Source organism: Camelus ferus, chromosome 18 (assembly GCF_009834535.1).
Source record: "Camelus ferus isolate YT-003-E chromosome 18, BCGSAC_Cfer_1.0, whole genome shotgun sequence".
Classification (NCBI taxonomy): Eukaryota; Metazoa; Chordata; class Mammalia; order Artiodactyla; family Camelidae; genus Camelus; species Camelus ferus.
In genome coordinates, this window is record NC_045713.1 from 35997215 (window position 1) to 36121151 (window position 123937).

General features: G+C 43.6%; 1 protein-coding gene across 1 annotated transcript; it reads right to left on the reverse strand.

Moving 5' to 3' along the window:
* Nucleotides 1–3875: 3875 nt before the first annotated feature.
* On the reverse strand, nt 3876–111619 carry BMERB1 (bMERB domain containing 1). The gene is made up of 6 exons (XM_006179073.3): nt 111345–111619; nt 49016–49139; nt 14820–14893; nt 8975–9089; nt 7603–7685; nt 3876–5107 (listed from the first exon to the last, which is right to left on the reverse strand). Exons 1-6 carry the CDS (start codon nt 111448–111450, stop codon nt 4995–4997), a joined length of 615 nt encoding a protein of 204 aa, XP_006179135.1. The 5' UTR covers nt 111451–111619; the 3' UTR covers nt 3876–4994.
* Nucleotides 111620–123937: the final 12318 nt, after the last annotated feature.

Below are 123937 nucleotides of genomic sequence, written 5' to 3' on the forward strand. Positions count from 1 at the left end.
AGCTACTGCAGTTGACCAAGCAAAAGACAGTGGGGCAACACTGGGGGACAGATGGGGGTCACCGCAGTGTGGACAGATTCTAGAGAAACTTAGGAGGTGGAAGCTAATGACTTGGCAAACGCATGGACTTGAGGGGGAACAGAGGAGTCAAGGACAAGCTCTAGGATAATCTTGGCAATTGGGTGGTGCCCTTGGGAGAGATGGAGAAACAGGGGAAGCTGAGGAAGTTTAGGATGGGGGTTGGTTGACTTTTTCTTAAAGGGCCAGAGAGCAAATATTTTAGGATTTGCAGGTCTCTGTCACAACCACTCAACTCCGCTGTTGTAGCACAAAAGCAACCAAAGGTGATACATACACACACATGACCTTGGTTATATTACAAAAAACTCAAATCTACAAAAACAAGTGATGCGCGGGTTTGCCACACCTGGCTTAGGGATCACCATGTTCAATGTGCTTACCCTGGATCCAAATGGAGATCCTCAGGAAAGAGTTGGAGAAATGGGTCTGAGCGTAGGAGAAAGGTCAAGGTGCAAGAGAGAATTCAGGCAAAGTCGGAGTGCAGATGGCCATCTAAGACCCAGAGAGGGAGAAGAGCAGAATGCTGAGGGCCAGGCCCTGAGGACAAGGTAGGGATAAAGGAGACTGGAGAAAGGTCCTTCTGAGTGCTGGGAGGCACACCTAGACAGTGGGCATGTAGGCAATCAAGTCAAGTAGACAGGCAGCCTGCAGGCTGGCATGCGTCAGTTGGATGTAAATGAGGGGTACCAGAATATGCCACCCCAAAACATGCCCCTTTGGCCTATGGATTATTTTGATTAAAAGGCCCCTGACAATCAGCAGATGCAGGAAAAACTCTGAAAACTAGTCATAAGTTTTCTTAGGAAAATCTCCATTTATAGAGGAATTTCCCATCTGTAAAAGGTGTCTCCCTCTTCCATACCTGGAAAAGGAGGACTCTTATCAATGGAGAAGGCAGGACTTCAATCTGCATAACAAACTTTACAAAACAGCCCTCCCCTAACTTGCTTCCCCCACCCAGAAGCCCCAAAGTCCTTTTCTTCCATCTTTGCCTAAGATGGTTACGTATCTAAGCTGGGATGCTCCCACATGTCATGTGCGATGTGCGTGTTAATAAACTCCTTTTTGGTTTTTTCTCTTGTTAACCTGTCTTTGGTCAGTTTCATTTACAAAGTCCCTGCTGGAGAACCTAAAATGGTTAAAGGAAGAGATTATTTTTCCCTCCTGTAGATAACTAAGGAGTCAGTGACAAGAAAACGGGTTTGAGGAGGGATCTGGAGACAGGAATGTGGAGTCAGCAAGACGATGGACAATTCTCAAGAAGTACTGAGGCGGGAAGCCCCATAAAAAGACCGGCAGGACCCCCAGACAGGGCCACTACTCTCCTGCCAGCACCATCTGCTTCCCTGGCCCAGAGGTTCTATCTCATTTTTCGCCTCTGAAACTGCTTACTTACCCCCTAAAATTCTATTGGTTCCCTGAGCTCAGTCCTGATTGGTTATTTCTCTCCCTCCTGATTGGTCTATTTCTACAAAGCTTGTTCCTAATTAGTCAAGTTTTGTTATACCTTATTTGCATATGATGTTGCAGAGTGTAAACTGGCAGCCTATAAAAGCCTGTGTAAACCTACAGGCGGGGTCCAGAGCTTGGAGTGTTAACTCCTCTGGGCCTGCTGGCTTAATAAACCTGAGTTCTCCAACTCTCCGAGTGCTGCTTGGTCTCTCGCCCGGATCCAGGTTGCTGTCAGAGCTGAGCTGTAACACCGAGCTGTAACACATTTTTCCGCAACAGTATGGGCAGTGAAGGTGTAGCGGAAGGTGGCAGCTGCAAGGGAAGATGGAATACAGGGTCGTCCGTTGATGGGAGACATTTGCTGAAACGCTGAAGGGGTGAGACAGCACTACTGAGGCTGCAGGAGGGGGCAGAGGGATGTATGGCCATCCCGCCACTAACTACCTGTGGCAACTCGGACTGCTTCCTCATCTGCAGAGCAGAAATAATAGGGTCTGCCTCATGCAGTGGGTGCAAGGTACATCCATGGCTCAGCGCACAGCAATAGGATTTCAGTAAATATTTCTCCTCTTATCATCCTCCCCAACCCCCAGCACCCAAAAAGAATGAGTCTCGGGGTGGGGGACCACCGGAGCCTGCAAGGTTTCCCAGATTTGCAGGAAGCCCTGGTGATCTGGGAGTATCTTGAATAATCACTGTTTTCCACTTTTCTGTGAAAACCTCAATAAATGGTGGGGTTTTGTTTAAAAAAAAAATCAATAGGAATAGCAGGAACATAAGCTAGATGCACCCCAGGGCTCAGCAAGTGTACTAGAGGCAGGATTTTTATGAGGGTTTCGACCGGTTTTGGCTTGTTGGAGCAGTGAGCGACTGCTAACTGGTCCGAGGCCAGGCCTTCCAGAGTCACGTTTTCGACCAGGAAGGGAGAGTGATGGGCCCTTTGCAGCCTGAGTTTTTATTGCAAGGGTGGGAAGGATTTGTGTAACAGGTTAAATAGTGTCCCCTCTCCCCCCACCCCCATTCGTGTCTACCTGCCATCTCAGAATGGGACCTTATTTGGAAATAGGGTCTTTGCAGAAGGCATTAAGGTAAGGATCAAGCTGAGATCAGCCCAGATGTAGAGAGGGCCCTGAAAGACTAGGGTCCTTATGAGAAGAGAGGACCAAGGTGGGAGGATATAGCTCAAGTGGTAGAACGTATGCTTAGCATGCAGGAGGTCCTGGGTTCAATCCCCAGTACCTCCTCTAAGAATAAGTAAATAAACCTAATTTCCTCCACCTACCCCAAAATAAATAAATAAATAAATAAAAATAAGTTAAAGAAAAAAAAGAAAGAAGAGAGGACCAGACATGCAGACAGAGGAGACCATGTGAAGCCGGAGGTAGAGATTGGAGCAACGAAGCCAAGGGTTGCTGGGGGCCGCCAGGAGCTGGAAGAGGAAAGGGAGCATTCTTCCCTAGGGCCTTCAGAAGGAGCCTGGCCTGCTGACACTGGCCTCTGGCCTCCAGAATTGTGAGAAGATCAATTTCTGCTGTTTGAACTGCCCGGGTTAAGGGCATATGTTATGGCAGCCCTAGGAAGCTCATATGGCAACCTGGCTTCATGCTTGGTCTTGGGCACCTGAGGCCAGGTGGTGGCACTGCCAATAGCTTGAGGGAGACTCTTCAGCTTCAAAAGGTCAGAAAGTGGTATGTGGGCCTCAGCTCGGACTGAAACAGCAGCACATCAGGAACATCATGGGAGGGCCCATCAAACTCAGAGGTATTTTATGTCAACTCCCACGCTGTGACAAGAGACACCTTCAGATTAACTTTTCATTGACAAATATTTTGAAAAAATATGAGCCACTGATGGCCCAAGAACTTTACTTCTATGCGTTGTCATCAGGAAAAATCTGAAGAAGCTTTCTCCCCCAACAATGTATATCCTGACCTTATTTCTAATACTGAAGAACTAGAAGCAGCCTGAATGTCCAATATTGAGGGAATGGTCAGATAAATTATGGTATATCCACCAGCTGGATTACTAAGCAGCCATTGTAAATATTTATGAAGAGTGTTTGATATTTACACAGAGCTTTTAATGATGTGGCAGAAAGGGAGTGACATTCTGCTAAGCAGAAAAAGAGAACTGTTACAAAATGATACAATAGGACGCTAGTCATGAAAAAAATGCATAAAAAAAGACAGAGAGGAAATATGCCAACGTGTCAGAGTGGTCCCAAGTTGGAGGAATTATGGGAGTTTATTAAAAAAAATTCTTTATACGTTCTATATTTTTGAAATGGTTAACTATGTACATGGGTTACCTCTACAGTCAAGAAAAAAGTAAAAACCGTAAAATGCTGCGTACGTGGTTTCCATTTTTATTTTCTCCGATGGGTGATTGCACATCAGCGAATCTTGAGCGATGCTAACTACTGAGGCCGGTCACGACACACACACGGACAGAGAGGTCGCACGGGCTGTGCCGGGCTGGCTGTAGCAAAGGTACGTCAAGTTACACAGGTGGATTGGTAGGCTGGTTAAAACACACCACCGAATGATGGGACACTGTCGGGTCAGGCCGCCTCTCCTGCCTGCCACTGTTGTTTGCGGAGGTCTGTGTGTTAGGCTGGTGAGTGGTGTCCCGCTGGCACTCCGCCCGGTGGCCCCCGGTGTGTGGAGAGTGCCTGGGTCAGCATCTTCTCTGGCTCCCCTTCTCATATGCCCTTGCCTTGGTGTTGGAGCCTCCAGCTCTCTGCTACCTCTTCCAAGCCCTGGATGTGGTCCAGCCAGGGCCCCATCCCCACTGTGCTCCACACACCTGGGACAGATGTTGCAAGGGGAGGAAGAGCCAGGAGCGAAGGGACACACTCCTGATGTGAGCCGTGCCCAGACACGGGAGGGGAGGATGCGGGAGACAGGACCACGACACCACACACAAGCTCAGTCTTTACAGATGGCCCTCTGTGTCTCCAAAGACACGTGGGCTGTGTGGAGCCCTCCGGGCACAGCCCCTGGGAGAGGACAGATGGGGGTAGGGGATGGAGCCGTTTGGGGCAGGCCTGACAGCAGAGTTAGAGGGATGGGTGGGGAATGTGTCCAACATGGTGCTAGACTGTTGACGAGTTACGACTATTCACACCTGGGGATCATGCCCCTCTCCCAGTTCATTAGCACGGTGGGCTAGATACCGCTAGATAGAAGTGGAGATAGACTTTTTCGAGGGAGGACCTTTCCTGGCGGTTGGATAAACAGTGAGACAGACTCCTGGGTTCGGCATGCTCTGGGAAGGGCCATGCGACGGTGAGGGACTCCCTGTTGCTACACTCTGTACAGGGCGGCCCCTGGTGGCAGTCACGGGCTTGCCTTCAATCCCTTCCGATGCGGAGAGCTCTTGGGCCCCGGTGAAATGGGGGCTATGAAGACAAGAGGATGGGGGGGGGGTCCCCGTGGCCCCGGGGGCACCCCACACGGGGGCTACATGATATTGCACTGGGCGGCCCCGCAGCAATCCTTGATGAGTGCCAGCCCCGTCTTGGCCACCGTGGGCTTGCTAGGCGGGGGCTCTGCTTTCTTCTCTGCCCGGGAGCCTGCAGCAAGGGAGGGGAGCAGAAGCAGAGAGGGGAAGCAGGAGAGAGGGAGAGGTGAGGTAAGGACAGCCCTGACCACCTGCAGCCCCTGTCCCACCCCAACCCTGGCCAGGCTTTGCTCCGACACCACAGATCACGTGGTGGGGGGAAGTGGCATGATTTTTATATGGTCCTGGTGACTGTTTCCACCTCCCTGGCGGCCACTGGCTTTCAGTCCTTGACTTTAGCCTGTCTCATATTCTGTTCTCCTCACCATTGCATCTGCCAAGCCGAGCACAGGGTCTGGCATTCAAGAAGTATTTGGCAAATGATTAAATGAGAAATTTTATGTAAGCCGCTTTGCTCTAAGGGCTCCTGTCTTTCAATTCTGGAAAATGCTCACACATTACCTCTTCAGACACCCTCGCCTGTCATTCCCTGCTCTCTCTCCTCCTGGAGTGCCTATTAGATGTCAGCTGGGCTTTCTTATTCTAACCTCCATGTTTCATAACTTCTCTTTCATATTTCCTATCTCTTTGTCCCCTGTTGCTGCATTCTGGGTAATTTCCTCAGCTCCGTCTTCCAATTATATGAATCCTCCCTTCAGCTGTGTCTCTGTGTTTAATCCATTGAGTTTTTATTTCAGTGACAATAATTTTTTTAGAAGGCTAGCTGTTTGCTAATCTACCTATTCTTGTTTCGTGGCATCTTGCTATTTCACTTTGGGTATTATTCCTTCTCTTATCTCTTTAATCATTTTAAATATAGTTCTTGTCCCTTTTAGATAGCCTGTTATTTCTGGTTGATGGGAGGACATTCTCTTTGTTGCATCTGCTGATTCCTATCATGGTGGTTCAATTCTTCATGGGTTTTAAGTTTTTATTGAAAGATTGTCTTCATAGGGATTTTTATCTGTGGGCTGTGTATTATGGGAGTCGAAAGGTCTCTGCCTAGTAATTTTTTGAACATTTTTTTATTGAGTTATAGTCATTTTACAATGTTGTGTCAACTTCTGGTGTAGAGCACAATTTTTCAGTTACATGTGTCTGCCTAGCAATTTTATATTTGCTTTGCTGGGATCCCAAAGATTTCGCTGGTTTTAGGTTCATTTTAATTTTTCCACTTGGGATCCCAGCACCCAAGATGGGTGGCGTAAATTTGGACCCCACAATGGGCCCCTTGCACGTGGTGCAAGCTTGGCGTTTTGATTTCTTGCCAGAATTCTTTTTTCTATCTATAAACCTACATAAAAGGCAAGTTTCCTTGCTCCTTCTCTGCAGTACTCAGTGGAGTTTTTCTAGTTTGCCTTTTGTGGAAGAGACAGTCCATTGAGAAAGCTGGGTTTAGGCAGAGATTATGTGCCTTGTGATTTTGGAGGTGTGCAGAAGGGACCAGGGCCCTTCTCTTTCTTTACTTCTACATGCTGTACAGCTGTGTTTTCATGGGATATTAAGTGATGATCAGTGAAAACTGGGTTGGTGGCTGCATTTGATAGTGGAAACTTTGGGGTTTCATCTTTCTAGCAAGATTTCCTGTCCCTTTTCCTCTAATAACAGCTCATGTCCCTGTGGCTACAGGAATGGGCAAGTAACACAGATCTAGCCAATCACAGGTTCCCAGCCTTTTAGTGACAGTGATGGCCTAGGAGGTGGGAACCTGATCCAAGAAAGGCCAATCAGAATCTTATACATTCAGATACCAGGAGAGGGCATCTCTGGTGTTGCCTTGCTGCTGCTAAGCTATGGCTCTGGAGTTCTGGCCCGAGGGGAGAAGGCCTGTGTAGTAGGAGAAAATGAAGCCAACACGCCAAGAGGGGCCAAGATGAGAGGTGGAAGGAAAGCCAGGGTTCTAACAGTGTCCAGTCCCTGAAGCCCTGGTTCCGATTGCTCTTTTTTCCCAGCAGATTCCCTTTTCGCTCGGGCTGGTTTGGATCAGGCATCCATGTCTTATAACTGAGTGGCCTCACTGGGCCAACGAAGAGCCGGCAGTTCCTCGACGGGAGCACCTGTTACCGCTTTCACATGCTAGCGGATGCTGGGGCCCTACAGACGGAGGGCCAAATGTGCAGCTTTTCCCCAACTTATTTCACACAGAATCCTTTTTGCTCTGAGTGTTTTGTGAAGCTAATATTCTGAGACGCAAACTCCTGGCTCCACTTTTCCAAAGGTTCCAACTCCAGCCAAGGCCAGAGCTCCCTGAGCCTCAGTCCCTGCTTCCTGCCTCTGTGGCCACCCAGGTCTTTCTATGAAATGCACCAAACCATATGATGAGAGGGTGATGGCTGCTGCCAGGACTGGCTACAGAGTTTGCAGAACCCAGTGCAGTGTCCTTCTAGGCGTGGGGCCCTGGGCGGCTGCACGGGCTGCTTGCCCATGAAGCTGGCCCTGCCTGCTGCCATCCGGTGCTCAAGTTTGATCTCTAGAAAGCATTTTGGTGTGCCCCCTCCACCCCTGACCTCTTTTAAATTTCCTTTTCTCTTGGATAAGGGGAGGTGAATGAATAATGTATGCACTCACTGGCTGGAGATTTGGTTACTTTGTCTAGAGGTTTTAACTTGATTCTCAGGAAATCGGCCATTTCTTTGTCTTCTTCTTGCTCCCTGTGTAGACAGATGTGTAAAGACAAGAGGAAAATACAGTAAGCTGGGAGAGTATCAAGGAACTGATGAAATGAGGCGAGAGGGAGGGACCATGTGTCAGACTTTGTGGACGGTGCATGCATGCTGTTCTGTGTTGCGTGTGGATGGTGTGCATGTGCTGGTGCGTGTTATGCGTGGGTAGTGTGTGTATTTTGGTGTGTGTTATATGTGGGTGGTACATGCATGTTGGTGTGGGTTATGTGAGTGTTATGTGTTACGTATGGGTGGTGTGCATATGTTATGTGTTATGCGTGTATAGTGTGTGCATGTTGTAACTGGTGAGTCTACTATGATGCAGAAACATATCAGTGATAGAGTAAATGCCTACCCAGGCTAGTATGGGACCCCGGGGCAGAGGCATGGATGTTACAGGACCCAGCCTCCCTCCTAGAGGGGAGCTGGGATGGCCCTCTCCTGGCCATGTACCTTTAAGTTGCCCAGGACAAGGTACATGGCAGATCTCAGAGGGCACATCACCTCCACTCTTCCAAGGGTCACCAGGAGCAAAATCGACGGGCCACGCCTGGTTGAGCTGGGCAAGGTGTGTCCTAGGGGCCTCGGAGAACTCAGGAAGACACAGAGAACTAAACGGAAGCTGCCCTCTGGTTTGGAAGAGGCCCTCTCAGCCTCTTCCAAAGGCTTTGCTCCAGGACAAAAATAATCAAGAAGAAACATTCATATCTTTCCTGTGCCCCCGCCTCCTTGGGAGCCTTCAGCTGCACAGGGCCCACTGTTGTCCAGACCAAGGTGGCCGGTGCATCTGCAAACAGGAGATCCTGAAGGCCAGGAAGGGATATCAGAGCCACCGAGGAGAGGGGAAGGAGAGAACAAAGCTGGGAAATGAGGAAGACGGGCGAGGAAGCAAGTCAGTACAGGGTGTAGAGTTTCTGTAGAAACCAACAGAAATTTCTGGAAGTTGCCTTGAAACTTGGGAGAAATCACCGTGAAAAGAACGTACAGGAAGCTCTGCCATGTGTTATGTGACGTAGTTCCTCCCTGGTTACATCCTCGAATGACATTCACTTAAGACCCACAGGCCTTTGCAAAACTCTCTGGAGCTGCATTTGAATTTCTCTTGCGTGTGAAGTGAGTCCTCAGGCCAGAAGGCCGGGATGCATTTGCATCCAGCATTTGGGGAGTGTTTGCCCATGTCTGCTGCAAGGCTGTGAGTCCCAGGAGCAGATGTGAGGTTTTGGCAGGAAGCTGGGTTGTGTTCCAACAGCCCTGTGCTCGGGGGACACATTTTTTACCTTAACCGTTCGACCTCTGCGTCGTCCACCAGGAAGTCTCTCTTCTGCACCAGTTTGTGGATTTTCTGGATTAGCTCATCCTCTCTCTGCTTCTGCAGCTTGGTTTTTTCTTTTTCTGGGAAGAAGAAAACATCAGGAAAGAAAGACAGTCTGAGTGCAGCTGGTGAAAGCACTTGAGTCAGAGGGGCCAGGGTCAGAATCCTGGCCTTGCCGTCTAATTTGCTGGGTGAACTTGGAGAAGCACCTTGAGCGCTTCAAGCTTCTGTTTCCTCCTCTGTAAAATACACACAGTGAGGCTTAAGTGCTCTGATGTTAGTAAAGGACTTTGCCTCGAGCGGGCCTGCGGGCAGCCCTCAGTAAGCCGTAAGGATGCAGCAGTGGGAGCGGGAGGAAGGCGGGGGGAAGAGGGGATTACCCTAGAGTGGGGCTCAGCCCATCTGTCAGAAGAAAAGCGTCCATGCTTTTCCATCCTGTCACAAAGACTAAAGGCTAAAAAGCCAAATCGTAATAAAAGAATGAGGGTTGGACATGAGGACTGAGGAAACCAGGAGGGCGGAAACTGAAACCTGCATTGGGCTCCCTCTGCTCAGACCTCTTCAGAAGATAAAAAAGAAAAAGGAAAAGTGGGGCAGCTTGTCCGTCTGCCTGCTTCTGCTGGCAGTGACAATTTCCTCCAGATCTGGAGGCAGAACCAGAGACCAGGAGAATATAACATTTAGATTAGAGAGAAAAATCCATGTCTCCTGTTAATCAGAAGGAGGAGCGAGGAAGGTGGGGTGGAGTTGCTAGCAGCCTCCGGATTCCTGGTTACAGCCGCGTTGGTCACGGTGGTTATCATTCCCCCTTTGGACTCTGTCCTCTCCAAGTCACCAGCAACAGTCCTCCGATATCCCTGTGTCCCCTGCCGCGCCCCGGATGTATGCCAGATCTATCACGTAACAACTGGCAGGGCCCGTAGGAACTCAGAAGCCTCCCTCCCCAAGTTATTCATTCCTATTTTCTGTCTCTTGCCAGTTGAGGCATCCCCCAGGCTTCCCAGATACTCAGCTGCAGCCCTCCACTCATGCAGCCCCTCCCAGCAACTCACAGGAGAAGCCACCTACTCAAAGTGGTCTGTGCCAGCTCACGAACCAGTTACTCACCCAAGTCTCCACCCCACCGGCCAAGGCTCTTCACCTGCTTGTGTGTGTGACCTACCTTTCCTGCCAGCATCTCCCATCTGCTTCTGAGCACCACCCACCTGCCTCCAGGTACTACCTACCTGCCTGTAAGCCCCACCCACCCACTGCAGGCCCCACCCACCTAGCTGTAGGCATCACCCATTTATTTGAAGGTGTCACTCACCTGCCTACAGGCACCACCCAACTACCTACAGGTACCCTTTTGCTTGCCAAAATCATCTACCTATTTGCTACCTTTATCCCCTGCTTGCTGGCATCACACACCTGATTCCTAACAACTCCATATACTTGCTGATGTGACCTTGCTCCCCATCTCCCCCAGGGCACCCACTTCTTTAGCCCAGGCCACCATCACCTCTCCCTGAACCATGTCTCAGTCTCCTAACTGGTCCCCCTGGCCTGCAGGCCCCATCACAACCGTGAGCCCTCGCTGCAGAGTCAGGCAGTCCTGGCTTGACACCCCAAGCTCCTCTCCTTCCTAGCTGTGTGACTCCGGGCACACTCCTCAACCTCTCTGAGCATCCACTCTCTCCATACAGATAATCATGAAGTTGTTGCAAGTTTTAAGAGAGATAAACCAAGTGAAATATTAGGCTCACTGCCCGCTGAATAGTCAGGGCTCATGAACAGGCAGCTGCTATTATTATAAGCTATTATTTAGCATCCTCACTGTTGTTTTAATGATTAAATGCCCTCTAGATGAAATATTTACTGAAGCAGGTACAAAAGAAAGCACTTATTTAACGAAGGAAAAGCAAGCCTCACCGCATCAGTGTGCAAATGCTGAGTGCTTCACACATCGCAGCAATTATCATTCTATTTGTATGACTGTGAGCTTTACATTTTCATTTAATCTGGGTTTCTCAACCTTGGCACTACTGATTCTCGGGACTGCATCATTCTTCGTCATGGGGCCTGTCCTGAGCACTGCAGGATGTTCAGCTGCATCCCTGGCCTCCACCCACTAGATGCGAGAGGCACTTCCCTCTCCCGGTTGTGCCAACCAAACGTGTCTCCAGACATGGCCAGTGTTCCCTGGGGGCGGGACAAAGTCATCCCTGGTTGAGAACCACTAGTTTAATTCTTTCCAATAACGCTATGAGGGAGAAACTATTTTTATGTCCAAGGGGAGGACACCACGCGAGGGCAGGATACCAAGGCTTCTACAGCCAGATCCAAGTGTCCCCAGCCCTGAGGGGGCGGTGGTGGCAGTGGAGGTGGGGTGAGACGTCTTGGCCTGTTCTCGAGAAGCCCCGAAGGTGGGAAGGGCCCCAGGTGTCCTCTCTAATCAGTCTGGTGAATTATTTTCTGACCTTGGCTGGAGAAACATGATTTTCTTGGCCATGCTTAATATTTTTATTGATGTATTGCTGGGAGCACCGGGGTTTTTCCCCCCTAAGCTCAGCTAAAGCCATCGAGAAAGCTGGCCCTGGTCCAAGGAATACATAGAAAAGCTCTTAACAAGGAGTCAGAGGAGAAGGTGGAGAGAGGTGAGCGGGAAGGCAGGAGAGGAAAGGAAAACTGAGCATCTGAACTTCTGCACAAAACTGATGGGGAAGGTGGGGCTTCCTGGAAGAATCCGCGGGGCTGGCATTGAGGACCTGGGCTCTGTTGCCAAGGGGCCCTATGACCTTGTGTGAACCATGCTTCTCAGTGGGACAGTCGATGGCATTTCGAGTAGAACACGTCCTTCGGGGGGACTGTCCCCTTGATGCAGGTTTAGCGTTCTTGGCTTCTGCCTGCTGGGTGTCAGCACTGATCTCAACTTACTTTAAACTTTTGGGGAGTTTTTTGGCATGAATTTTGGTACTTTAAATGTTACATTAAAATATAATCATGGAGTCTTTTGTGTGCCAGCTGAGTACCTTGTTCTCTTCACCCTGGTCCCCGTCCTGGTCAGTCGTGCACCCCAGTCATCATGTCAGCCAATGACCCCCTCTCCCACCCGTTTCCACCCATACTCCAGAGGCCGCCACGGCACCCATTGGAGCCCCTCTGGCCTCGTGGCCACACAGTCAGGTCTCCTTTGCCTCAGCAGCACCCACATGTCCTGCTGAACCAACAGGGGGCTCTGGAAATCCTTCTCCCAAGATGGTGATGTCAATAGAGGTTGGGCCTATCACAGTTTCTGGGGAAGTTGAAAACTGGGACACAGAGGCCCTGAGAGCTGGACTCTGGGGTGGGAAGATCACGGAAGAGAGATGGAGTGGCCTTGCTTGGCTTGTGTGCCAGAGGGAGAAAATGGGACATGGTCCAAAAATGAAGAGAGAGAGAGAGAGAAAGGGAGAAAGAGAGAGAGAGTCCAAGTGCCAAAGAACATTCCACCAGTGCTCCGGTTTCTGGTTCTGGACTCTTGTGGGGTTGGGCTGGGCATCACGCCTGTGTTAGGATACTCAGTACTCCCTCGCCACCCCATTTCATTTGGAAACACCCTATTTGAAAATAGGATCTTGGCGGAGGTTAACAAGTTGAGGTCATAGCCGTTAGGGTGAAACCTTCCTCCAATGACTGGCGTCCTCCTAAGAAGAGGAGAGGACACACAGAGACACACAGTGAGAGGAGGGCCCCACGACGACAGGGGCAGAGACTGGGAACGCAATCCAGGGAACAAGGGGTGACGGGACCCCCAGAAACTGGAAGAGGCAACGGGGGATTCTCCTCCAGAGCCTTTCGGAGGGAGCATGGTCCTGCTGCTACTTTGATTTCAGACTTGTGGTTTCTAGAAGGAAGTTCCCGGACTTCTGGTTTCTCTCAAAGAATCAAAGTTCTGTTGTTTTAAGCCACCAAGTTCGTGGGGCTTTGTTACGGCCAATTAGCAAGCGGATGCAACTCCCACAAGCTCCGGGAGCTTCCGGTGTCCCTCAGTAGTTGCCTGTTCTGTGTTTACAGAAGCCTGGAGGGGTTTTAATACCTTTCAACCGGATAATGCCTCGGAGGACGATAAAATGAGAGTTGAGCTGGCCTGGTGCCTCTCAGCCCTGGCTGCCCATGGCAATCATATAAGAAGCTTGTAAAAAGGACCGATGCCAGCTCCCCACGCTAACCGAAGTTTCTAGTGGGTAGTATCTGTACTCAGCTCTTTCTCCCCTCCCCATTCATTTGTTGTTTTATAGTTAACATCTCACTCTCTGTGGCAAGAGTTTTATGAAGATATCATCCACATAGCATACAGCTCACCCATTCCAGAGTTAGGCAACCACCACCACAATCAAGTTTAGAATATTTTATTTGTTTGTTTTGGGGAGGAGGTAATTAGGTTTATTCACTTGTTTATTTATTTTTAATGGAGGTACTGGGGATTGAACCCAGGACCTCATGCATGCTAGACATGCACTCTGCCACTGAGCTACACCCTCCCTCCAATCATAGAACATTTTAATCACCTCAAAAAGAAACCCTGTATCCACAGCTGCCACTCCCTTTCAATTAGGACTGTCTACTGACCTGCACACTCCCAGAGCCTGCACGAGGCCCGGCACCGAGCAGATGCTCATTAAAGCAATGGTGTCGCCTGATACTATGGTCATCCACACACTCCCATTAGAACTAGAGTGTGTTGACGCCTGCACTTTGCATTTGCTGTCTCGCATCATCCTACAGCATAGCCACAACCATGTGAGCGCCCACTGTGGGCTTCCTTTTGCAAACAAGGAAATTAAGGCTCAGGAAATCAAGGTTCTCAACGAAGTTCATTTAGCTGGTAAGCCTGGATTCAAACCCATATCCCTGGATTTGAAAGTAATGGTTCTTAGACGGGGGGCAATTTGCCCACCTCCACCTCCGCTGCCAGGGGATATTTGGCAATACCTGGAGACATTTTTGGAGACTTTATACCATTGTTAAGTCGTAACATCGTTAAGTCAAACCATAAGTCTGGGGCTGTCTGTACTTTTGACAAATGTCAGCGACCCCAGAGGGCACCTTACCCAGCCTGGATGCGCAGGGAAATCTTTCTTGAGAAAAAGGACCAGACAAGCTATAAGCTGAAGGGTGAGCGGTGATCTGTTTGGGGAGTGATGACAATAGCAGCACGGATTTATGAAGCACTTACTATAGGATGGGACGTGTGCTAAGCACCTGCAGGCTTTTTCCCTCGGTCAGTCTCACCACAGTCCTTAGAGGTAGACAGCATGGCTGTCCTCGTTTACAGATGAAGAAATCGAGTTTGAGTGAAGTAACTTGCCCAAGATCATGTCATTAATGAGTGACAGATCTGGGTTTGACTCCAAAGCCAGAGCCTGTAGCCACTATACCCACCTGTTTCCAAGCAGGATAATAAGAGTCATCATCGCTAATATTTACTGGATTCTTACTTTGGACCAGATACTAAACCAGGCACATGGCTTATACTGTTTCATTTAGCACAGAGAGGTTTCTATCTAGTGAATTAAGTGCTGTTACTATTACTACCCCTTTTTCAGAGGAGGAGAAATTGAGTCTCGGAGAGATAAAGTGACTTGCCCAAGGTCAAGGAGGTGGCCAGAATTAGGACTCGAACCTCCGGGCCTGCCTGACTTGGATTTGTGTTTGGACCAAGCGATCAGGGACCCCTGAGTCACGAGAATGAGGCTGCACTAGGAGTGGAGATGAACTCTGGCTTCCAGAAGGGGCAGGCTGGGGGCTCTGGGCAGATGCTTCACCGAGGTGGGGTCCCGCATGGCTACCTGGGACGGCGACCAGGTTCTGCAGCTCCTGCTTCAAGTCCATGATGGCGTTACAGAGCTGGATGTCATCCATCCTGGGGAAAGAGAACACCACAGCACAGCAGGTTACATTGACAGGACACCCTGCACCCTGAGCACCACCCCAGCTTCAACAAAGAGGGTTTCGGGCAGAGGTTTGTCCTCTGTAAAAACCACACATGCTCCTTGGAGAAGTTTTCCTGCAAAAGAAACAAAAACAAAAACAAAAACAAAAACAAAAACTGCCAACTATCCCACAACTTAGATGTGATCAATTACAGTTAATAACACCTTGACAGACTTCCCTCCAGTCTTCACGCGCCTGGCTTTTGTTTGCTTACATGAGTGAGCTCATGTTGTAGGTTCAGTGTCCTCTTATTTCAGCTACATTAAAAGCTTTTAAACATTACAGATATTCACAGCACAGACAGAAAATCTCCCCTTATCCTTTAGAGAAAACCGCTCTCAAGTTTGGCTTGTATTCCTCCAGATTAAAAAAAAAAAGTTTATGCTCATGCTACCAAATGTGACATCATCGTTAATGTACAAAAAACATTTTGCAATTTGCTTTTTTTAACTTAATGATATATCTTGGCCATCTTTCCATGTCAGGACATGCACATCTCATTTTTAATAGCTGTGTAGTATTCCATTATTTTGATATACAGTGATTTATTTAGCTATTTCCCTTTTCATAGACATTGGAGTTGTTTCCTAATACATCTCTGGGATAAATTCCTAAAATAAAGAAATCTCTAGCAAAATTAATTCCTAGAAATGTAATCGGAGGGTGAAGTGATGTGAACCCTTGCATTTTAACAGGAATTTCCAAATTGCCCTCCAGAAGGACTACATGAAATTCACAACAACAGCGTGAAAGGAAAGCTCACCTTTATAATCTCAGCAATCGGGTTACACGTACAGTTTTTAAAATTATTTACTTATTTGTGTATTATTGTATTATTTTATTATTACTTTGGCAGGGGGAGGTAATTAGGTTTTATTATTTATTTTTAGAGGGGGACTGGAGATTGAATCCATGACCTCGTGCATGCTAAGCACTTGAGCTACACCCTCCCCCCATCGCAGTTCAACTTCACGTTATGTATTATAGTTTCGTGTGTATGCGCTGCAATATTAACTCATCTTCCTGTGACAAACGTTTGTAATGGCTGCTTGGAGTTTCACCAAGTGGATTTATCTGGGCACTTTTAATTATGCCCTTACTTTGGTTACTTAGGTGGGTTTTGGGAGGCTGTTTGTTTGCTATTTTAGCCTCCGTAGAATCAACATGGATTCATATAAAGCTTTTTCATCATGTTGGGTTATTTGGGGTCGGGGCTACAGAGTCTCAGAAAGGAACCACTGAGTACTGAGGATATGATGTGTCTATGGACATTGAGACGTAGTTTCAAATAGCTTCCTCATAGGGTGTGTGTGTGCCTTCATTCTGCAGGTATTTATTGAGCATTTACTATGTCTACCACCATTGTAGCCTCCTGGGATGAACCAGCCCCCTCTCCCTTCATGAGCTGAAACTGAACTGGGGGAGACAGAGGGTGAACACAAATATGATGGAACGTCAGATGCTCTGAAGGAGGGTGGAGCAGGTGAGGGGGTGGCATAGGCCAGTTTGGACACATCAACCTTCCGTCCCAGGAAGAGACGGAGGGAAGCATGAATATTCTCAGAGGGTTCAACTGAGTCCACACAGCAAGCAGGGGCAGGACCAGGACTAGAAATCCACTTGGCTGGGTCCACTGATCTTCCTGCCTCCTTGGCGTCTTCATCAAGAACCTGGTCCACCGCCTCCATTCAGAAGTGCCATCCACAGACCAGCATAGGCCACCCCTGCCTTTGCTCCCCAAGAAAGGCACATATGACCCATTCCAACCCCAGCATCCCAGCTCTCAAGCGGCAGGAATGTCTCACTTCAGCCTGTGTCTCCTGCTCCTGTCGCCAGAGGCACTCCAAGCGCTTGTGAAACCCTGCCCTGGAATGTCCTAGCAGGTGGCAGCTGCCTTGAATGAGCTTGGGGACTTTGCCAGAAGGGGACAAACTGTTCCCCTGGGTTCCCATCCACAGTCGTGCAACTGGAGGTACTCCATCCAGAATTCTTCTCCACATCTAGCGCGGAGATCAGGCTACATCAGTGGTTCTCAGTGAGGACAATTTTGGTCCCGGGGGGCATTTGGCAATGTCTGGAGATGTGTTTGCTGTTACAGCTGGGTGTGCGTGGGGATTGCTAGCAGCATCTAGTGGGTAGGGTCAGGGATGCTGCGACACATCCTGCAGTACACAGGACAGCCCCCCACCCCCCAAAAGAGAAACATCTGCTCCAAAATGCCGATCAGGATGAAGCTGAGAAATCTTAGGTTACAACCACAGAATTGACACAGGTACCCGAGGGATAATTTCTGAAAGATGAGAGAAGGAAAGATGGTGAAAGGAACAAGAAGTAGTGTCAGAAGCAAGAGTGTTGGCACCAGACAGCTCTAGTTCAGAGGGGCCATGTGCCAGAGACCGAACTTCTCTGTCTCACTTTCCTCCTCTTTGAAATAGGAATTATAATAGTACAGCTTCCTAGGATTTCTATGCATGTCAAACACTGAGCGCGTGCCTGGGACATCCATACTAAAATGCTCAGTACGTGGTATTCGTTATCGTTAATACCTGTTAGAAAGAGGCAGGGAGAAGACGGAAGATGAATATGATGCTGGACAAGCAGTTTATTTGACAAATGGAGCCACCATGGGCAACCTTAAAAAAAAACAAAAACAGAACGCCAAACCCTTTTTTGTTTATATTCCTCTCTGTAAAAAATTTTAAAATAAAATTCTTATCTGATTGTAGAACAGATTCCTGATCACTGTAGAAATTTTGGAAAATGCAAACAAGTAAGAAGAAGGAAGCTAAGATGACACCTAATCTTGACCCATGTGCCCGCAGTGGCCACTGTTCCCCTCCGAGTGTTTGGGTGAATTTCATCCCAGTGTTTTGCCTACCCGTAACCCAGGTGTGGTAGGCTGGCCCTTGGAGGCCTTAGCCTTCACCCTTTGTCCATCTCAAAGCTGCACTCAGCATGGTTTTGAGTCCTCCCAAGCACGTCTGAATCCACCAGGCATTAGGAAGTAAGGTGAAGTTCGTGTGAAGCCCTCACAGGAAGCCATGTACAGATCTCCATTAAGATCCGTGTTACACAGCACTGTTGTTTTTCCCAGCTTTCTCTCTTGCCACCAGCTTCCCATCTCTTCTGTTTCTCTCTCTTTCTCTCCCTCAGGCCTTGTGGCCAAAGGAGGGCCCTCAGATCCCAAACAATTCACCTCTGGTTTTCAACTCACAAACCCCAGCTGGCAAAACCAAAGCCTGGGGGTTCCCTGAACATCCTCGGGAAAGGAGTTTGCTCCTCTACCACCCCGACCCAAGCTGTTGCTCAGGGTATTTACCTAAACAAAAAGCAGGTCTTTTTCTGGAAGATGGAGGCAAGAGTTCCACCATTAAGAGGAACAAAAAGTCAATGCTTATTGAGAATTTGCTTTCCATCCATAAACTCATCTAAATCCTCACAGCAGTCCTGTGAGAGAGGCATTGTTTTTATCTCCACTTTACAGACAAGGAAGTAGAAGTTAAATGATGCACCCGAAGTCCCACGCTGGTCAGTGGTCACTGGGATTCAGCCCAAGCTTGTCTTCTTGACCACTTCACCCTGGTGTCTCCTCTCCATGTATCTGCATGAGCGGTGGCCGACATGGTTGGTTGCCCACTGAACTGATTTTCCCTCTCCCCCTTCCTCCCAGACCCCTGATTTATTCAGGAGGCAATGTTTCCAGCCTGATGGAGAGATAGGCTGGGATCTGGGACCCTCACTGCAGTGCTGGCTCATGGACAAATGTCTCCTGGAGCAACAGAATATGAAGAAACTATAAGGGGCCAAAAATAACTGCATATATGCACAGTCTGGGCAATTATGAACAATAAGATACAAAAAGGCCACAAACAAATTGCCATTTCTAAGCAAAAGCAGGGTACTGTGCATGACCACTGCACACAGCAGTACCAAGGGGGTGGGCAGACCACACAAGCCACCCCTCCAGCCCGACACTCCAATCTGCCCCTACTCTCACCCCATTTAAGGAACAAGCACAGCCTCCTCAGAGACCGAGCAGAGGCACCCGTTTCTTATTTTCGCTGCCTGGTGCTGCAGCCTTGCCTAGATTTCTCGTCTGTCCTCTTACCAATTTCTATTGATTAAAGAGCCCAAGGACCCATGTTACTAACAAGAAAAGCCAGTTATCTTAGTCAGTTCAGGCTGCTACAACAAAAATACCGTAGACTGGGGGGCTTACACAACCAACACTGATTTCTCACAATTCTGAAAGACTGGGAAGTCCAAGGTCAAGGTGCCGGCCGATTCCATACCTGGTGAGAACTCTTCCTGATCTGCCGAACGGCTTTCTTGTTGGAGAAAGGGATCTTCTCTCTGGGGTCTCTTTTATAAGGGCACTAATCCCATTCATGAAGGCTCTGCCCTCATGACCTTAATCACCTCCAAAACGCTTCACCTCCAAATACCATCACCTTGGAGATTAGGGCTTTGACATACGAATTCTGGGGAGACACATTTAGTCCATAACACCAGTCACAGTAATCCCGTTTGCCATTGCCAGACAAACGCTTTTCCAGGCTCCCTTGCAGCTAGAGGTAGACTTGGGACCCACTTTGGGCCATGATGGGCCAAGATGGAAGAGGAAGTCTGCTTAGGGGAGCTTCTGAGAAAAATGTGTTGAGTCTTGGGTGCTACCCACTCCAGGTCCTGAAGCTGCTACGGCCACTGTGGTGAGGATGGCAAAGGGGAAGTGAGGAAAGAGCCAGACCCTTGATGACAACCTTGAATACCCCACCCCCAACACTTAATGAATTGAAGACACTATTAATCAGATGTTCCGTTACTTGCAGGGTAAGACACCTTCACTGATACATGTATGTGACTCTGCACATTTTGAATAAAAGTAGGATCAAACTAAAGATATATATGCCCTACTCATTACATCATGATGATTGTCCAATGCCATGAAATAAAATTATTCAATAAACATTGAAATAGTTCATGTAAAGCACTTTTGAAGCTTGGCTGGAACTTCAAATAAGCCCCATTTGTTCAGTTCTCTGCACGAACAGTGCTGAACCCCGGAAATCAAACTCGGCTGCTGCCAGCTTGCTCTAGAGACAGAAGTGTCATCTCGAGAACTTGATTGAAGCAGGAAGGAAAAGAAAGTCAGCCCGTGTCATTATGTATCTCAATCTTTCATGCTGGGACGATGGAGAAAAGTGGTCATTTTACCAGCTTTGGGCAGGGAGAGGTGAATAGGCTCTGTTGGAATAATAGTGCTGCTGCTTTACAAAATTTCTCTGAAAACGACATAGTCTGGGGCCTAATGGAAACCCAGCAGAGACCATGATGTGAAGTCAGAAGCAGAATGACAGAGGAAAGGGTTGACTTTAAAAAAATTGGGGGGGGGGTGATAATTAGGTTTATTTATTTATTTTAATGGCAGTACTGGGGATTGAACCCAGGACCTCATACATGCTAGGCATGCGCCCTACCACTGAGCTATGCCCTCCCCCTAAATTTTTTTTTAATAGAGGCACTGGGGATTGAAACCAGAACCTCGTGCACTCTAAGCATGTGCTCTCCTACTGAGCTATCCCCCCACCCCAAGGATTGACTTTTTAAAACATTTATTTGGCTCCTTCTTTTGTACGTTGTGAACGCTCTTGACTCCTCGGGATGGGTGAGAAGAAGTAACATCTGGTCTTAGAAACGCTGGTCTGTGATGCGGAGCCTGGGTCTGAATCCAAGTCCCACTGTAAACTTCCTCTATGACTAAAAGGAAAACTCTGTTTTTCTATACGCACTACTCTTCTGACACCAAATATGTGGGGTTTTCCACAAGCAATTCTCCAGTTCTTGGTGGACACCAGCTGGGTGTCCTACAACTTAACTCAGTTCTGACCCTCACTGCCTGGAGTTAGAACAGACCCCACAGGTGAAGGGCTCAGTCCCATAAGACTGCCCCAGCTTCAGATGCCAACTGCAAGTCTGGACCATTTATACTTCTGACAAACTGACTATGAATTGGAGATTCTCATGACCGCCTCTCTGGGTTCAATAACTTGCTAGTAGTACTCACAAAACTCAGGGACACATTTACTCACATTAACTTCTTTACTATAAAGGACAATGCAAAAGATACAGATGAACAGCCAGGTGAAGAGATACACAGGCCAAGGGACAGGGAGGGGTGTGGAGTTTCCAAGTCCCCTCCAGGCGTGCCACCCTCCCAGCACCTCATGCGTCCACCAACCTGGAAGCTCTCGTAACATACTTGAAAGAATTTTATGAGACTTCATTACGTAGGTATATCAATTATTAACTCAGTCTCCAGCCCCTCTCCCCTCTTCAGAGAATGGGGGCATGGAGTGGAAAGTTCCAAGCTTCTAATCATGCTTTGTTCTTTCTGGGGACCAGCTCCCTGACTAAAGCCACCAGCCCCCATGTATGTTATTAGCATACAGAAAGACACTCATCACTCTGGAAATTCTCAGGGTTTTAGAAGCTCTTGTGTCAGGAACTGGGGTCAAAAAACAAATTACAAGAGTTTCAGGAGCTTTGTGCCAGGAACTGGGGGCAAAGACCATATATATTTCTAATTAAGTCGGAATGACTCTGGGAAAATCATTCCTCTCCCTGCACCTCTGTTCCCCCACATATAGACTGAAGGCTTTCGAGGATCCCCGGAGCCCTGTTCTGCCAGCACTCTGAGGTGATAACAAGCGTTAGACCCAGCAGGACGCGAGGGCCTGCATCAGCTCCACCACTGACTGGCTGTACCGACTTGAGCAAGTCCCTTCACCGCTCTGGGTCTCGGTGCTCTCACTGCTCAAAAGAAATTATACCTTTGTCTTGGGGTTGTATGAGACTGAAAAAAGCTTATGGGTGCAGAGCGGGCGGCCCCATAGGTGCACAGGAAAGGCTACTTCCATCCAGCCCTCCGCCCTGGGTAGGCTGCCAGCTGGCAGACACTCCCAAAAACTCCCAGCCAACATTCCTGCATCAAAGAATGAGTCTCACTCTCTGTGCCATTTCAATTTCCTCCGACCTAACGGCACTGGGATGATGAATGTGTGCATGTCTCTAGCGTTCTTGGATTAATGAGCTTAAACGCTGTCCCTGGGGAGAGTAAGTGTTAAAACATCTCCAGGGACCCCCCGGGCTCAGACATCTCTCAGCATCACACTGGGGACCAAGAGACCAGAGAAGTGCCTGCCATGGGCTCAGGTGACACACCCAGGAAAGAGATGCCTTTGTGACACATCACCGAAGGCCCATTTTCTCCCCATGGCATGTTTATGGTCTGCATGTTAATTGGCTTCTCCCTTGGTTGTAATCAGATCCTCATTCCAGGATGTGACACTGTCTCTAAAAGAATGTCACCTCTCTCAAGCACAGATTCCTCTTCTCTCCTCAGGGGGTTTCTAGATAGTCTCTGTTTTGATTCAGAAAAATTACTAACAGGGAAGAACTCATCAAGCTGAATTGGGGTTTATGTCCTTTTCTGTGTGTGTGATTCATGCCAGTTAAGACTTTCCTCTCCCCAAATACAGACAATTTTATTTAATTTTGTTTTGGACCTAAAAGGATGCTTTTTGGCCTTTTAAAAATTGTATATATATTACATAAATACAGCCTCCCCGTAACAACATCAAACAATGCAGAAAGACAATCGTAGCTGGCGTGTATTAATGTTTTCATATGATCGACGCCAGTTCTGTGCTAAGCATTTTACACAAATCATCTCAATTAACCTTCACAGCAACCCTTTAAGGTGAGTAGTATTACTATCATCCTTTGGACGGCGTTAGGAACTTGCTCAAGGTTATAGAGTAAATAATAGGAACTTGAACTCAGAAATCTGACCTCTCAGGTGGGCATATAAAAGTCCCATCCCATATGGTGGTTGGTGTTCAGGGAAGACAGAGACCAGAGTAGCTTGGGGGAAGGCTTCTCAGTGTAGGCTGCCACTTAAGGGAGGGGCACAGCCTGGATGGTCACAGAGAAGGGTACCAGGCACTCAGGCAGAAGGGCAGCTCAGACACTGACTGTAGAAAGGAGTGTGGTGTCTGTGTTATATGACAGTGAAGAGTCTACCCAAATAGGACATGTTGGTGCCATACGAGTCTGGGTTATGAAGTACTTGACATGGGAGCCATCTTCGGTTCTAGGGTGAGAGCATGGCCTGGCTGCATGTCTATAAAAGCCAGTTTGGCAGACACAGTGATCAGTATGTACCCACCCAGGATAAAGAGCATCCTCACTCTAAACTTTCTGTTTAAGGCACTCAAGGGACTTCCTGGAAGATATATTTGCTCATGAATCTTCAGCAGGGTTGACAAACTATGGCCCATGGGCCAAAACTGACTCCCTGACTGCTTTGTTGGAATCCACGAGGTAAGAATGACTTTCACATTTTTAAACGGTTGGAAAAAATCGAAAGTAGAAGTACATTTCTGGACACATGAAAATTACATGAAATTCAAAGTTCAGTGTCTATAAATTATATTTTATTGGAACACAGCCATGCTCATTCATTTACCTACTGTCTGTGGCTGCTTTCCCCCTACAATGGCCGAGTTGAGTAATTGTAGCAGAGACCGGACGGCCCAAAGTCGAAAATTCTTACTAGCCAGATCGTTATAGAAACATTTTCTCCTGATTCTGATTTTCAGTAAAAAACTTGGAAAGTAATCAGAGACTAACTGAGTTCTTGGAGCTAGAAGATCTCTCACCTTATACGGATAAAGAAATATATCAATGATCATTGATTCATCGCTGATTTGCTAACTGGTCCAATAAATCAATAATCATCGGTGATTACTGAGAGCCTACTGTGTGCAGGCCTCCTAATTTAACTTTCACCTCCAAGAGACACCAGGAATCAAGCCAGCTAAGATTCCTGGCCACGTGGTAAGACCACAGGGCTCTCACCCACCTGCGGCTTTGACTGGGGACCCAGCTTGCTTCCACCTCTAGGCTCCAGGGGGGAATTGGGCTGCGCCCAGGGCATACGAGGTTGGTGGACAGATTTCCTGCAGCACCTGCTAATGTGATCTGGCCGTTTCTGTGACGGCATTTGTCCTTCCCACCCTTCCTTCCCTGAAGGGGATATCACATTTTGTGATTTCATGTATTGTCTATTTTTGTTCCCCCAATCTCTTGCCCAGAGAGTGCCTAGACTGAGGCACTAAGTCATCCCATTGGGCTCAGCCAGCTGTGAAGGGGTCTGGTCCCAGCTTTCCCTAATCCTAGCCCTGATGCCCTGGGATGAGTGGTCCACGAACTATTAAAGATGGAGAGAAAGATTAAACTCCAAACAAGTAAGAGAGAGAGACAGAGGGAGAAGGAAGAAGGAGGAGGAAGAGGAAGAAGAGGAAAGGAAGGGGAGAAGGAGGAAGAAAGAGAAAAGAGAGGGAAAGAGAAGAGAAAAGGAATCACCATGAATGTCCAACAACAGGGCACTGTTTACATATAAACTTTCTGACTAGACAAAGAAGAACTTGGCAACCATTTAAAAAGTTATTGCCGGCCAGCTTGCAGAAGCTTCTCAAGAGGACCTCTGGAGAAAATACAACCAACACAGAACGGATGAGGTGAGACACAAAGGGGATAGGGTTGCCAGATTCAGCAAACGAAGACACAGACCAGTTATATGTGAATTTCAGATAAATATGGAAGCATTTTTAGTCTAGGATGCTCCATGCAAACTTTGAAACATACCTACACTAAAAAATGATCAGTCCTTGATCTGAAATTCAGATCTAACTGGGCGCCCTGCGTTGGCTCTGGCAATCCTATAAGAAGAGGGAGGTCAGACTTCGGATATCAGTCTCATCTTCTAAGCAGTGGTCAGCCCAGGGGCCTGTTCTGTGCAGGGGGGAGGCAAGCCTTCTGCAGCCGCAATAGTTAGAATAATAGCCACATCTCCCAGCCTGATCCCTCCCCATTCCCCCTGGATTAGTTCCTAGAGATTTGGGAGTTGCGGAAGGCAGCGATGAAAAGCCTCAAGGAGAAATAACAAATACGGTCAATGGACTGATGGGAGTAGAAAACAGGGGACAATGTGGAAATATACGTCAAGGGTCTTAAAAATATTTAAGCTCTTTAGTGATTCCATTTCTAGGATTTCATCCTAGGGAAATAATTAAGGGTGCCATAAAGATTTAGCTATGATTATGCGCAATACAGCCTTGTTTGCAATAGCAAAACACTGGCAGGAACCAAATTGTTCACTTTAATAGAGGGCCGTTGAATAAATTATGGGATGTGTGCATAACGGGAATCTACTTGGGCATTAGAAATGATGCTCAGAAGAGACGCTATCAACATGAGTATAAACCAGATAAAAAATGGTTAAGAAATGTTGGGCTCCAATGTTGCAAATACATATGCTTAGAAAGAAGACAGGAAGACTCCATTCAAAATGTTACAATGATGATTTGGAAGGAATTTTCCTTTCCTTCATCTGCTTCTCTGTATTTAAATTTTTTGTTTGTTTTTCACAATACACATGTATTATCTGGATGATTTTTAAAGAGTTTTTTGTTTTGTTTTGTTTTGTTTTAAATGACCATGGGCCACACCTTTCCTCGGAGGCGAACACGGTCAGTCTTGGGTCACTGCAGCCATAGCAGAAGCCCCTCCGTGCCCTTGTCTCTTGAGCCTCATCTCTAGCCAGGGAGCCTGCATTCTGGGGGCTTGCTGTGCGATCGCGACGTGCATCCTGCAAGCCTTTGCTCCCTTCAATCCAGCATCTCCTTTTTTTTTTAAAATGGAGGTGCTTGAACCTAGACCTCGTGCATGCTAAGCATGCGCTCTACCACTGGGCTACTTCCCTTCCCCTTAAAATGAGTTTCATCCCCCACCCCCCGCCTTAACAGAGGCACTGGGGATTGAACCCAGGACCTCATGATGCCAACCATGCACTCTACCACTGAGCTATGACCCCCACCCCCAGCATCTCCTTCTAGAGCCTTCCTGGTGCTCCCAGGCTGTGTCACGTCCTCTTCATGCTGCACAGCCCCCTTGTCATAGCACAGCTCACCCACACCCCATAATCATTGTGGCCCTTGTGTTTCTCCCTAAATAGACTGTGCACCCCTTAAGGGACTTTGCCCCTTCCCTCTGTGGTTCTAGTATGTCACACGTGCCGGACACAGCGCGTTACATACGTGACGAGGAGAGGAAGGCGAGCTGAAGGGCAGGCACAGAGGAATACACACAGTCCCGGACGTTTACTGAAACAAGCCCTCAAGACTGCAAGTGCAGATGGAAAATTCTCAAATCCCATGATAGAGAGCCCACGAGGGCAACAGCATCTATCAAAGGCGGTGAGTCACTCCCAGAGAAATCCAATTAAACGTCCGTATTTCAAGTGATCCTGCTTTGCATTCTGCTATCAATACAGTTTCTATTCTGAGCTCTCTCAGCATTTGGGCCTCCTATGCCTGCCATTGTCTGATCCGTGATGAGTTCCTGCCAGTACGTCCATCCGTGTTTTCTCCCGCAAACCTTCCCTCCCACTCCCAAGTCCATCTCTCTCTCCTGCTGACACTAACAAAAGCTAACATGCCTCTGAGCACTTGGCAAGGGTCAGGAATGGGGTCCAACATTCTCTTTAAATCCTCGCAATCTATCAGGCAAGTATTATCCTTCTCAACTTTATAGGAGGCTCAGAGAGGTTAAGTGAACCGTCCAAGATCACATAGCTGGCAAGGGATGAAGTCAAGATTTGAAGGAGTTTGACTCTAGAGCCTTGACAATTGCTGCTGCAACGAACTGGCTAGAAATGCCACCCAGAGATACCAGGGTGTCCCCTTCTGCCTCAGGACCGCTATCCTTTGTCCCATCTTTGCTGTCAGGAGTCTTTTAAAACGCTTTCAGCCAGTGGCCATTCCAAGATGTGGGCTTTCTTGCTGGATGGCTTTAGCCCCATCCCATAATTTCTATTATCCCTCAAAACCACCTCAATATTTTAAAATGTTTTTGAAACAAACAAACAAAAATAAATAAGCATACAAATGCTTTGAGATAGGCAATAGACATTTCCCCCAGTTTTGTGTATAGTACAAGTAAGAAAAAAAACTTGGTAGAAAATCATGCGATTTTTATTGATCTCTACCACCCAATCAATAAAAAACCACGGCCTGCTGATACAAATGCAGCCTTCGGATAAATCCCGATTCCTTCTTGTGGCCCTAAGATTGCTGGCCCTAAGCCCCTCCTAAGCAGGAATTCTAAAGCTGTCATTCCTTTCTACTGAGCATCTAAAGACTGAAGGAAAAAAACCTTAGAAACACAATCTGTAAGCCTCAAGCCCCAGGAAAGGCTCCCTGCCTAAAAGGTAACCTATGGATTGGACCACACTGTCCCACTCTAAGCTTAGCCCTGTCCCGCCTATGGAAACACGGAGCAGCCCTCTCAGAGCCCTGGGTTATCTATAGTCACCACCCACAATTTCCCCTGGACTCACTGCACCATCAGAAGCAGCTCCACTTTTGGTGATAAGCACATTAGCATTTAAATCACCCTCATGTTTATTCAGCACCAGTGATTAGTGGCCTCCTTTGTTTGGAAGCAGGATCCTAGGGCTCGGTGAACCACAAAGAAACCGCAAGTGTCCTCTGCTGGTTCCTCCAAAGACCTGGACAGGGTAGAGTTATAATTAGAGGTGTTGCTGGCAAGTATTTAACAGCTGGCTGGGAGTCGGGAGGGAGGGAGGCAGAAGCCTTGGTTTGTATCATTTGCCCATATCCACGGTGTAAATACTCCCACCACGGCAGGTTTCGCGCAACCAACGGTTTCCAACAACAGGCTGGTGAGATTCTTGAAAATTTGACATCACTGGGTAGAAGCAACAGGTGAGCAAATTTGGGGGTGCCTCTTTAACATTCTTTAAATATCAATTCAACATTTATTTAGAAGAGAAGCAGAGAACTGCGTGGGGTAAAGATGATCGGTGGTGATGATGGTGATGATGAGGAGGAGAATGAGGAAGAGTATGAAGAGGATGAGGATGATTTTAGCTACCGTTTATTCAGAGTTTTCATGTGCGAGGCATTAAGCGCTTCATACTGATTACCTCAATTAATTCTTTCAAGGTTTCTAACAACCCTTTACGGTGGACGCTATGTGATCATCTCTTTTTTAATAGATGAAGATCCTGCAGCTTGGAGGGTTTACGTGGCTCAACCAGAATCACACAGCCAGTTCAGTGGGAGCCAGGATGCTAATCTAAGTAGTGTGATTCGGGCAACCAATTTAGGGTAGTGATCAGCCTCTTCTTTGTTGTTCCAAAAAATTCGGCTCTGACACCAATTCAACATGACCCTCTTCAAAAATACAGAAATCCAGTAGATAGCACGATTCGCCCTACTTAGAAGTCTGTTCATCATCTAGTTTGACTCACTCGCAGATGACCCTTTGGGGGAGTCTCACTCTTCTAATGGACAAAAGTTGGAATTTTTGGTTGCTCACTGTCCAAACCCTTGTTCTGGGGGGGACCCTTCATTGTGTCCATCCTCACGAGAGGAGCTTAAAAAATGGAGCACCCCTTCTTCCCTGGGCTCAGCCAACCAGAAGATCTTGCCCAAGACCCCTGAGCAAATGACACAGAAATGAAAGGATGGTGAGGTTGGATCTGTGTCCGGAAACAATGGTGGTGACATCCTGGCCAGACTGATCCTCTGGTCAGCCTCTGGAACCCTCTGGAACTCTCTGGATTCTAACCCATTTTTCAAGCCTGGCACTTCAGACTCCCTTTGGTTCTATGAGCCCATCCCACACTAATTCCAGCCCTAGCCTTCCAGTAAATCCTTTTCTTTGCCTGAGTCAAGCAAAGTGATTTCTGTTGCTTGCAGCCAAGAACCTTAGGCAAAACAAGCCTCCCTCCCAAGGGGCACCTGCCTCTAAGGGAAGTGCTGACGGGAATGATTCTCTCCATCTTATGTCACTTTTGTAGCACCTGCTGTGGTTTGATACCTGGCTAGCTTGCCCCTTAATTCAGTTCTGGACAGAGTATCAGTAAGAGGGTAGGAGAAAAGACTTATTATAAGATTTGGGCTTGTGTTAGGTGCTTTGGGGGACGGTTTAAAGGAAGTGGGCATTCCCTCTGGATTGGAGGTCATCAGGAAGTGGAGGAAATCTCTGACACGGCATCTTAATAATTCTTACCCGTAAGGTGAGAAGAACAGACAGAGGCTAAAGCTACAATTGGTAAAGAAGCAGCTGCAGTCACTCAGATGAGCCAGAATTTTACTGAAATGGAGGTCCAACTGCTCACTGCTAGAAAGTCAATACAAAGAGAGGCACATGCTGGTAGAAAGGAAAGTTTACTTTATTCCAGAGGCTGGTAGCGGGGGGAGGGGGAGGGACTCCTGTCCAAAGGCCACCTCCCCCTCTATCCCCTCCCCTGACCTGACTTTTCTTTTTTTAGAGTTGTTTTTTTTTTAATTCTGGATTTTAAAAATTATTATTATTAATTTATTTTTTTTAGTGGAAGTACTGGGGATTGAACCCAGGACCCCGTGCATGCTAAGCACGTGCTCTACCACTGAGCTATACCCCACCCATCCCTGACTTTTCTTTCTACCAATATATGCCTCTCTTTGTATTGTCTTTCAAGCAGCGAGCAGCCGGACCTGCATTTCGGTAACACGGGTACAGAGATGTTTGGTTATTTTGTGGTTTGGACGATGTTCACATCTTATTTTCAGACACACTTGTGGAGGTGTCTTCTTTTGGTCTTGATCTGTCTCAAACTTAGAATGGCCTTGTCTGATGTCAGTGATCTGCAAAACTGTGCTCAGCAGAACACTCTGGCCTAGGGAAGAGCTAATTTACATACTGATTATGAAGTGATGAAATCCCTGACCCTAAGGAACCAGTCCCGCACACTTCGGTCTTCCCTGTGGTGCCCAGCAGGGTGTTCTCCGTGATGCCCATGGGGGTGCCTCGCACATAGAATGCTCTCTGTGAATGCCGGCTGAATCATGGGTACAGAAAACCCTCTGGGACCTGGCTCTCTGAGGACCATGATGAAGCATCGTTTCGAAATTTAAACATGTGACTCATACACATAGAGAATGAACACTTGTCAAAAATATACTTAACCCATGAATGAGGGATGGCAAAGCTCATTCCTAGAGCGTTTAAGGAACTGTGATTTCCTAGTGTCAGTGGTCTAATCAAATAGGAAATAACCCAGTCAAATACGTGTACACCCTCCCAGATAATTAGATAATACGTGGGCAGGTCTTTAAACAAGGCCCCAGTATGACACAGAAAAGACATGCTTGCCCCACCCCCACCCCTTATTTCCAACCTTTACTTAATTTTTATTTAAAAAGCATAATAAACGACTCTAGTGGCCCCTTAGGAACACATTCAGCTGACACTTTTTAGGACTTCGTATCAGGCTAGTTCTCACGCAGCAGTGGCATCAGGGCTAATGTTCACTGAGCAGTTATCTTCTGTGAGGTACTGTGGTGACTTTTTAATCTGGCTTATCTCAGCCACTTTTCACCCAAAAATCCCTAGGAGGTCATTCATTCTAAGGAAAACAAGTGTAGTCTAATACACACACACACACACACACACACACACACACACACACACACACATTTGGTCTTTGTCCCTGGTTCCTGGCACAGAGTTCCTAAAACCCTTGGAATTTCCTGAATGTTATGTGTGTCTTTTGTTATTCATTACAATTTCCTCTGGCACAAACATCTGAGTTTATGCCCCTGTGAGTCAGGTGGGGGCTGATCACCATGTAAGCAGATAGAGTAGGGGCTCCCCAGAGAAAGAGAACTGGGCATGGTTTGCTTGACATGAGAGAAGCCATTTTTGGCCTCAGCCATTTTGTGATCTAAGCCTGGTCACAACACTTGCCTTGTCTTAAGGGAACAAAACAATGAGGAAGCAAATGACTGTTATCAGGCAAGAGAGGTAACCATAGCAAAGATAACAGATCAGATGTAAAGACCCCTGGTTGGTTTCAATGGTAAAGATTAGCCTGAACTGCTCAACCACCAGATCAATTGGAACCTAAAGGATGATGATATTGAACTTTTCTGACTTCAATCAGCTAAAGCTTAGACTCTGACAAGCCCCTTCATGAATAGGCATGTACCCTCAGCTTAAAACCTCCCCAGTTTTGCTGCTTGGGGAGACGCTGCTTTGGGAAAGATCCCTGGTGCGCTCCTCACTTGCTGCAAATAATCCTTCCTTCTCCTGCTGTTTGGCTTGGTTGCATCTTTTGGCTTGACACCCACCAAGAGGTGAACCCAATTTTTTGGTTGACGAGAAAGACCAAACGCATGATTGGAAAGTGGGGACGTCCAGCCCCATCCCCATCTCTGGAGAGAAGAGGTAGGATGGAGACTGAATTAAACTCTTAAACAGTGAGATCTGGGCATTTCTGGATTGGGGGGACACAGTGATGTGCTGGGAAGGTGATACCTGGAGAGGGCTTGGAAGCTCTGCACAGACACACCCTCCCCCCAGCCTTGCTCTAGGTATCTCCTCCATCTGGCTGTTCAGAACTGTATCCTTTATAATAAACCTCTCAACGTAAGTAAAATGCTTTCCTGAGTTCTATAAGTCATTCTAGCAAATCATTGAACCTTGTATGGGGTTGGGAGGGGTCATGGGAACACCCCCCAAATTTATAGTTGGCTGGGCAGAAGCATGGGTGGCCTGGGACTTGAGACTGGCATCTGCAGTGGGGGCAGTCTTGTGGGATGGAGCCCTTTAACTTGTGGGGTCAGACCTTAACCCCAAGTAGATAGTGTCAGAATTGAATTAAATTATTTGAATAGCCAGTATTGGAGAATCAGAGAATTGGTGTGCAAAACTAACACATATTTAGTGTCAGAAATGGTGATAAAGTTAATCTCTAGATGAGGACCCACAAAATGGAGGGGGGCCCAGTGGCGTGGCATACGTCACACACCTACACCTGAGTCAGCCTGCCTTTATGGGAATCCATTGCCAAGGAAACCTAACGCACACCAATCACAATCCTCCAACTCAGCTTGAGCAAGCTCATCTTACCCTAGAAACAGGACCTACTGGCCTTATAAGGAAATCCTGACCTCCTGGCCAATCACCTCTTCTAACGCTCTATAACGTTCTTGCCCCAAATCCAACAGAAATAGGGCTTCTCTGCTTGTGAGGTACTGTACTCCTCCGATCCATGGATTGTTTTCCCTTGAATAAAGGACATCAAACTCATTATTAATTGTTTCAGTTTTGTCATTTGATGGTGGTGTCAGAAAACACCTTACAAAAGAGTTACAGAGAAGTGAAGTGATCTGCCCAAGATCACACAGCTGGTAAGCAGGCCCTTGACCTTAATCACCACCTGTGCTGCCTCCAGCTGTGCCGACTGCCTCCCACCACCCTCCAGAGGTGACATTCATTTGTCCTGTTGAGAAAGAAGTCTCAGCCCAGCTAAGTCATTGTTTCCTAAACATCAGTTATTTGCGTATCGCCATGGCGATGTCCCCCTGGTCCTCTCCACGATTACTTATTCAAATATTTTCCTGATTCACTTACACAGATTTTAATTTTAAAAATTAAAAAAAAAAACTTAATATAACACTTTTTATAGAACCGTAAATGGAAAACCAATATTTTTTCCTTGAAAGACACGAAAATAAATGCTTAATTAGTGCTTTCCCAAATACTACCGAAAATCATCCCAGTGTGTACCCTACTTCAGGAAAAACTGAACCAAATACATCTCATAAAGTCATGCAGCCAAGATCTCAACTCAGGTCCCATCTCCAAATCTAGTGCTCTGTCAGCCACATGCCCATCTTTTGCCCACGTCCGTTTAACTATGTCAGGGGAGCAAGCAGAGAGCACATTTCTCAAGATAATAGAGCGATGGCAGACAACAGATGGCCAGAGGGCTGACTCCTCCAGGCACTTAATGATGCCCTGGGCAAGGCTCCCTGGATTTAATCACCAGAGAGCATCGCAGACCTCCTCTAAATCATTCTAGGAGCAGATGGAGTTGTCCTCCAGAACAGCTTGAGGCCAGTTACGTTCGGTCATTCGGCCTAAGAGGCAGTGTGAGCACATGGAGACATGGAGCAGCAGTGGATAATCACCATCTTCAGTGGGGAAGCGCCGAGCAAGTTCCCTTTCCAGGATCAGGTACAGCTCATGTTGAGCCAAAGTGTCAGTTTATTCAAGCGTTTTCTAAAGTGTTGCTTTCAAAGTGAAATATGGATCTCATTTTACACAAAGGTAATTTTTATCTTGGGTCAAACTCTAGCTCCTTTCATAGTGAGACAGGAGGGAAGGGGGCAGAGCAAAACCATTAAGGGAAGGACACAGCAATTAACAACCAAGATGGCGGGAGATCCAACTCCCAGTAGACCTTGGGGCCCGAGATGGGGGGAGATTTGACTTCCAGTGGACCTTGAGCTTCATTATATGCTCACTGTAATATACCAACATGGTACTCCCACAGGCACCATTGTGAAGGAAAAGCCAGGCTGGGCCTAACTCGTAAATCTAAGTTAATAAATGTCGGTTTGCTGATTCCCTGCTCGTGTTTTTTTTGCTAGCCAGCTAGATTTTCAGAAAGACATATCTGGCCTTGGAATGTCAGTTTGCTGCCTCCCTGCCTCTGCTTTTGTGATAATGATGCTGCTAAAGCTGTTCCATGCCTATTGGCCAGATACCCCAAGCTTGTAATTAACCCTATAAAACCTCATGCACACGTCTTGGAGGTGCTCAGAGCTTCGGAGCAGAAGCCCCTCTGAGCCCGCCGGCGTGATAAATCTGAGTACTCCAACCCTCCGAGTGGTGCTTGTTTCCTGGCTGGCCTGTCGTTTCCGTAACACCATGACAGTTCCAGGGCTGACCATAAAAGGTCAAAAAGTGGGTGGCGGCCCAATTCCTGGGAATCCCAGCTCCTTCCCCAAAGTAATTGGAATAAACCTCCCACTTGTTAGCATATGAAATTACTGAGCCCATAAAAACTAACAACCCCCACACCTCATGACCACTCTCTTTTGAGTGAGATGGACTGCACTCTGTCTATGGAGTGTGTACCTACTTTTAGTTTAAACTAAGCGCCCTACCCCCACACCTCGTGGCCTTTCTCTTGCCTTCTGAAACAGCCTGAGCTCTGTCTATGGAGTATGTATCTCTGAATAAATCTACTTTTACTCAGCTGTGGCTCACTCTTGACTTCTTCCTTGTACAAAGCCAAGGACCCACACTTGTCAGGGTGCGTCCTAGCAACTCAACCAAGACCTGGGACATGGCCAACCTCTCACCCCACATTTCCCTGTATCAATAGTTTGCAGAATCTATAAGCACCATAGAAAGTACTTACAGGGGGCTGGGCTCTATACTAAGTTCTGTTCATGTATTATTTCATTTACTCCTCAGTCCAACTCTGTGAAGTGTGAGCTGTCACTGCACCAGGTTTACAGATGACGGACCTGAGGCTTACAGTACTTAGGTGGTGGTAGAGCTGAATTTCTGTACCACCGCCTGCCTCTAGGGTCCACTTAAACTGAGACAGGAGGAAAGGGGGCAGGGTATAACCATTGAAGGAATGACACAGCAATTGAGGACAGGACAAACTGGTTAGAACAAAAATAATAGAAGATTCAACTTTCAGTAGACCTTGAGTCTCATGGCACTCCCACAGGCGCCATGACAGTTCCCAGGCTGACCATAAATGGTCAAAAGTGGGCGGGCCCAATTTCTGGAAATCCCCGCCCTTTACTCCAAATAGTTGGAATAATCCTCCTAAGCTTTAGCATACGAAATTATCAAGCCCATAAAAACTAACAACCCCACTGCTGGTGGTGGTCCCTATTTCTCTCGCCTTCTGAGACAGCTCACACTCTGTGGAGTGTGTATCTACTCTTACTTTTCACTAAACACTCCCACACCTCTCAGCCTCTCTCCCTGTCAACTTTTGAGATGGCCCACATTCTGCCTATGGAGTGTGTATCTCCTAAGCCACTCTCCCTTCTGAGTGAGACAGACCGCACTCTGTCCATGGAGTGTGTATCTCCCTGAATAAACTTACTGTTACTTTACTATTCCTCACCCTTGAATTCTTTCCTGCATGAGACAAGAAATCTATTCTCTGGCAGCAAAACCATTACTACACTCTAATTCTAAAATCCCTCTGCGGTTCAGTGAAGAAATCCAGAAATCTCACATCTTCCAACTCTTGGCTTGCTCACTTGATTTCTTAAAAAAATAAAAAATAAAAAAAGAGACCCTGTGTTGGTTTTTAGGGGTCAAAAAGGGATCGGCAATGGAACAAATTGAAAGCCATCATTGCTGAATGATTATATAGATTCTGCTCCTGGTTATGAGCTTTTAGAAAGCTTATGATTGTCAATTTCTTGATAAATACAGCACTGGTTTTGATTAAAAGCATAATCAATGAATTTCAATGACAGTGGGATGGTGAGGACAACAGATGGCCCTGGGATAACCAGACACCATGGGAGACCACAAACTTACATTTCATTCTGATTCTGATCACGATCTAAGCTCCTGGAGAGAGAGGTACCTATTGCCCTGCCAAAGAGTCAGGCTAACGTAGGGCAGATTTTATACCTTCTGTCTGAGGCCAATTTTCATCAAGAAAAAAACTGTAGAAATAAAGTCAGATGAATCATCAGTAAGCAGCTGACGGACACCAGGAAGGAGGTGAGGGGACATCTGCAGTGGGAGGTCAGGGGAGAGTCACCCAAACTGCACTTAAAACTCCCAATGGCCAGGCCACATCCTGGACCAATTCAGTCAGATTCTGAGAGTAAGACCCATCAGCATTCTCGCTAAAGCTCTCCAGGCAATTCCAGTGTGATTCCCTGACTCCAGTTGAGTCAAGGCTGAACCAGCGATCTTGGGGGAATTGCCAGCCTAGGGCAAGATGGATGCATTTCACTGCCTCCAGCCTCTGGCTGCTTCTGGAAAGGCTCTTTGTATGTATCTTGGTGTGAATTTTAAGGGCTAAGTTGGGGAAGCAGAACCACCATGACTTATGGGGCAAGGGCTGCATTACAGGAATTAAACTTTCCACAATTGCGGGAGGACATGGGGAGGTGGAGGTCAAGAGAAGGGGAGGTGAGGACAGGGGAGACGCCAGCCAGCCCATCTGGGAAGTCAGGCACATGCAGCAGGCAAGGTGCGGCTGCAGAAGGGGCAGGTGGGTAAGTCTATGGGAGGCTGTTGTCTTGTTTGCGCAGCATCTAGAAGATGTGGGACCACTGTTGGTCGACAGGGCAGGCCGTCAGGAAGACAAGCTGGATGGGAAGCAGCAGAGAATGAGGACAAGCTGTAACTTCTGTGGCCCTCCGTGTCTGGTTACCTCCATGGTCTAACCATGGCGGCCCGCAAAGAGTCAACATTGCTGTTTCCTTTCTGCGTCCCAGCATCTCTCGCCTTTCACTTGGAACCATACAGGGAAAGAGATTCGGGGAAGTAGAGTTCTCAATTAGCTAAGTTTTCAATAGTAGCTAAGTTTCAAGATAGTTTAGTAAAGGTATAAGAAATTGGGGAACTGTTATTACCGTAATAGCTGGTACCCAAATTTATCTTGGGGAGGAAATGGTTTTTGCTGGGAATCGTACCTTGACAAACACCTGTGGGTGGAAGTGTTCCCAAGAGCCCAAGCATCGTTGGTGCCATGGCTTCTCGGAAAAGGGTGAAACTGCTCTGCACAGGACAGGGAGAGGAACTTGTCTTACTTGGAGTGGATAGAACTGAGATAAAGGAGAAGAGCAAGGAAGGTGGTGAGACTGGGTCCAGGAAAAAGAACTGCCCTCTGCAGAGTGATGAAAAGGACCTCGTTAGCCAGGAATGTCAAATACGGATTTTTAAACTGTTTGCTGTAAAGAACTCGGTGGTCCTTAGTTCTACAACTCCTCCAGTGACCTGTGGGAGTAGCACAGGGCTTTGTTTAGCTTTGTTGTTATGGAAACTGATGAAGTATCTGAGCTTCATATCCACATGGATGGGGGTCCAGGACCCAGGAAACCAAGCCTAGGCCCCAGAGAGAACCTGGGGATGGAACCCCCTGGATATTCACAGACACCATCACAATGAGTGTTGGCTTTTCCCAGGCTGTGGCAAAATGGAAGGGAGGTATTTCTGCAAGGACTGGAGAGCAGACACCCAGGGGATAAGGAGATGTGGCATCTTATGACAGGCCCAGTTCAGCCAGGCTGCTTGAGGACCACAATGGGAATGTCATGGTCAGGTTCACTCTCTGCTTTCGGGAGCTATAGTCTCCCTTGTTTGCTACTCTCAAGGCAGCTATGCTGTCTTTCCCGCCAAAGGAAGGCTTTCTCTGCTTACCCACAGTTTTTTGGTTTGCAAATCTCCCATCACTTAACTGGCGCAGTCTCTCTGTATCCCAGGAGAGGGATTCTGATTGGCCCAAACTGGACCAATTAGCTCAGGCCTGGAGGAGGGGAGTAGGGAGAGGATGGAAACCCCCACACCTGGGGCTGGTTCTCTAAGGAGGAGCGCTGGGCTGGGAGGCCACAGTTAGAACTGGGTGAACACACCAGAGTTGGGCTCTGGGGTCAGGCTGCTGGAGCCAGAATCCTACCCTACTAAATCTTAGCTGGATGATCTTGGCAAGTCTCTTAACTTCTGCAAACTCAATTTCCTCATTTGTAACATGTGGCTTATAATAATACCGGCCACATCAGGTTGCTATGAAGATGAAAGCAGGTGATTCCTATAAAAAGTTAAGCATTGTGCCTGGCACAGGTATGTACTTCAGAGCTGTCAGATAAATTAATAATATTGATACTATTAAGAATTGACCGTAGCATCTCAGCACCAGCTATCCCATCCCACTGCCCAGCTGAAGCTTCCGTCTATCACACTGGAGACATCCAGATTTCATCTCCTCCCCCAGGTTCCATTAGGCAAGTCTTTGTCTGTACTGATTCACTACACATGCTTGTTGAATGAATGAATGAAGGAATAAATAAATGCTTGGATATCCCCAGGTGCAGAAACTCATTACCTCCCAAGCTTCCAACTTTCATCGCTCCAAGTATTGGGAAAGGCCTCTCTTGTTCAGGGATGGTAATTGGAATCACTGTGGCATTTGTACATTGGTTCTAGTTCTACAAAGAAATCAGCACCCTCTTCCACATGACAGTCCTTCAGATGTTTCAAGACAGAGCTCAGGTGCCCCAGAGCCATCTCCTCTCCAGTCTGTATGTATGTCCACGCCAAGGAAGAAACATTCACTCAATCTCCTCCCTTCTCCTGTGCCCCTCTTCAAAATAAATAACCTGCTACTAAAAACCAAGAGCAGGGTCCAATGTCTGCTCTTACTAACCATCTGTTAATTTCCAAACTCAATTTCTTCCTGAAGGAAAGGAAAGGAACACTTAACGAGCACTTATACTGTGGCAGGCACTGGGCTGGGCACTTAACACACATGATTGCTTTTACTCCTCATTACCACCCTGGGAGATATTGGCTGCATCTCCATTTGACATCTGAGGCCGCTGAGGCTCAGAGAGGTTAAGGTATCTATCTGAGATCACGCAGCCTACGTGGCTGAGCTCGAATTCAAACACAGATGTAATATAATCTGGAGAAAGTATAGGCTTCTCTTTTTATCAGAAAGCAACTCTGTCAAAGACCAGGTCATTTAGTAATGAAAAAACAGGCTGCTCTTCCTTTGGCAGAACCCAACCAGGAGTGTCTTGGATTGACCTAATCTCATTTGAAACTCCTGAGGCATTTAGGGGACTGAGGACAGTAGGACCAAGAGTGGGTCTGAAATCCTAGAGGAAAGATCTATGTAATTGATCACTCAGTGACTTGCAGCCAATTAAATCAAGCAAAAGGTAGAAATCAGGACACTGTCTTAAGGAGTGGCTATGCCGTGTAGACCCAAAACACGAAGCCATATCTGCTAAGTTGTTTGCTTTCCCCCCTCCCATTTCTCTTTGAGCATCCTGTCCTGGAAATATCAAGAGAGGGTTGGTTCTTGAAGAGGAATGTGGAAATGAGGCACCAGCCATGTGGTATCTGATTTGGGACTAAACCCAGAGCAAAGAGCTGGGTCTTCCATTGAGATCATCAAGTGATACAGGCAAGCACTTCTCAACCCCTCCTGCCACTCAAATCGGCATCATTCCAGGGACAACAAAGAGGGGGGGAACCCTTAATTGTCAGCCCACCATGCATGCATTACAGAGCATGCGCTCTCTCTGTCTCTCTGTCTCATAAGATGCTTTTTCTTTGAGAGATTTCAAAGAAGGATGAAAACTCAGCATAAGAAGAAGCGATGTGGGTTCTCTATGTGAGGTATGTTGCCTACCTCTCCGCTCGGCCTTGCCACGGCCATCCCCATCACTGTCGCTGCTAGGGAGTCCAGGTCTGCACTTAGCCCTTAAATGAACTGCCATAGTCACTTATTATGGCTGAATAATGTCTCTCCATGATATTCCTGTCCTAATCCCTGGAATCTGTGAATATGTCACCTTACATGGCAAATGTGACTTTGCAGGTGTGATTAAATTAAGGACCTTTGGATGGGAAGATTATCCTGGATTATACAGGTGGGCCCTAAAGGTGATCACAACTGTCTTTGTAAGAGGGAGGTAGAGGGAGATTTGACCCAGAAGAGAGAAGGGGATATGATGACGTCAGCAGAGATTGGATGATTCCAGTCTGCTGTCTTTGAAGATGGAGGAGGGGACGACCAGCAGCGAACACAAGAAAAGCGGTTCTAGAAGCGGGAAAGGGCTTGGAAAAGGATTCTCCTCTGTAGCCTCCAGGAGGAGCCTGGCCCTGTTGACACTTTGTTCTCAGCCCATTGAAACCCACCTCAGACTTCTGGCCTCCAGAAAGACAGAAGAATAAGTGTGTATTGTTTGAAGTCACCAACTTTGTGTCATTTGTTACAGCAGCCGCAGGAAACTCATACGCTGAGTGAAGTGTCTACACTGCAAGCTGCTGCGTCACGCTGCCACTCTGGAGGAATGCTACCGACTGAGCCACCTGAAATAGGGTCAGGGTCTGGAAAAAGTAGGGAAGCCGAGCCCTTGCTCATTTGTTAGATAAATATTCACCGAGCACCTACGCTGAGATTGGCCACGTGTGGGTGCTGCTGACACTGTCGGGAGTGAAAATGGCTCAGCCTGTGTCCTCAGCAAGGCCAGCGTCGCGCAGAAGAGAGATGTGAACATGAACCTATACTGATGAACACGGATTTATACATGGAGGAAAGGATCTTGGTTGCAGTGTTAGGATGGGACACAGACTGGGAAGTGCTGGGAAGGCTTCCCCTTGGAAATGATCCTGGATCTGAGGCCTGGAGGGAGGGGGGAGATAACCAGGTAAAGAGGTGGGTGGGAGGAGGGTGTCCAAGCAGAGGGAACAGCACGGACAAAAAGGCCCCCATGGTTAGTGGGTGGGGGACTGAAAGGAGGCCCATGGAGAGCCGGGCTGGGAGCTGTGGCGGGAGAATGGATGAAGATGGAAAGAGGGGAGACAGGGAGGGAACAGACCTAGCAGGTACCTCACTGGGTTCATCATACTAACAAACTCTGGAGAGTGTTTAAAGCTGGGAGCTAGGGCCTGATTTGTGTTTTGAGAAGCTCCCTCTGGCTGCCTGGAGGGCAGCAGGGTAGAGGGCTGGGGTGCTTTTAAGATCCAAGACAGAGACAGGAATGCGGACTTGGTGGTGGCCATGGAGGTGGAGAAAAGTGGACAGTTGAAAACTATTTTAGGAGGTAAAACCGACACAATTTGGGGGTGGACTGGGAGGACTGTGTCCTTGATGAGGACACCAATTGAGGGGGATACAAGGTGGCAAATTGGGAGGGGTTAAGTTTCAGAACCTGGGGTTTCCATAGATTGATGATGATGCCAGGCTATTTGCAGAGCTAGGTTTGCTGGGGATGGGGTCAGGGAGCAGGGAGATCATGAGTTTGGACTTGGACATACTGAATCTGATGTATCTTTGAGATGTTCAAGTGAGGATGTCATATCCTATGCTTCCTCTGCTTTCCCAGCATTTTCCCGTTTAAAATGTGTGTGTGTCCGAAAAGACAAACACTGTGTGATCCCACTTATACGAGGTACCACCTACTCGATTAGCCAAAGTCATAGAGATGGAAAGTAGAACAGTGATGGCCAAGGGCTGGGGGAGGGAATAGGGAGTTACTGTTTAATGGGTACATGGTTTCAGTTTTGTAAGAGTTGAAGAGTTCTGGAGATGCATGGTGGTGATGGGTGCTCAACAAGAAGAACGTTCTCAATACCACTGAAATGTACACTTAAAAACAGTTAAGAAGGTAAGTTTTCTGTTGTGTATATTTCACCACAATAAAAAAAATGGGTGAAAAAGTGCATGTGTGTGGGTGAACCATACGTAAAATGCACACAAAATACACATATACAAATAAAGTTTATGGAATCACAAAGTAAACAGTTATGTTAAGTAATAACCTGTATGTGACCCTCAGAAGCTCAGGTTGTATTCTGTTCCCTCAGAGGTAAGCACTATGCTAAATTTGTGCTAATAATGCTTTTTATTTGTGTAGTTTACCATCCCTATATGGATGCCTGCACAATTATATTTGTTGATTTTACATATTTTGAACTTTGCATAAATCTTTTGCTCAACACCTTGTTTTTGAGATGCATCTGTGTTCATGCCTGTAGCACATTCATTTTTCACTGTTGTATAATATTCTGCAGTATGAATAGACCTCAACTGATTTGTCTTTTTCTGCCGCTGATAAACATTTGAGTTTCCGGTTATAAACAAGGCTGATACGAACATTCTAGAATATGCCTCCCGACACTCATGTGCGAGAGTTTCTTTAGGACAGTGCTGCCCGATAGAATTTTCTGTGATGATGGAAATGTTCTACAAAAATGTGTGCTTTCCAACTGGATAGCCATTAGCTACAACTGATTAATGAGCACTTGAAATGCAGCTAGGACTACTGAAGGACTGCATTTTACATTTTATTTAATTTTAATTAACTTAAATTGAAATAGCCACATGGAACTAGTGCATATCCAATTAGACAGAGCAGCTCTAGGGCACACCAAGGAGAGAAACTGTTGGATAGAGATTCACAGATTTGTAAAGATATAGATAGATAGATAGATAGATAGATAGACAGACAGACAGATAGGTAAAAGAGACTTATTACAGGGAATTGGCTCATAGGATTATGGACGCTGAGAAGACCTACAATCTACAGTTAGCAATCTGGAGACCCAGGAGAACCAATGGTATAAATTCTGGTCTAAAAGCTGGTAAACTCGAAACCCAAGAAGAGTTGATTTTTCAGTTCAAGTTCAAAGGCAAGAAGAGATCAACGTCCAGCTCACGGAGTCAGGCAGAAAAAAGTCCCCTCTTACTCAGCCTTTTCTATTCAGGTCCTCAGTAGATAGGGTGAGGTCTACCCACATTGGGGAGGGCAATCTTCTTTACTTGGTCTACTGATTTAAATGCTAATCTCATCCAGAAACACCCACACGGACATACCCAAATAACATTATCTGGGCACCCTGTGGCCCATCAAGTTGACACATAAAATTAACCATCATAAGAGCCCAGTATGGTAATCCCCTTCCCATCACAGAGCCCAGGAGGTTCAGAGGAGATCCTTAGGGCCAAGAGCATAAAATCGTTTATGGTAAGACAGTCAGAGCTCCCAGAGGGAAGATTTTCCTTTCCTGAAATTTGTTCTGCTTGTGAGGGAACTTGGAGCAGCAGAAGCCTGTCCAGTGGAGGGGGTGGCTTTTCCTCTCCATTTGATCATCCCAGATGCCCACCCTCATTCCTACCTCCCCACAAACTTAGAGACTCAGGAGGGTCCTTCCATTCAGAGGTCTCACCTGGACCACTCTGCATCCTCCCTGGTCTCTCCATCCCTTTCCTCTTCCCTTGAGCCTCCTTCCTCCCTTCCTTCCCCAACTCCTCAAATTCTTGTATATTTTGTCCAAGATAAATTTTTCTTTTTAGATCTTTCGCAATTAAAGGCATCTCTTCCCACCTGATATGTACAGTGGCTCTGGCGACGGTGACCTGTTCTAAGGAGATGCTATTTAAAACCCAGAGAACAACCAGAGTGACGCAGAACTGCCAAACGTGGCTGAGAAGTGTCAAGTTACATAAACGCACATGCCTCATTTTGCCCTTGGCTTGAAGCTTTTCCTAACAGGCTTCAGAATTATCAGCTCATTAAAGGGAAAAGGAATTGCAGGAGTATAAAATTCTTAAAAAATAACAACTATCATAAAATCAAGGCCCTGGTGTAGAGTTGGACTTGACGGTTGAGAGCCACTCCCTAGCTTCTCAGAGAGGAGTGTTTTCTGGGTCTTCTCTGGAGATAACTAAGCAACCCTGATCCTCCATTCTCCCCCAAACACAGTGTTACAGTTAAAGGAAGGAACATTTTGATGCACTTATTACCTGGGAGTAATACCCACTTTTATGTGTCCTCTCTTTCCATCTCTTGCTACAACGCTGCCAGAGACATCAATATCCCGTTGTACAGAGGAGGAAACTGAGGCTGGAACAGGGTAAAAGAGTTGGCCCAGAGCTGGTAAGAAGTGGAACTGGGATTCAAAACCAGTTGGGAGACCCATGGCACAATGATTGAGATCATGGACTCTAGACACAGAATGCCAAGGTTATGTCATTGCCTGTTATTTAATAGACTCTGTGCAACCATGGGCAAGTTACTTGACTTCTCTGTGCATTAGTTTCCTCATCTATAAAATGGGGAGGGAGGGTGTTATCTGTCTGTAGAGTTGTAGGGAGAATGAAATGAATCAATGCATGTAAAACACTTAGAACACTGCTCGGCATAGCAAGTATTCAAAAACCTGCTGTTTACAACTCAGGTACTGTTCACCACACACCCTGAAGCTCTGCCAGGTTCTAGGGCCTGACCTCTTCGCCATATTTGGTCCTTCCTAATAAAAGGAAGTTACTGAAAATATTGGAACTCAAGGGCTGTGCTCATGAAATCTGTCCTTCACACGCCGATCTCCCCTGCCTGCTGTGGGTTTGATTCTCGCTGATTAAAAGCCACCGCTGCCAAGAGCAAGCCAAGAGAAAGCGCCCACTCCCCCTCCTATGATAACTCAGCAAACAGGTGTAAAATGAAGATAACCACCCCCCTGCCCCGGTTCAGAGGCCAAAGATACTTAATTATCTGAAACTCAGATAAACAGCAGGACCAGGCTTGGGAGAAGATGCAGAAGAGCTGGTGCGGGCCAGCAGAGGCTGCAGGACGAGTGATGAAAAGCTAATGGTGTGAGTCAGTGCCGGCATTAAGGGTGAGAAAATGAGCCGAGGTTGTTGACAGCCTCCGTAGGACAGGATGGCGAGAGGCATGGGGATGGGTCCGCGAGGGAGGGATTAGGAGGTGGGAGGCACAGAGGGTCAAGGACGGAATAAAGGAGGCTTCGAGCTTCACCTCCTGGACGTCTGCTGCCTACTGCACAGGCATTTTTGTGATACTGAGGGCTTTATTGACTCGTTCAAATGAAGCTCATAAAATTGCCAGACTTCAGGAGGGAGATCTCTAAATGCCATTTAGTGACTTGGAAACCAGGGGACAAACTAAGGGAGGATATTGATTGCAGATGCACTGGGTGTGTGGTGGAAACACGTGCCTGCTGGGGTCACTCGTAGCCTTTCTCTGAACTTGACCTGGTGGGCCTCGTGCAGGGCGAGCAGCTATGCTGGGGGCGCTCCTGGCTCGTCCTCCCATTAGTAGGCACTTCCTGCAGGTGATGTGATCACGTGAGCACAGGGCTCAGCCCTGTGGACCCACAGTAAGGGTTCTGCTAACATTGACCCTTCTGGTCCCTGAGAACCTTTACAGGAACAGGGCACTACTGCAAATTCCCAGCAGTTTGACTTGAAAACCTTGACTAAATTGGAGCTCATCATTCTAGGCTCCAAATAAACCACTTCTCTTCAGAGAAAGGGCATGAAAAAGTCCACACCTGACTCAGTATAATCATGTCTTGTTTCCACCCAACTCAATTCAAGATGGTAGAGCAAGACAAAACCCCATGTGGGATTGTGGGATTGTGGATATCGACCCTGGGGTTGTCTTTGCAAAGAGCAAGGCAAAAAGAAAAGAGGTCCTTCAGTTGGGAATAAAAATAATAGACTAACTTGGGGTTCAGGGCTCTGCCTCTGGGACAGACACCTTGGGCTCAAATCCCAGTTCCAACCATACTAGCTGGTGACCTTGAACAAGTTATCTCACCTAACTTTAGTTTCTTCATCAAATAGAAGGAATAGAGTCCACCCCTTCAGGGTTCTTACAAGGCGTCAACAAGCTAAAACAAGCGAGCAAATGCATGCAGCACGCTTGTGTAGCTCGGGTGCGGTATGTCAGTGCCCTTGGTAAGCAGCAGTTCTTCTGAATTCTGTCACGGGCCCAAGGTCACAGATGGAGGATGCGGGAGAGCCAGGATGACCCCTGAGCCCACTTCTCATGAGTTCACGCCAGTTTCCTGGGAGGGGAGGGAGGAGGGCGAGAACCAGCAGAAGCTGTGAGTCCCGGGGAAAAGGGCAAGACAGAGGAGACAGAAGAGGGAAACCCAGGCAAAAATAACGCTGAATGTTGGGGTGTTGGGACGGCAGCCATCAGACCAATTCTCAAAAGAGTCAACACGGCAGGAGACGTGGAAGTGAGAAGACACCCTCAGCCATGAAATACGGTCCGACTGGCACCGTCCCCACGGGAGCTGACAGGTATTAACTCGACTATGTCTCAGCAGGTGTGACAAAACCAATCTCCTCCTGGTTATTACAGCTACAGTCACTGGGGCGGTTTCAGTCAAGGGCTATCACATTCCCATCACTCCGAGCTTTCCCAACTGAGCCTGTAAATTTTGAGTACGGGCTGAAGTTCTGTTTCCCTCTTGTTCTATGCCAAGGAGTCTCCGGGGTGGGTGTGTGTGTGTGTGAAGAGAAGTTGTTGGGGTAAAGATGGAGCAGGAAAGAATACTTTTTTTGCACATCCAACAAACACTCATTGGCTTAATAAGCACCATGCATTGTTCAAGATGCTGGGGAGAATCCAACAGTAAGGATCAGGAGCTCAGGAGCTTACACTCTTTAACGCTACATTCTTGGCAGATATATTCAGAGCTCCCCTCCTTCCTTCATTCCCTTCCTCCTTTACTCATCACACAATAAATCCTCTGAAGTCAGACTCCATCCTAGCTTGGCTTCTTATTAGTTAATGCAACCTTGGGTAAATTTCTTACCCTCCAATTCCCTCTTCTCTAAAATGGAGACAAGAATAGGACCCACCTGCACCATAAGCCCTACAGCTATGTGAGGGCTTAGCTCTGAGAAAGAGCCAGGAAACTGAATTCAAGAATGGTTCACAGACAGCCTATTAGCCTGAGAGGCTGTAGATGATGGATGAAGTGTCTGTCCAGGTCTAAGTGGGCCGTGACCTCTACCCTGGCCAGCCTGAAGCCTACCTTGCGTCTCTGAGATTCACAAGGTGAGTGTACCTCCAGGCAAGGCTGCAAATTCTAAAGGCTGGGCCTGGGGGACCCCTTCATTATCATCCACTGCTGTCTTGTAGGCTGTTAGCAAGACTTCCGGGGGCCAGCAAGCCAGCCCTTCCTCTGGAGAATGTCACTGAGCCCCCAAAATACGTCCTGACTACACTGACATCCTTCTATCTCCTTTAGATAATTTTATTTATTCATGTGTCTACTGTTGACATTTGCCTCTAAGCGGTCAGACTCCTGGGCACGATGGGGAAATTTAGTGAGGTCGCAAGTCAAGAGCTGACTGCAGTGCCTGGCCCAGGGCTACAGCTTACATGTCACCTATTCTTGTCACTGAGCACTTGCTGTGTGTGTGCCCTATGTGGAGATAATGTATGTGCGCGCACACACACACGCACACGATGCAAAGGCCAGCAAGTGTGCAGTGACAGCCCCTCTTGCAAAAGCAACCTTGACCCTACTGAGCACCTATGGACTGAAAGGCACTCCTCAGTGCTTTCAAGCAGAACCCACATTCTTTGTTTCCCTTCCTTCAGTAACAAGGGAGGGTGTTGCAAATGCTAGTGATATGCTTTTCATGTTAGAAACAATCTACAGATAAGAACAGAAGCTTAATTAAAGTTTTAGAACCAAATACAAGTATGATACTCTTTGAGAACGTAAAAAAATAAAAAATTGGAAGTATAAAAATAGAAAAAAAGACACCAAAGCAAGACCCAGGCACTAATTTAATCATCCTTTATATGGTTATGTACTAAGAAATAGAGGAGTAGAGCTGACACCACCCACCAATACCACCAACACAGGTCACTTCTATGAACTGGGATTAAAGATGGGGTGGAGGAAGAAAGACTTCCAATTTTCATGGTTATGGTATTTCTTATTTACAAAAGGTGATAATCCCCTCAAAGCCTCTTGTTGCCACTGAACTCTTAGTTATTCCATATTCTTTCACCATAAGTTTGAGAGCTGAATTTCCCCTGCACCTCGACTCCACCCATAAGGAGGAGCAGCGTGGAGACCGCAGCATCCCCCAGATCCTATACCTGGACTGTCATTGTTTTTGCCCACTCATTTGTGTGGGTGTCCCCATGGCCTGATGTGAGGGTGAGGCCAGGACCCACGTCTGGTTCAATGGTTTCCCTTCCACCTCAGACTCAGATACAGAGCCTCCCTCCCAAAGTGCATCCCTACCTGGGGGACCCACAGGTATCTCAAAAGCATCACGTCCAATCCTGGTGTCTCAGTTGTTGGAATCACCAGCAACCTGACAGAACGCATAATCTTAGCTGATAATTCTCCCACACCACCAATCCTTTGTCAAGTGCTTTCAAAAATAAAAGAAAAGAGAAAACTAACACCGGGAGGGAGGGAGGGCAGGATTGTTTTTGAACCCTTGTGTATTGGTTTAGCTTATTCCCAGATGAAAGGGAGGATGTCTCTTGTTCAAAAAGTGGGGATGTTCTAGAACCTTCCTTACCGGCTCCTGGGAGAAGGGATCCTTTAGCACATAGAGCATTTAGCACGGGGTCTGGCACATGCAGAGAGCAGAATAAATGGCAGCTGTTAATATCAAGGTCTGTCTCGTGGGGTGAGAGGGAAGGTCATATACTAAGCAATGAGACTACTATGGGTTTGGAAGGCAGGAAGAGCTGGATCTGAACCCTAACCTGCCTATTTACTCCCTGCTGGGAGGCCCTAAACAGGTTCTTATCTTCTCCAAGCCTCAGTCTCCTCATCTGCAAAATAGGATAATCCCATAACCGGCCCCATAGGGTTGTGAGAAATCAGATTAAAAAGTGGGTGAGAGGCGCTCTGCTCATGCCTGGAAGGTGTGATGTCACGGTTTCTTCCAGTGGAGTTTTCGGGTCGGGAGCTGACCGGCAGTGTAGGGAATTTTCCAGGCAGTGTAGGGTTGCCTCTTAACCCTCTATTTTTGTTTTGTTTTGCTTTCAAACTCTCACTGTTTATCTGCCAGAGCCCAACTTTCAAAATGATGGTTTCTCCAGAAGGACCATCTGTAACTCCTCCGGAATGCTGTGCTCTGTAAGCAGTGGATTTTCAAGTCATGTGACTCCGGGGTTGCTAATCACCCTGAGAGAGAGGTATTATTATTTTCCCTCATTTTACAAATGAGGGAACTGAAGCTCAGAGAGGCTAAGTTACCTGCCTCAGTTTGCCCAGCTTTAAAAAAAACCTCAGGTTTATCTGAACCCAGAGTGTGTGCCCTTATTTGACGCCAGCACAGGGTACCGCCTCTGGGTCCCCATCTCCCTCTCTTATCCCTTTTCTCTTCTCCAGCAGCTTGGGCTTTGGAGTCAAACTGGCCTGAAGTCAATCTCAACTGTATAAAATGAGAGATTACGATATCCACTCCTCTAGGCAGTAGTGAGGACGTATGTACTGCCTTTATCTCAGTGCCCAGCGCAGAGGAATAAACAGTAAATGTCAGTTTCTCCGGGGGCCTCCCCCTCCACACCCTGTCCTTTTCTGGCCATTTCCCCCAAGCACTCACATAAACCTGAGCTCAGACTCCCGTCGGACCAAGACTTCCCGGAGACGCTGAATTTTCGCCATCTCCAGCTCGATCTCCTCCGGCATCATGGTTGTCTCTGCCATGGAGATGATGTCCAGCTGATCTGTGCAGGAGACAGGAAACGCAGGTGTCAAGACCTCGAGGCTGCATCGGTTTTCAAAAATTCCCTCAGGGCAGCCCCCGTCCTTGCTCCAGCGACCATCACGCCCTCAAGGGCACGCAGATCTCCGCCGGGGCTGCAAGTGTGTATTTGTGAGCGGGCCTTTCGGAAACTGGAAAGCACATTTCCATAGGAACCCTGTTACAAGGCAAGAGGAGGCTCAGGTGGAGTCACCAAAACCTGTTCAAGGTTATACACATGGCCTTGGCAGTCCCTGCCTGGCCCCAGCTTCTGAGCCTCTGATCCTTTTGACCGTGGCCATTTCACCCTGTCCCAAACCAACACCAACTTTAAGGCAGAAGAAAGTTTGTAATAATTATTTTATAGCAATACCATTAATAATTATCTTATAAGAATACTATGGGATGTAAGGAATAGTCATATGAAATAATACAAGTTTATTGTAGGAAATTCAAATAATACAGATAGGCGAAAAAAGCACACAGTAAAAAGTCATCCATAACCCCACTGGACAGAGACAACCACTAGCCACATTTTGAAGGACATTCTCCCAATCTTATATTTAGAGTTTTATATATATATATATATACACACACATATATATATACACACACACACACACATTCACATGCAGTCACATAAAAAACATACATGTAACCATATATATACCACATATATATAGAATATACAAAGACACTACATATATATGCATATGTGTAAGTACATCTGCTTGTATGTATGCAGATATGCATGTACGTTAGTTCATACCCACCATAACAAAACAACAGAAGCTGAGTAGCTTGACCCAGAGACATTTATTTTCTCACAGTTCTGGAGGCTGGAAGTCCCAGATCAAGGGCTGGCAGGATCAGCTTCTGGTGAGAACTCTTTCTGGCTTGTAGATGGCCACCTTCCGGCTGTGTGCTCACACGGCTTCTTTGTGTGCAAGCAGAGAGAGAGAGAGAGGGCTCTCCAGTGTCTCTTCTCACAAGGATACTAATCTCATGGGATCAGGGCCCCCCCCTTATGGCCTCATTTAATCTCAGTTACTTCCCTATCTCCAAATCAGCCACACTGGGGGTGAGGTCTCCAACAGATGAATTCAGGGAGAACATCATTCACTCCATAACCGTATGTATGTATATATATGTGTGTGTATATATACTTCCACATGTATTGCCATTAATATTTTAGTGCACATTCTCCCAATGCATGTATATGGTACTTTATGTGATTATATATTGTATATGTAGAGTGCATATATATGTTAATATACGTGGTTTTATATATGTGTTTTATATGTATAATGTTCTATATAAATACATACACGGTTTTTTAAAGAATGGTAAAAAATGCACCAAGATGTTAGTAGTTGAAGATGTTATATATGCGTATATCTGTATACACACACACACATATACACCATTATGTAGGTCTGGTTTTTGTAATATAAAGTTAAAGTCTCACCATTTTATCACCTGCTCTTTTCACTTAACATTTCATGAGCTTTTCCGCACGTCCTTGGATGCTTTTTCCCAGCAGCAGTGTGAAAGGCTGTGTAGTTTTCTATTTGTGGCTGTGTCATGAATCACTTCATCAACCCCCAGACGCCTAGGTTGTTTGCCATTTCCCCTACCAGAAGCAGCCCTGTGATGAGCATTCTCAGAGATAAATCTCGGCGTGCATCTAAGAGGTGCCTTCGGGCCACATTTCTAGAGTGAATGGCTGGGTTTTAACGGATGCAATGTTCCAAGGCCCTTCATGGGTAGAGGAGGAGGTGGAGGGGACGGAACGTTCTTGCTTTACTCTGAGGCCAGCATCACATCCCCTACATCTGCTGACTCCTTCCACCCTGGCCAGCTGTGAGGACTGAATCAACCGAGGCACACCACACTCAATGCATGGTTACGGTTACCTTGTTATTATCCTGCTCTGCCATGCCCTCTCTTTTAATCCTCACCACAAGCCAGAAGGATTGGGTTGTTCTTTTTTTTTTTTTTTTTTTTTTTTTTTTTTAACAAATAAGGATGAATGGCTCAAAGCTGGCAAGGGAAGGGGCTGATCCCAGGTCAGCCTCTAAAACACATGCTCTTTGCCCCATCATTACTGCCCCTTGCTCGCATAGGCATTCTAAGTCCCACTCCCCCTATCCATTCACAGCTTCGAGTCAAAGGTGGTGTCTTACTTTCTTGTGGCTCCTGTAATAGATCACCATGAACTGAGCGGCTTAAGACAACACGAATTTATTCTTTCATAGTTCTAGAGGCCAGAAGCAGATCTGTGTTCTCCCCAAAGGTTCTTGGGGAGGATTCCCTCCTTGCCTCTTCCAGATCCTGGTGGCTCCTGGCAATCCTTGGCTTCTGGCTGCATCCTTCCAACCTCTGCCTCTGCTTTCACGTAGCCTTCTTCCGTGTTGCCCTGTGCATCCTTCTCTGTCCTTTTTCGTATCACTGGATTTAGCAACCCCCTCCCCGCCTAATTCAGTATGACATCATTTCACTCTCCATCTTACCTGCCACGGCAAAGACCCTGTTTCCAAATAAGGTCACATTCTGAGGTTCTGAGTGAGTATGGTTTTGAGGATGACACTATTTAATCCACAACAGTGATGAATGGCCACCAGCTTGCAGGCTCCCTGACAGCGATGTCACTCTCTCCGTGAGCTTTCATTCCTGTACATGGAGCACAGCCCTGGCTAGAGGCAGCAAGAGTCCCAGGAAGCAGCCAGGGGTGGTGGGCATGAGAGGGATGAGGTGGGCAGGGGCATGGTGAAAGCCAGCTGGGGACCAGAGTTAGAGACGCTTGATCTGAGGCCCGTCACCAGCTGTCTGACCTCAAATGAGCCCCTTTACCTTGTAGCGTCACTTCCTTCCTTTGCAAAATGAGGTTCAATAGCTGTCATGGGCTATGCTGTGCTGGAGGCTTTGAATGTATGATCTCATTTAATCCCCTATTTTATAGAAGATGTATCTGAGGCTTAGAGAAGGAAAGTGACTCGGCCAACATCACACAACCAGAATGTTGCAGAGACAGAATTCACATCGAGTCTCTGTCTCTCTCTCTCCCTTAACCACATGCCTTAACCACATTATACAGCCTCTGGGTGAAGGTTAAGTGCATTTATGGATGCGAAAGCACTCAATTACACACCGCAGATGTTAAGTATCCTCATTTTTCACACATCGTGGTTCAGATGGGCAACCTGATTTCAACAGGACACATGCTGAAAATGGCAACATACCCTGGGGCGAAGCGTGGGACAGAGAGAATTAATCATACCCCATGGATTGGCATTTTACCTCCATCCTTGGGGGAGGACGGAGGCGGTGGCACTGCCAGGCTCCAGGTGCTGAGATGAACATTTAGCTTTGACTAGGGGCAGAGAGTGGAGCTGATACCTCTGCCAAAAGTCTTGCTTATGGATGCGCCCCTTACCCTGGAGAAAGGGGTGAAGCCTAGATGGCAAATCAGATAAGAAATAGAATCCTTTCTTGTAGCGGCTGCTCTGTGCCAGGCACTGTGTTAGGCTCCTTGGAAGACTTATCTCATTTAATCTTCACAACACCCTGGGTGAGGGGTTAGCTGGCTACAGCCATGGGCTGAATCCAGCCCCCTCCCTGATATTGTAAATAAAGTTTTATTGGAACACTGGCCGCACTCATTCATTTATGTATTATTTATGACTGCTTTTGCATTACAAGCAAAATTGAGAAGCTGCAACAGAGACTCTATGGCCCACAAAACCTCAAATATTTACTGCCTGGCCTTACCTAGTTGATAAATGCTATCATTTCCCCAGTTTAAAGGTTAAAAAAAAAAGTTTAGCCAATAACAATAATAGCTAACATTTATTAAGCATTTATCATATGCCAGGATCAAATCACCTTAATGTAATTCTCAAAATAGCCCTGGGTGGTAAATACTGTTAGCATCCCCATTTCACAGATGAGCAAGTTGAGACTCAGGAAAAGGAGTAAGTGGTGGGGGTGAGATTTAAAACCAGATCTGTCCTACTCCAAAGCCCTTGCTGCCATCAGTTCTATTCTCTTAGGAACTGCTCGTTCACTCAAGAGGTACCACCATCATCTTAGCAGCAGAGAAAATGAGTCTATTGTGTTGCATTAGGTACATGGAGAGTAGCTGTTCTCAGGAGTTAGCAGGCACGGTGATTACCTGGGGAGCTCCACCCCCAGGGATTAGGATAAACCTGGGTTGAGGGGTGGGGGTCATGTCCAAGGACCTTCATGCAGAAGGTCTTCAGATCTGACTCTGGGAAACGCTGGTACAGGATGCGAATAAATGACTAGCATGCATGGTCAGTCTCTTTTCAGTCTGAACTCGCGTGATCAAACCAGCATGATGGAAACCTTGACAGCATTCTCCAGCTAGAAGGCAGGCACCCAACAGCTGCCAAAGAAATGTGTCCATGAGGAGGACAAATCCTGGAAGGAGAGAGACAACATTTCAGGGTGTCTAAAAAAGGCAGTAGCTACAAAGCTCTAAGAGCGAGCAAAGCACTGCTGTGTAGAGAGAGCGCGGCACCAAGGTACCGAAGTCCTCAGGGCTCCAACTGCCATTGCTGTCACTGAGCTTCCAGGAGCTGAGTCACTTCTGGGGGATGAGGCAGCTAAATCCATCTTTTTATCCCCAAATGCCAGACCAGGGAGATTCATGCCTCATGAGCACAACAGCACTGGCAAGCAAGAGCTGAGCAGACCCTGCTGGGATGTGCCAGCAGGTCAAATCATTTATCTTGAAAATTTAAAGCTACCTGGGACAGGGGCAGCGGCAGTGGAGATGGTGAATGAGGGCTGGCGGTTAGTCTCCTGGAAATTCGTCATTTAAATACAGGCGAGGAAGAATACTGCTGGGGACTAACGGGACGTCTTCCCTGGCCTGTCTATTTCAACCATGGGTCACAGGAGGAATTTAAGCCCAGGGTCCTCTGGACAATGCCCACTTTTGTTTCTGCTTCCTAATTTCATGCACCTGGTATACACCCCAGAGCTCTCTCATATTAAGCATTACGAGGAGTCCAGCACTAACTCATCATGTTCCTAAACACCTTGGCAGGTAGGTACAACCATTATCACCCTCTCTTTATAGTTCAGTAAGATAAGGCTCAGGGAGAACATAAGTGATCGGCCAAAATCACTCAACCAATGAGTGGCACAGACCCAGGTCTGTCTGATTCCAAAGCCGAGGCTGTAGGTCAATACAGAATAGTATTTCAAAACCTCAATCACTGCACAGAATTCAGCACCATCATGTACTGTTATGGACTGTTATGGACTGAATGCTTGTGTGCTGTCCGCCCCCCTCTGCCCCCTGCACCAATTCATATGTTGAAATCCTAACTCTTAAGGAGATGGTATTCGGAGGTGGAGCATTTGGGAGGTAATAGGGTTAGGTGAGGTTATGAGGGTGGGGCCCCCATAATGGGATTAGTGCCCTTTTAAGAAGAGACACCAGAGCTGGCTTCCTCTCTCTGGTCCCCACCACATGAGGACACAAGGAGGCAGCCATCTACAAACCAGGAAGAGGGTCCTCACCATCAGTGGATCTGCCAGTGCTTTGAACTTGGACTTATCCAGCATTTAGAACTGTGAGAAATAACTGTTGTTTGAACCACCCAGTCTAAGGTATTTTGTTACAGCAGCTACAGTAGCCTGAACAGACTGAGACACCATCTACACCGTCATGTACTCAATATTTCTTTACATTGGCTTTTTGGACTCAAGCTCCTGAAAGGAAATTTCACATCACATCCATAAATAACAAGTCACTGTCACTTAGCATAATTAGAAAATAGTCGTAACAATCAATCCAATGGAAACAAAGTGAAGTTATCAAATTCTGGCTAAATACCGTCGCCTGCTCAAGGCTCAGATTGGAGCCTAATTTTTCTTTCTTAACCAGGTGGATTAGCGAGTACTAGAAAGTTAGCAAGTACTAAAGAGGTGGTAAAGATAAACCACCAAAATGAGGCTTTCCTCTTGGGAATCACAGGCGTCAATAATTGAAAAAAAGAGAGTGCACTCGGAGATACTGTGGGTTCTGTTTCAGATCATTGCAATAAACTGAGTCACATGAACTTTTTTGGTTTCCCAGTGCATCGAAAAGCTATGTTCACACTATACTGTAGTCTATTAAGTGCTCAATAGCATTATGTCTATAAAAACAATGTACATGCCTTAATTTTAAAATACTTGATTGCTACAAATTGCTAACCACCACCTGAGCCTTCAGAAAGTTGTCATCTTTTTGCTGGTGGAGGGTTTGAAGTGTTGTGAGAATTACCAAAATGTGACACAGAGACACAAAGTGAGCAAATGCTGTTGGAGAAATGGTGCTGATAGAGTTGCTCAACGCAGGGTTGCCACAAACCTTCAATTTGTAAAAACCACCACCACCACCAACAACAACAACAACAAAACTCAGTATCTGTGAAGCACAGTAAGACGAGATGTGCCTGTAATTTTCCTGCAACCTAATTCAATGTGGTATGATGCTAAGAGCATCCGTGTACCAGTAGAGGCAACCCTCCCACCCCTGAGAAAGCTGGCGTCGAATCGAATTCCAGCCCCTCAGGCTGGAAAGATCTTAGAAGTCCTTAGGTCAGTTTCATCTCCGTGTCAGACAGGATGTGGAATGACACAACAGGACTCGGTTCTGAGGGTCCCTTGACAAGCAACAGTGGGCCCAGACTCTTGAGTTCTCACTGGAAATTAAATCAGAAGTCACCTGAAGGAAAATTCTCAACCATGTGTCAAGCTTTTCACCCAAAGATAAATCAGTCACATTTCCACTCAATTCTTATCACAGAGGTGGACCTACTCATTTCAGTCCCACCAATATTTATCCAGCATCCAGCATCCTTAGAACATCTTTAGAAGGACACATGAGAGAAGGACCACAGCAGTTGCCTCTGGAGGACATGGGAGACTGGGGGTCTGTGTTGGAGGACAGTCACCTTCCACCTAATATGTCCTTTTATATTGTGTGAATTTAATAAGCTTTTTATTTGGGAATAATTTTCAATTTATAGAAAAGTGGCAAAGATACTACAGAGAGTTCCTGTCTATCCTGCGAGTGCCTGCCAACTGGAAATTGGCACTTGCCATCTGCTTCTACAAGGACTGGAGCATGTTGGCACTTTCCATCTACCTCTGCTTGGATTAAATCACGAGCTACTGCAGCCGCTGACCTCCAACACTCCCTGAAAGGCGTTCAGGGTGGAGGTCAGGAATGAGGGGTGCTCTGCGAAAACTGGCAGAACAGGCCTTCAGACTGTTAGATATTTTCAGGAGAAGATTTTAGGAGCCCCAATTCTTGTGTCTCCTCGTATCTAGAAAAGCACTAAAATCATTAATGGTGACTAGCAGCAAGACTCCGCCTAAATGTGTGCTTGACTGCACATACCCCCCTTCACTAAAATCATATGTAATACTGAGTTCCCCCTGCCTCTTCAGAGCAGTTCCTCGGAGCCATCTGAGATGCTGTATCCCGGGCTACAGTCCTCATTTTGCCCCAAATCAAACTTAACCTACAATTCTCACGTTGTGCGATTTTATTTCAATGGACATGACCATTGTTAACATCACCACGATGTGGATGTTGGTGATTTACCGTTACTAGATTGTTTGAAATCTTACCATGGAAGGTATTCCTTGTTCAAAAGAGATTTAAAATAAAGAAAAAGAAAAGAGAAAAAGTTGGTGGGTGTCAGTGCTGTGGGAGCCAAGTGAGCTCTCGAAGGGCTATTATGGGCATGAGTGTTCAAGTGTCAGGGTCTCATGTCATGCTGACCATGGCCCCATCAGGTGATGACTCTGGGGCTCAGTGTCTTCATCTGCAATGCAGGGACAATCATACACATCTCTTAGCTAATTTGTGTATGTGCTGAGCATATAGAAAGTTCTCTGTAATATCTGCTCTTATTATTCATTTTAAAAATATATGCACTGAAAACCTGCCTCATGCCAGATCCTGCTCTAAGCAATGCGGATGGAACAAAACAGGCAAAACCCTTGCCCTTGACAAGCTGGCCAAGGGGCTTCCATATTGGGGAGAAAGGTCGTGAGCTCACTAACAGCTCACCCCTGATGGTAGGTTTGGACAGATTCCAGTTCAGGTCCTGGCTCTCCCAGTATTTGTGTGATCTGGACACATTACTTATTCTTCCCAAGTCTCAGTTTCCTCTTCTGTAAAATGGCACAGTAACTCCTGCCTCATGGAGTTGCTGCTAAGGAGACAAAGATACCATGTTGAGTGCTTGGTGTAGTGCCTGGACATGACGAAGGGTGGTCAGCACCATTCTTACTTCTTTCCCTGGAAGAGCCAGACTAATGCAGGGGAGGAAACAAAATCGGGATCATCAGATCTGGACAAGGATGGCCTTCTGGTTACTGAGCTGTTCCTTTATCCCTCCAGGCAAGACTGCAGTCCTCCAACTCCGATCAATCCCTGCCTGCCCTGAAAGGAGGGTCCGGAGCAGCCCCACCAGCCCTCGGCCAAGGGGCCAGTCCCTTAGCTCACCACCCTAGGTATGCCCAAGTGCATCTTCCTGGTATCAACCCAACAGCGAGTCTCAATACCGGAGAAATATATCTTAGCCCCACGAGTTGGGAACGGATATCCTGATGCATTTCAAAGGCTCCTGGTGATACCCCAGCCTTTTATTGTCATCAATCATTCATGGAGGAAAGAAGCTCATTTCAACCCCCCAAAACATTCTATCATGGGATGGATCAAGCATCTCACCTTCTTGCTCTAAAGTGCGTAGAATGGGGAACAGCTGGTGGCTTTTCATGAGTCACCATTTCCCAAGAAGATGAAGTAACTGCTTTTAATTCAGATTCACCATACCCTCCTCCTCTGCCTTGTGAATAAGGATGCCTCTGGGTCCTGCGAGCAATCAGACCTCCCGCTGCACAGTGCCTTCCTGTATGTGGTCTCTTTATAGTCACAATCACCCCGCAAGGAAGGTTTTGCAGCTGAGGAAATGCATTTGCCTTCAAATCATGGCCATGGTTATTATTCTCTAATGGGGCTTTGGGCGTGTTTTGTTTTTTGTTTTTTTATTTTGTTTTGTTTTTTGGGGGGTTTTGTTTGTTTTTTTAACTTCTCCGAGTTTCTATCTTCTCAGCCACATCTGCCTTGGCCAAGGTCACAAAAGTAATTACGGAGAAGGCACAATCTGCAATGCGTTACGAAACAGGCAATGGAGTCAGGCTGACTTGGGTTTAAATCCTGCCTCTGCCTCCTTCTAACTGCTGCCCTTGGGCAAAGGACCTCACTTCCCTAAGCCTCAGTTTCCTTCTCTGTAAATTGGGCATAAGGATGTAGACTGAGACATCTCAAAAAAAAAAAAAAAGAATACAAGTGTATTATAGTTCTGGAGTCAGAGGTTTGACACAGGTCTCACTGGGCAATAATCAAGGTGTCAGCAGGGCTGGTGCTCTAGAGAAATATCTGTTTCCTTGCCTTTTCTAGAGGTCACCTATACTCCTTGGCTTATGGCCACTTCCTCCATTTTGAAATCTAACAACAACAGGTGGAGCTCTTTTTATGGTGCATCTCTCTGACCCTTCTTCTGTCCTCACATCTCTCTCTTTTCCCAGTCAGGAAAAGGTTCTCTCATTTTCAGGGCTCATGTGATTAGATTGGGTCCACTCGGGTAATCCATTATAATCTCCTCATCTCATAGTCTGAACCCTTAATTCTACCTATGACAATAATTCGTGTTTGCCATATGAGGTACCATATTCACCAGTCTGAGGATTTAGGGTATGGACCATTATTTAGTAAATCACAGTCTATAGAAGAAAGGAGACCAAATAAACCCACTGTGAAGGCGTCATTATCATCCTCATGGGCAAAAATTGTGGTCTAGATTGAATAAAGGAGAGGGACCTAGATTGAATAAAGGGGGGGACAACCAAGCAGTGAGAACCACCCTCCTGCTCACTGACATCATCCACCCCACCCCACCCAGCTCAATGCAAGCAGCCATGACTCAACACCCTTAGCTGACAGCATGACTCAAGTCGAAATGTTGGCTCTGCCCCTTACTGGCTTGTGCCCCTGGACAAGATATTTAAATTCTCTGAGTTTTTGCTTTTTCACTTATAAAGTGTGTCTAATAACACTAGCTTGCAATATTTGTTTATTCCATATTAACTATCTGCATGGCTGGTAAGCTGGTTATATGACTTTTCCCACTGTCAGGGTCCATCATCTGTTAAATGGGGATAATAATAGAGGTTACTCGTTGGCTATTGTGAGGACTGAATGACAGATTGTATGTAAACCCCTTTATGTGGCACCTGGTACATCATAAGGAGAGTGAGGTCTTGGTGTCAGCTATCACAATGACTATCACCACCATCATCACCACCATCACCATCATCATCATTACCATCATTATCACAGCATCATCGTCTTCATCATTATCATCATCATCACCACCATCACCACCACCACCATCACCACCACCATTACCAACATCATCACAACATTATCTTCTTCATCATTATCATCATCGTCACTATCACCACCACCATCATTATCACCAACATCACCATCATTACCATCATTGTCACAGCATCATCCTCATCATTATCATCATCATCACTACCATCACTATATCAAAAGAGAAATCAGACAACCTCAGATGGACACCACAGCCAGCGCTGGCAGTAGAGGAGGACAGAGGAGATCAGCCCTAGGAGCCCTGCCCCAAATTTACCTCCCTCCCCAGAACTCCCTTCACTGGGAATACCTTACCTCTTACATCGTCCCATTCCATACCCTCTTCTTTTTTTTTTTCCCCATTCCATGCCTTCTTAATGAGAATGAGAAGCACCAAGAGCTGGGTGTCCCATTTGCATCACCCACAAAACTAGCCTCAGGTCTAGGGGTGGGAGAAAGGGGAAGGGAGGTGATATTAAAATCAATTCTTTTTTTAAACAACTATTCTAGAGTATTATCCTTCAAGGAATCACCTCAGAATGCTCTGTGCTTCCAATAATGCCAACATTCCTCAAGCCTTTTGAAACTTTTTTTTAGACTCCCACATGGCTATTAAATCCTTTCTGGAATAAGGAAAGGTATTAATAAACAAACTCTTTTCGGATAATAGCTTTCAAATCAGTTTATGAGCCACTCCAGAAAAGCAGCTTAACACGTCTATGGTCACTTTTTAAAATTCACGTGATTTGATTACTCACCTTATTTGCACAACTTGGCTCAGAATGACTTTTCCAAGAATCAAACCCCCTCTCCAAAACAAAGGTTTATCACTACTGAGAATGCTCACAAGGCTTTGACACAGGTGGGGACCACAGCTCCCAAAAGAAGTTTTCAGAAAGGTTTTCATCTGAATAAAGTGTGTGTTACCTCCAGGGTGGAGCTTTGAAGGAGATGGTACATGAGTTCTGACAGTTTATTTAACAACCTGTAATGTGATTTTTCACTACTTGGCATCCTCACCCAACACTTCTAAGTGACCTTCAGGGAGTCACCGAATCACTCTGTTTTATTTCTCCAACTCCAAGTGGAAGGGCTCAGATTGGTTTCTGAGGTCCTTTGAGATCACACACGAGAATAAAATATTCTTCCTAATTCAGAAGGAATTGTTAAGAACACCGAATTAAAACCATGGAAATTGATAACCCTGTAATAACAAACTGCATAGACAACTAATGTTTTCTGGCACTTCCACAGGTTCATCTTATTATTCAAGATTCGTTTTTTTTTAAAATATCCTCCAGCCCTACAATCTCAGAACTTCATGAATATATACAATTATGAATCTATCCTGAGCTGTGATTCATGCATCTTATACTAAGACTCCCTAACACTTCCAATTTACAAACCAATTCAGAAGTAAGCAGAGGGTCTGGGTCACGCAAGGATGGGTAGAGAACCAGATGGCTCTGCTTAAAAGCATGCTTGGTGGGGCTAAGATGATTGGAATCTAGAGGAAAATAAATTCGGACTGTCTAAAGTAATATTTCAGTTTTAAAAAATTGCTTAGCCTGGAAATCATGTGGCTCATTTCATCCCTCACCGGCTGGAAACTTATTTAACTAGAGAGATAAACTGCTTGGAGAACATTATTTTAATTCAGAAACTTCGGGACTGAGGAATAGCACGGGCTAAATCCTCATCTGAGTTGAAGTGGTTTAGGATGCTTGAGGGTCAGAGAAAATCAGCCCGGGAAAGCTATGTGTGGGCTGTGTGCATGCATGAGTGGGCCAAGTTCAATGTTCACCAACACAGCCTGGGAAGCCAGAGGGAGGGTCGGATCATGACAGAGAAAGAAAAGAAACAAATGTGGAAATAGACTGCTGGATTGAAAGTCCAACATGAGAAATAAGACAAGACCCTAAACGAGAGACCAAAAGGCAAAAAGCATTGGGACTGGAAACACTCAGGGATTTTTTTGTTTTTTAACTAAAGTCCATACTTTGTTCCAATATCCTTGGTTTTTACCTAATGTCCTTTTTCTGTGCCAGGATCCCATCCAAGACACCTCATGACATTTAGTTGCCATGTCTCCTTAGGCTCCTCTTAGCTGTGACAATTTCTCACAGGGTCCTTGTTTTTGATGATGACCTTGACCATTCTGAGGATGACTCATCTGGTGTTTTATAGAAGGTCCCTCAACTGGGATCTGTCTGATGTTTTCCTGTTGATTAGACTGGGGTCATGGCTTTGTGAGAGGAAGAACCACAAGGGGAGAGCTACATCAGCCCAAGTTCTCACTGCCTTCTATCAAGGGCACATACTCTAAAGATTACTCTAGATCAAGGTCGTCTTGATGCTGACCTTGATCATCTGGCTGAGGTCATGTCTGTCAGGCTTCTCTCCCCTACTCCTTTCCATACCATCCTCTTTGGAAGCAAGTCACTAAGCACAGCCCACACTGACAGAGTGGGGAGTTAGGCGCACTTCCTTGAGGGCAGAAGGGGATGGTATTATTTTTATAAATAGAAAAACAAAATATTCCCACATTAGAAGATGAAGAGGATCACATGCCAGTGGATCAAAATCCCCAGAACTCCCTGTGTGTCCGTTCCAGCTAGAACTGGCGGTGTGGCAAGGGCCAGCTCCCCAGCAATGCTGCAAGATGCAATATCCAAATGTTCCAGTCCAAGTGTCAACCTGGCTTCAAGGAAGCTGAAGACGCCAAAAAGCTAGGCACAAAAACTAGGTAAAGTTTCAGCCAGTTGGGAGCCTTTTCATAGGCACTGATTTTTATTTTCTCCAGCATCCCTTTTGAACACCCAGGGCTCCGCCCCCTTGGGGGGGGCGGTTCCTCTGTGGGACCTTCGGCAAATGACATGACCTCATTGGTCACTTGGAGGCGCTCCATATATTCATCATATCTACCATAGGCCATGCAATGTTCTAGGCTCTAGGCATACAGAAACACAGCGTCCATCCTAGTGGGGAAGATGGCTGCAAGTAAAAAGATATGCAACATCCTTCAAGTTGACAGGACTGTGCAGAGAGTAAAATGTGGTTATGGGCTGGTGATCGATGGATGGGGGCCTTTAGACAGTGGGACCAGGGAAGACTTCTCGGAGAAAGTGACATCTGAGCTCAACACTGAATGGTCAAGAGGAGCCAGCCTGGGAAGATGGAAGGAAAGATGAAACAGTAAGTATGGATGCCCTGGGAGGGAACCAGCTTCACATCTAAGAACCAAGAGACAGCCAGTGTGGGTGGAACAAAAGAGAACAGGGGAGGGGTGTTACCCAGTGGAGAGACAGGAAGGGGCCAGATCATGCAAGGCCTGGAGGCTGTGGCGGAATGTTAGATTCTATTCCCAGTGGTTGACCGACAGAAGGATTCTAAGCAGGCGGGAGAGATGAGATCGGACGGTGTTTTTAAATGTCACTGTCTCCCGTGAGCAAGGGACCTGTTAAGGGAGAAGGCATAGCAGCAGGAAGACTGGCTCCCTGCAATTGCCTCAGAGAGCCGGCAGATTAAATGCATCACACTGTGTGTAAAGTGCTTAGTGCAGGGCTTGGTCATAGCAAGGGATCAATCAACACAATAAAAGAAGAGAAAAGAAATGCTATCAAACGCACGACTGCAATAGATGCTCGCTGCTTCCAGTTCAGCCATAGTCATCTCTGCAGCTCCCACTCTCCGTGGACCTTTGCAGAGAGTGATTCAGTCCACGGTGGTGAGTGCTCCTGTCCCCTAGACAGAGATGTCTGGCCTGGGGTGTAGCAAATGGGTGGCAGGGAGGCTGAGTATTTGGGGGCACACAAGATGGGGTCTGAAACCTCGGCTGAGACCCCAGTTAAGACTAGAGTGTGTCCTGAGGATCTTCTGTGAAGGGTAACAAAACAGGCCATCCCAGAGCATGCCACTTTGGCATAAGGATCATTTTCAGCTGCAGGTAATTAAGAAAACAGATACAAGAGAAGCTCTCTGCCCTCCTCGATTTGCCTACAAGCAGGACAAATTTATAATAGCGATAGCTCCCTCCCCTCTCTACCAGGCAGGAGAGAAGTAATCATGGGAAACAACTCTAGATCCTTGTCAGCCTGGAGATGACACCAGAGGAATCTATACAACAAACGTAGATTAACCAGTCCTTATCTTCCACTAGTTTCCCCCCACCTGCTTACCACCTTCCCGTAAGAAACTCAAAGTCGCCTTTCTTTGTCTTGCCACTTCTCCAAAAATGTATTGTTCTTTTGGGAAGACCCTCCATCAGCCAGAGCTCTAACCACCATTAGGAGTTACTCAACACTGGGTCCTCCCAGGTATATGCGTGATGCACGTGTTAGTAAACTTCTGTCTGTTTTTCTCTGGTGACTGTCTTCTGCTGCTCTCATTTACAGGGCTCCAGCCAGGGATCCTGAGATGGTTAAGGCAGCGGGAAAAAAAGATTTTTTTTTCCCTTCCCCAACTGAGGGCCACAGTCTTGATTTGGTGGAGGATGGGGAGAAAGATGTTGAATTAGGAATGGGTCACTGAGAGCAAAAGGAAAACAGAGTCCGAATGAATTGTATCACGGGATAAACTTGAGCTGATAAATGATACCTGGGGAGAGGTAGGAAAAACTAGACTCTGTGGCATGGAGACGAGTAGAGGAAAGTGTTCACAATAGCCCCAAGCCTGGAAAACTCCAACGTGAGTCATGAAGAGCCCACGTCAGGAAACGGCTATTTTGAGCCCAGCTAGATAGATAGCTGGGTTCTGTCTGCCTCTACTGAGAGCAGGGAGTGGCTGAGCTGTTAGCTATTCAAGTCACTGCTTCCTCTAAACAGAATCTCAATCAACTGAGCGCTGAGAGTCTAGGCCACCTGACTGCATGGAAGATGAAAACTAAACTGTTCTGTAGCTCCGGCTTTGTCAAGCCTCAAGCCTAGAAGGGCTGCTCCAGGAGAAGCTGGAACCTGCAAAGAGAACTTAGCAGGGAGATGGGTTGTTCCTTTGAGAAGAGAGGGTGTGAAAGGGAATTTCCTGCTCCCAGCAGCTCCTCCACCCACTTTGCTCACGGCATTTAGATTCTAAATGTCACGTTGTGATGTTCCCAATGTGAAGTGGACATGTGTTGATTTTTGCCTCCCAGCATCCATTCACCTTTCTTTGATAATTCGACCCCAATTCTGGTTGGGGAACCGAGGCGGGCACCACTCCCGGGTCTTGGGGTAGTTGGTGCTGACCTTGCCCCGCTGTGGCATTCTGTTACCCCAGCCACAGGGGCTGGTTCAGATGGGCAGTAAGCTGGATAACAAAACAGATAACCAGGCCCCGAGCTTCTGAGTGAACTCTTGGAGGAGAAACCCTGCCTGGTTTCCTGCTGACCTTGAACCATCCATCACATGGATCCCGAGAGCAAACCTTCATGGAGGGGAGATGAGCCAAGAGATGGAGAGAAACATATGAACCTCTGGATCAACTACCCCTAGAGTAACCCAGTGTCTTCTCTTTTTGCTCAAGCAGCTTGAGTTTTCTGCTGCAGAAAACCAAAAGAGTCCCACAAATATCCCACATCTTCTAAGAGAAATATGTAAGGAGGAGCAGCAGTGGGTGAAGAGGCCTCCAGGGTAACAAGGCTGTGGATCCAGGGCAGTCCTCCCGTCTCTCCTCCTCCGGCAGTCAAAATGCCAACACAACTGTCCCCTAAAGGAGGGATCGCAGACTACAGCCCGAGAGCCAAATCCAGCCGGCCACTGTTTTCATACAGCCTGCAAGCTAAGAATGGTTTTTACATTTTTTAAACGTTGGGGAAAAATCAAAACCGAAAGAATAATTTGTGGCATGTGAAAATTACACGAAATTCACATTTCAGGGTCCCTAAATAAAGCTTTACTGGAACGTAGCCATGCCCACTTGTTTATGCATTATCTACGGCTGCTTTCACACTGCAAGAGTTGAATGGTTGGGATAGAGACCATATGGCTTCACAGACAAAAATGTTTACTATTAGCCCGTTATAAAAGGTTTGCAGACCTCTGCCCTAAAGGATCCTTTAGACAAAAGAGATTCCGTAACTTGCCTTTTATAAACTAGGCTATTAACGGCTTTATGTCCCAAACGTATTATGCAGATAAACGTGTTAAAACGATTGGCTTTTCTTGCCAAGTGAAAAATGAGAAGAATTGCTAATTATTTATGGAAGCTTGTTTAGAAGAAACTCCTATTTAAGCTTTCAAGACTGTAAACTGGAGGTACTATCTAGAATTCAAAAATTGATATATTCAATTTCAGTGATGGTTATTTATTTTCCCATAATCACAAAAATTCTTTCTAGCATCTTCTATTTTTTTTAAAAATAATCTGAGACATAATCTAAGCCATAATTGAAATGAACTTTACAGTAAGAGTAATAATAGCTGTTACTTATTAAGCCTTCACGATTTGCCAGGCAGAGTTTGAGCATTTTATTTATATTAACACATTTAATGGTCCCAACCACCGTAGGGTAGGTACTGTTATTCTGCCCATTTGGTAGATGAGGAAACTAAGGCCTAGAGGCAGGGTGAGTAATTTTCCTGAGGTCATACAGCCAGCAAATACTGGGGCCAGGATTCAAACCCCTGTAATCTGGTCCCCTAAATTGAACTACGCTATGGGATAGACTGTCTCAGCTTGATTCAAAAGACATAGGGTAACAAGATTTCATCTGGTAAAATGAAATTCATATTTTATGGCAAGGGAAGAAAATTTAGACAATTTTTTTCTCTTCTCATTTGGGCCTCCTCCCTCCCCTTTAATGTGTATTGTGCATCCACATTAACCAGAAGTCCTCAAGAGATAACCTTCCTTCTTTATCTTATAAGGGACCACAATGACCTATGACCTACTACTCACTTTGTATATGTAGATCTGGACTGTGTAAACTGTCACTAATATGTCATTTGATGTATAACCTTTTGTCTCAAAAACTTACATAACTGTGCTTTGACCTGTAATGGGCAGAACCTCCCTCAGAGCATTCTGAAAGACAGTCGCCTGGGTTATAATCCTCAAATTGACTAGAATAAAATTTTCTCTTTCTTTCTTAGGTTGACTATTGATTAATTTTTCCTCAACTGCACTACGGTCTGAAATTTAACTAGGAGTACAATGCAACATACACTTTTTTTTTTACTTCTTAGAATGCCAGCTTTCCTGGAAGATGTCTTTTCTCCAAACCATTCACATGGTCATGCTCAGACAACCTAACTCCCACCCCTCTCCAATCTCTCACATCTGATTGGACCAGGCATGGACATCTGACCACAGTGAGCCAATGGGTTCCTTCCCTGAGACTTTGGTGCTGAGATTAAGATTCCAACCTCAATCTAAGTGCTGCCTTAAAACATAAAACTGGTAACTGTTTGCCTCAAGTTCTGAAAACCAGAAAAGGCCTCTCTCCAGTGTGAGAGAAGAATGAAGGAGACATGAAGAGAAAAACACAGCCGAGAAATGAGGGTGGAGGAAGGGAGTGCCCTGATTCAGCTTGCTCTAGTCCCTTCCGGAATTCCAGCGGAACTCCACCCTGGGTTTTGTGAGGCATTCCATGATGGTTAATTTTAGTGTCTACTTGAGTGGGCTCCTGTGCCCTGATCAGACATTATTCTGGGTGTGTCTGTGAGGGTGTTTCTGGATGAGATTAGCATTTGAATGGGTGGACTCAGCCAAGTAGATCACTCTCCTCAGTGTGGGTGGGCAGCATCTAATTCCTTGCCGGCCTGAATAGAACAAGAGGCAGAAGGAAGAGGAACTCAGCTCTTTCTCCCTGCCTCACTGATTGAGCTGGGATGTCTCATCCCAGCTTCTCCTGCCCTCTGACTGGTATTTCTATCCTCAGCTTCCCTGGTTCTCAGGCCCTCCCCCTAGACTCACACTGAGTTACACCACTGGCTTCCCTGTGTCTTCCGCTTGCAGAAGGCAGATCAGTGAGAATTCTCAGCTTTCAGAATCGCGTGAACCAATTCCTTATAACAAATCTCCTTTATATATCTCTCCTACTGGGTTTCTCTGGAGAACTCTAACTAATACAACCCAGAATTCCTCCAACAATATCCCCCCTTTGGCTAAATCGAATGGGTTTCAATTACCTACAACCGAAAGAATCCTCAAATGTAGCCCAATTAAGGGCCAAACAATCTTCCAGTTTTCATATTCTCTGAATCACCAGCATGGGCCTCTCAAATAATGGATCTGCTGGATTTCTAATTATTCCCTTAGTTGCATACTAACTAGGCCAGCTCCCAGGAATCAGCGGTTTGCAGGCGGAGGGACCAGTTGAATATGCTTAAAATGGTGTACGGGGCAATCTGGGAGTCAATAAATTGGTCTGAGGCTTCAGTTTAGTTTTTCTTATTGTTTGTGCACTTCTTTTCTTTTCCTGGGAAAAAAACCCAAACATCCTTCCCCATTTCCCTCTAATGAAACAGCAGCTGATACCTGGGATGGAGCTGAGGGAGGGAAAGAAACAGTGTCTCAAAACCTGTTACTGAAATGACCAGGATGGATATAAAATGCAGTTGCATAATTTCCTCTTAAGTCACATTTCTGAAGGTGGGAGATGGTTCAGAGAAAATCCAAATGCATCTCTGAAGAAATTAAGCAAGTGGGATAGAAAAGAAATGGACGATGTCCTGGGGCTGACAGCAATTGGGATTTGAATGGGTGTGATGCTCCTGTTTACAAATGCGCGATGTGAGGATCTGAATGGCCAGATCTGCTAACTGATGGCAAGGTCAGGATCAGGCCTCTGGCTCTGAGTCCAGCTCTTCAACCCCAGTGGCCTCTGGATGATGTCTGTTCTTTTCCCCAGCCAGCCACCATGTCCTGATTTCCCTTTGGGGGATGGGGCATGTGATCCAGAACTTGGCCAACCAAACTATCCCACCACCACCTCTTCCCCTCTCTCCTGTCATAGTAATTGGTTCAGGTCTGGGCAAATTACCCAAGCTGGAGTAATTAGAATCAGTCCAAGGACTTTTAATGAACTGATAGGAAAAAAATTCTCTCTCCCTACTGGGGTTGCTAGCTGATGGCTAATGTAAGCCTGGAGCTGTTGAGGTCACATTACAGAAAGTAACTATCTGAGAGTGAAGCCAACACTGGTAGATGCAGAATAAAGAGAAGAGGATGGAGAGACTGATCCAGGACTGAATTGATCCTTAGCTGAACCCCTGGATCCAGCCATACCTGAAGTTAGCAGTCTCTTTCGGGATCCCAATAACTTCTCTCTTTAGCTTGAGCCAATTTAATTAGCTTTGTTGCTTAAACCTTAGAGCCCTGAGTAGTGCAACTATTGTTCCTTAGACTGCAAGGCTGGTTAGTGCCTGCCCTGCACATTTCAAATACCTCACACCGACCAGGAGGCTGACTGTGACAATGGGCACCCTTGCAGGAACTGTTTATTGAGTGCCTACTATGTGCCAGGCCCTGGGCCCAGTGCTGCAGACATAGAGGTGAACAAAACAGACCTACTCCCTGTCTTCACAGAGCTCAAAGACAGAGGATCGAAAGGGCTAGTACAATACAGTGGGCACATGCTTGGGTGGGGGAGGCATCAAGACCTTCACTAGGAAAGTGTCCCCAAGGCAGTGACCTTTAAGCTGACACTCAAAGAATGAGTCAGCTGTACAAGAGAAAAGGAGGACTCAAGGAGAGTGGGAGAAGAGGGGGAAAAAAGCAGGGAGACAAGAGGGAGGAGAAACCTACACCAAGACCAAGCAGCAAAAGAGAAGGAGGAGAGCCCAGGATGGCTGCAGCGTAACATCTGAGCTAGGAACCTGCATGAGAGGATGCTGGGGGCTCCTCTTTTCTCATCAGCAAGTCTGTTAACTATACAGGCAGACCCCGTTTTATGGCACTTCACTTTATTGCACTTTGCCGATACTGCATTTTTTAACAAATGGAACATCTGTGGCCACCCTGTGTCGAGCAAGTCTATCGGCATCATTTTCCCAACAGCATGTGCTCACTTTGTGTCTCTGTCATTTTGGTATTTCCCACAATATTTCAAGCTTTTTCACTTGATGGTTCTCACTTGATGCCACTACGATGACTCACTGAAGGCTCAGATGACGGTTAGCGGTTTTTAGCAATAAAGTATTTTAAAATTAAGATATGTACATTGCTTTTTTATTTTTATAGTTTTAACTTGTTCTTTTAACTCTTTTAAAAATTGAAGTATAGTTGATTTACAATGTTGTAATAGTTTCTGGTGTACAGCATAGTGATTCAGTTATATATATATAATTATATATATGTAATAATGTATATAATTCATTTTCATATTCTTTTTCATTACAGGTCACTATGAGCCACTGAATATAGTTCCCTGTACTATACAGTAGGACTTTGTTGTTTATCTATTCTGTACATAGTAGTTTGTATCTGCCAATCCCAAACTCCCAATTTATCCCTCCCTCCCTCCTTTTCCCTCTGGTAAGCATAAGAGTGTTTTCTATGTCTGTAAGTCTCTTTCTGTTCGGTACATTGCTTTTAAGATGTAATACTATTGCACACTGAAAGGACTCCAGTATAGTGGAAACAACTTTCATACGTGTCGGGAAACCAAAAGTTTGTGACTCGCTTTGTTATAATATTCACTTTAATGAAGTGGTCTGGAATTGAACCTGCAGTATGTCCAAGGTCTGCCTGTACTTCTAAAGGGTGTCCTGAATCCTCCCACTTCATGCCATCTGAAGGCGCCTCTCCTAGCCCATCACCTGAGCAATTTCTACAGCCACCATGGTTTCACTCTTCACCCCTAACATCTACTTTTCCTGCAGCGGCCAGGGTGAGGCAATAGGGAGCCACAGAAAGAACATGAGCAGGGAAGGGGCATACTCCTCCCAGGACAAGGGTCTCTACTTTGACTGCAGACCATTGTTAGTTATATATTTTTTATATATATATATATATTTATATATAAACTGGAATTATTTTCTGGGTGTCTGTTCAGCCTGCTGGTGGAGTCCGGAGTTAGAGCACCCCAGTGGGGTCCTGCATGCTTTGCCAAAGTCACCCATCCGCTGTGGGGAACAATGATTTGTCATTGGCCTGCGTCTTCCTTGAATTCTTCAGCAGCTGATGCAGGGGAGCACACTCAGGGCTGCACTGTCCGTTCAGTTTAGCCAAAGTGTGCTCGGGTCTTCCTTTGGGCAAGGCTACTTGCTGGATGTGGGGGATTTGGAGAGTGGACAAGAGGACGTCCTGGTGTTGAGGGATTTTGAAGTCCATGGGGAGGGAGAAATTCATGAGGCAAGAGAGGAAAAGCACATAAAAATTTTTTTTTTGTATCCAGCTTCCAACTATTTATTAGCCATTTGACCTTTCATAATATATAGTATCTATGCCATAATTTTCTCATCTGTGTAGTGAGTCCTACACTAATGGTATATACCTCCTATCTTATTCTAAGAATTAAATTCATTAATTATATTTAATGCACTTAAAACAGTACCATATTAAGTATTATGTTTGTGTTACCTATTGAAAAAAAATTTTAGATGCAAAAGAAAAGAAAAAAAGGTGAAGGAAACTAGACACAAAAGGCCACATCTTGCATGGCTCCCTCCATAGGAATATCCAGAATAAGTAAGTCCATAGAGACAGAAAGATGAGTCTGGGAGGGTGGGAGGGATGCAAAGTGACTGCTTAATGGGGATGGGTTTTCTTTTCAGATGACAAAAATGTTTTCAGAACTAATTAGAGGTGATGGTGGCAGATATTGTGAATATACAAAATACCACTGAATAATAAACTTTAAAATGGTTAATTTTATGTCATGTAAATTTCATCTCAATTTAAAAAAAAAAAAATGAAGGATATAATTCTAGCCAGAAAGTTATCAGAGACTTCACAGCGACAGTGGCATTGGAGCTAGGCCTTGCAGGATGGGTTGGATCTCGTCCTGTGGAGGTTGGGAGGCAAGAAGAAGTTGAAAGAAATTTTCTAGGCCTAGTAAAAGGCTGAGCATTAATTACATGATTAATTGTCAAGGCAACCCTCCCAGGTAGTAAATATGATATTGCCCTGTTTCACAGTTGGGGAAGTAAGGCCCAGAAAGAGGAAATAACTTGTCCAAGGCTGCACAGTTGGTAAGTAGTAGAGAGCTGGGACTCAAACCCAGATTTGTCTGACTCTCAACCCTGCTAAACTGTCTTCTTGTGGAGGGAAGGGCATTTATACTTAGAACTCTCCGTTAGAAGAATTTATCCAAGAGGAGAGTATAGCTCAGTGGTTAGAGTACATACTTAGCGTACAGAAGGTCCTAGATTCAATCCCCAGTACCTCTATTAAAATAACTAACTAAATAAACCTAATTATCTCCCTCTCCTCGCAAAAAAAAAAAAAAAGAATTTATCCTTGGGGGGGTGGGTGAAATGGGTGAAGGTGGTCAAAAGTACAAACTTCCTGTTATAAAATAAGTCAGACCTAGGGATGTCACGCACAGCATGGTGACCATAGTTAATAATACTGCACGGCATATTTGAAAGCCGCTAAGAAAGTAGATCTCAAAAGTTCTCATCACAAGGAAAAACTGTAACTATGTGTGGTGATGGATGGTAGCTAGCCTTATTGTAGTGATCATTTGGCAACCCATGTATACAAATATCGAATCATTCTGATGCACACCTAAAACTAACATAATGTTATACACCAAGCATATCGCAATTTAAAAGAGAATTTATCCTTCTACGATCTTCACAGAAGGATAATCGGAGGTTAGCCCACTAAGATACATACTCACGGCAGCATTCCTGGTAACAGGAAAATATTGGGAAAGTCAAATGTTCAGCTGTAAGGGTTGGTTAAAGTCAAGCTATTGAAGAATACCTGATAAGTTGGGAATGCGATCACACTATAATGCTAAGTTAAAAAAAAAAAAAAGAAAGCAGGATATGGAAAGATAAATAGGCATTAGTTGCACAGGAAAAAACACATGGAAAAATTCCTGGTCACCTTTGAAGGATAGAATTGTGTGTGAGTTTTTCCTATGTATTTATATATATTTTTTTCATGTCTGTAAAATGGAGATAATAATAGGACCTCTCTCCTCAAACTGTTATAAAGACCAAATGAGATAATGTATCTAAAAATTAAAGCTTAGTGTCTGACATAGGATAAATGTTCAGCAAAATGATTGTAACTATACTTGTTATTATGCACATGTATTAACTTGGTAACTAGGAACACAGGCAATAAATGCTATTTTTAAATCCTGTAGACCTTTTTTTTTTTAAAACATAGGAGACTCCTACATCACAGCCCTTGGAAGTCACCTCCCTTCATTCCCTGTCAGTGAGTCAGTGATACCCTCCTCCAGGTGGACAGTGAGTTATGGGCTGCTCCCTCTGCTGCAGCTGCCCTTGAAATGGAGGCTTGACTCGGCTCCATACTGCTCTTCATGGAAAGTAACCAGCTTCTTCCCTTAATACACAAGGTTCAGGCTTCCCCATTGGGCTCCCCCTCCTGAGGCCACCAATAAATCTATAGAGGGTGACGAGATCCAAAGCCACCCACTGGATGGTTCTGGTGACCACAGGATGTTTTCTTACTCCCTACTCCCATCTCTGGCCCCAGGAACAGCACCTCTGCTCACCTGGGTTCCTGTTTCAGGCATTCATCTCAAGGCAACCAATTCAGTCCATATGCTGGACAGAGACTTCTCCCCTTAGAGACAGAGGCGATGTTGCCTCAGCCCCATCCCACACCTCTGGGTGGTCCCCATGATTAGGACTGGACTTCTTTTCTACTTCTCTCAAGGCTGGTTCTTACTCAAGGTCACTCTGCCCTTGGGGCAAGCTGGGTTGCTGCAGGAATCTTGCCAATATTAATGGAGATGAACTCTATCCTGCAAGGAGATGTCTCTGACTTTCACAGAGGGTCTGGTTCAGGTCTCAACAAGAATTATTATTATTTTTTTTAAAGGTTACTTGTTTATTTATTTAATTTTTTTGGTGGGGGAGGTAATTAAGTTTACTTATTTATTTTTAGAGGAAGAGCCAGGGATTGAACCCACGACCTCGTGCATGCTAAGCATATGCTCTACCGCTTGAGCTATACCCTCCCCCGGGTCTCAACAAGAATTATGCAAGCAATATGTGAATTAATTCTCATTGCAGAAAATTTTGACAATCTAGAACCATGTTTTAAAATAAGGAAAAAGTTCCCTTGACACCTCTCCTCCAGTCCCACTCCTCTCCCCAGAAATAACTATTACCACTGGTAACAGTTCGGTAGGCACACCTATACATACAGGGGCAGGGTATTTTTTAAATTTTTTACAGAAATGGGAACATACTCTATATATTTTGCAACTTTTTTTTCACTTAATGACGTATTTTAAAGACCTTTCCATGCTTTTTAAATAGATCTACTGCATTCTTTTCCAAATAGCTTCAGAGTGTTTCTCTCTAAGGCTCTACCATAGTTTAACCTCTTCCCTACTGATGGATACTTGGGTTGTTTCCAAATTTTATTACTAGATACAATGCTCTAATGAAATTTTGTTGTAGAGAGCTTCATGCATTCGTGCAAATATGTGCATAACACAGATTCTTAACAGTGAAGTGCCAGAGTCAAAGGATGATTCGTTTAAGCTGTTTTAAATATTGCCGAAGTGCCTTTCCAAAAGGCCAAATGAATTTCCAAGTTCAGTCTTTCAAATTGAGGCTGCCTTCTCAAGATTTAACAAACAACTGTAGTGAGTGTTTGGGGAAAAGTATTTTAACTTTGCTTTATCCCAATATTTTTCTTCCTTTCGAGGGGCTTCTATAAAGAGACTAGTATTTATAGAATGGGCACACTCTCTACCTTGAACTTCAACATAAGTTGGAAGAGATAACTGCATGGTTGACCCAAAGGAAATGCACTGGGTGGCTTGGATAAAATCCATCACCACCCAAGTGAGAAGCAGGTCATGGTCCAGTTGCCCTCTTCAAGGCAGATGATCTCAAAGCGAAAGCTAATGTTGGTGTCACATAATCTTCACGGCAACAATGTAAGTTCCTGACTATTTTTATTCTGATTTTACAGATGAAGTAACTAGAACTGTAAGACTTTAACTAATTGCCAAGATCACAGAGTTAGAAAAAGAACTGCAACATGAACTCAGATCATGACTCTAAAAGCCATGCTCTTAACCACACACAGACTGCCTTATCCACCGTATTAGACAACCTCAACCCTGTAACAGGCACCCTTCTCCATCATCAGAAATCCTAATTCAGTAGGTCATAGCATCTGATAAAATGCAACATCACAACTATTACTAGGATACTTGAGGGCTGAGCCAGTGCAGTAAGGTGAGAAAAAAAATAAGTATAAGAAATAGAAACAAAATAGTGTTAATTTGCAGATTCTGTGATTGTCCAAACAGAAAGTTCAAGTATCTATGAACTAATAAAGTTAATAAAAAAACTCTAATAATGTTTCTGGTTACAAGATTAATATCCAAAAAAAATCAGTAAAATTCCTATACAACAGTAACAATTAATTAAAATTTTTAATTAAAAATCATAATAAAAGGCAAATAAACCTATAAAGTTATAAGAATGAATTTAACAAAATATCTGAAATCGTAGTGAAGAAAATGATGAAATTTTATTGAAGGACATAAAGAGAAGATCCAAATAAACAGAAATATATACCATGGTCATGAATGGGAAGACTTGTATCATAAATGTCAGTTCTCTCCAGATAGTAAAACAATATTGTGCAATAATAATTAAGGCAGTGTGGAATTGACATATGGATGGACCAATAGAAAACTGTAACAGAAAGACAGTCTAGGCACAGGCCCACATGCATACGGGAATGTGCGAAAGGCAGGAGATTACATTACAAATCAGTAGAGGCAGGGTAGACTATTCCCTAGCACTGGGGAAATGGGTTATTCTTGTGGGAAGAATAAAATCAAATAGCTATTTCATGTCATATATCAACAATTCTTGACCATTTAAAACAACTATTGGGGACCCATAGAGCTTTGTTTATATTATATCTATCAATATTTCCTATATAATAAATTAAAATGGAAACTTTAGAAATATTTACTAATTCATTTAAAAATAATTGCTATAAATTCATTACATGCTTACACAAATTAAATATATTTAGTTTAAAAGTCTTATTTTCAAAAAGAAATCAATGAGTGCCGTTGTTTTACATTTTTGCAGATCTCTTTAATGACTAGCTGGATTCTCATATCTGTTTCTACATTCAGGCTGCTGTGATATATTATTTTGGTTGTAGCATATTAAAAAAAAAATCCAGCTTCACACAGCTATATGGTTAGCAAAAGGAGAAATATTTTAATAGCCTTTTCAGATTACTACTGTGGATATTCTTATTTTCCACTATGCCAAAACTCAGGAAGGAGTACTTTCTTCAAGGTTAGTTGCAATGTGGAATCTGAAACTTTATCAATGAAGTTTTTATACACTGTCACATTAAAATCCATTGGTCTCTCTTACACTTTGAAAAGATCTTTTAACCAAGCATGATTTTGTAATATCATATACTAGTCATTTAGAAAATACTGGTTCATTGAGTTAGGCTAATCTTCCAAATGTTGACATATTTTATCACAAAAATCACATTAATTCACAATACTACTAATCTCACCAGAAAAGTCTTATACTGGGAAGCTGTTAAGTTCATGGTAACAGATGCAAGATTCCCAAAATCCTAATTGTCTACTGAAAGCTGAAGATTTATCAGTGGCAACAAACACTGCCATTTGTTTTCCTTGAAGTGACAGACTTACTTCATTCATTTCTGAGAAACTGACAAACACTTCAAGCTTGAAAAATCATAATTTGTTAGTTATTCTTTCAAGTAAAAATGGTATTCTATGAAAAAAGTGCTTTATGTATACTTCCCATTCTATTATCCACAATATTTAAAAGACATGTGCTCAAAGGTCAAGAGTCAATAAAATTAATAATTCTTATTGCTTCATCAAGAACATTCTTCAGTGAACCTAGTGTATGTGTGGGTTTTTTTTTTTCTTTCTTAAAATATTTTAGACATTCTCATCCATTTATCCTTTTTTTCCCCTAGTGTTTGTTTTTAACTGTCACTGCAAGGTAGTGAAGAATATGATCACCAGTAGCACTGGGTGCAAATTTCAGCTCTAACACATCAGTAATTATCTTAAATGTAAACGGTCCAAATAGATCAACTAAAAGACAAAGATTGGCAGAGTGGATAGAAAAACATGATCCAATAATATGTTATCTACAAGAAACTCACTTCAAATGTAACAATATAGGAAGACTGAAAGTAAGATGATCAAAAAAGATATACAAACCTCAACCAAAACAAAGAAGGAGTGGCTATCCTAATATTACATAAAATAGACTTAAGCTCAAAGAACACTGTAAGAAAGACATTGCGTAATTATAAAAGGATCAGTCCACCTAGAAGATACAGTTGCCCTGTTTATGCACCAAACAATAGAACCTCATAGAGCTGAAAGGATACATGGACAAATCCACAATTAAAACTGGGGACTTCAACACTCCACTGCCAGCAACTGGTAGAACTACCAGACAGATAACCAGCAGGGATGTAGAATAAGTGAATACCGCCGTTAACTGACTCAACTTAACTGATATCCATGGAATACTCCACCAAACAATAGTAGAATACACATCTTTTTCAAGTGCCCATGGAATTAATTATGATAGACCATATCCTGCCCCCAAAAAACAAATCTTAACAAATTTAAAATATTGGAAATCATACAAGCTGTTTTCTGACCATAATGGAATCAAAGGAGAAATCAGACAGAAATATAACAGAAAAATCTCCCAACACTTGGACATCAAACATACTTCTGAATAGTCCTTGGGTCAGAGAAGCAGTCTCAAAGGAAATTTTTTAAAAAGAATCAAATGAAAATGAAAATACAACATATTGAAATATATGAAATGCAGCTAAGGTAATGCGGAAAGGGAAATTTATAGCACTAAATACTTACATAAGAAAAGAGGAAAGGTAATAGTCTAAGTTCCTACCTCAAGAAACTAAAAAAAGAATAGCAAAATAAACCCAAAGGATGCAGAAGGAAGGAAATAATAGGTAAGAGCAGAAATCAGTGAAACCAAACCCAGTGAAACAATAGGGAAAAATCAATGAAATAAAAATCTAAATCTTACCCCCCAAAATCAACAAAATTGACAAACCTCTAGTGTGACTGACAAAGATGAAAAGAGAGAAGACATAAATCACCAGTAACAGGAATGAAACAGGGGATAAGAAATTTAAAACAAGAAATTTGACAACTTAGAAGAAGCATAAAATACTTTGGCAGTTTCTTACAAAGCTAAACACGTGCTTCCATGTGACTTAGCAATTGCACTCCCAGATATTTATCCCAAAGAAATGAAAAGTATATGTTCACAACAAAAAAATTGTTAGAGTGTTTATACAGCTTCATTCATAACAGTCCCAAACTGAAAATAATGCAGATATTCTTCAATGGATGATAAAAACTGTGGTATATCCATATTTTGGAATACTACTCAGCAATCAAAAGGAATGAACTAAAGGTACATGCAACAACTTGGACAGATCTCAAGAGAATTACAGTGACTTAAAAAAAATAATCTCAGAAGCTTATATACTACATGATTCCATTTACATAACATTCTTGAAGTGACAAAATTATGGAAATAGAAAACAATTGGTAGTTGTCAGGGACTGCGTGGGGAAAGGTAACTGTGTTTATAAAAGTAGCACAAGGGATCCTGGTGATGGAACTGGTCTGTATCTTGACTGTGGTATGGTCACACAAATCTAAACATATGATTAAATGGTATAGAACTACAAACACACACACAAGTGCATGTAAATCTGGGGAAATCTGAATAATGTCAATGGGTTGTATCAATGTCAATTTTCTGCTTGTGATATTGTACTATAGGTATGCAAATGGATGAAAGGTAGATGGAGATCTCTCTATTATTTCTTGCAACTGTATGCAAACTAAAATTATCTCAAAATAAAAATTTTTTTAAAAGACAGGCCACAGACTGAGAGAAGATGTTTATCATACACAAATATACAAAAGATCAGGAACCAAATATAAAGAATGCCTATGAAAATGACAACATTACAGAAAAAAAAAAACAGCAAAAGGATATAAGGAGGTGCGAAGGGATAAGTTGGGAGTTCAAGATTTGCAAATATTAACTTGTATATATAAACTAGATAAACAACAAGTTTCTTTTGTATAGCACAGGGAACTATATTCAATATCTTGTAGTAACCTATAATGAAAAGGATATGAAAATGAATATATGTATGTATGTGTATGACTGAAACATTATGCTGCACACCAGAAACTGACACATCGTAAATTGACTCTACTTAAAAAAAAAGATATGAACTAAGGATTCACAGAAAAGAAAACTCAAATATCCAATAAACAAATGAAAAAATGTTTAACCTCACTGGTAATCAGGAAAATGCAAAAAATAAAAACAAAAATCATTTCACACTCATCAGATTGGCAAACTTCTAACAATCTTGATAGCTTATGGCTGTTTGGTGTAGATGTAAAGAAATGGCAACTCTTACCCTGCTGGGAAGGGTGTAAATTTATACAATCGCAGTTGGACAACAATTTGACAATGTTTATTAAAATCAAAGGCACGCATACTGTCTGTTTAGCGTTTCTACTTCTATATAAATACCCTGCATAAACTCTTGCTCCTGAGCTCAAAAAGACATATATACCAGGATGGCCATGATAATAGCATTTGGTAATAGTGAAAAATTGAAAGCAATCTATATATTATCAATAAGACATTAGTTGAAGTATCTGTGGTATGCTCATATATTACAAATACTTCGAACAGTTCCAAAAATAAATAAAAGAATTGGTCTACATGTATCAGCATGCATAAGTCCCCAAAACATAATGTTAAGTGGTAAACGGACATGTACAGTGTAATATCACACATTGTTTATGGATATATACATAATGAAGTAAAAAACACAAAAGTGGATAAGAAGGATACATATTCATTTCATAATCGGGGTCACTTCTGAAAAGGAAGAAAACTAAAGATGGATCTTCAGGTGAACCTTTAAGATTTGTTCATTTGTTTGTTTAAAAATTGATTTTGTGGAGAGTATATATAGCTCAGTGGTAGGGTGCATGCTTAGCATGCACAAGGTCCTGGGTTCAGTCCCCAGTACCTCCTCTAAAAATAAATAAGTAAACCTAATAACCTCCCCCACCAAAAAAAGTTTTTTAATTGCATTAAATGTTACAGGGGGAGGGTATAGCTCAGTTCGTAGAGCATGTGCTCAGCATGCACGAGGTCCTGGGTTCAATCCCCAGAATCTCCATTAAAATAAATAAGTAAATACAAATAAAACAAACCAAAAACAAATAAACAAACAAAAAACAAAACAAAAAAATTGATTTGAAGTGAAGATCCTAGCATTGGCCAATTCTGGAAGGAAGATACAAGAGTCAGGTTTTTCTCTGTGCTAGTCTTATGCCTGGAATTAAAACACACGCAGAAAGAACCCATGTTTGCTCCGTGATGCTGGGGTACACCCACATTTGGAAGACCCAACTTTAGGAAGAAACAGCCTCACTGCTGAGGCAGTTGCATCTGGAGGAGAAGGAGTGGGACTGGAGAGAGGGAGGGGAGGGGAGGGAGGAGATGGTTTCCCTGCTTAAATTCTCCAGAAGCAGCATCTTTTCGGGAATATTCAAAGTGAGAAGTTACTCTGATCCTTGTTAAGGCTGTGATGACATGTCCTGGCGGAGGCAGCGGGAAAGCACAGGCCAGGCTGTTCAGTGGTTCAATGATGACGCAGGAGAAGGTGGTTAAAGAGAAGCCACCTTTTTAACCTCCTGCTGGGCTTCCAGGCTGTTCACTCTTTGTGTTGGGAGCTGGCTACACTTCAGCTGGAACAGATGCTTAAAGGACGCCTTTTAGGGTCTTTCAAAGGCCCTGCCACCCAGCATACAGCAGGCCCTCCCTGTCCACGGGTTCCACATCCACAGATACAGAGGGCTGGCATAAAGACTTGAGCACCCAAGGATTTGGGTATCCGTGGAGGTCCTGGAACCAATCCTCCATGACACTGAGGGACAGCTGTACTCTTGGAAGCGCAGGACATCATTTCTGTCATTGGAGTCAGAATGACATTTCCCTTCCTCCCACATTAGTGCCTCAATGCAGGGCTTCTTGCCCTGAGCACGATTGACATTTGGGGGCCAAAGAAATCTTTGTTGGGGAGAAAGGGGGCTGTCCTGTGCATTGTAGGGGGTTTAGCAGTGTTCCTGGCCTCTACCCACTAGATGCCAGTCGCACCCCTCCCAACCCCAGTTATGACAGTTAAGAATGTCTCCAGATGTTACCGGATGTCCCCCGGGGTGCCAAATCACCCCTAGTTGAGAACCACTGCTCTGGGCTATTGGCCTGATGTACAGTCACTAGGGTCTAGTCCAGTTAGCCTGGTCGTGTGCAGGACACACAAGCATCCTCTCCACCATGGCTTTCCAGCCACAGAGCAAGCAAAGCCTGCCTAGTTTACTAAAAGATCTCTCCAGTGGCTTCTTTCCGACAGATCAGTTATGCTGCACTTTATATTTAAACAGAAATAAACTGGCCTTCCAGAACCCTTTCCAGGTTTTAAACTCTCTGCGGTCACATGTTTACAGGCAAAGTCAGACTCACTTGGGAATGATGCTGCATGGTTTTAAGAATCTTTGCTGCCTGGGGACCAGCCTCCACGTCTGAATTATTTGACATCTGGCAACAGAAGGGCTGAGTGAGTCTAGCGTACATCACTCCTGACTAATCTTTTAGAATCAATAAACTGAGTCATGGTACCTGACATTTACCTCCTTAAAAACGTGATCTATTTATTCCTTTTCCAGTTGCTTCTCCTCTCTCCATATCCCAGTGAATTAAACATCCGTGCTCAACCCCTAGGGACCTTCTCTCAAATGCTCTGTCCAGGCTGCTGCTGCTTCTATGCATGCTGTTTCCTCCTCCGGAAACAGCCCCTCTCCCTGACTCCTCTCCCAGGTAAAGCCCTCTGTTCTACAGATCCCACACTTTCTCCCACCCTCCTCCCCAACAGCACCCCAGACCAGGCTGCTGGCTCTGTGATCATGGCACCTTAGCAAATAAAAATACATAGTGCCCAGTGAACTGTAATTTCAGACAAACAAAAATTTTAGTATAAGCATGTCCCAAATATTGCATGAGACACACTTATAGTTAAAAAAATATATCTGTCATTTATCTGAAGTTCAAAATTAACCGGCATTTTATCTAGCAACCCTACCTGGATTTCTCCTTTAGAGCACTTACCACAGGTGGAAATTATATTTTCTTTGTGTGATTAGCTTCAAGAGGGCAATGGGTAGGTTTGTTTCTCCCGTTTTATTTCTGGCTCTCAGCACCCAGCTTTGGGCACAGAGGGCATGGAAAGGACTCTGACAGGTGAACGGATAAGGAGGAGAAGGAAGGAGGGAAGGAGTGAGAAAGGAAGAAGGCTAGGAAGGCATGGAACCCATGCGGGGAGTGTTCTGTTGATGATGAACTGCTTTTAGGTCTTGGGAAGCACCGCGCTCCTTTGCATTTCTGGGACTTTGCCCATTCCCTTCCTCACCTGGTTAGTAAGCCCAGGGGGTCATTCCTGTCTGGATGCCTTCCTGGGGTCTCCAGGCTGGAACAGAAGCTTCTGAGCTCCCAACGTGCCTGGGTCTTCCCTCTGATGAAGCACCTACCATATTATATGATTATCTACTAATGTGTCCGTTTCTCTCACCAGCCCATCAATTCCTTGAGGGCAGGTATGATGTCTCATTCATCTTGGAAACCCTGTAACCAGGCAGAGCCAGTATTCGTTGACGTGTCCAGCTATCAAGCTGACTGCCTAGTCTCAATGTCGCCCACAAGGAAAAACCCCGGCTTCTACCTTTGGCCACCTTCGGGCTCATCTTGGCACAGCATCTCGTCAAAAACAAATTAACAAAAATAAAATGAAAAACAAAAACAACAAACCTGTCCCAATAGTAATGTCTTTTTTTTTAACTGAAGGTTTTATGGAGAGATGGTAATTTTGCTCATCCCAGATTCCTAAATTTCCAAATGTTCCCTTGATCTGCATCTCTTCTGTTTATATAAATTTTGTACCTCCCTGAATCTTCTCTTTATTTCTTCTCCCACCCCTGTTTGGCCACGCTGGCTCCAGAGTCCCCAGGCACCTACCCCAACTCCCTGTACCCATAGTTTGCAGGATCTTTCTCTTAGGAAAGTGCTGTTTAGTCCTCACTGGACTTGTCCAATTTGCATCCCAGAGAATCCCCAGCCCACTCAGAGAGTTCTTCTTGGGAGTCAACTTCCTTAGAAGTTGGAGACGGATAGGGGAATTTTAAATCAGTAATTTAATTATGGCTTCATGTCACACCAGAAGATGGTACTTTCAATCACAGGGTAGGACTGGGATTAAAGTAGAAATTCATGCTATGTCAGTGCAGAGAATGTAAGGTTTCTAGCGTCAAGACCAGAACTACTGAGAAATGAGGCATGGCAAAAGGGAAACCAGTGGAAGAAAAGGAGACTTGAGAAGAAACTGATGAAATTCTTAAGACCAAAAGTCCTAATGTTGAGAATAGGCTCTTAAGCATCTTCCCTTTACCTGAAAATGATAGTGCCGCCTCCCTTAGGCTGCTTCCTGCTAGTGTATTGTGATTTGTCTTCTGCCTCAAGGCTGCCACTATGGGGCACTTAAACATGATACCGTAGAATGGAGTAGAGAGGAGGCCACCAGGTCAAGAACCTGGAGTGGTTATAAGGAATGCTTCTGAAAACACATACTATCATTCTATTCTTCCTTCTACTTTTGTTGTTAGGTGCATATATGTATAAGTGCTGTAGCTTCCTGCTGTATTGACCCTTTTATCATCATAAAATGTCCCTCTTTGTCCCTAATAACATTTTCGTCTTAAAATCTACTTTGTTCAACATTAGTATAGCCATTCCTTCTATGTTTGCTTGGTATATATTTTTCTATCCTTTAATTTTCAACCTATTTGTGTCTTTGAATATAAAATATGTCTCTTGTGGGCAGCATATAGTTGGATCCTATTTTTTTTTTTCAATCCAGTCTTACAATTTTGGCTTTTTGAATGGAATGTTTAATCCATTTACATTTAGTATAATTTTTGATGTGGTTGGTTACACCTACCATTTTTCTATTTGTTTTCTACATGTCCCATGTCTTTTTTTTGTTCCTCTGTTCCTCCTTTATTGACTTCTTTAATGTTAAATAGATATTTTCTAGTCAACAATTTGCTTTTTTTTTTTAACTTTTTACTTTTTGAGTTATTTCCTTACTGGTTGCTCTTCCCTTCAACTTTTATTTCTCATAAAATCCTAGAATTTTGTGTCACTGAATTTCATCACTTATTTGACAGATCAATTATTTTATTTCACAAAGATTTATCAAACATCGACATGTGTCAGATGCTATGGTAGATACTGGGGACTCAGAGATGAACATGACTTCTGCCCTCAAAAGAGGGGAGTAAGACCCAAACAAGAAAGTCAGCCATTATAATGCAGTGTGATTAGTGCTACATTATAGAGGATGCTTGGGTTAATAGGTTCTTTCCACAAGAACCAAAAGGAGAGAAGTCCACTCAATCTGCAGGGGTCAGAAAATGCCTCTAAGAAAGCAAGAAGCCTAAGCTATTTATTGAAGAACAAGTAGGAGTAATCTGGTTAGAGAAGGCAGAACCAGGTGGTCCAGAAGGAAGGAACAATCTGAACCAAAGCCTGGAGGCATGACAGACTGAGTCTTGAGAGTAATGCAAGGAGGTGAGGGCAGCTGGATCAAAGGTCTTAGCTGGGTGTGTGAAGGGAGAGGAAGCTAGAAAGACAGACTGCTACAGGATCAGCTAAGGAATTTAGCTTCATGCTTAAGGCAATGGTGAACTCCTGATGGATTTGAACAAGGGATCATATTTGCACGGTGGAAAATGACTGTCGATTATTTGGAAGACGCATGAGACAAGTTACAGCTGGAGACAAGTGTCAGAAAAGTTGATGATCAGATAGTTTAGGGGAGAAAAACAAAACACCTGGAACCAAGGTGTTCTGATTCCCAGTCTGCTGCTTTTTCCACTACACCATTTTAGCCCTAAAATTCGGAGAGTCCCAGGCAAACCAGGCTGTTGAACACCCAAGTAGTGGCCGTTGTTGGGTATTTTTCCAGATGGCATTCTTCTACTCTTCCCCTAGTCAAGCCCTCTTTGTTGCAAGAGATTGTTGATGCTCCAGAGCCCTCGTGAGTAATTTCTCACAAAATACCCATTATAACCAAATTTCACCAACTGAACTGTTGCTATGTTCAAAGAGGGCCTTCCTAATGGAGTTTTCTGAGTGTTGATCTCCATTTTCTCTGCTCAGCCCTTCAGCAAGTTCACAGTATAACAAAGTAGCAATTTGATCTTGTAGCTTAACCACAAAGTCATTTATAGTCATTAACCTAATGTTTATCCCCAGAGATTAGAATCTCTAATTGGATTGGGGTGGTGTCCAGGCACAGGTGATTTCCGTATGTGCCAAGGAAGAGAAAAGAAACTGACTCAATGGAAGGAAGCTAGGGAGGACTGGAAACTTGAAAGTTCTTCTTGGTCCTTGCCAATGGCTGGTTTGAGAAGGGCTTGTCAGCACATTCAGGCTTCACTGCGCTGCACTGAAGCAGGTAATATTTAAACATAGGTCGTGGTTAGGCTTACCATGATTACTTAGAAAATAGAAGGGAAAAATCAGCTAGGTATTAGCAGAATGAGTCTTAAATTTTGATACAATGGTCTAATTTTGATATAGCTTGACTTTTCAAAATATCCTGAAACATATCATAATACATGCATTTATTTTTTCCACATAAAGGAATGGACATTGATTTTGCAAGCTCATTTTGGGGGGAGACTTTAAAAACATTCTTGAGGGGAGAGAAATAGCTCAGTGGTAGAGCACATGCTTAGCTTGCACGAGGTCCTAGGTTCAACTCCCCAGTACCTCAATTAAAAAAATAAATAAAATAAAAACACTCGAGATCACAAAAGACCCTCTCCTATGAAACTGAAAATTCTTTGATCTGAGATGCTGAATTTTATATATTTTAGGTTACCTCCAACGCTGTTTGAACAGTACCACACACTCAGTTTGTCCTTAATAAATATCCCAGACTGAATTGAAAAGCTCTGAGAATGCTGGATAAACAGTCATTGTTTAATTAATATCAAGTCAGGCTTTAGGAGTCAGGAAATTTCATTTTTCTGTTTTAGAATTATGATTAAAAATAGAGGAGCCTAGTGTTTCTCTTGAAAATACAAAATATGCTTGAGTTTAATCAGGTGATAGAACTTAGCATGTGGGAGAGAAAAAACTCTTTTAGTATTTTTTGTCTCATTTCTGAATGTGGTTAACTTTTTTGTTTGTTCATTTCCAGACTTGAAAGTGAGTGACAGCTCATATTTGACCCCTGGGAGGGAGGAGGAAGCCCAGTGTGGACCTCTGGCTTCTTGATTAGGTGTTACCTGTTCCTACAAAACATGAGTGAGACTACTATCCACAGAAAAGCCTTTCTGGGTTAAATATCATAGAGTTGGGGGGGGGGGGAAGCCACAACCTCTAACAGCATTCCAAAAGGAATTCTAAACAAAGGGGAAAAGACCCTAACAGTCACGATCAGAGAGCTTCTGCACTGACCAGGTCCACTGGCTGAGTTCTTTACGTCTTCTCATTTTCTTCCCTCTTTCAAATGAAGTTTTAATTTTGGAATAATTTTAAATTTACAGGAAAGTTGCCATGAAAACAGAATTCCTATGTACCTTTCACCCAATTTCCCTCGCTATTAACGTCTTACTGAACGATGGCATGCTTGTCAAAATTAAGAATTTGACATGAGCACAAGCTTATTCACTAAACAACAAATGATATGAATTCACCAGTTTTTCAAATTGAGACATAACTGATGCACAATATTATATGTCACAGGCGTACAAGTAGTGATTCATAATTTTTAAAGGTTATATTCCATTTATAGTTATTATAAAATACTGAGTATATTCCATTCTGCACAATATACCCTTGCAGTTTATTTATTATATACATTGTAGTTTGAGCCTCTTCATTCCCCACCCCGGTCTTGCCCCTCCCCCATCCCTCTCCCCACAGGTAACCACCAGTTTGTTCTTTGTATCTGTGAGTCTGTCTCCTTTCTGTTATATTCATCAGTTTTATTTTTTAGATTCCACATAGTTTTTCCATGAACATCCTTTTTCTGTTCCAGGATCCAATCCAGCATCTCATATTGCTTTTAGCGTCTCCCTTTGTTAAGTAGTCAGAGCCGACCTTATCTTCATCGGAACAACCAGCCTCAGTACCCTTTCCTCGTTAAGAGTGTTAAAAACCAGACAACCGACCAGAAATGGAGTTGCTTTTGCTAAGCCCCAGGTCACCAAACTGAGACTTTGACTTAATTACAGTTTTGGCATTGCCAGAATGGAATCTTTAATCTGTTGATAGTGAATCCCTTGATCAGCCTTTGTTAGTAATCTGCCTGATCGACCTCTGCCATCCCCTATAAGAAAAGAAATCTTGCAGTAACCAGTCTACTCTTTTGCTCAGTGCAACTTCCTTGTTCCTGCTCCCTTCCAACCACAAAATCTCTTGCCTTGGACAGCTCTTTGGAGCTCCTTTCTATCTGCTAGATCGGATGTTGCCCAGCTCACAAATCGTTGAAATAAAACAAGACCTTTAAAATGTACTCAGTTAAATTTTGTTATGTAATGAGTGTACTCTCCCATTGAACCTGTTCATTGATTCCTCATTCATTCAACAGATATTAATTGAGCACTTGCCAAGTGCTGGACAGATAAAACAGGTGTGATCCCTACCCTAACAGAACTGAGGGAAAACAGTAACAACGTGATGGGAAAGTAGTGTGCTGAGAGAGAAGGGAGTTGAGCTGGCGGACAAAGTCAGGGAACGCCTTTTTGAGGCGTTGATATTTGAGACCTAAAAGTGTGAGTAGGAGGAGAGAATCCCAGATAAGAAGGGAGAGAATCATAGCAAAGGCACCCAGGGGAAGCATCCTAGGAACTGTAAGCAAAGCAAGCGGGAGAGGATCTAGGTGAGGCTGGGATGGGAGACAGCTGAGATACCCTGTTACTTACGAAATGAAGAGGTATCAGGACAAAGTAACTGACAATTCATATTAATTGCTTTTCCGTCTGTGTCCCCATAACAGGTGGTTCCTGCTTTACCACAGGCTGGCTTGTGCCATCATCTCTTTGTCCTATTCTCCTCCACTGGCAGGGAGCTCCTTGAAGGAAGCATCTCTGCCTTATTCATCTTCCTTTCCTTCCCCTCCTTGGTGCTGAGCAGAGTCATCTGGACAAAAAGCATCAAAATGTGTGTCTGTTCGATCAGATTAGACTTTCTGTCACATCCTATTCTCATTATATTTGCTCCAAATGATACAAGTTGTATCGAATTTGTCAAGCATTACTTTCTCTTAAGCTCCCACTTTTCACACGCTCCGAGCTGCATGCAGCTCTGCCTGAAGACATCCTCCATTCAAATACTAAAAGGAGGACTGGACTCTTCCTCCACAGGGAGGGAGGTGGACCCCAAGACAGCAGAGACGTGTGAGGAGAGGGACCAGGTTCCAACATGTGATTTGTCTTTCTTGGTGAAGCAGGATTCAGAAGAGGAGGAGAAGGAGGGGAGGGGAGAGGGGAAGGAGTGGGGAGAAGGATAAAGGGACATCTAAAAGGATGTTCTCAGTGGTTTCCTGAGGATGGCAGGATTATTTTCAATGGCATTTTCTCTCTTTCATATTCTTCAGTATTTTTGAATTTAAAAAACTTATAAGCACTATCCCTTTTATTATCAGAATAAAAACACTAGTTATTTCTGTTGGAGAGGGATTTATCTCCAGAGGGATTTTCTTTGCAAGCATACATTGTCTTTCTCTGGTTATAGCATCTCCTTTGTATGTCCACGGGAGAACACACCTCACTGATGGAATGCGGTCTGGCGGGACTGGCAATCAAGATGGCGCCCTTCCCAACCAACAGTTGGGCACCAACCTAGCTGGGCCAACATGCACTTGCTGTTCTGGCTGTGTTTGACTTTGATCTCAGCGTGGTTAGTTCCCTAACCAACATTCAGTCACTTTTTGCTCACTGAGCTTATCCTGCGATCGAGAGGATCCACTGCCCTGAGACCAGTAGTTGCAAAGGTGAATACTGGAAGGAGGCACTAGGACGTGGGAAAAGCTTGCTGGGTTCAGGGTGCTTTTTACAGGTTCTCATTTTTTTGGGGGGGGGGGGCGTTTCACACACAGCAGGTAGGATTATTTTCAAGCAACCGAACTGACTCTGGGTAACTGAGAGATTTTCTCTCCTTTTGAATCTTGAGCCCAATGTCCCAGGGATACAAAACACTGGGTCTGATTTAGCCTGATGACAGTGCCTTGAATTTTCTGCCACCTGAATCTTCATAGTTGTCACAGTTCCTCTTCTTTTTAAGGCCTGGCTATTTAGCCCTTTTTTGATTCTGGAAGGATTTCCACATGCTTCCAATAAATTCCCCTTTTCTTCTTAAGTTCCTGTCTTTGCAAATTTATTTAATGTGATCCACAGTAAGACACACACATAGTGCCCCGCTATCTATAATTACACATAGGCATAAGTGAAATAAAAGTTGAACAAAATGTTTACCATTAGTACCTTAGGTGTCTCCTTATATTTTCTATTTTCTTCTATTTCATTTTAAAAATTCTAGTTGCAACCTCTTAAACTGACCAATGGGTTGCTCCCACACTTGGAAAGCCTCAGAACTATCCAGAGTCAACTTCTCTCACTTGTAAATAATCCCATCCCGTGTGTGGGGAAAAAAAACCCAAAATGAGCACCTCTAGAAGGAACATTGAAGTGTACAAGCTTTTCTCTCAGGCAGTGAACTCTCTCTAGCTACAGGACAAGCTCTGGGTGTAAAAAGCCAGCAAGCGGTGGTGGTTGGGAAAATCAAAAAAGCCAATCACAGCCAGAACTTTCTCCTCCGGCAGCAATCAAAATGTCAGTTGTGATCAGACCACCTTTTATGTGCTTGTCGATTGTCTAGGGCAGGGATCCAAGAGCCTGCAGGCCAAGCCTGGCCTTTGAGCTAAGATTGACTCCTATATTTTTAAATGACTCGGGGGGGAAAAAATCAAAAGAATAGCATTTCATGACATGGAAAAATTATGTGAAATTCACATTTCAGTGACCATCACTAAGCATTATCAGGAACTCAGCCACGCCCATTTATTCAGGTATTCATCTATGGCAGCTTTGGGGCAACAGCACTAGACAGAGACCATATGACCCCCAAGGCCTGAAATATTTACCATCTACCCGTGTCTGGAGGAAGTTTGCCGCCCCCAGGTCTAAGCACTAGAGGGAGATATAGAATGACATTAAGGCTTGGTTCCCGCTCTGAAGGGGCTTATCTCGCCTGGGGGTGAGACAGTCCCCATTCCACTGACACAAGTCAAAGACTAGACATTTTACTTATTTTCACAGAATGCAGAAAACACACTAGGAGGTCAAACGGAAGGAATTCTTCAAAAGACGAGGTCTGACAGAAGAAGTGGGGGCTTCTGGAGGAGGTGAGGCTGGAACCTTTGGCAATTTCTGAGTTTCTATGTAGGCAGGGCTTGGAGACAGTAATGGGGAACTTAAGCTCCATTCTTGTTTTCCTTTATAGAAGACGGGGCGGGGTGGTGGGGCATCAATTGTGCAAATCAAATAAAGGGGGAAGGGGAGGCAGGGAGACAAATGAATCTACCACGAGGAAAGGTAGGATCACGTTTAAGCTGAAAGGAAAAAAGCAGGAGGGCGGAGTGGCATGAGGAGGGAATAACCATAACGACAACAATAATAATAGCAGCTCCCACGGTCCTTACCCCGCGCTGGGCACTGTGCTCAGAGCCCCACAGGCATGGTCACATTGCTGGCTCCCCTGAACTCTGTGAGGTAGGGAGAGATGATCCCCATTTTACAGCTGAGGATGTGAAGGAGACCAATTTAACCAGAGCAGAGGTGCATTTTAGAGCATGGGGGGGAAATAAGGCTTGGTTGGGAGGGAGGGAAGGTGGAGATTCTGGAGGGTAGAGAAAACCAGGCAGAGTGTATTACATCTGATTAAAAAGTGAAAACAGCCATTTGCGGCAACATGGATGGCCCTGGAGAGTGTCATTCTGGGTGAGGTAAGCCAGAGAGAGAACGAAAAATACCATATGATGTCACTCATATGTGGAATCTAAAAAAAAAAAAAAAAGACAAATGAACTTATATATAAAACAGAAACAGACTCACAGACATAGAATACAGACTTGTGGTTGCCAGAGGGGAAGGGGGTGGGAAGGGAAAAACTGGGAGCTCAAGATTTACAGATACTGACTGGTATGTGTAAAATAGATAAACAAGTTTATACTGTATAGCGCAGGGAAATATATTCAATATCTTGTAGTAGCTTATGGTGGAAAAGAATATGAAAATGAATATATGTATATTCATGTATGACTGAAGAACTGTGCTGTACATCAGAAATTGACACAATTTTGTAAACTGATTATACCACAATAAAAAAAAAAGGGAAAACAGGAGAGAGGGTTTAGCCCAATGGTAGAGTGTGTGCTTAGCATGCATGAGATCCTGTGTTCAACCCCCAGTACCTGCATTTTAAAGAAAAAAAGTGAAAATGGACAACCAGCAAAATACAGTAAAGGAATTTGTCATTGGCTTCAGAGGCAATGGGAAGTTTTTGTGAAAGGGAGAGACGGGCTGAGGGGGAGTGATTAAAACACCAGTCAACAGCAGAGTGGGCAGAACCAAGGTGGAAGGCCAGGACCAAGTCAGGGTCCATGCACCCTCCCCACCGCCACCCACCGAGATTTGCTACGTGCATCAGCCTAGTAAGAATCCTACAACAGTCACGAAATCTCTGTCACTGCCTTTCACCCAGCAGCTTCCAGACTTATTGACCACAGGCCTCCCTGGTTCTTAGAGAACCTGTCAACAACAGCTATTCCTCAGAATAGGGCTTAGAAATTGCTGCCTTCGAGAAAAGGCCTGCAGTCATATGAGAGATCATTGTATTGGACTGTGGTGTATAAAATCCAGGTGGCTGATTTTATTAATGCAGCAGGAAGGCCAGTGGTAACAAGGGGTTTCTGTCTTCAAATCTGGCTGCTGATAAGCTCCTTAGTAGAGACAGCAGATCTTTACCCACCAAGCAGCCGCGTGTGCCAAGCTGGTAAGCCAGCAAACACCGAGGGGTTTAGATGCACGGGCCAACTTCAAGCTACTTTGCTTTATTTTGAGATAGTAGGAATGGCAGCTGAGTAGATACTGTAAATCTAGATACCTGATCCCAACCCCACAGAGGACAAAGTAATTTCTGTTTGAAGGCTGTTTTTAGAAGCTGCTTAGCTGCTTGCCTAGGATCCCTACCTCCCAGGAAGTGAAGCACCTATTCTCAGTTGCTAAGGAATCAAATACCTTGATGCACTGAATTCCTAGTGTCTCAGTCCCTGTGTTAACAGTCTCTTCTTCAAAAGGTAGGCTTGATAACCCAGCAGAGTTGGTAGTTAGTCGTGGGATGCTATGGTAATGACCCTGAACTCAAAAAAAAAAATATATATATATATAAATATATATATATATATTTATATATATATAAAATATGTGTAAGTATATATGTGTGTGTATTATCTATCCACTATATACATATATAATGTGTATGTTTATTATATATACACATACATATTTGTGTATGTTTATTATATATATATACACATATATATTTGTGTATGTAGTGGATAATTTTAGTTTGCAGAGTAGCTAAATGGGTAACCAGCAAGGGCTGGCTCTTGGCGTCAATCAAGCTGAACATCTGGATGATGCTTTAAAAAGTCAATAACATGTCCGACATTTGGCATCAAGAGATGAACATCTGGGTAATTAACAGACTGACTTCTCAGGCATTTCTCAGTGCCCCTCAGGACTCCATGTTTTCCAGCCTAGGCTTACACTGAATCAGATTTCACTTGAAATCATTTTATGCACTAAAGGATACGTTTTTTAACTGTAACGCTTCAAAACTAGTAGCTCTCTTTGTGCTTCTGAACTGCAGCTAATGACGAACCTGAATTCTCATTGCTTCCTCTTCTGGAGAGTGGGTAGGTAAGGTGGAGGGGGGAGTGCTTCCACGAAAAACTGAGCGGGGTCTACAGGCCACCTCAGCCAGGTTATCTGATTCTACTCTTTCATTGTCTCTGAGCTGTTTTCCAGCTCTGTGAGAAGTAGGTAACTGGTAACAAGGCAAAAATAATTCTTATACACATGCAAGTCCTCACCTGGCTAGAGAGGTCCAAATGATTGCTCTCTCCCTCATGGAAAACTCAGTTTTACTTTCCTTTGAGCCTTCATTTCGATATTTCTGATCCATAAATTAGTCCATTCTTCAGATTCTTTTGAATCCATTATAACATCTACCTGGTTCCCTCATTAATTGAGCAGAATAAAACCTTTAATAAAAAAAATAAAATCTTCATTTTTATACCTTTGTGAGAGTGATGATTTTACCTTTCTCTGAAAATTATCATTTTTTTAATTGAAGTATAGTCAGTTACACTGTGTCAATTTCTGGTGTACAGCATAATGACCCAGTCATATACATATATATATACACACACACACACACACACAAATATATATTAATTTTCAAATTCTTTTTCATTAAAGGTTATTACAGATATTGAATATAGTTCTCTGTGCTATACAGAAGAAATCTGTTTTTTTTAATCTATTTTTATATATAGTGGTTAACAATAACAGAGGAAGAGCCATTAATTTTTTTCCCCATATTCTCTCAAATATGCCTTTGTTTCCTGCCCCTACCCCGTTAGAACTATGGGTGAATTTCCACGGCAGCTGACACATTGTCATAGAGTAGTAGGCTGTTTCTTTGGGAAACGCATTAGCTAATGGATAATTATCTTCTCTAAATGCAGTGTACTGTGTTCCCTTTCTTCCGAAAAGGAGCTAAATTAATGGAGCGGCTGGTCTGCCAAATACAGGTTATGCGTCTCTCCATCCACAAGAAGTTTCTGAATGCTGATTGCTAATAATAATAGCAATAGTATGTTTCGTATTCGGAAATGGATGACTGATCCAGGGCAACAGGACACAGGGGTTGAGTTGTTTTCCCAAGCACAGTGAACAGATTTACTGTTTAGGATTTAATCATTTATTTTCCCAGGTGCTTTCAGGTGTTGGCCATCATGGTGTAGAAAAGAAAGGGAGGGAACTCTTGTTTATTTAGCTGCTTCTGGTTACACTGGATAAATGGGTTCAAGTTCTACTTCTGCTGCTGCGCAGCGTGAGCACTTGGGAAAATCATCTTCCCTCTGGGGGAGGTTTCTAACCCATTCACAAGGGAGGTGGTGGAGGAGGAATGAACTAACCGTATTAAAAGCTACTTGAGAAGGGAGGGTATAGTTCAAGTGGTAGAGCCGTGGTTAGCATGCACGAGGTCCTAAGTTCAATCCCCAGCACTTCCTCTAAAAACATAAATAAATAAATAAACCTAATTCCGCCCCCTCCCCCAAATAATATCAACAAATAAAAATTTTTAAAAAGCTACTTGGGAGGGAATCTAATGTGCAGGCCAACTTGGGTCTGACATCGGACTAGATTAGCCCCCTCAGTAACAGCTTTTATTCTGTGCCCTCTAGACACAATGGAAGCAATTGAACATGAACAGAGATGTAAATACACACTGTCCTTAAGAGGAAGAAGAGACACCTGAATCATCAGGGGCACCTGATTTCTAAGCACACCTCTACACGAAAAACCTCATCTAAGAGCATTTAAAGAAGAACTGGCATTCTCCTTAATCTCCCACCTGACCCATAGAAGTGCTCATCTCAGCTGCAAAAATTGAGATGTTATCTGTCACCTGGTACGCTCCACTGTCTTGGTCCCTTACCTAATTATTGTCTGTGCACACTTTGGGGTGGTAATAAAGAAGAAATGGTCAGTCCCTGGACACAGATAATGTTCCAGAGAAGCGGAGCATCACTGTTCTCTGGGCTGACATCAATCCCTCTCCTCTGGGTAGCAGAGTTAAAGGGCTATTGTTTGAAGGGTATTTCTAGTCACCTATCTGAAGCATTTTCTTTTATAAGTGAAAGTGACAATTTCTTCTTCACTCCAATTTGTAGTAAGTAGAAGTCCTCCTGGGCAGGAATGCCTGAGGAAAATCAAATCCATTTTGCATGGGGGGAATTCTTTATGCTTCAGGAAGCTCATAACCTTGGCTTAATCCTGAGCACACACAACAGTTTTTATTGCCAGTGCTTTGTGTGTGTGTGAACAGAAAACTGGGGGCCATCTGAGGGAAAGAGGGCAGAAACCTAGGGGCCAAGATGAAGAGAAGGAACAAGAAAATTCTTTGCATTCTTCTGCATCATATAACCAGAGTGTCTGCATGCAAAAGGAATGAGACTTGATGGGTGGTTCTCAACTGGGGACAATTTTGCCCCTTTAGGAGACATTGGCAATGTTTGGAGACATTTTTGGTTGTCACAGCTGGGGAGGAGTTGAGGGTGCTATTGGCTTCTAGTGGATAGACGCCAGGGATGCTGCTAAACATCCTATAATACAAAGGAAAGCCCCTTCGACACGGAATTATCCAGCCCCATAAGTCAGCCAGTAGTGCCGAGGTTCTCTCACACCTGTCACATAGTCTATTGTCAAAAAGATGAAAAATAACAAGTACCAATGAGGATGGGGAAACAAGGGAGCCCTCGTGCACTGCTGGTGGGAACGTAAATTGGTGCAGCCACTAAGGAAAACAGTATGGAGTTTTTTCAAAAAAGTAAAAACAGAGCTACCCTATGATCTAGCAATTCCACCTCTGGGTATTTATCTGAAAAAAATGAAAACACTAATTTGAAAAGATATACTCACCTCATGTTTACTGCAGCACTATTCACAATAGCCAAGATATGGAGGCCACAGAAGTGCCCATCAATAGATGAAAGGGTAAAGAAGATGTGGTGTGTGTGTGTGTGTATATCTATATCTATATAGATATATAGATATATATACATAATGGAATATTACTCAGTTGTAAAAAAAAAAAAAAAGAATGAAATCTTGCCATTTGCAACAAATGGATGGACCTAGGGGGTATGATGCTAAGTGAGACAAGTCAGACAGAGAAAGACAAATACCACAAGATTTCATGATTTCATCTATATGTGGAATTTAAACAGCAGAACAAACATAACAAAACAGAAACAGTCACAGATACAGAGAACAAGCTGGTGGTTGCCAGAGGAGAGGGGGTTAGGGGGACAGGGAAAATAGGCAAAGGGGATTAAGAGGGGCAACTTCCAGTTGCAAAATAAATAAACCAATGGGATGTGATGTTCAGCATGGGGAATGTAATCAATAATGTAATAACTTTGTATGGGGACAGTCGGTAACTAGGCTTATTGGGGTGATCAATTCATAATGTATAAAAATATCAAATCACTGTGTTATTTGTAGATAATATTGTAAGTCAAGTATACTTCAAGAACTTTTTCAAAAAAACAGTGCTGAGGTTGAGAAGTCCTGGACAAATGGACTCTAGATTTCCATCTAGCCCTAAGACATCATGATGCTAAGACATGATTTCTAGTCTCAGGCAAGAAGTCTGTTTACTACTGTGCTCCCCGAAATTCATATATCGAAACCCTAACTCCTAATTTGACTCTATTTGGAGATAGGGCTTCTAAGGAGATAATGAAGGTTAACTTGGGTCATCAAGGAAGGGCCCTGAACCGACAGAATTAGTGTCCACCAAGAAGAGACAGAGTTCACTTTCTCTCTCTGTCTCTCTCCCCACACGCGTCTGCACAAAGACGTCATGTGAGCACACAGTGAGAAGGCAGCCTCCTGCAAGCCAAGAGAAGAGGTCTCAGAATGAAACTTACCTCACCAGTACCTTGATCTTGATCTTTCCCACCTCCAGAACTGTGAGAAACAAATTTCTGTGGTTTAAGCCACCTTGCCTCTGGTATTTTGATACGGCAGCCTGAGCAGATGAATACATTTTATTTATAGTACTTGCCATTGCTGACACATTCTTAAGCGCTTACTATATGCTGGGCCCTGTGCTAAGCATTACACGTCGTTATCACACTTACCCCTCAACAACCCCCTGTGAGGTGGGAACTATTATTATCCCTACAGAAGAGTGAATGAAGGCTCAGAGACGTTACACAACCAGCCTAAGATCAACTAGTTAGCAAACAGGCTATGAACCCAAACAGCCTGATTCCTGGTTAAGAATTCATGTATTTAATTACCATGAGATGAGACTTTCCCAAATTGACTGTCTGATCTACACATGCACCCCAATGTTCACAACAGCACTATTTTCAGTAGCCAAGACATGGAAACAACCTAAATGTCCATCAACAGACGGCTGGATAAATAAGTTGTGGTAAATATACACACACACACACACACACACACACACACACACACACACACACAGGAATACTACTCAGCCATATAAAAGAATAAAATAATGCCATTTGCTGCAACATGGATGGACCTGGAGATCATCATACCAAGTGAAGTAAGACAGAAAGAGAAAGAAAAATACCATATGCTATCACTTACATGTGGAATCTTAAAAAAAAAAAAAAGACACAAATTTACTTACAAAACAGAAACAGACTTACAGACATAGAAAACAAACTTATGGTTACCAGTAGGGGAAGGGGCGAGAAGGGATAAATTGGGAGTTCAAGATTTTCAGATACTAACTACTATATATAAAATACATAAACAACAAATTTCTACCATATAGCACACGGAACTACATTCAATATCTTATAGTAACCTATAATAAATGAAAAAGAGTATGAAAATGAATATATGTATGTATATGTATGAGTGAAACATTATGCTGTACACTGGAAATTGACACATTGTAAACTGACTATACGTCAATATAAATAAATAAATAAATAGCATCAGAGGACAGGGAAAAAAATTATGAACTTCAAGGGAAGGCAGGATAAAGAAAAGGGCCACAAGAGGGTGAAGTTGCCAGAGGATGTGGAAGCCAAAGATCTCTGTATCTTCCTCTAAAAGTCAAATATAGAATCAGCAATGGCCCAGCAATTCCACTCCTAGGTATACTCCCAAAGACTTTAAGACAGATACTCAAAGAAAAATTCATTTACAAATGTTTATAGCAGTATGATTCACAAGAGCCAAAAGGCAGAAACAACCCAAATGTCCATCAGCGGATGAATGAATAAACAAAATGTATATTCATAAATGAAATACTATTCAGCCATAAAAAGGAATGAAGGACTAATACCTGCTACAACATGGATGAACCTTGAAAACATGGTGCTAAGTGAAAGAAACCAGACACAAAGGGTCACATATTACATGATTCCATGTACATGAAACATTCAGAATAGGTAAATTCATAGAGAAAGCAGGCGGGGAAGGGGTACATGGGGAGGGTCTGTTTAATGGGTACAAGGTTTCCTTCTGGGGTGAAGAAATGTTTTGGAACTAGATAGGTGTGATGGTTGCACAACACTGGGGATGTACTAAATGCCACTGAATTGCACATTTTAAAATGGTCAAGGGTTGGGGGGAGGGATAGAGCTCAGTGGTAGAGTGCATGCCTAGCCTGCAGAAGGTTCTGGGTTCAATCCCCAGTACCTCCATTAAATAAATAAATACACACATACACCTAATTATCTCCCCACCAACAAAAATTTGAAAAAAAAAAAAGGCATGGCAGCTTCTATAAAATAAAATGGTTAAGGGTTAATTTTATAGTGTGTGAAATTAACCTTAATAAAAAAATCTCTGTCTCAGTAGAGAAGAAAGGCATGTAAAGCCAACCTACTCTGGGCTTTGGATAAGCATTTGAGAAAGAAAGCCCTGCTATAAGGCAGAGATGATCCTTGGGAAAGCAGACCTCTTAGCTCTGGGAACCCAGCCCGGGCTCCAGCACACCTATCAGGTTGCTCTTCCAGATGTCATTTGCGCTGGTTTTAACCACCAAGGTGTGCCCGGGGGATGCCTTCCCTACATCTATGTAAACAGGATGAAGCAGGATGGCTCATGCAGTGGTGGATGGTGGGTCTCCAGCACTAACGCCCCATCGCAAACAAAGAGTGGGTGAAACAGTCTCACCAGGAGTGCTTGGTGTGGAAAGACCAAATGGAACCCGAACGGAAATAACTTAAGCATTTTCGTTCCTCATCACAATGATAGCCACTTTTAAGAGTCACCTGCTAAAAGCATTCATCCCTGGAGTAGGACCTGGACAAATCTCCAGCTTTCAGCTGTCTGAATTCCTTCCTGGACTGAGAAGGGTGCAATAAACTGCATGTTTATGCCCCTCTCCACCCCACCTCAATTCATACATCAACATCTAACCCCCAATGTGACAGTATGAGGAGGTGAGGCCTTTGGGACGTGATTAGGTCATGAGGGTGGGACCCTCATGAATGGGATTAGTGCCCTTATCCCAGAGAGCTCCCTCAGCCTCTTCCTCCATGTGAGGACACAGCTACAAGACAGTCATTTATGAACCAGGAAGCCCCTACCATGCACTGAATCTGCCAGTGCCTTAACCTTGGACTTTCCAGCCTCCAGAACTGTGAGAGAGAAACTGTTTCTTTCTTGTGAGACACCCAGTCTATGGTCTTCTGTCATAGCAGCCTGAACGGACCCAGACAGAGGGGTATAAACACAGGAAGGAAAACATGAATTAAAGAAAGACTGGTTTGTCCCTCCCTTGGCTTGTTATTGCTTATTTCCCACATATATCTCCAGGACCAGGATTATGGAGAAAGTTGTTTCTTTTTTAAAGCCTGGGGTCACCAGGAGAAAGCCAGCACGTGGGAAGGGCAATGGGAGAAGGTCTAAGTGGGAAAGGTCAGCACGGTGACCACCCAGATCTTTAAAATAAAAACCTATTTTAAAGGTGCCTTTCCCTTTTAAAAATATGGAAAGCCAATGGAATGTAGCAGAGTTGAAAGTCTACGAGTAACTGTAGAGCGAAGGGTGAACTTTTTCATGGTCCTAGAACCAAATCCCTCCTCCATGGATTAATGGGGCAAGATTTTCATCTCTCCCTTCCTGGATTTCCATATATATACAAACAATGCTTTATCTTGTAGGATTGTGGTTATGATTAAATCAGATGAAACTATCTCCTCAATTCTGAGACCCACTGTCTTCTCCCACATTTGAGCATTTCTGAAGTCAGGATGTCCCTTCCCCCATCCCATAAATACGTGGTTTAACATAGATGAGAATACGAAAACGAATATATGTACATTCATGTATGACTGAAGCACTGCGCTGTGCACCAGAATTTGACACAGCATTGTAAACTGACTGTACTTCAGTAAAAAAAAGTAAAAAAAATACATAGGTGCATACATGTGAAAATACTATAAGTGGATTTTTTTCCAGTGAAGTTTTTTCTTTTTTTTTTAAATTTTATTTTTTGCTGGACTCTTCATGGCCCACTCCTGTCATCAGCCCTGGTCCCCTCTCCCTTCCCCCAGGTAGCCCACAGCAACAACTTGTTATGCATTTTTCCACGGGTTTCTCCATTCTAATAAAATAACACGCACATATACACAGATGTATACATATATTATTGGTGCTTTATATAGAGGCAGAGAATTTTGTTTCATAAAAATGAGATCCTGCTACTTACATTTTCCTTGATCTCATTTTTCTCCCTCAATAATATCTCTAAGACAACTGTTACTGCTCTAATTCATTCCTTTTTAATGGCTCCCTAACATTTCACAATGGATGAACAATAATATAGTAAACCATTCTTCTACTAATAGGCCTTCACTTTGTGTTCAGTTTTTGTTGTTGTTGTTTGTTTTGCTTGTTTTTGCCCATACGGCCTTGTATATTGGTGCTTTTATTTCTGTTGGGTAGTGTCCCAGGAGTCAGACTGCTGGGTCAAAGCATATGAGTATTTTAAACTTTAATCGATGTTATTCAATTGCTTTCCCAAAAGGCTGGAACACACAACAGTTCCACCAGCAATGTTTTAAGATGACTCTGTTCTCTGCATGAATTAAAACAACTTTAATGGACCAGTACATTTAATATGGCCATGCTGTTTTTTGCTCCTGTTGTTCCAAAAAAAGATGCGATTGACTGTGAATGGTGCATTCCACCTTTGCTGACATCTGAGAATCAAGGAGATACGATATATACGTAAAGCACCTTGCCCAGCCTACACCCATCATAGCATTCACGGTGCACCACCAGTGCACAATAATGGTACCCATTCCTGTTGTTTTCTTTCTGATCTGAAAATCTTGCATCCTTCTGTCAAAACAGAAAAGCAAGGATGCTAATCTACCTGCAGCATCAGGAACAAACCATCTAAACCAGGAGATGGACAAGCGATTTAGACCAAGATTCCAGCTAACTTTATTTATCTTAAAATTTGATGATTTTGAAGGTTTACCGAGCACAGTTAAATCATTTGCATCTCAGTCTTTGTGGAGTAACAGCCACCCAATTCAGCAACTACTGACTTTTTTGAATGCAAGGCTTCTAGATGCTGGGCAGTGTGGTAGACACGGAGTATTCAGCATTCAGCAGTGAATGTGACACACAGAGTTTCTGCTATCATGACACTCGCAGGAAGACAGAATCAAGTAACTGCACTTGGGTTAGCCCATAAAACTTGGTTTGACTCAATTAGGACGCATCTTCTCATGGGCCTGCAAAAACACACCTGTGACAAAACAACTGAATCTCCTCACACCCTGTCACCTCCATTTTTTTCTTGAGGCCAGACCACTCCTTTAACTTTCATCTTTTCTTTCTTTCCAATTATTTAAATACTACCCAGTGGAGGCCCAGTTTATGTCCCACTCTGTCAACATCATCATCATCAACCTCATCACCATCATTTGAGAAGAACACCAGGTCCTCTGCAAGGGCTTTCACACATTATCTCATTGAATCTTCTTCATTATCCTATGAGTCAGGTCCTCTTACTATCTCCACTTTATAGTTGAGAAGATGAAATTCAGAGAGGTTAAGTAACTAGTCCCAAGTCACACAGCTAATAAGCGGTAACGCCAGCATTCAAATGCAGGCAGAGCGTCCACTCTCAAAAACTAAACTAATATGTCCCTGTACTGTCCATGAAATCTTTCTTATCACTCTAGGAAAGCCAGTCTTTGTGAAGCTACAATTTTTCAGAACCAAAAAATTCTTTCTGCTGCATTTCTGTGAATGGCTTCAAGCTCCTACTCCAGTTTTACCCTGAAGGCACTCTGAAGTAGTGAGGTGTAGTCCTCAAGTTTACAAGGGACGTGTTTGCAGTGGAAAAGGAAATTAATGAGCTGGACAGCAGAACCAGTGCTAAAAAACCCAGAGAAGTGTCTAACTGATCTTATCTGTATCTGTGTTAATAGTGGACTCAACTAGTCCCAGGAAATAAGAAGGGCAGTAGAATGAAGTCACTCATGCTGGGTTCAAGTTCCAGCTCTGCCACTTACTAGTTGAGTGGCACTGGGCAAGCTGCTTAATCTCTTTGAGCCTCAGTTTCCTCATCTGTAAAACAGAGCAACAAATGGCTCCACTGCACCTCACAGCATAGGGTGTTTTGAAAGAAGGAAATTAGAGGATGTATGTAAAGACATGCATGAGGTAGGCACACGGGAAGTGCTCCGTGTGTGGTATTTCTTATAATCACTCTCTTCTACTTCCCTTAGAATCATTAGTTTTGCTCCTTTAACAGTCTCTGTCGAGGCATTTTAACTAAAAAATAATTATCAGTAGATTTGACTCTGATTCACTCGAACAACCAAAAAAAAAGATCCCAAACTTTATTCTCGGAGTCTGGTCCTTGATCACCTAACATGGACCCTGCAGGAAATGGAGAGCTGTACCTTCTCCTGTCTAGCCTCTGATGAACTTACTCTGGGCTCTGAAAGGCACTCACCTCCTGCCTGTCCTGTCTTCCTCACTCTTTTATTTTTTATTTTTTTTCGAGGTTTAACATTTTTTATTGATTTATAATCATTTTACAATGTTGTGTCAAATTCCAGTGTAGAGCACATTTTTTCAGTTATACATGAATATACATATATTCATTGTCACATTTTTTTCTCTGTGAGCTACCGTAAGATCTTGTGTATATTTCCCTGTGCTATACAGTATAATCTTGTTTATCTATTCTACAATTTTAAAGTCCCGTCTATCCCTTCCCACCCTCCGCCCCCTTGGCAACCACAAGTTTGTATTCTATGTCTATGCGTCTATTTCTGTTTTGTATTTATGCTTTGTTTTTTAGATTCCACATATGAGCGATCTCATATGGTATTTTTCTTTCTCTTTCTGGCTTACTTCACTTAGAATGACATTCTCTAGGAGCATCCATGTTGCTGCAAATGGCGTTATGTTGTCGGTTTTTATGGCTGAATAGTATTCCATTGCATAAGTATACCACAGCTTCTTTATCCAGTCATCCATTGATGGACATTTAGGCTGTTTCCATGTCTTGACTATTGTAAATAGTGCTGCTATGAACACTGGGATGAAGGTGTCATCCTGAAGTAGGGTTCCTTCTGGATATAAGCCCAGGAGCGGGATTCCTGGGTCATACGGTAAGTCTATTCCTAGTCTTTTGAGAAATCTCCATACTGTTTTCCATAGTGGCTGCACCAAACTGCATTCCCACCAGCAGTGTAGGAGGGTTCCCATTTCTCCACAACCTCTCCAGCATTTGTCATTTGTGGATTTTTGAATGATGGCCATTCTGACTGGGATGAGGTGATACCTCATTGTAGTTTTGATTTGCATTTCTCTGATAATTAGTGATATTGAACATTTTTTCATGTGCTTATTGATCATTTGTATGTCTTCCTTGGAGAATTGCTTGTTCAGGTCTCTTGCCCATCTTTGGATTGGGTTGTTTGATTGTTTCTTATTAAGTCGTATGAGCTGTTTATATATTCTGGAGATCAAGCCTTTGTCGGTTTCACTTGCAAAGATTTTCTCCCATTCCGTAGGTTGTCTTTTTGTTTTACTTATGGTTTCCTTTGCTGTGTCTTCCTCACTTTTTAGACCTTAGCAAGCATCCTGGTCCAACTGCAGTTTCCAGGTCAAATATGCTGTTTCATTTCTGGCTGCGCAGATGCTATTCCCTCTGCCTGAAATGCTGTTCCCCACAATCAGTGATGAACTGCTGTTCACCTTTTCAGGCTACTTCAAGTGACCTTTCTCTTCCAGATCCCAGAATCATCTCACAGTAGTATTTGTGTTATTATATAAATTTTACCCATATTTAAAGAGTTCTTTCTTATTCTGTTTTTTCAAGTAATTTAATAACACATTTTTTACTGTGGTAAAATACACATATGATAAAAATCTACCATCTTAACCATTTCTAAGTGTACGGTTCAGTGGTATTAAGTACATTCTCATTTTACAGATGAAGAAATTGAGGTCCAGGCAAGTTAGGCAACTTGCCCAAGATCACAGTGTTGGGAAGGAGCAGAGGGAGAACTGGAACACAGACAGCCAGAAAACTCCTTAAGGATAGGGTCTGGGTCTTCTTCATAACCTAGCACTAGAGGGGACGATATAGCTCAAGTGGTTGAGAGCATGCTTAACATACACAAGGGTCCTGGGTTTAATCCCCAACACCTCCTCTAAAAATAAAATAAATACATAAACCTAATTACCTCCCTCCAAGGAAACTTTTTAAAATAATTTTTAAAAAGCTAGCATTTAGTAGGGGCTCAAGCCCATTGCATTGGATAAATGAATAGTGAAGGAATGAATGGACTGTACTATGGGCATCCTTGGGCATCCTTGGGGGAGCTTTGTGAGTGATGTTCTCAAGGGCTACAGTAAAAGAGCCTCCATCTGTGCTGATCTCTGGCCCTCAGGCTCATTCAGGTAACAGGTGATTCACATGAGTGAACCAGACAGACCCCAGGGTTTCTTGGAAAGAAACAGGGAAAAAAGAAAGAAAGCTGGTGCATGGGATCTCCATCTCCCTGCCTGGGGCTGGCACCAACTCACTTGAAATGCCCTTCTCCCCTCCCTTCACCCACTGAAACCCTGCTCAGCCTTCAGGTCCCGTGCAAACCCTCCTCCTTGCCATCATGCTTGGAGTCGTCCAGGAAGAGCCAATCTCTTCTGCTCGTCTCCCACTTGGACCTTCACTGAGTGTTTGTTTCCTACTGTTTATATGGGGTTTATACACGTAGATCATGGCGTCTGTCATGTCTCTGCTCCACCTTGCTCCCCAAATCTGTAATCTTCTTAAGAGTAGTGCCTTCTTTCATCTCTAATCTCTGCAACATCTAGCACGGTGCCAGGAGTGACAGACCTTGGCCAGGAACATTCAGAGCCAGAGAGAGCTAGAATCAGGCTCCAGCTCTGCCACTGACTAGCTTAGACACCTTCAGCTTTCTTAAGCCTCAGTTTCACCATCTATAAAAGGGCAAAAATAATCACTGACCTAACAGAGTTGTTAGAATTTAATAAGCTCAAGTTCATAGCTAAGACTCATTAACTACTATTATTATTAATAAATGTTTAATAATTAATCAGAGACCAGAAATAGGCATAATTGATTATTCCTTCAGGTGACACATGAGAAGGAAATGCTTGCAAAAATGAAACTTAAAGGAATGAATAAACAGAAATGTAAATAATTGCTTTCGTTCAAAGCACACCCTAGATAATATCATATTCATAATCTTCACATTCCTGCTCTTGTGGTTCTTGCATTAAGTTGCACAGTCAGTGTAGAGTGCAGGCCGAGTGCAGAGACGAGCACATCTCCTAAACCTCAGCCCGGCGCTCAGTCTCCCAAAAGGCAGTCCCTGCCGCGTTTACCCTCATCACACGTTTCACGCTCAAGGAAATTCCTACTGCTTATCCAAAATGGGATTGATTAGGAAGGAACGTGGGACCTCAGTGAAGGGGGGTTGCATCATACATCACTTGCCCCCTACGGTCTTATTCTCCATCCAGTAGCCAATGTGATCTTTCAAAAACAAAAACCAGCTTAGGATAGACTCAAGCTTAACAACCATCAGCAGCTTCTCCTGCAATGGGAACAAAATCTATACTTTCTTTTTTTAACCACAAGCTCCAAGGCCTTACCCCATTTGGCGCCTCTCTAATTTATCTCCACTCTCTATCCTGACTCTGGTTTCCCGCCACCCTGGCCTTCTGTCTCTTCCTCTAACGCACAGAGGGCTTTTGCATTTGCTGCCTGGATCCCTGACATTTACGTGGTAAAATGTCACCTCCTTGGAAAAGCATTTCCTTACCACTGGCTAGGAACTATCCCTCCCCTGCTAAGTCCCACGCAACACCTAATATTATCTGAACAACACTGTTTGCTTAGGTATTTGCTGACACCCTCGCTCCCAGCCCATTTCCAGCTTTCCCCTCGAACAGAAGCTCCATGCAACCTTGCTTGCCTGTCTTGCTCCATACAATATCCATAGCCCCTAGAAACACTGTCTGGCATTTATAAAGCAGTTAATACCTATTTATTCGAATGAATAAATGGGAATAGGGGAGCAGAGTATGGTCATTTTCCACTTTTTTTTAAAGTAAGATATTTATATTTTTTCAGACAAGTACCACAGAATTCAAAAGGATATTTTTAGCATTAAAAAATACTTTCAGGAGGTTGAGGTACAGCTCAGGGATAGAATGCTTGTCTAGCATGCATGGCGGGCGTGGGTTCAATCCCCAATACCTCCATTAAATAAATACATAAACCTAATTACCTTACCCCACCCCATCCCCCCAAAAAAACCCTTCAGTTATAAACATACAAGTATTTCTAATCTGAGATAATGCCCGATTAATACACCTGCTGCTATGGTTTTAGATGTGTATTTTTTTCCCCATGAAAAACTGAAGGACATATTTGAGCCTTTTATTTAACACTACTGTTTCTTTACGCTCCATACAAATTTAAAGTGCAATCAAGTCCCTTATTTGAGTCACTTTTTATTTTTACATTTCAGATGAATTTGAATTTTTTTTAATCTTTGAGGGGGAGTAATTAGATTTATTCATTTATTTTTTAAATGGAGGGACTGGGGATTGAACGCAGGGCCTCGTGCATGCTAGGCATGTGCTCTACCACTGAGCTAAACCTTCCTCTCTTGAATTTTTTATAAAGGGCATGTACTACTTCCATGATAAGAGAAGAGAAATAAGGCTAAAACAAAATAAAACTGAAACAATAAAATTAGCATATTTAACCAAACAGATGAGAGTAACATAAAAACTTTCCAAGGAATCTATTATCGAGATTACCAGCAATTCATATTCATTTCATGCTGCTTATTAAACCTGAAGCTTTGGCCAGTTTAATGATCTGTCTGCCAGTCAGCACACACACTTGGATCTTTAAATAACTGTCATCTCTCCTGGGCTCATAGAAAGAGTGTTGTCTGAGCTTTCCACTATTCCAATTTCCTACTCGTAGCCCATTTATTTCTACCTCTCTGCTTTTACCAATGCTGTTACCTCTCCTGGCATCTCCTATCTGCTTGCCACCCTCCTTACACTTCCCTTGTCCAAAATCTTGATCATCCTTTAAGGCACATTTAAATCTTTCAAGAATTAGCCACAACCACCGACAACCATGCTTTTATGAAGCTCTGTGCTTTGTCAAAAGGCACCTTGTCTTTGTGTCTCCCTCAATTAATTACAGTTGGTTGAAAGCCATATTTTTATATATCTAACCACACTGAAATGTCACTATGCATTTTCCAACTGAGTAGAAAACATCAAAAAAAACAAACAAAACCCAGAAGAAAACCACTACTCACTTCTCGCTGAAAAATGTTGTCAAAGGTGGATGGGAGCAATTGCTTAGACTCTCAAAGGAGAAAACACTAGGTGGTTTCCAAGGGTTCAAAAGCCTTTTGCCACCCTTCCCATGAGGAAGAAAGTGGTTTATACACGATTATGACCTGGAATTTACAAAGAAATGGTTGCCAGGAAAAAGTGACTGGCAGTCTGGAAAAATCTTCTCCAAACGCTGTTAGGCACTACGCACTTACGTCCTATTGTGACAACCATTCAGCATTGATTGCTGTGTGCCAAGCATTGTGCTAAATGCATTATATTCATTATTTTATTGAATCCTCCCAACAGCCTGAGGTGGTGATTGTCATCCTGTTGGAGGAGGTCATGGAGAGGACGTGACCCCCTGTTGACTCTCTAGCTGACCCGGGCAATGGGAGGCTCCTCCCCGCTCCCCGGTTCTTGAAATGTACCTTCCGCCTACTGTTCTCGCCCAGGGTTCACGGATGCGGCTTTGAGAGAGTAAGGTGTTGTTGAGCCCATCTAGACGGGATACACGACTGAACCCCGTTAAGGCCACTATAAAATGTTGAGATTCTGGCTGGCAGGTGCGGAGATCTACTCCTCCTGAGGCGCCCAGGACAAGCCTCGCGTGTAAGTTCCCTTGTTTGTTGTTAAACCTGCCACCTACAAGTCTGGAGTGGCCGCCTCTCTCTTTGGCCGCTTCTGGCCCTCTGAGTAGGCGGCCGGCTTCATATCTCACCCCAGGGAACTTCTCAAGGTTTCAAACCAACATATCCCCATTTTACAGATGAGACAGCTGACTCACAGAAAGGTTCAGCAATTTTCCCAGGGTGACAAAGCAACGAAGTGTTAGAGCTGCCTTTGGATCCATTTCACCTGATTTCAAAACTGCCATTCGTGGCTGCTATACCATATATATCTTCTACCTAAAAACTATGGTTACAATTACAGATTGCTAAAAACCTTAACTGAAAACGACCAGCTCTACAATCTTTCCCCCTTTTTCAAGCAGTTTAAAGTAACACCTACTCAGTATTTAACATAAAATATTTAAATACGTGTCAAAGTTAAACAGAGCGTGTCTTCTTTTTAATGGGCCTCTCTTTTTCTCCAGCATTTCAAGCAGAGCGACGCTGGCTTGGCAATGGTTGTGCCACAAAATCAATAGCACTCATTTTCACACTTCATTAATAAATAAATAGAGGCCCAGATGTTATGGGATGGATCTGTGGATCCCCTGAGAGTTGAGAGGGCGTCCCCAAAAAAGCCACTTTAATTTAAAATAAAAAATGCCAAGTTTCAGACAAGTAGTCTAGAGATCCAAACTCGCTAAAGCTAACAATCCCAAATTAAGATTCAAAAGTGAAACTGAAGATTTTAAGATTTTGAGTTTGAATAGGTAGAAATGAAAAAACAATATAGATTTGGGGAATCCACACCAAAAGCAAATCAGAAACTGTGGTCTTGCATTTGAATATGAAGCAAGAGTCAGAGGCTTTGATGGTTTGGAACAGAAAGGAGGAGAAAGCCTTCTGCCAAGGTTTTCACAGTTTGCAGCCTAATACTTAGCGGTATAAAAATTTCAAGAGCTAAAATGTTATAGATTGGGTATTCACTGCGGTTTTTCTGTGTGCTTGAACATTTCCTAATAGAATGGCGAGAAAATAAAAACCTGTAAGAGAATTATTAGGGACTTGACCAACACTGCAGTTTTAGTGTAGGGTGTTGTTTTATGTAATTCTTTGCAAAGGATAAAAGCAGGTTCATTCTACAGATGCAGTAATGAAATAATCAAAGCAGCCAACATATTGAGCACTTATCTTAAGCTCTACATACATCATCTTATTGAATATTTACAATTAAGCTATAAGGTAGGTACTATTATCATCTCCATTTCAGAGTATGGAGGCAAGGGTGAGGCTTTAAAAATGTGACTAGTCATGAATTCAGTCACATAACCAGCAGAGCCAGGATTCAAACTCAGGGCTTATTTGAACACAGCTTCTTTCTATTCTGCATGGACCCAGTATTCTCAAGGCCACTGTGAGCTCCAGAGACCAACAGGCTGCCACATACTTATAAAATCACCGAATGTGTTCTGGGACTCTCTTAGCAGATGTAGAAAGCTTCTGGAAAACACGAAAGCAATAAACCTTCACATAAAATGCAGAGAGGGGCTCTGGGGCCCAACAAAACCTGAGTTCAAATCCTGGCTCTGCCACTTAAGTCACATCACCTAGCAAGCCCCAGCTTCTCCATCTATGTAAGAGGAGTCATAATATTCCCCACAGGAGGTTGTTGTAGGGATTGAATGAGAGGATGCATTTAAAGTTCTTAGCACAGGCAGGACCCAATACATGGCAATCTAGCAACAAAAGGCAGCCATTGTGGGTATTATTTTGAGCTTGCAGGAAGACCAGAGACCCTCAGCCCTGGTGTCATGCTGAAGTACCAATGCCAAACGGTTTTGAAAGGATGAAACAGGAGGAAGGACACAGATTTTAAAAGGAGAAAGAAAAGGAGTGAGGCTGGAAGCACTCTGGGTTCCAGGTGTAGAACTAAGACATTTGATTATGATTTCTACTTGGACCCATGAAAACCAGAATACAACTGTGCCATTCTAGGAAGATTTTCTGAATTTATAATTACAGGTATGGAGAAAGCGCGCGCTCACAAACACACAATACACACACACACACACACACACACACAATCTTCTACCAGGTGAAAACAGGAAAAGAGCACATTCATAATACAGCTGTTGGTTCAACATAGTTCAGCGCCAAGGCAAGAAGCTGAGGGTCCTTGTGAAGGGCGAGGGGACCCTTCCAAGCCCCGCAGGGGGCACCGAGCTAAAGCAAGCAATACAAGGGCAGGAGCACTGTGAATCGCCCTGGGTTTGCAGAGCGAGCTGGTGACCCTGGGCCCCTGCAGCTGCCTCTATACTTTGAGGCCAGGAGTTTCAACTACTGCATCCTATTCATTAAAAACAAAAACTCTTCCTTTATTTGCAAATGTTGTTGACCCCAAATTGCCATAGAGAAAACCAGCAAATACAGTCGGTCCGTTTCCGTTACTGCCTTCTAGGATTATACCCATACCAGATACTTTGAGTGAAGGAAGAAAGGAGAAGGGCGTGCTCAGGGTTAACCTTCCCCTAACCCTTTCCCTCCCACTCGCGACCCGGGAGAAGGCGGGGGGAAGAAACGCTGGGAATTTCAGGTGTGCCCTGAACCTCGCGCCGGGGGAGAAGCAAAAGCAGAAACCGAGCGGACACTCCCCTCTCTCCAGGGACGTGGGCGCTTTCCAGGATGGTCCAACAGCTCCAGCGTCCTAGCGCAACCTGGGCGGAGAACATACTCTCCTTCCTCGGCCCCGGGAAAGACCCTACTTTCCAAGATCAGCTGCGAGCTTTCGGATCCGGGACTCCCAAGTCCATACCAGGCTCCCGGCTTAGCTGTCTAGCGACTTCCCGAGCCTCCCGGTGAAGCCCAGCCCGCAGGGTTCCCCTTTTGTTCGCGGGAGAGCGTGTAGCAGCGCAGCGCTGCGCATCCCACCAGCGCTAACAGCCCCGCTGCGGGGGCGCTTCCCTTGGTCCGCTCCCTACCATCCCCGGCGCTCCCGCGACCACCAGCTCCAGCGTACGGATCCCCAACTGTCCCACCCCCTGCCAAAGTACTCACTTCTCCCCAGTCCCTCCGCTTTCCACGCCGTCTCCTCCACCGCCCCATAGCGCCTCAAAGGCTTCTCAGCTTCCAGATGGATGGACAAAGATTGCTTTAACTCCATCGCTGATCCCCGCGGACAGGTCGACGGGTCTCCCTTCACTCCATCCCCGCCGCGGGCTGCAGGGAGGGAGGCGGCTCCAGCCAGCAGCGTTTTAAGAGGCCGGGCGCTAGTGACGCTGCTGCATCTCTTCCGCCGCCAAGGCCGGGGAGCGCCGACTGGTACCCAGGAGGAGGGGGGAAAAGCAGGGCGCATGCGCAATGGAGGCTTGGGGAGGGGAGCTTGGGGGCTGGGTAGAGAGAAAAGGGGGCAGATGATAACTCTAAGAAGAACAAAAACAACAACTAAAATAGAACCAACCCAAAGGAAGTAAAAACAAGGCCCCAACCGATACTGGAGCAGGTGGCAATGTTTGGCGTGGGGCTGGCACTAAGTGGCTTGTGATATGTCAGCGTGCTGTGAGGTTTTGAGTGGGATTTGTGATCGAGTCTCTGTCTGTGGGCGATGGATCCATCTTTGTGGGGAGTGTGCAGAAGCGTGAGTGCGGACCTGGATCTGTGGGTTCTGTGCTTAGCTGCGTGCTTTTTCGTGAGAATCTCTGTCGTTTGCATCTGTGTGCATTTTGAATTTGACTTTGAATATGAAATGGGACAGTCTTGTCTGCTGGTGCCTGTATCGATTCTGTATTTATGTACATAAACTTGAGAGAGACATGAAAATATTTTGGACACGAGTATAACAAAGCTGTTTGGAACATGGGTCTTTAATTTCCAGAAACCCAGAGGTTTATCTTAACCAACAAAGCATGGCAGCATTAAAAGTACAAAATAAATCAGCAGCTAGACTGATTTTTTTTAAATAGTAGTATTTATTGAATGACAGCTAGGTGCAAAACATTTTGTTAGCTTTCTATTATAGAGGATGAAACTGAGGTGCAGAACAATTATTTACCAAAATTCCCATACTTATCAAGTGGTCTGGTCAGCACTTGAATCCAGACTTAGCCTCTTTATTGTATTGATCTTCTTACCTGCACAGGTATGTTGTTTTGTATAGTGGTGGGAGGAGGCTCTATAGGACATGATTTCTTTATTTGTTGTTTGTTGTTGTTTTTAAGATGTCATCTGGGGCAACTTTTAGTATCCACATGGCTCATAGAAGTATGAAAAGGTCCAGCCCTCTAAGAAAATGATTTATCAACTGGTAATAATAATAAATAAAGTTCAATAAAGAACTTCTAAATAGCTCAAAAAAGGAAATAACAATAAAAATCATAAAATATTTAGATCTGGATAATCATGAAAGTATCACATATGAAAACTTGTAAGTTTTTACTCATACTCAAAATTGTTTTCAACCAGAACAGACTAACTTTGGGGGGAAAAAAAACTTGTGAGTTTTGATCTAAGTAAGTGTATAGCCTTAAATGAATGCAATTAAAATTAAAATTGTAAGACTAAAAATAAATGGGTTAGAATAAATAGAGAAGCAAAATATGATCTTTCCATAGTGTGGAATACTATTCAGCCTTAAAAAGGGAAGGGAATTCTATAATATGCTACAACATAGATGAAATTTGAGGAAATTATACTAAGTGAAATAAGCTAGTCACAAAAAGGCAAATACTGTATGATTCTACTTGTGTGAGGTGCTTAGAGTAGTCAAAATCACAGGAACAGAATGTAGAATGGTTGTTTCCAGGGGGTGGGAGGAGGGGAGAATGGGGGGTTACTGTTTAATGGGTATATATTTGTACTTTCACAAGATGAAAAGAGTTATGGGGATGAATGGGGGTGACTGATACACAACAATGTGAATTATTTAATACAACTCATCTGTACACTTGAAACTGGTTGAAATGGTTTAAAAAATGGTTAAGTGTTCAACTCAAGAGACTGTAAGAAAAAGAACAGATAAAACCTAAGTGAAGTAGAAAAAAGAAAACAATAATGATAAGAGGGTAAATTGTGGAAACAGAAAACCAAGAAGCAGTAGAGAGGATGAATAAACCAAAAGCTGATTCCTCTGAGGGAAAAAAACTAATAAAGAAAGTAAACCTTTTAAGACTCATTAAAATAACTGCTCATGAGTAGTATTAAGAATGAAAAGAGATACTTCAAGAAAAATAAATAAATAAATAAAATTTTAAAAAAAGAAAAGAGAGACATGATACAAATACAGGAAGATTTTTTAAACTTAGTAGAAATGGATAATTCTTTTTAAAAAGTAAACTGTCAAAATGTATTTGAAGAAATAAAAAAGAAAATCAATAACCATTACAAAAACTGGATTGTTAATTGGATAGAAATTTATTTTTTCCCCTCAGTCCTACAAAGACAACAGGCCCAAACATTTTAATGGGTGAGTTTTACCAAATAACTGGTAATTGTTATTTTATAAAAATTATTTCAGAGCTCATTTTATAAGTATAGCATGACCTTGATATCAAAACCAGATTAAAATGGTACAGTAAAAAAAATTCTAAAGTTATCTCACCTATGAACACAGGTGTAGAAATTGCAAATAAAAATACAACATGAACAAATAGGGTTTATTCTCAAAATGGACTAATGGCCCAATATCAGAAAATCTATTGATATAATATATCGTATTAACAGATCAAAGGAGAAAGCTGTTTGATTACCTCAATGAATAAAGAAAAAGCATTTAAAAATTAGCAATCACATGTGTCTATTGTTTTTCTTAGCAAACTGACAATAGAAGACCATTTCCTTCAGTTTCTAGAAAGTAACTGTCAAACAGCAACAGCAAACATCACATCTACTATTGAACCTCTAGGGGCATCCCCATCAAGGTCAGAACAAAACAAGGATGCTTATAATCCCCACTTCTGGAAAAAAATAGGAAAATAAATGAAGCATAAGAATTGAAACAGAAAAAACAAAGCTTTCTTTGTCAGACAATATAATTATCTGCATAAAAATGCAAGCAAATCCACAAATATGCTATTAAAATTAATAAGAGCAGGTTTTTGGAAATAAGGTAAACATACAGGAATAGTATTTCTGCAGTTAGTAATCAGACTTAAAACATAATAGCAAAAAAAAAAATCGAGGAGAAAAATTATTATTTTATGTCACCTGGGACAATTAACTATTTTTATATTGCACTGTACATCAAAAATGAACTGAAAAAAAAATGAAGAGATAGGTATGCCATGTTCAAGGGTACAAAAGAATCAGTGTCAGAGAGATGATAATTCTCTTCAGGGCAGTTCAGTTTAAATCTCAGTAGGGAATAGGATTTTCAAATAAACTTTGACTTCTAGATTGGCGACAGTGTCCTAGAAATAATACAATGGAAAACAACTTTTATTTTAACTCTTACCACTTTGTAATTTTGACCCAATCCTTTTCTGGACCACCTTTGTGAATAAATGTCTACCAAAATGTAAAAAATAAAATAAAACATAAATATTGAGAAGCTGACCCTAAAAACAAAGGGCTAGGGATAGATTAGGCAATGGTGAAAAAATACTTAACTACCAGATATTTAAACCTATTATTAAGCCATAAGACGTAAGAAGAAAATTGAGAATCCCAAAATGGACCTACACATATTTGGAAAGTTAATATATGACAGAGGAGGCACTACAAGTCAGTATGGAAAGGATGGACTGACTGTTCAATAATTGGTGCTAAAATATTTGCCTAACCAAATAGAAAATTAAAATAAAAATTACACCCTTAATTTTAACCTAAGTTCCCATCACACACACATACACAAATTCCAGGTTGATTAAGGACCTCAATGAGAAAAGCAAAATTTTAAAAATTTATAAGATAATATAGAAGAATAGTTTTATTGTTTTGCAATGGAAGGATATGCTAATTAAGACCCAAAAAACACAGACCTTAAAGAAAAGTATTAATAATTTGACTACAGTAAATTGTTTTGAGGTGAAATTCATGAAACATGAAATTAGCCATTTAAAATCAGTGGCATTGTACCTTCACAATTGTGGTATAACCAGCCATTCTCTCTAGTTCCAAAATATTTCATCATTCATTAAGGAAATCATCAGATCCAGTAAGCAGTTATCTCACATTCCCCACTCCCTCCAGCCTTTGACAACCAGCAGCCCTTTCTTTTTCTGTGGATTTACCTTTTCTGGGTACTTCACATGAATAAAATCATACAATATGTGAACTTTTGTGTCTGGCTTCTTTTACTTAGCATACTACTTTCGTGGTTCACCCAAGTTGTGGCATGTATCAGTACTTCACTCCTTTTCATGGCTGAATAATATTTCATTGTAGGACTATATCACAATTTGTCTACTCATTCATCTGTTGATGGACATTTAGTTTGTTTCCACCTTTTAGCTACTGTGAATAGTGCCACTATGAATTTTTGTATACAAATATTTGTCTGGGTACCTGTTTTAAATTCTTTGGAGTATAAACCTAGGAGTGTAATTGCTAGGCCATGTGGTAATTCTATATTTAACTTTTTTAGAACCTGCCAAACTATTATCCATAGTGGCTGAACTATTCTACATTCCCAACAGCAAGATACAAGGGATTCAATATCTCCACATCTTGGCTAACACTTGTTATATTTTGTTTTGTGATTATAGCCACAACAATGGGAAAGACCGAACTACTGCCAACAAAATGGGTGAATTTTACAGGCATTAAGATTCAGCAAAAGAAGCCAGAGGTGGAAGAGTTCATTCATATAAAGTTCAAAAACAGGTAAAAACTTATTTACAATGATAAATGTCAGAACAGTGGTTACTTTGGGGGTGGTATGGAATGGGAAGCTACATGAGGGCGAGCTTGTTGAAATGTTAGAAAAACAAGAGCTGATTGGTGATGTACTGAGATGTGTGTGTTTATAGTGTGGACACACAGATATGGGGGAGAGAGAAAGAGGGAGGGAGAGGTTCGCTGAGATAGCCACTTAAGATGTATGCCCTTTACTGTATGGAAATTACATGTCAATCTAATTAAATAAAAGGTTCAGGGGTCTTTGTCATGTGATTCTTTTACTGTATGTTGAAATATTTCATCATTTAAAAAAAAAAAACAAGAAGAAAAGAAAAACTAGCCAGACTTACTAGATCCAATAATTCAACTCCAGGGAATCTAACCTAAGAAATATTGAAATACTAAAAAATACGTAGACATAAGGTATTTCTTACAATTTATGTAAAATGTGGGAAAACTGGGAAAAGTCTAATATCCTACAAAAAGAAATGGCTAAATAAATTATGGTATGCATGCAATAGAACATGGTATGCTTTTTTTAAAATGATATTTACAGGGAGTTTGAAATGTCATGGCAAAAACATCATAACACAGTGTTAATCAAAACATCAGAGGAAAAGTAGAATACAAACTGTAATATAAAGTATGAGCTGTTGTTCTTCATCTTTTGGTGAAGATCCAGTGTACACTGTGATCTCAATCATACTAATATTTCAAAGAAGTTGGTAGAAATTAAATGAAAAAATATTTTGATCCCAACTTTGTTATGTTTTAGCATATACACACACACATATGTACAGATATCCAATTCAAGAAAACTGAAATGATACACACCAAACTGTTGATGGTGACTACCTTTGAATGTTCAGACAATAAATAATGGTTTTTTTTAATTGAAATATAATTGATTTACCATATTATGTTAGTTTCAGGTCTACAGCAAAGTGATTCAGTTATACATATATATTTTTTTTTCTTTAAAATTCTCTTCCATTATAGGTTATTACAATAAATAATGTTTTGTTTGAATTCTCCAATGTCCCTACAAGGTATATGTATTACTTTTATAATCAGGAAAAAAACCAATGTTTTTAACATGTGAAAAGTAAAAACACTAGGAATAAATATACAAAATCATGAACAGTGGTTGTTTCTAAGAGTTGAGATTTGAGGGAAGATCTCTTCCTTTTTAATTTTCTGAATTTTCCAACCATCTATACTGAGCTCATGTTGTTTTATCATTCAAAAAGGAATAAATTCCATTTCTGAGAATGTGTGAGTAATACAATTCTGTAATCCTAGAGGACAAAACCATTCCCGCCGCAGCGATGCCCAGAACCTTGTCTATTTGCATTAGTTCAGCGTGATAATGCTTCAAGTTCAATAACTGGCTAAAGTAACCATCTGCATGGAATTAAATGGCTATTCCAGGCCTGGCTTCTCATTCTGGCTCAGTGCCTTGCTCTGCTGGGAACACCAAAGACTCTGAGGGACGCTGGATGATTACAAAGAGCCAGGACTGCAGGGGCCAGTGCAAAACGCTCTTATAACTGCTGTGGGGGTTAATTGAAAGGGAAACAATGCAATAGCATCTTGATAGTTTGATATCTCATCCAGCATGCTGACAGTTTCAAAAGTCCGTGACACTGAGCTTATCAGGATAGCACGGTTTTCAAAAATACAGCCTTTGAAATCTGGAGGCTCTGAGTTCAAGCCCCGACCCTACCACCGGCCAGCTGTGTGACCCTGTGTGACATGTCACTTAATCTCTCTAAGTGTCCCTTTCTTCATCTTTAAAATTCTAATGGCACTATCCTAACCCAGAGGACTGTTGTGATGATTAAGCGAGATGATTCATAACATCACACAAAAGGGCCTCAATACAGGTTAGTTGTTGATGTTGCTGTTTTTGTTACTATTATTATCACGTTGTTCCAGCTGATGTTTTGAGTTCTGACCTTTTGGGCATTTACCAAATGAAGTCTCCAAACACCAAAAACAGAAACCTATTTAAATGACACTGAATGGAGAAGCTGGAATCCTCATACGTTGCTGGTAGAAATGTCCAATGGTGTAGCCACTTTGGGAGACAGTCCAGCAGTTTTTTGAAACCGTAAACACAGTTACCACATGACCCAGACATGCTACTCCTGGGTAGATACCCACAAGAAATGAAAGATACATCCACACAAAAATTTGTTTGGACAAATGTTCACAGCAGCATTACTCACAGTAGCCAAAAGAGGGGAAACAACCCACGTATCCATCAACTGATGAATGATAAAATAAAATGTGGTGCATTCCTAACAGTGGAGTGCTATTTGATAATAAAAAGGGATGAAGTACTAACATGCTTCAACACGGATGAATCTTGGAAACATTATGTTAAGTGAAAGACACCAGTCATAACAGACCGTGAATTATATGATTCCATTTATATAGACTGTCTAAAATCTGTATCTATAGAGAAAGCATAACTATAGCAAATCTACAGAGAGAAAGAAAGTAGGTGAGTGGTTGCTTAGGGCTGGGGGTGAGGGAGAATAGGTGAAGGCAGTGACTGCTAGAGGTTACAGGATTTCTTTTTGGATGAAAATTTCTAAAATTATGACAATGGTTGCATAACTCTAGCAATATGCTAAAAACCATTGAATTGTACCCTTTAAAAAGGTGACTCAGATAGTATGTGAAATATCTCAATAAAGCTAGTACCAAAAAAAAAAAAAAAAGACATTGAGTGGGGTTTAACCATCTAAATCACAACAAATTATTATGATGTTAATGAAACAGCTGAAGTCAGCCTGTGCAGCTAGCCTGCAGGGAATTCCAGGGGTCCGGCCACTCAGTCCAAATCTGCCCTGCCCTAGGTGGGGTCTGGCATCACCTGACGATGGTGGCCATTCCAGCTTGTGTGTTGAGGGACATCACTTGAGGTCCTATGGCAACCTGAATTCCCAAAATAACAACAATGATTCCAGGACAGTGATCGATTCCAAAAAAATGAGGCTGGGAGAACACCTTCCCACCCATCAGCCCACCCTTCTGTCTCCTACTTAAGATGTACTTTCTCCAGCATTACCATCGGGTTTTTGTGAATTAGCCATTTTGCCACTGGAAACTAGACTATGTGTTAGTAGGACTATAGTTACACTTCTGTATCTGGCAGAGATAGTAGAAGTTTCAATTGTACAAATGTATTCATGAAAGAACATCAGAAGGACCAGGACCTGTTCCCACAATATGTCTTTCATTCCATTTTAAATCATAGAGAAAGGAGGAAAATGTGGGTAAGGTTATGCATTCACAGTGTCCAAGCTCTTTTTACTCTCACAAAATGGGTTCCTTCTTAGTGGCCCCAATGTCTCCTAAAATATCATTCTTTATTAAAGTATATCACTTATCAACCTTGTCTCGCTATGATTCCTGGAAAATCAGAAAATCAGAAGTATTTCAAGGAAAGAAGTTATTGGCTATCTAAATGAAATGCCCCCCATAACCAGTATGGCGCTATGCCTTGTGTTCCAGCTGAATCACATCCCTTCAGTTATACAGTGTGATTACGGAAACAGTGGAAGAGCCAGCGAGGAATTGATCTGTGCTTCATTGAAAAGCCTAATGCAGAGGGAAAACAAAATCTCGGTGACTCAAAGAAATATAAGAAGTATTGCTTCTAGAACGTGTGAGTTCCAGAAACTATGATTCATATGAGAAGAAACATTAACTTCAAGATTCAGAAGAGAAGGTTGTAGAGGTTAGCACCATAGCTGAAAGTCAGGCTGCCAGAGTGAAGAGCATGCTTCGTAGCTATAGTACCTCAAACCAACTGCAGAAGCTCTCCAAGAGACAGTTTCCTTTCCCGTAAAACGGGGTCAACTATGTAACATGCTTAGTATAGCACATACTACAGAATAAATAGACAATAAATGTCATTATTATTAACACGATAATTGTCATTACTTGAAGTTAAAAGTTGGCTTCCGTGTTGTGCTGTATGTCATTAAAACATCAAGGTCATCTTTACATAAATTCTAGAATATGCAACGCTATGTAGTCATTACATTTGTCATAATATTATTCCTAATTTTACAGACTCATTCCAGGGAGATCAGTGTTATCCAGTATTAACACTTTCCTAAATTATGGTTAGCAGGTATCTTGGAGTTCTACAGATAAGGAGTCTCAGGAAGCAGTAAAAGAGATTCACCAAGAAGGACGAGAAAATGGAATAACTGAGCCAGGTTGCATGCACAGTCCAGGACCCTACCCTAGGTCAGTTGTTCTGCAAAGCAGCTCTCATCAGCACATGCAAGGCAGACGCCAAAGCAGAACAGTACACTTTCATCAAGCAGAGTTGGGATTATCACAGCTCTCTTCCCTCATCAAAACTGAGCTGGGTTTGGGTTTGTTCCCTTTGTGAAGTCAGTGATCAGTGTCTTAAGAGGGCATGGCTTTCATGAAACAAATCTGGATGTGTTTGTTCAGTGTCTGAAATCAATACAGAGGGAGTACAATAAATCAAATGTGCCAATAGACCTCTTGGCTTAGGGGGAAGTGAACTTGGGATTCAGCATGTAAGTATCAGTTTGAGTTTGAGGGGTTTATTTCTATAACAATGAAATAACTTATCATTAGTTTCCAACACACATACACACAAACACAAGACATTCTTGGAACATGTTAGTAGGCAAGGAAAAATATTACCTGCAGAGCAGAATGATAAAGAACTTTGGCTCTGCCATCCTAGCTCTACCACTTACTAGCTGCATGACCTTGGGAAAGTCACTTGCCCTCTATTCTACTGAAAATGTTCTAAAATCCCTGATGGCCGATTTATTGTCATATCCAGTAGTTCTTTTCAGTCACCATCCTATTTAATGTCTCCAAAAGTATATAATGTGTGGCCCAGACCCTACTCCAAACTCTCTCCCCACCTGTCTTCCAGGACATGCTCTCTCCTGGTCCTCTGGGTTCCTACTCCAAATGTTCCAGCCCTCCCTTCTCTTCCCCTTCACAAGCTTGTTCTCCATCGCTCACCCCCATCAGTATGGTTCCCAGGGTTTAACCCAGTTCATCTTCTCATTCATTACCTCTTCTAGTTAAACCCATCTTTCATTGTGCTTCAGCACCAATGGTTCCAGTCTCCATCTCCAGCCCCAGTCCTTCTCCCAGCTGTTTCCACCTACCTCTTGGAAATATCCAGCAGTCTTGGGGAAGTTGATAAAAGAGGGAAATGGATTTGGAAGAGAAAATAGAATTAAAGAGGGTTCCAGAAAGTGCACTCTGTATTTCTCTTAAAGCAGACTTAGGGGAGGGAAAAGAAGCTGAAGAAATAGATGCCGAAAACGTAGGACCCGAAATCCTGCATCCATTAGAGAGCGGGGAGTGAATACTTCTGCTCAAAGTGTTCAAGGAGCAGGATCAGGTGTTTTGGGCATGAAGTTACTATGAGTGAAGACAAGATTATGTGCCTATGCAGAGTGGGGAGGGAGCCTGAAAAAAAGTCCCCAGGACATGTCACGTGGGGACTCTCTCTACTATGACGCTTTCTGTTTTTCAAAGCTGATATTCATTGAGTGGTTACTGTGTACCAGGCACTTATGAGACTTACCTTCTTAACTACACTCTGAACAGTGTCCTTTGAGATCAGGGCTTGTAGCTACAGAGATGTTGTAGCTTGCTAATAAGTGGCAAAACCTGCCTTCAGTGTCAGCCAGCCAGTCTCAGTGTCCAAACATTTAACCACAATCCCACATCACCTCTCCAAGCATTCCTTTCTTCTCAAGGAATCACCATGGCAATAGCCAGGAGGGATTTATAACCTCAACCTGAACATGTTCAAAATCAGTCTCATATTTCTCACCAAACCTGCTCCACCTCAATTAGAAACCGCAGATTTAACCTCAGTACCTTACTCTCCAATAGTCTGCTCTCTCCCTCACACATAGTCAACAAATCCTATTGATTCTACCTTGGAAATCTCTCCAAAATCCAATTGTCTTCTCCATCCCCACTGCCTAGTTCTAGCTCAATTCTGCATCATCTTTTCCCTAGACTATTGCAAAAACCATCTTTTCTGGTATTTTTCCCCCACTAGAGACCATTCTCCACATTGCTTCTAAAATTATCTTTAAAACACACATGCGCGCACACACACATACACACAAATCTTAATGCCGTTTAAAAACCACTGAATTCCTGCTGCCTGCGGAGTAATTTACATAAGCAATCTCCTTGGTTTTGAGGACAATCAGGTTATTCCCAATTTCCTGAAATTATCAAGAAAACTGAGGAGAGTCTTGCAGTGAAAGCTTTGTGGATGCCCTTTATTTCCTTAGGATAAATTCCTTAAGGTGAAATTGCTGAATTGAAGGATATGCACATTATCAAAGGCATTTGATGCTTATTATTAAGCTGTTCTCCAGAAATGTCCTACTTAAGTTATACTCACCAGAAGTGTGTATTAAAACTTACTAGGATTCACATGTTTACATCAGTATACCCATGGAGTGGAAATGTGTTCTGTTCACTTTCAGATTATCAGAGCTTTATTATTAAATGGCACAGGATAGTCAGCAAATGTTTGTTGAATGAATGAACTGAATAAACAAAAGAAAACTGCATTAAATGCTCCCTGACTTGTGTATAGCTGAAAATAAGCATATCGTAACACAATTGCTATACGCTACGTCTATGTTCACCTGTCTGTTTCATGCAGAATTAATTCAGTAGCATCCTTTTGCACATGAGGTTGTTATTTATGGATACTCCACAATGGTGTTCCACCCAGGGAACAAAACCCTTACATCCTATCCATATTCACTGTCCATGCACAGACTCAATCTTTTTTTAAATTGAAATATAATTGGTTTACAATGTTATGTTAATTTCTGGTGTACAGCATAGTGATTCAGTTATCTATATTTCATAATCATTTTCATTATAGACTATTATAAGGTATTGAATATAGTTCCCTGTGCTATACAATAGGACCTTGTTGTTTTATTTTTTATGGCGTAATTAGTATCTGCAAATCCCAAACTCCTAATTTATCCCTCCACCCTTTTCCCCCCTGGTAATCATAAGTTTGTTTTCTATGTCTGTGAGTCTGTTTCTGTTTTGTGAATGAGTTCATTTGTGTCATTTTTTAGATTCCCTGTATAAGTGATATCATATGGTATTTTTCTCTTTCTGGCTTACTTCACTTAGAATGACGATTTTCAGGCCCATCCATGTTGCTGCAAATGGCGTTATTTTATTCTTTTTTATGGCTGAGTAGTATTCCATTGTATGTATATGTGTTTGTGTGTGTATACACACGACTTCCTTATCCAGTCATCTGTCGACAGGCATTTAGGTTGCTTCTATGACTTGGCTATAAATAGTGCTGCTGTGAACATTGGGGTCATTTGTCTTCTTGGATTAGAGTTTCCTCCAGATATATGCCCAGGAGTGGGATTGCTATATCATATGTTAAGTCTATTTTATGTTTTTAAAGGAATCTCCATACTGTTTTCCACAATGGTTGCACCACACTGCATTTCCACCAGCAGTGTAGGAGGGTTCCCTTTTCTCCACACCCTCTCCAGCACTTATCATTTGTGTACTTTTTAATGATGGCCATTCCACTAGTGTGAGATGATGCCTCATTGTAGTTTTGATTTGCATTTCTCTGATAATTAACAATATTGAGCATTTTTTCACATGCCTATTGGCCATTCATATGTATTCATTGGAGAAATGTTTGTGTAGGTCTTCTGCCCATTTTTTGATTGGCTTCTTTTTAAAAATTATTATTGAGTTGTATGAGCTGTTTTTAT

Bases quoted from the DNA above. Each gene is read 5' to 3' on its own strand.
- BMERB1 (XM_006179073.3), bottom strand. From the start codon at position 111,450: ATGGAGTTAAAGCAATCTTTGTCCATCCATCTGGAAGCTGAGAAGCCT. The intron at 9,090-14,819 runs GTAGCCATGCGG...TCTTCTTCCCAG, and splicing joins GAACCTGGTCGCCGTCCCAG to AAAAAGAAAAAACCAAGCTG. The intron at 5,108-7,602 runs GTGAGTGCATAC...CCCTTGCTGCAG, and splicing joins AGTAACCAAATCTCCAGCCA to GCTCCCGGGCAGAGAAGAAA.